This window comes from Gopherus evgoodei, unplaced genomic scaffold (assembly GCF_007399415.2).
Source record: "Gopherus evgoodei ecotype Sinaloan lineage unplaced genomic scaffold, rGopEvg1_v1.p scaffold_47_arrow_ctg1, whole genome shotgun sequence".
In the NCBI taxonomy this organism is placed as follows: Eukaryota; Metazoa; Chordata; order Testudines; family Testudinidae; genus Gopherus; species Gopherus evgoodei.
In genome coordinates this window covers 1,474,447-1,581,800 of record NW_022060068.1, presented here as the reverse complement: position 1 = coordinate 1,581,800, position 107,354 = coordinate 1,474,447, and the positions used below count along the sequence as shown (strand labels likewise).

At 55.4% G+C, this 107,354-nt stretch overlaps 2 protein-coding genes across 7 annotated transcripts; both read left to right on the top strand.

Annotated features, from left to right (window-relative positions):
- Positions 1–14,533: 14,533 nt before the first annotated feature.
- LOC115642925 (oocyte zinc finger protein XlCOF6.1-like) lies at positions 14,534–33,776 on the top strand. 4 transcript variants are annotated; one of them, XM_030546610.1, is made up of 4 exons: positions 14,534–14,596; positions 16,664–16,790; positions 17,163–17,276; positions 31,578–33,776. In XM_030546610.1, exons 1-4 carry the CDS (start codon positions 14,573–14,575, stop codon positions 32,870–32,872), a joined length of 1,560 nt encoding a protein of 519 aa, XP_030402470.1. In that variant the 5' UTR covers positions 14,534–14,572; the 3' UTR covers positions 32,873–33,776. The 4 variants fall into 4 exon arrangements, with proteins under 4 accessions (XP_030402470.1, XP_030402469.1, XP_030402468.1 ...); XM_030546609.1 differs by lacking the exon at positions 14,534–14,596 and adding an exon at positions 15,680–16,192 and having other exon boundaries at positions 31,581–33,776; XM_030546608.1 differs by lacking the exon at positions 14,534–14,596 and adding an exon at positions 15,680–16,192.
- Positions 33,777–37,419: 3,643 nt separating this feature from the next.
- LOC115642927 (protein HEG-like) lies at positions 37,420–80,191 on the top strand. Of its 3 annotated transcripts, XM_030546614.1 has the most exons (13): positions 37,420–37,752; positions 42,052–42,293; positions 70,896–71,009; positions 71,674–71,799; positions 72,338–72,444; positions 73,382–73,440; positions 73,847–74,001; positions 75,095–75,223; positions 76,424–76,466; positions 76,840–76,877; positions 77,127–77,205; positions 79,226–79,379; positions 79,756–80,191. In XM_030546614.1, the coding sequence occupies exons 2-13, from the start codon at positions 42,167–42,169 to the stop codon at positions 79,900–79,902; spliced, it is 1,278 nt and encodes a 425-aa protein (XP_030402474.1). In that variant the 5' UTR covers positions 37,420–37,752; positions 42,052–42,166; the 3' UTR covers positions 79,903–80,191. The 3 variants fall into 3 exon arrangements, with proteins under 3 accessions (XP_030402474.1, XP_030402475.1, XP_030402476.1); XM_030546615.1 differs by lacking the exon at positions 76,840–76,877; XM_030546616.1 differs by lacking the exons at positions 76,424–76,466; positions 76,840–76,877.
- Positions 80,192–107,354: the final 27,163 nt, after the last annotated feature.

Below are 107,354 nucleotides of genomic sequence, written 5' to 3'. Positions count from 1 at the left end.
TGCTGCTCCGATTAGAAACATCCCAGTCCCCTGCAGCGAGGCTCTTGCTTTGGCTGGCTGTCCATGGGGCAGGTTGGCCCCAAGGTGTAAGGCTTTGAGCGTCGACTATGTGAAGTAAAATAGTCGCCCAGTGATTTGGCTGCCGGCTCTCCCAGCGTGGAAGGAAAAAGGATGTCACGTATGTCCTATCAGCCCTACGGGACATCTGCCCTGGGGCTTGGGGCTTTGATCCTACATGGGGGTGGGGTCATTCATCCTGCTAATCTAATTTATCCATTGACCCTTTCTTCTGTCCTATGACAACATCTAGTGTTAACATAGCCCTCATGTAGACTAGAATGTCCCAATCCCCGTTGCCTTGGCCAGAATCCCCCATGGATTTCTGCCTTTCCTGGTTATGCAGTAGGAGTCGCTGGGAACAGGGGTATTTGCCTCCTAGCCTGGCTTGTGTGTGTTACTAGAACAGAAACATGGAACTGTACCAGAGTGGAATAAAGTGGAGCTGTTGGACACAGCCAGTGCGGGCTGTTGCATTGCTGTTGGTGTAACGTGCTGCACCTTACTGCCGGGGGGGGCGAGCATTGCCTAGCCAGGAGCCCACTGGCAGCTTGTACTAGGCCTGGGTCTTCACTTGGTTCTGGTGCTGATCCTGCAATGGGACTGGTCCCCTGCAACACTGCACAGTCAGACACCAGAGCCTGCTGGCCGGTGAGAGAGCACTGGCTGGGAAGGGCTCTGAGTTATTAGAGAGAATTCTCTTCCAGGTGTCTGGCTGGCGCGTCTTGCCCACATGCTCCAGGTCTAATTGATCACATATTTGGGGTCAGGAAGGACTTTTCCCCCAGGTCAGATTAGCAGAGACCCTGCGGGGTTTCACCTTCCTCTGCAGCATGGGACTCAGGTTAGTTTAAACCTGCAAGTGAACTTGAAATCTTTAAACCATGATTTGAAGGCATCCGTAACTCAGCCAGAGGTTGGGGGCTGTTACAGGAGTGGCTGGGGAGGTTCTGTGGCCTGCGACATGCAGGAGCTCAGAGAGCTGATCACAATTGTCCCTTCTGCCCATGCAGTCAGATCCGAGTGCAGGTTGGCTGCTGGCTTTGCAGAGGATGACTGCAGTGGGCATCGTTCATGTTTTGGTTCAATGCCCTCTTTTCCTGATCGGTCTCCTGTGCTTAGTGGGTTTCATGTCTGTTGAAACTCTTCTGTTTCCCTCCAACATCCCACTAAGACCCTGTCGGCTTCAGCTACCTTCTGCCAGTGAGAGCCAGGCTGAGACTGGGCCTGTCTCAGCCTCCCAGAGTCGGGCCCTGAGGGGGTGGGTGATGCGCTTTGGGGGGGGGGGGGGAGGTTTCTGCCTGTTGAGGCTTTTCTGGGGTTCATTTACACTCAAAGGCCAAGATGTCCGAGTGACTTTGGGTGCCTGGTTTCTGGGGGTGCCCTTCGCAGCCCGGTTCTCTGGGTTCTTCGCTGGCCACCTCACCATGCTGGCTGCGCACTATGGCTGCCTGCGACCAGCAAGACTCCCCTGCGGGGTGGAGAAGGGAGGCCCCTTTTCTCGCGGCTCTGGCTGTTTGCCAAAGAGGGGAACCTGCGACTTAGCGGCTGTTACGAGTGCACATGCTGATCATGGTCAAGGAGCTGGCAGAGACCTGCAGAGATGGATTCTGGGGGGCAAGGGGAGCAGTTATCCACGAGGCCGAAAACCAAACCCGAATCAGCGCGTACACATCCGTGGTGGTCGTTATCCCCACCACAGGCCTATTGAACTCAGCGGTGGACAGAGCAGGGACATTCAGTCCCTGCCCTGGGCTCAGCCCAGGGGTTGCAAAGTTAGACAAATGGGGGTGGGGGGAGGCAGCCAGAGAACAGCCGGGGTGTGCCAAAGTGAGGGTTTTCACCTTACGTTGCATGTGAGTCTTACTGTCCTATACCAATATTGTGTGCCTCAGTTTCCCTGTGTGCTGCACCAATGCCTAGGTGGTGGGAATTGGGTGTGAGACTTTTGCTGAGGCCATCAGGACAAGTGAGGTGGCTTCAGTTGCCTGCGGGTAGGCGATGGCTAATGCCCTTCCTAACCTGAGACTGAGGAGGGGAACGTGACTGGGTCACACTTTCCTCTGGAAGCAGGACAAAAAGCTGGATGGGGGAGGCCAGGCAGCTAGGTCCAGAGCGTCTATGGTGGGGGACTGGACGGGGAAGGCCAGGGGGTCTGGGATTCTCCAATATGGACTTGGCTGAAAGTCACTGATTTCTGTGCTGACAAGTTCTATTCTACACCATGTTCCCGTCATCTAATAAACCTCTGTTTTACGCTGGCTGAGAGTCACATCTGACTGCACAGTGGGGGTGCAGGACCCTGTGGGTTCCCCAGGACCCCACTGGGGCGACTCGCTGTGGGAAGCGCACGGAGGGGCAGAGGATGCTGAATGCTCCAAGGAGAAACCCAAGAGGTGAAGCTGTGTGAGCTTCTTGCCCTGCAGACAGTCTGCTCACAGAGAGGAGGCTCCCCAAAGTCCTGCCTGGCTTTGTGGGGAGCAGTTCCAGAGCATCGCCCAGGGACTCTGTGACAATTGGCTTTTGTGCCCTTTCTCCCCAGCTGTGGGCTTGGCTGCAGTGGTTCCCGGCCTCGCTGCCCGTTGGCGTGGGCTGCTGTAACGCCCTGTCCTGGGGGCTCTCCTAGGCGGTAGGGATCCAGCGCTAACAGCCAGTAGTAGCGGGGGCCTTCACCCGCCAGACATGGAGACGCCCTGCCCTGCCCTGCCCGGCTCTGCACACTAGGCTTTGTGATCACTATTGAAAGCCTCGAGAAAGGGGGAGGAGGGTCCTGTGGGCTGCCTGGGCCCCATAAGCTCCTGACCATCCCCAGCTGTGACCCTGGGAGCAGGGAGGGGCTTGCACTGGGGCCTGGGGCTTTGGTTTCATCTCGGCCCGAGCACCACATTTACCGGCACAGAGTTAGTTTATTCCCTCCTCTCCTGCTGTGCACCCAGAGTGAGACAGGGCCCTGCCCCGTGGCATCACCACTTCCTCTCCTCAGCCAGACCCATGGGTGTTTGCAAGCCGCTGGGATCCTTAGGCCCTGCCGGAGCCCGGTTAGAGCCCAGCGCACAAGGCAGCGGTGTGGGCACGGCCAGGTACCCGCCTGCATGGAGTCCCTGGGCACCGGGGCAGGGCTGGTGTAGACGTGCCAGAGGGCAGGTGGGCCGGGGGCATTACCAGAGCAAGGCACAGCGGGGTCCTTCAGAGAAAGGCTTTGGCTGCCTGGTTCTATGTTCGGGTGCACTGTGTGTGGTGGTGGTGACCTTATTCTGGGTGTTGGAGGAGGGATGTGGAATCTGTTTTTCCTTCTATTCTCAGCCCCTAGCATGTGAAGACAGTGGGGAACGTCGCAGCTTCCCACGCAGACCAGGCTTCTCCACCTTGTGCTCCTGTTGCTCCATGTCCTGCTACCTGACCTGTGTGTTCCCCACTCACGCTCCCCAGGCTCCACGGGGCTGGACAGGGCCTGGGAGAGCTGGGCAGAGAGGAGCTGCGGGAGGGGAAGGGCTGGTGCCCTGCAGGGGCTGTTCCCTTCCATCTCCGGGGAGGGGAGAGAGGACTCTGGCGATGCAGGAGAAGCCAGGGGCCTGGCCTAGGGAATGGGCCATGTTGCTGGATTTGAGGCCCAGAGCCCAGGCCTGGCAGGTGGGAAGGGAAGGTCTGGGGAGGGGCAGCCGGGGCCGTCCCCGGGGAAGGAGGAGTGAGGGAGCAGGCTCCTGGCAGGGAGCGCTGGGCAGGCCCCGTGGTGGTGGCTGGGGAGACTCTGACAAAGGGAGCTCCCAGTGGAAAAGGGATCCTGGCGGCTCCGGTCAGCACTGCTGAATGGCCACTGACTGTCCGGTTGGCAGGCTCCTTGCCAGCCTCCAGCCCAACGCAGCTGAGCGGTCGCCCTGCAGAGCCCCTGGCACTGCCCAGCCCTCGCTCCCACCTGTCTGCTGCCTTTGCTCACCCCGTGCTTTGGGGCTCAAGCTATAGCTGCATGAGCTCTTGGGGCAGGGCTGGTCTTGCCCCAGGGCACTGCCCAGCCCTGGGGGGCCCAGTCCCAGCAGAGACTGGGACATGCAGCACAAGGGAGGGGGACAGGAGCTCTCCAGCAAAGCGGCTTTGCTCTAGCTCAGGCTGCCCGGCTGCTCCCTGCGGGTCCCTCCCAGGCCCGGGAGCGGGTCTGCGGGAGCGCAGCAGCGGGTCCCTCTCCGGCCCGGGAGCGGGTCTGCGGGAGCGCAGCAGCGGGTCCCTCCCCGGCCCGGGAGCGGGTCTGCGGGAGCGCAGCAGCGGGTCCCTCTCCGGCCAGGGAGCGGGTCTGCGGGAGCGCAGCAGCGGGTCCCTCCCCGGCCCGGGAGCGGGTCTGCGGGAGCGCAGCAGCGGGTCCCTCCCAGGCCCGGGAGCGGGTTTGCGGGAGCGCAGCAGCGGGTCCCTCCCCGGCCCGGGAGCGGGTCTGCGGGAGCGCAGCAGTGGGTCCCTCTCCGGCCTGGGAGCGGGTCTGCGGGAGCGCAGCAGCGGGTCCCTCCCTGCACTCTGGGCTGCAGTTTGTCCAAGGAGTCAGAATTTTTATATTTTTTTCGTGCAGAAAGCCCTCAGGGGTACGATATGGAAGGTGCAATTTTGTGTTGCTCTCCCAACATCTGCAAACATCTTTGGAACACTCCCTCTGACTCTACCCAAGCAAGGCGATTAATGAGAGAAGACTTGTTCCACCAAGATCCTTGTTGTGGCTAACACAGCAGTCGCCGTAAGGCGAACTGCTTTCACCTATTTGGAGAATGGATCAATAACAAGAAGATATTGATTTTTCCTGATCATAGTGGCTGGACCCATCTACAAAAAGAAATATTCATCTATGGTTTTTATTTTGGGAGGTATTAATATGAAAAACTGGGTGAAGGTTTTTCCTTGATCAACATCTGGGCACGCCTGAGGATTCCCAGAAACAACAGGGCCCCAGGCACCAGAGAAAGGGTACATGGGAGTCACTGTTATATCTTCATCATGCAACAACCAAGTCCAATGTGCTAGTCGGGCTTTAGCCGCCCATCCATCCTCGATTCGATTAGAAAGTGAGAACTGGAGAAGGGTGTGTGTGGAATGTAGAGCTATTGGCTTTAATGCTTGGTTGTCCAGCTGGTGACTAATCAATATTTGAGTTCCACTCGGCTCATTCTCCTAGAGCAGGGGCGGGCAAATGTTTTGGCCTGAGAGTCACATGGGGGTTCCACAACTGGATGGAGGGCCGGGTAGGGAAGGCTGTGCCTCCCCAAACAGCCTGGCCCCTGCCCCCTATCCACTGCCTCCCACTTCCCGCCCCGACTGACCCCCTGACCCATCCAATGACCCCTGCTCCTTGTCCCCTGACTGCCCCCTCCTGGGAACCCCTGCCCCTAACTGCCCCCCTTAGACCCCACCCCCCATCCAACCACTCCCTGTCCACTGACTGCCCCCCGGGACCCCCTCACCTTATCCAACCCTCCCGCTCCCCTCCCCCTTACCATGCCACTCAGAGGACCAAGACTGACAGCTGCACCGCCCAGCCAGAGCCAGCCACGCCGCAGCGCAGTCTAGAGCACCGGGGCAGGCCGGCTGGTCTCGTAGTGGTGCTGCGCAGTGAGCTGAGGTTGCAGGGGAGAGGTGGGGGGCGAGCTTTCCTGGCTGGGAGCTCAAGGGCCGGCAGGACAGTCCCGTGGGCCGTAGTTTGCCCACCTCTGCCCTACAGCATAGGTTACTGGCCTACATTTTCCATGCCCCTCTAGAAGCTACTGTTGCACTCCGAGAAGCCTCTAAGTGAGACGTTTGCTGGGAGCTGGAACGATCGGCACAGGTGCTTGCATTGCTGCCTGCTTCAATTTTACAAATGCACTCGCAGGCCCGGCTGCCCTGGCTCAAGCAATCCCTTTTTTCAGACGTTTACACAGTGGACCTGCAATGGAAGCAAAGTTAGGATTGAAGTCTCGATGATGTCCTGCCAACAGGGCCGGCTGTAGGCTGATTCGCCCAATTCCCCGGAATCAGGCCCTGCACCAGCACCTTTTTAATTTTTACACACCCGGTGGCGCTCCGGGGGGTCTTCGGCAGCGGGTCCTTGAGTGCCACCGAAGACCCGGGGCGCCGCCAGGTGAGTACGAATTGGGCCCTGCACTTGCTAAAGCCGGCCCTGCCTGCCAATCCTAGGAAAGATTATAAAGAAGTTATGTCAGTAGCATGGACAATTCACGGATTGCATCTGCCTTGTGGTCAGGCTGGTCTTTGGCCTTCTCAAGACAAGGTAATACCTAAAAAAAAAAAAAAAAAACCTGTGGAGGAAAACTTCCTCCTGTGATTGCAGTAGTCACTGTCCTTTCATGCTCAAGTTTATGATTAGCAAAAGCATCTCCATGTTTAGTCACTACCAGCTGCACATTTGCCCTTCTCTTTGCAATGTTTTCCTTTGGGGACATAACTCCCCACGGCCTGTTGGCTTCACGCTATCGGGCATTACGGGTCCTCATGCTCCCCCCACTTCCTGGCTTGGATCCTGCATAAGCGGAGCTGAAGTCCAGGATAATGTTCCAGTAGCTAACGCAATGGGCTGTGTTATGCAGACAAAACTACACAGGATTGTTTGGGGGGATAAGGCAAAGATGCTACATTTATTATGATAACACAATTTGATTTATGACCAATAACTAATACCTATACACATATCCACACACATACACATCCATCAGATGTTCTGCAGCTGTTGTATAGTTACCAGTCCTGAACATAGCTTGAGTCTGTGGCTTGATTTTGCAGCTTGTGGCAGCCAACTGGCCAGGAAAGCTGGGCACAAGGACGAGCTGGGTCTCTGTTGGGCCTGCACCGATGCCCTTCCATGTTGGCAGCAGAACGTTACCCTCCAAAGTCTTCCATCTCACCCATCCTTTTGGTAGGCTTTAGTTTGAATCCAGAGTCTATAGGTCTTGCTGTGTCAGGCTGTCTCTGGGTTTGGTGACTGATCACCCATCAATTGCAGGCGAGACTTTCAGGCTGGGACCTGGCTTTGATCTTCCTTCTATTGTACCTTTTCTGTCTAGGGTGGACTCTTCTGACTTTGTTAGGACTCTTGTCTACATCTTCAGCCAATGATGTTTGAACTCTGTTTCATCAGGACAGGCTGGGGCTGGAGGTTGATTCCATCATCCATCCATACCTCAGTCACACATCTAACCTAAACTAATAAGATTACAGCAGGGTTTGCAAAAACGGAGGTGGCAGCAAGCTTACAAAATGGGGTTTGAATTACAATATGGCACACAGTGAACAGAAGTTACAATGTAGAAATGGTGCAAGTCTCAGTGATTTAAGCAGGAATTGGATTGACAGTAAAACGTACAAAGGCAGATGACTGAACAGCTATGGCTCTTAACAAGCATCTTCATTGCCCAGTAGCCAGTTATTAGGGTAACTGGTTTTATGAATGGATGTTGTTTCATTCATAAAACTTTACTTATGAAGTTACATTAATAAAATGAATTACAAACAATTTCATTCATCAGTTCTACAGCTGAGGTGGGGTGGGCTGGCAATTCACAATCATGGAGTTCATCTGCTGCTGCATTTCCTGCAGGTCTCGCCTCGGAGAATCTAGTGGTGCCCTTGTCTGGCGAAGGTCTTTGACAATCACGTCCATTGTAGGACTAGGGAGTCGAGTGGCTGGGCTTCTCGACCAGGGACGATAATGATTCACGTCAGGTATGAATTGTCTCCCGACTGTTGTTGGTGAAGAGCGTGTAGTGACACGTGCTCCTTCAGTTGGGTTCCTGTGATTGTAATAGCGTGGATTTGGGGACATGGTGTGGCCACTGTGATAAATGAAGGGGTGTGGGGGCGGGGTAGCTCCCATTTATGGATGCCCAGACAGCCAGTTAGCTGTAAAATCCCTCTTGGTAGCTGTTCTCTGCTTGCTTTACCTGAAAAGGGTTAAAACCCCTCCCTGCATAGGTACCAAAAAAAAAGGCGGGAGGGCTGAACAAAAGAGCCAATGGGGGGGCCTAAAACCTTTTAAAGTTGGGAAAAACTTTCCCCCTTGTTGTCTGTCATTCTCTCAGGGCTGCAGGGACACGGAGCAGCTCTGCTATAAGCAGGAACTGTGTGAGGCCTGAACCAGGTATGAAAAATTATCTTCCAGACCTACAAGGAATCACTGGGACAGGGAATGTTTAGATAGACGCAATCAGGTTTCTTTCTTTATTTTGGCTTGTGGACTCCTCTGTGCTAACCCCAGGTGCTTTTGTTCGCTTGTAACCTCTCAGCTGAACCACCAAGAAAGCTAGTTTGGGTCCTTACTTTTTGGAATTGCTCCTTTAAAATCTAGCAAAACTCTAAGTTCCAGATGTATTTTCTTCCTTTTTGTTTGTAATAAAACTTCTCTTTTTAAGAACAGGATTGCATTGTGGTGTGCTAAGAGGTTTCTGCATGTTGTTTAATTAGCTGGTGGCAACAGCTAATTTCCTTTGCTTTCTTTCTCAGCTTGTCCCCAACGGGGGTGTGCGAAAGCATTCCAGCCTTACATGAATAGCTGGTGGGGAACCGAAATCTGCAGCCTGTATCCAAGATGGTGCAGGTGTTGGGACCCCGCCCTCAGAGCAGACACCGCTCTTGGTCCTGCCTGGCTCAGCCGCTATGTCTACAGGGCTGTCAAACTCCTGTGTGTCCTCCATTGACTCCCTGGGCCCTGTGTGAAAAACACGCTTTGTGATGCATTGTCCTACCTCTGAGTTGCGTTAGTTCCCAGGGACGGGTATGCTCAGCGCTTCGCCCAGACAAGGATGGGAACTGGCAGGTTCCAGTCCAATATCTGCTGTGTCCTGTGTCCCAGGCAGCAGGGGAGGGTTATTAATATTGGTGTATGCAGCGGTGCTACAGTAATCACACGGGTGGCAGTGATGTTATAGGAGCCCTCAGTGGGTCCAGTCGGGACTTGGCCCCCCGTGTCCTGCATCCAGCCCAAGGACAGAACAAGACAGTCTCTGTGCTGAAGAGTTTGATAGTTACCGAAATATTGAGTTTGCCCAGCTGAGAGCCAATAACAGCCTGACAGGGATAAGGAAAAATGCTTTATTTTGCAGAAGAAAGGAGAGCCTGTACCTTGGTAGAAAAGACTTTGTCTTACACAAATTTTACTAACCTTTTATACACATTTAGACAAAGACCCTTGCGTGTTAACACTTGATTAGTAGGTTGTCAAGCCCCGCACTCTGTTATCAGTTTAGTAAAAACTGGTTTGAAGCAAGATTTTTCTGCTATGAGGCAGAAAGGAAAAGAGTTCAAAAGTTCAGGCTACTGTGTCCATGAGCAGTACTGTGTCCTGCCCCCCCCCCCCGGCTGCTTGTAAACTATTGGGGGGGGCCAGCCGATAGCTTTTAAAATCCTCCCTTCGGGCCTGGCAAGCCCAGATTGCCAGGCCCATTACGTAATTTACGATTAAGCTGAAGAGACAGGTACTGCGTTTATTTAACAATTGTACAGAAAAGGCCAGTAAACCGTGACCCAAGGTTTGGGAGGAGGTTTTTAAAACTAAAGGTGTGATTAAGAGATACAGCATGGAAAACAGCAGCATTTTTAATAGCCTGTACATTTTGCTTAATTAACCCAGAGTAATTAACATAAAAGCAACATTTTTTTTTATGCGAACACAAGCCCCCCCATTTTAGCATTTATAGCATTTAGCACACGTTTATTTTGCAAAGCCACTTTTGCTACTTTATCAATGTTTTGTTGTAACTTTTGAAAAGCGTTTATAGATGCATTAGCTGCTTTTTTAAGCTTTGCAGAAATATTTACAACTGCTTTCTTGAGCTTAGCCACCCCCAGCTTAGGAATGAGTACATGGACAAAAGAGTGGAATTTTGTTTGTTTGACAACTAAGGGATTGGGGCACTGACTATAAATTAGTTAGGTATATTAGGTGGTTTAATTTTCCAAATGTCTTGGTGAATAATTTAGTTCCACGTGCATCCTCCCCATGGGGCTGACAGGATTTAGTATGTGGGAGCCCACACCCCCCAACCGGTCCAAATGCTTCGAAGGAGCACTGTGAATGGCCACACTTTCACCCAGAAAGTGTCCAAGTATGTTTTTATGACCACAGATTAGATGGTACTTTTGATGTCTTTGTAAGGGCAGTGGGCCAAGTCTGGTGCTAGAGATTACTTTGAATGGCCATTAGTTGGTTATTTAGGAAATTCTGAATTTTTAAACACAGTAAATTTCACTGCAATGCCTTTTCAGCCTCAGTGATATTTAATACCATTTTTTCTTGGTGTAGTACTATATTACATCTGTTATTTAACTATTCTTGATATTTTTAAAAGGCATTAACATTCATAGCCTAGGAGGGGGTGTATTACAGGGTAACGGGGGAGATGGCATGGGCAACAAGGTGCCTTTGGTACCTGTTATTTAAAATTCAATTAGGGAGAGCAATACATGTTGAAGGATTTATTCAGAACACAGGGCGCAGCCTGTAGAACAAACCCCAAAATTCATTTAATACCACATTCCCAAGCATGGGTTTCACAAAATTCCTTCTGCCAGTGTACAATTTTTTGTTTTTTTACCAGGGTTAGTTTTTAATGTTCTTTTTTAGTTAGGAATTTCTGGACTTTGGCAATGTTAGTGGAATGAGTGTTTTGTTTTGTTTTTCCTCGAAACAGTCATGGTTTAGCATTCTACAGGGGAGAGGTTACCAGCACATTACCCTGTAATGGTTTTGCTTTTTTTGGAAAAATTTAAAGGCACAGTAGGTTTATTAGTGGACAAGGGAGAGGTTACTAGCACTTAACCTTGTTCTTTTTTCCTGCGGTCCAGAAGGCACAGCAGAGCTAGAAGGAGAAATAGGCTAATTATTGGCAGGAGAATCCTCCCAAGGTGGAGGGGTTTTTTTGCAGTGAGAATTATGGGTTTAAGCAGTTAGTTTTTGGCACTTTACAGTGGTGTTGATAGTTAGCAGGACTTAATAAGGGCCTTTTTAGCATGGAGTTAAAGCAGTTTTTTGTTGGTGGACCTTTCCATAGATTCAGTTTTCTGGTTTTAAGGAGTGGCAGGGCTGATAGGGTTTTTGGGTAGCGCTTCTTTACCTGTGAGAAAAGAAATCTAACACATTTCATTAGTGCCTGGCAATGTTTTGCAGATTTTATAGTTGCTTGGGCACATTTAAGCCCCCCCGTTTCTTGGTCGTTAGCCAAGTTTTAGCTGTGAGGAGTGTTTTTGAATGGAGTTAGTGTTTTATTTTTAGCCTGAGCTTGCTAGCTATTATTTTTTCTTTCCAGTTAACTTATTTTTTTTTTGTGTCGCTTTTTTTAACCTACAAAGGAAACTTTTACTTTTTACTCATACACCTTTTTCCAACAATGAACACATAAAGCATTGCCGTTATACAGTACATTAGTTTTATTATTTAATATATGCCACATATACCCTTCCACTAAAATAACTTTATTACAGAGCTTTGGAGCAACAAGACAGGACAAGCACACCCACTCTGAGGAGTTTACTTAATACAACCTCTAGTCCAATGGCTTCCCACCATCCCTAGGCCTCTGGCTAGAAATCTGAGGTAGCCAGAAGGATTCCATGTACAATATGGGGAGTGGGTTAACTTTTTATGTCCTTACTTCCAAAGACTGTTGGTATGCAAATTTTAATAACAATTTTTAATTAAAAGATTTGGCCAGTGACGTTTTTTTTTACTTAAGGAAATGTATTAGACCTTAGTATATCATATTTTTCTGGTTTATTCAAACACTTTGTATTTTAAGTTGAACAAAACAAGTATTTGCATTTCAATCCAACCCCTCTGCCTGATTTCAAACCAGACCATTCCATGAAAACACTAAATACAACGATTTCGGCCATGAGACAAACACCACAAGACAGAACATAGAACACAAAACATGATTCCTATTGTGCCAGTAAATGCATGATACGTTGAATGCTGTTCAGCTGGCATCAGTTTTCTCTGATTATTTGAAAGACAAAAAAACAGGTTTACCCTCCTGGGCAGTTAATTATTGCTTAAAATATACAAATACCCTTGATGACTTTAGGCAAAACAGAGGAATTATCCCATATTTTCTTGTATTTGTTTTATAGGCAGCCCAGGTTTTAGTGGTTTTTACCTTATTAGTTAGATAAATTTGCATTAATACAGATGCTTTTTGGCTTGCTTTTGGATTTAAAGCTATTTACAGCTTAAAGATTTTTACCTTAAAAGGGACATAATTAACGTTACCAGAATTTTGATTGCTTTTTACTTTTAACTTCTGCTTTAAAACACTGAAAGAAAACATTACTATTTATAGTGCCCCTTAGAGCCTAATAAAATTTTAATTACATAGCACTATATACATTCTTTAGCTAATTCAGCTAAATTGTTTATAGCCAAATGATTTCAATCTAATAATTTTTTTGCCTGAATTCATTTACAAACATTTTAAAGACACCAAGAACTTTTCTTTTTAGCATTTTTACAAAGTTTAACTGCTGTTTCCTTCAGCAACTACAGAGTTAACTTTTCACTTTTCCTTAAATCACTTGCTTGTTTTCCAACAGCCACGTTTATCAACTCAAATCACCATTTAAAGTATTGTTCTGGGTATTTGAAATCCCCATGCTTACACTTCGTCCTTCCACTACACCCTCAAAATTTCCAACCTGTTTTTCAATTTCTTTGTTTGTTGCCTGCCCGCCAGGGCCCGATCCTGCTTTTCTCGCTTAACCGTCCCTTCCATGGGCACCAACTTGTTTCACTACCAGTTTAGCTAGCCCCCACCCTTCCTGGTCTTTTTCCTTAACATTCCTACTCACAAGACTACCCGAGTCCTCCCTCATGAGGCTTGCCACCTGGACAAAAACACATGGCCCATTGGCGTTTAACTATTTAATTTCCTCTTGACATTCCTTTCTGAACACCAGGTAAAGGCCATTTACTTAACATATAATTCAACCCCCTTTAGAGGGTTTACCCAGAGACCCACCCATCTGTCTGCTGACACTCAAACAGAAAAGAGAATTACACAGAGAGCAGAGGGAATTACGGTTTAATTTAGGTTTTTTTACTTCTATACACTGACCGGTACAGGGGACAGGACAGAAGGATCTCAATTCGACCTCAGAGCTTCATCGCACGCAATGGCTTTCACCCTGAGGAATTACAAACGAGAGGTTTAGTTCCGCCCACACACTTAACGCCCAAATGTATATAGAGCAGAAAAACAACAGTAACTGGTTAAACAGAACAGAACCAGACAGTGCACCAGAACCAGATAAGAGGCTGGCCCCCAACCAGAACCAGATAGTATTTTCTTATCCTATTAGGGCTCACTTTATCGGAGCACGAACCCCAGGGGCTGCGGAGAAGTGAAGAAGAGGGGTTAAGCATCCCAGTGGCGCCGCTCCTAGTTCGCCGCAGCTGTCCGGAGTCCGATGTTCGAGCTAGGAGAGTCCCGTCTGGGGTCGCCAGAAACTGTTACCGAAATATTGAGTTTGCCTAGCTGAGAGCCAAAAACAGCCTGACAGGGATAAGGAAAATTGCTTTATTTAGCAGAAGAAAGGAGAGCCTGTACCTTGGTACAAAAGACTCTGTCTTACACAAATTTCACAAACCTTTTATACACAGTCAGACAAAGACCCTTGCGTGTTAACACTTGATTGGTAGGTTGTCAAGCCTTGCACTTTATCAGTTCAGTACAAACTGGTTTGAAGCAAGATTTTTCTGCTTTGAGGCAGAAAGGAAAAGACAGTTTAAAAGTTCAGGCTACTGTGCCCCTGAGCAGTACTGTGTACTACCCCCCCACCCCCCGACGCTGAAAAACTATTGGGGGGGGGGCAGCCGCTAGTTTTTACATGATCCTACAACCCCCCTCAGAGTGCCCAGCCAGCGCTTTGCTGCCTGAATTCAGGACTAGATGGGACCCAGAAATCACTCAGTCTGACCTCCTGCCTAGCAGCAGCCAGGGAGTCTGTCACCCTGCGCCCAGCCCTGGTGCTCAGCTCCCGGAAAGGCCCCAGCGACACAGCACAAGCCCCCAGTGGGTGACCCGACGGGCACGTGTGTGGGGGGGGGTGAGGCTACAGCCTCGCTTGGTGCAAGTCGGCTGCCTGCAGCCAGCCAGGAAGGGGCCGGTGACCCCAGGGGCGCTGTCCCGGGGCGGGGACGGTGCATCTCCGGTTGCTTTGCACGGGGGGGGGGGTCCAGTGGTGCCCTGCTGGGAAGCAGCCAGCTCTGGGGTGGAGGCACCAGTGCCTCCCTGCGCGGCACACGGGGGGCTGGGGGGGGTCCTGCCCCTGCCCGCAGGAGGAGGGTCCGGCAGTGCCCGGGGGGGGGGTCTCCCGCCCCAGTCCCATTGCAGCGCGTTAAGCGGCTCTGAGGCGGCTGGGTCCGACTCGGCTGAACCTCCCCCGGCCCGGCCCGGCCCGGCCCGCCTCTTCCTGCCGGAGGAGCCGCCGGGAGCGGCGGATAGAAAGCCGCGGCCGGGCAGCGGGAGCGGCCGGCGGGCCCAGGCCCGAGGCCAGGGCGATGGGCGCAGGAGGCTCCGCTCAGGTAGCGCCGGCCGCGGGCCGCCCGAGCCCACGTGTCCCTGGCGGTGACCCAGGCGCCGCGGAGAGACGCTGCGGGCCAGAGCCGGGAAGGGCCATGGCCCGGCCCGGCCCGCTCAGCCGGGGGGCCCGGCCCCTCCCCGCCGCGGCCGCCATCTGCCTGGGGGCAGCCGGCCTCGGGCCTCGGCGCGGCCATCTTAGCTAGGGCAGCCCCCGCCCTCGGGGGGCAGGAGCGCGGGGGGGCACCCGGGGGGGGGGCTGCCTGTCAGCGTGAGGAAAACCCCCGGTCCGGGGGAGTGGAGATTGGGGGGGGGATTTCTGGAGGGGGGGGGCTGCCTGTCAGTGTGAGGAAACCCCCAGTCCAGGGGAGTGGAGATGGGGGGGGGATCCCTTGGGGGGGGGGCTGCCTGTCAGTGTGAGGAAACCCCCAGTCCGGGGGAGTGGAGATTGGGGGGGGGGGATTTCTGGGGGGGGCTGCCTGTCAGTGTGAGGAAAACCCCCGGTCCGGGGGAGTGGAGATGGGGGGGGATCCCTGGGGGGGGGGCTGCCTGTCAGTGTGAGGAAAACCCCCGGTCTGGGGGAGTGGAGATGGGGGGGGGATTTCTGGGGGGGCTGCCTGTCAGTGTGAGGAAACCCCCGGTCCAGGGGAGTGGAGATGGGGGGGGATCCCTGGGGGGGGCTGCCTGTCAGTGTGAGGAAAACCCCCGGTCCGGGGGAGTGGAGATGGGGGGGGATCCCTGGGGGGGGGGCTGCCTGTCAGTGTGAGGAAAACCCCCGGTCCAGGGGAGTGGAAATGGGGGGGATCCCTGGGGGGGGGCTGCCTGTCAGTGTGAGGAAAACCCCCAGTCCGGGGGAGTGGAGATGGGGGGGGATCCCTGGGGGGGGGCTGCCTGTCAGTGTGAGGAAACCCCCGGTCCAGGGGAGTGGAGATGGGGGGGGATTTCTGGGGGGGTCTGCCTGTCAGTGTGAGGAAAACCCCCGGTCCGGGGGAGTGGAGATGGGGGGGATCCCTGGGGGGGGCTGCCTGTCAGTGTGAGGAAAACCCCCGGTCCAGGGGAGTGGAAATGGGGGGGATCCCTGGGGGGGGGCTGCCTGTCAGTGTGAGGAAAACCCCCGGTCCAGGGGAGTGGAGACTGGGGGGGATCCCCTCCCCCCGGGCTGGAGGAGCCCAGTCAGCCCCCAAGGCCAGGCCGGTCTCTGGGTTCCAGGGGCGCTGGCAGTTCTCTCAGCACCTGTCTCAGGACACTCGTGTTTCTCTGAAATCCCCAGCTCCTGGGTCTGTGTCTGGGCAGCCCGGCTTTGGGGAAAGAAGCCTGACCCCAGAGCCCCTTGACAGCTGGGACGGCGGGTGAGATGCCCCTGGGCAGGGTGGTTTTAATGTCTACTGGCTTGGGGCCTGCGGCTCAGGCCATGATATCAGTGGGGGCTTTGCTCCAGCCTTGCCCGGGGAAGCAGCCGGGGTGTGCTGGGACAAGGCGGGAGTGAAATGGACGAGCACCGGATTTCTCCTCTCCTGAGATCAGGGTCCAGCTCTGGGCACAAACAAAATCAATTCAGGAATCTGGCACCAGCCTCTGGTGGACACTGGTCCACATCCCAAGTGGGAGTTTCCTCTCTCTGCCCGACACAACGCCCTGGCTCCGCTCCTCATTCACCCTGGGGCACACGCCACCTTGTCCACCAAGGAGGAACTTCCCAAGCCGCAGACAAGGCAGGCTAGCGTAGGTGTGTGACTCCCAGCAGGGTTAGCCAGGCGTGAAAAGGCTCCTCCCTTCCAGCTTTACCCCCCAGAGCTTTGTCCAAGCTCGTCATTCAGAGGACTAATTAATGACTGCTAATTATTAATAATTATTAAATGCATTAGATTTACGTCCAGAGACCAAGACACCTGGGGCTCAGTGGGCCCCTGTGCAGGCAGAGTGAGGATGGGACTTCAAAGGGGTTTGGAACCAGTGCGAGTTCCTGACCTAGGGCCACGTGCGCTAACCCTAATGCGAATTCCTAGCAGCCACCTGGTGGGTTTCCCCCGTAGCTCTCCCAGTGCTTCACGAAGGAGTTTGCAATGTTGCAGGTGCCGGTGGCATTCGAGGACGTTGCGGTCTATTTCTCCCTGGAGGAGTGGGCAGCGTTGGCCAAATGGCAGAGGGAGTTGTACCGGGATGTGATGAAGGAGAATTACGAGCTGGTGGCTTCATTGGGTGAGGCTCCTTTCCCACTCTTCTCTCAGGGCCGGGGGTCTGGGACAGAGCCAGGAGATGTCAGAGCAGGTCAGTCCACATTTCGTTGAGGCTCAGAAGAATCTCAGACCCTGGAAATGCTGTACTCTCCCCCCCGCCCCATCCCCGAGGGCTCTTGGCCCTGTAGCTAGAAGGGTTTATGTTGGACAGCAGAGATTCTCAGGGGTCTGTGCTTACTTGCTGGACTGTTTGTGGAGTAAAGATACTGCAGAATCAGGCCCATAGACCTGAACACAAACTGCTCTTCATAAGCCAGGTTGAAGCCGCAGCCAGGAACCCTATTCATCCTGAGTTCATCACTCACTAGGCTGCAATTGTCTGCCCCCTGCACAGGGCATCCTGCTGTCAAACCTGAGATCATCTGCCAGATGGAGCGAGGGGAAGAGCCATGTGTGGGGAATCTCTGGGGCTGGAAAAACAGAAGCACAGCCCAGAAGCCCTGCTCAGGTGAGTCATGAAAACGCCAAGAGCTGGGGGAGAGATGGAGGGATGGGCTCAAACCCAGAGAAACCATTCGGGACAAAGAACGTTTCAAACAATGGCTTGCTTTCCTGGGCCCTGGAGGCAGCTGTGACCACTCATAGGTGACATTGGAAAAGCCCAGAGAAGGGCAGGGAAGATGGCAAGGGGTCTGAGCAGGTATGGGAGAGCTGTCAAAACTGGGTTATTCCTATGGGAAGAGTTAAAGTGGAGTAAGGCCTTGTCTACAGTACACAATTAAGTCAACTTAAGTTACGTCAATGTACAGCCGCCGCAGGAATTAAACCACTGTTGTGCGTCCACACTACGCTCCTTGTGTCGGCAGTGTGCATCCACACTAGCAGTGCTTGCATCGACACAGAGAGCAGTGCACTGGGGGTGGCTATCCCACTGTGCAACTCACCACTATCTGGTGTGTGGTGTTCTGGGAAGGGTTTGCAGTGCCTCATGGGCAAGAAACAGTCACGTAGGGGTGAGATGGAATATGGGTTCAGCATCCCACAGTACAGTTTTCTCCACCCCATCATTCCGTGGGTATCCTGTTACATTTCACACACTTTTCTGGCAAGCCTGTGTGTCCACCATCTCTGTGAGAATCATGGATCCTGCACTGCTCTTCAGTATTGTGCTGAGAGTTATGAACACAACACGTCTGATCCTGCAGTATTTCCAGAGCTGCGAGGAGTATGACCGTTCCTTGCAGGCTGCCTTGCTGAGTGCCATGGAAAAAAACAATTCAAGATTGCTGTTGGCATTTACAGAGCACCTGCATGCGGCAGACTGCCGGTTCTGAACCCGAGAAACAAGCAACGACTGGTGGGATCATATTGTTATGCAGATGTGGGATAACAAGCAGTGGCTGCAGAGCTTTTGGATGCACAAGGCCACATTCCTGGAATTGTGTGCAGAGCTCGCCCCAGCTCAGGGACACCAAAAGAGAGTGGCAATCACAGTGGAAAAGTGAGTGGTGATCTCTGTGTGGAAACTCGCAACACCAGATTGCTACCAATCAGTCGGGAATCAATTTGGAATTGGGAAATCCACCATGGGTGTTGCTGTGATGAAAGCGTGCAGGGCCATTAATTGCATCCTTCTACAAAGGACAGTGACTCTGGGCAATGTGCAGGAAATAGTGGATGGTTTTGCAGCAATGGAGTTCCCAAACTGAGGGGGGCCATTGATGGGACACATATCCCTATTTTGGCCCCAAACCACCTTGCGATGGAGTACATCACAGACAGAAAGGGATACTTTTCCATGGTATTGCAAGCGCTGGTGGATCACCAGGGTTGTTTCACCGGCATCAATGCAGGCTGGTTAGGGAAGGTGCATGACGCATACCTCTTTAGGAACACAGACTTGTGCAGAAGGCTTCAAGCAGGGACTTTTTCCCAGACCAGAGGATTACCACTGGGGATGTGGAAATGCCAGTAATGATCCTGGGAGACCCAGCCTACGCCTTTCTACCATGGCTTATGAAGCCATACATTGGCCACCTCGACAGCAGCAAAGAGTGCTTCGACAACAGGCTTGGCAGGTGCTGAATGACTGTTGAATGTGCCTTTGGCCATTTGAAAGGGTGCTGGCGCTGTTTACTCATGAGATTAAACCTCAATGAAGGCAGTGTCCCCATGGTCATAGCTGCCTGCTGTGCACTTCATAATATCTGTGAAGCAAAGGGGGAAGCGTTTCTGCAGCGGTGGAGTGCAGAGGTGCATGGGGTGTCTGCTGATTTTTGAATAGCCAGATACCACAGCTATAAGAAGAGCTCAGTGGGGAGCTGTGTGCCTCAGAGAGGCTTTGAAGGCGCATTTTAACAATGAACCATGGTAATGTGTGGTACAGTGCTGTGCTGTGCCTAGCATCGTTTGCTTTTACCCTCATATGAACCTTGTAACGAGTGTCGTGTGTGCTAATATAACATCGCAAATGCACTTACTGCTGTTATCTCTGAATGTTAGCTGTAGCCATTGTCATGTCAGAGATAAATAAAGGTGAATTAAGTTTCCATAAATGGACTTTTATTTCACATCCATGCAAACATACCTATTAAAACCCAAAAGAAACAGCGAAAAGTACAGTAGAACCTAAGAGTTACGAACACCAGAGTTATGAATTGACCATTCAACCACACACCTTGTTTGGAACCAGAAGCACACGATCAGGCAGCAGCAGAGACAAAAAGAAAAAGACAATACAGTATAATTGTCATAAACAGATAGCTAAGGGTTAATGTCTCTTTCACCTGAAACACCTGACCAGAGAACCAATCAGGAAACTGGATTTTTTCAACTTTGGGTGGAGGGAAGTGTGTCTCTGAGTCTTTTGTCTGCTTGCCTGCTGTCTCTGAGCTTTGGAGAAGTAGTTCTATTTTCTAGTCTTCTGTTTCTAAGTGTAAGGACAAAGAGATCAGATAGTAAGTTCTATGGTTTCTTTTCTTTGGTATTTGCATGAATGTAAGTGCTGGAGGGCTTTGATTTGTATTCTTTTTGAATAAGGCTGTTTATTCAATATTCTTTTAAGCAATTGACCCTGTGTTGTATCATCTTAATACAGAGAGAACATTTGTATTTTTTCTTTCTTTTTATATAAAGCTTTCTTTTAAGATCTGTTGGAGTTTTTCTTTACTTCAGGAAAATTAAGTCTGTACTCACCAGGGAATTGGTGGGAGGAAGAAATCAAGGGGAGAGCTGTGTGTTGGATTGCTAGCCTGATTTTGCATTTCCTCTGGGTGAAGAGGAAAGTGCTTTTGTTCCAGGATTGGGAACGGAGAGGGGGAATCACTCTGCGTAGTTTCACAGAGCTTGTGTCTGTGTATCTCTCCAGGAGCACCTGGAGGGGGGAAGGGGAAAAGGATTATTTCCCTTTGTTGTGAGACTCAAGGGATTTGGGTCTTGGGGTTCCCAGGGAAGGTTTTTCAGGGGGACCAGAGTGCCCCAAAACACTCTAATTTTTTGGGTGGTGGCAGCAGTACCAGGTCCAAGCTGGTAACTAAGCTTGGAGGTTTTCATGCTAACCCCCAAATTTTGGACGCTAAGGTCCAGAATCTGGGAATAAGGTTATGTCATGGTGGCAGTGGCGGGAGATAGACAGAATCCAGAAGCCAGTAGGAATATTATATTTTTCTTTTCTCTGCTAAGGGTTTTTTAGCAGAGAGAAACAGGTTGGTTTTAAAAGGGAACCAGAGAGAATTTTTTTTTTCTGCTCTCTCTAGCAGTTTGTGGTTTGCATGTTAAGCGAGAAAACTGTTAAGGGTCTTTTGTCATGCAATAGCCCTCCCATTAGGAGGCAAAGTACCAGCACTTATATGCATGCAAATAAAGTGGTTTTTCTGGTTTCCCTTAATTGAACATTAGCTAGAGAGAGAAAGGGAAAAAAGCACTGTTGCTAGGCAGACTTCAGGAGGCAACAGAGCCTGCAGTTCAAAAGAGAAACACCGGAGGGCACCCCAACACAAGAAAACAGGAACCATGTCTACCAGGACAAAAATGGAGGCCGAAGACCAATTAAAAGAAGCTGAACACAGGCGACAACTGGAAATAAAACAAAAAGAGATGGAGATAAAAGAAAAGGAAGAAAGCATCAAACTGGCAGCCTTCCAAAGAGAACAGGCAGCCCAAGAGGCAGCACACAAAAGAAAACTAGAAGAAGAAGAGGTGGCCCACCGCCGAGAAATGGAAAAGCACCAAAAAGAAATGGAAAAACAACAAAAAGAGAATGAAGAGAAGGAAAAACAGAGAAAACATGAACTGGAGATGGCAAAAGCTGGGCTGCATGTGCCAGCCAACCCTAACAACCCGGCGCCAATTATTGCTCCACAGCACAGGAAATTTCCCACCTACAAGGCAGGTGATGACACCGAGGCCTTCTTGGAAAATTTTGAAAGAGCCTGTCTTGGGTACAGCATCCCCGAAGACCAGTACATGGTAGAATTAAGGCCACACCTCAGTGGACCTTTAGCAGAGGTGGCAGCTGAAATGCCCAAGCCGCAAATGAATGACTATAAACTTTTTCAAACCAAGGCCAGATACAGGATGGGGATAACCCCAGATCATGCCCGTCGGCGCTTCAGAACCCAAAAATGGAAACCAGAGGTGTCATTTCCCAAACACGCCTACTACATTGCAAAAAACTATGAGGCCTGGTTAACAGGAAACAACATTCAAACCTTGGAAGAAGTGAACCTTCTCATACAAATGGAGCAGTTCTTGGATGGTGTTCCTGAAGACATCACACGGTACATACAAGATAGAAATCCCAAAACTATCGCTGAGGCGGGGGAGATTGGAGCCAAATGGATGGAACTGGCAGAAAGCAAAAAAGCTACTGTCAAGGGGAACGATTACCCCAGGGGGCACACAGACCATAAACCCTACAACCGAGGACAGCCAAAGACCCTCCATACCACCCAAGTAAAGCCACAGATACCCTACTCTTCAACCTCACCAGTCTCCAGTAACTCACCTCGGCCCAGTGACCCATCAGATGGAAGATGCTTTAAGTGTAATGAACCGGGACACATCAAGGCCAACTGTCCCAAGAACACCATGCGAGTGCAATTCATTACACCACCATCACACAAAAGATCCCCAGGCCCGGATGCCTCTCAAATACCCTTGGAGCGAAGGGAAAATTTGAGAGTGGGCGGAAAGAAGGTTACTGCGTGGAGAGACACGGGGGCACAAGTGTCAGCTATCCACCAATCCTTCGTTGACCCCAAATTCATCAACCCAAAGGCCAAAGTTACAATTTACCCCTTCATGTCACAAGCTGTAGACTTGCCTACAGCTCAACTGCCTGTCCAGTACAAAGGCTGGTCAGGAATGTGGACTTTTGCAGTCTATGACAATTATCCTATCCCCATGCTACTGGGGGAAGACTTGGCCAACCAGGTGAGGCGGGCCAAGAGAGTGGGAATGGTTACCCGTAGCCAAACCAGGCAAGCTTCCAGACCCATTCCTGTTCCTGAGCCGTCCACAGAGGCCCCGTCTGTGTTACCAGAGACCCAGACAGAGGTAGTGGACCCGGATTCCATGCCTACCACTGAAACAGCCACAGCATCTCCAGTCCCAGGCCCGGAACTGGAACAGCAACCAGCACCAGCAAGTGCAACCACATCTTCAAACTCAACGCCAGAGGGCATCAGCGAGCCAGAACTGGCAGAAGCAACAGACAGCCATACCCAAAAGGCTCAGCCAGAGCCTGAAATACCCTCAGGTGCACCAGCGGAGAGCGGTTCACCAGCAACGAAAACAACCCCATCACCTACATCGCTTCCAGAGGGACCAAGCCCAAGTCCACAGTCTGAGGAAGAACTGGTGTCCCCAGCCTCAAGGGAACAGTTCCAGGCTGAGCAGGAAGCAGATGACAGCCTTCAGAAAGCGTGGGCGGCGGCACGGAGCACCCCACCGCCTCTCAGCTCTTCTAATCGATCCCGGTTTGTTATAGACCAAGGACTTTTATACAAGGAAATTCTTTCTGGTGGACACCGGGAAGAATGGCAGCCGCAAAAACAGTTGGTGGTTCCAACTAAGTACCGGGGGAAGCTCTTAAGCTTAGCCCATGATCATCCCAGTGGCCATGCTGGGGTGAACAGAACCAAGGACCGGTTGGGGAAGTCCTTCCACTGGGAGGGGATGGGCAAGGATGTTGCCAAGTATGTCCGGTCTTGTGAGGTATGCCAAAGAGTGGGTAAGCCTCAAGACCAGGTCAAGGCCCCTCTCCAGCCACTCCCCATAATTGAGGTCCCATTTCAGCGAGTAGCTGTGGATATTCTGGGCCCTTTCCCAAAAAAGACGCCCAGAGGAAAGCAGTACGTACTGACTTTAGTGGACTTTGCTACCCGATGGCCAGAAGCAGTAGCTCTAGGCAACACCAGGGCTAACACTGTGTGCCTGGCCCTAACAGACATCTTTGCCAGGGTAGGTTGGCCCTCTGACATCCTTACAGATTCAGGGTCTAATTTCCTGGCAGGGACCATGGAAAAACTGTGGGAAACTCATGGGGTGAATCACTTGGTTGCCACCCCGTACCACCATCAAACCAATGGCCTGGTGGAAAGGTTCAATGGAACTTTGGGGGCCATGATAAGAAAATTCATCAACGAATTCTCCAATAATTGGGACCTAGTGTTGCAGCAGTTGCTGTTTGCCTACAGGGCTGTACCACATCCCAGTTTAGGGTTTTCACCATTTGAACTTGTGTATGGTCACGAGGTTAAGGGGCCATTACAGTTGGTGAAGCAGCAATGGGAGGGGTTTACGCCTTCTCCAGGAACTAACATTCTGGACTTTGTAAGCAACCTACAAAGCACCCTCCGACACTCTTTAGCCCTTGCTAGAGAGAGCCTAAAGGATGCTCAAGAAGAGCAAAAGGCCTGGTATGACAGACATGCCAGAGAACGTTCCTTCAAGGTAGGAGACCAGGTTATGGTCTTGAAGGCGCAACAGGCCCATAAGATGGAAGCATCATGGGAAGGGCCATTCACGGTCCAAGAGCGCCTGGGAGCTGTAAACTACCTCATAGCATTTCCCAATTCCTCACTAAAGCCTAAAGTGTACCATGTTAATTCTCTCAAGCCTTTCTATTCCAGAGACTTACAGGTTTGTCAGTTTACAGTCCAGGGAGATGATGCTGAGTGGCCTGACGGTGTCTACTACGATGGAAAAAAAGACGGTGGCGTGGAAGAGGTGAACCTCTCAACCACCCTGGAACGTCTGCAGCGGCAACAAATCAAGGAGCTGTGCACTAGCTTCGCCCCATTGTTCTCAGCCACCCCAGGACGGACTGAACGGGCATACCACTCCATTGATACAGGTAATGCTCACCCAATCAGAACCCCACCCTACCGGGTGTCTCCTCATGCCCAAGCTGCTATAGAACGGGAGATCCAGAACATGCTACAGATGGGTATAATCCGCCCATCTACCAGTGCATGGGCATCTCCAGTGGTTCTGGTACCCAAACCAGATGGGGAAATACGCTTTTGCGTGGACTACCGTAAGCTAAATGCTGTAACTCGTCCGGACAACTATCCGATGCCACGTACTGATGAGCTATTGGAAAAGTTGGGACGTGCCCAGTTCATCTCTACAATAGACTTAACCAAGGGGTACTGGCAAGTACCGCTAGATGAACCTGCCAAGGAGAGGTCAGCATTCGTCACCCATGCGGGGGTGTATGAATTCAATGTCCTTCCTTTCGGCCTTCGAAATGCACCCGCCACCTTCCAGAGGCTGGTAGACGGTCTACTAGCTGGACTGGGAGAATTTGCAGTTGCCTACCTCGATGATGTGGCCATTTTTTCAGACTCCTGGCCCGAACACCTACTACACCTGGAAAAGGTCTTTGAGCGCATCAGGCAGGCAGGACTAACTGTTAAGGCCAAAAAGTGTCAAATAGGCCAAAACAGAGTGACTTACCTGGGGCACCAGGTGGGTCGAGGAACCATAAACCCCCTACAGGCCAAGGTGGATGCTATCCAAAAGTGGCCTGTCCCAAGGTCAAAGAAACAGGTCCAATCCTTCTTAGGCTTGGCCGGATACTACAGGCGATTTGTACCACACTACAGCCAAATCGCTGCCCCATTGACCGACCTGACCAAAAAGACCCAGCCAAATGCAGTTAAGTGGACTGATGAGTGTCAAAAGGCCTTTACCCAACTTAAGGCAACACTCATGTCTGACCCTGTGCTCAGGGCCCCGGACTTTGACAAGCCATTCCTAGTAACCACGGATGCATCTGAGCGTGGTATAGGAGCAGTACTCATGCAGGAAGCAACAGATCACAACTTCCATCCTGTCGTGTTTCTCAGCAAGAAACTGTCTGACAGGGAAAGTCACTGGTCAGTCAGTGAAAAGGAATGCTATGCCATTGTGTACGCCCTGGAAAAGCTACGCCCATATGTTTGGGGACGGCGGTTCCAACTACAAACTGACCATGCTGCACTACAGTGGCTTCATACTGCCAAGGGGAACAACAAGAAACTTCTTCGTTGGAGTTTAGCTCTCCAAGATTTTGATTTTGAAATTCAACACATCACAGGAGCTTCTAACAAAGTTGCTGATGCACTCTCCCGTGAGAGTTTCCCAGAATCCAGTAGTTAAAAAGTGTTCTTAAAATGTAAAAGTCTGTTAGTTATATACTTAGTAGTATATGTAAAGGTGCATGTGTTGTATTAATCTGTTTATTTTCAAGTTCTAGAAGGAAATTGCCGCCAGTGAGCTTCCCCACTGTCTGCAATTTGGGGGGCGTGTCATAAACAGATAGCTAAGGGTTAATGTCTCTTTCACCTGAAACACCTGACCAGAGAACCAATCAGGAAACTGGATTTTTTCAACTTTGGGTGGAGGGAAGTGTGTCTCTGAGTCTTTTGTCTGCTTGCCTGCTGTCTCTGAGCTTTGGAGAAGTAGTTCTATTTTCTAGTCTTCTGTTTCTAAGTGTAAGGACAAAGAGATCAGATAGTAAGTTCTATGGTTTCTTTTCTTTGGTATTTGCATGAATGTAAGTGCTGGAGGGCTTTGATTTGTATTCTTTTTGAATAAGGCTGTTTATTCAATATTCTTTTAAGCAATTGACCCTGTGTTGTATCATCTTAATACAGAGAGAACATTTGTATTTTTTCTTTCTTTTTATATAAAGCTTTCTTTTAAGATCTGTTGGAGTTTTTCTTTACTTCAGGAAAATTAAGTCTGTACTCACCAGGGAATTGGTGGGAGGAAGAAATCAAGGGGAGAGCTGTGTGTTGGATTGCTAGCCTGATTTTGCATTTCCTCTGGGTGAAGAGGAAAGTGCTTTTGTTCCAGGATTGGGAACGGAGAGGGGGAATCACTCTGCGTAGTTTCACAGAGCTTGTGTCTGTGTATCTCTCCAGGAGCACCTGGAGGGGGGAAGGGGAAAAGGATTATTTCCCTTTGTTGTGAGACTCAAGGGATTTGGGTCTTGGGGTTCCCAGGGAAGGTTTTTCAGGGGGACCAGAGTGCCCCAAAACACTCTAATTTTTTGGGTGGTGGCAGCAGTACCAGGTCCAAGCTGGTAACTAAGCTTGGAGGTTTTCATGCTAACCCCCAAATTTTGGACGCTAAGGTCCAGAATCTGGGAATAAGGTTATGTCAATAATACAATAAAAGCTGTATCATCTGGCACTTCACCAACTGGAAAGCTCTAGAAACTGGCATTTCTGAGTTTCACTAAAGTCTGGTTTATAGTCTGGTTGGCGCAGGGCACCACATGGCTCCCCGGCTCCACATGTCTTCCCGGAAGTGGCAAAATGTCCCTGCCACTCCCAGGCAGAGGAACAGCCACGAGGGGTTCCGAATGCGGGAGCGGGTTCGTGGTGCGAGTGAGAAAGTTTGGATGTGGGAGGGAGCTTGGGGAAGGTGATTGGGGTGCGGAGCGGGATGTTGGATCCAGGCGGCGCTCACCTCAGGTGGCTCCCAACAAGCAGTGACATGTCCCTGCTGCTCCTAGGGGGAGGCGGGGCTAGGCACCTCTGCGTGCTGCCCCTGCCTTACCCCGAATGCTGGCTCCGCAGCTCTCATTGGCTGGGAGCTGCCGAAGGTGAGCACCCCCCTGATTCAGCAACACTGACTCCCTCTCACACACCAACCCCCTGCCTTGATCCCGCTCCTGCACCCAAAGTGCTCATTTTGAGTTGATACTGTTTGGTTACGTGAGGTAGAGCTGTCCTTTGTGTCGTAATATGCTAGAAGTGGGTTGAAGGATAGAAATGTACAAGACTAGCTGTGTTGGCGTCTGCTTCATTGTCCCCCGTGAAGCTACGCAGTGGGGCCCTGTGGAACAGCGTTAATGCACACAGAGATTTCATGGGAATCCTCCAGAGAGATCTCTAGGAAACTTTCCCCCACGAATTGGCAATAACTTGTGCAGGGAGCAAAGTGGCACATAGGCAGCCAGCATAGGGACCAGTCTGAAGCCACATGCATGCAGGAGATGCATCCTTGCTTGCTCTCAGAAGTGCGACATTGGCGTCAATGACCCCCGCCTATGGAAAATGGTGGGAGAATTTACAATATTGTCCCTAGTCGTTTGCCATGATCCCCTTAAACTGCCTAGACTCTTTGCCCCATCTTAACCACTCTATCCCTCTCCCCAGGCCCAACTCACCAGGTTTAGGGCATTTGCTCAGCTGTGTGCTTGCCAAAGGACAGTGAGAAAGTGCTCCAATGATTCAGTGCTATGAGTGCACTAACAGTCATGCCTCTGTTTATTGTGCTTCTGCAGATGTGGCCGTTAGGGGAACCCCCTACACACTGGGGGAGAAACTCTGCCAGATAAGGAAGCGATCCAGGAGGAGCAAGGAGGACATGTTTTTGGAGGTGCTCCAATTCTCTGATACTGCAGATCAAGAATACAGGGCATGGAAAGAGACAGTTAATGAAAATTTTAAAATAGATGGACAGGACAGGAAGCAGGGCCAAGAGCAAATTTTAATGGTCCAGGAGCAGATGATAAAAGTGATGGAGGAGCAAACGGAGATGTTGAAGTCCCTAATCATGCAACAGGCAGAACACATGCGTGTTCAGACACACACACCCTGCAACTGTACAGAACTGCTTGCTATGTCCTCCCCAGACTCCTCCCACATATTCCTTACATCTTCCCTCCCTGCCCGTCGCAGTACCTCTTTCATTCCACCGTTCACACAGCTTCCCAAATGATAGCTGGAGTTACACAGCTATGAGAGCCTCCATCACAACTGTGCTCCTCTCAGTATTATGTCCTTTTCAACAAAGCATTTTCTCTGTGTTGGTTATTACTGTTTAAGAAAAAAAATACTCTCTGAAAGATAATCCTTTGTGTCTCCTACACACCGTGGTTGCTGCTGGAATTAATACACAGTGGCAGTTGGCACATTTGCAGACTACACATCGTGGTCAGGAAGCAATCATCAACATTTTCATTCAAGGCGGCAAGTTAACCAAGCATGGCAGAATGCTTTCTAGAAAGACACATTACTGGAGCTTATTGGCAAAATGGTGCCTCAAAGCCTCCCTGATTCCAGTAACATCACCCCCGTTGTGCCCCTTTAATAGCCCTGGTATCTGGCTGCTCAAAATCAGCTACCAGGCAATCCGCCTCCACACTCCACCCCAGGGGGAAATTTTCACCATTAGCCTCAAAATATTATGCAGCGCACAGCAGGCTGCTGTGACCATTGTAATATTTTCCTCTTTTAGGTCTAACCTGTGATTAAGGCAGCGTCAGCAAGCTTTTAATCTGCCAAATGCACATTCAAGAGCCATTCTGCATGTGCTCAGCCTATTCTTGAAGTGCTCCTTGCTGCTGTCTAGGTTTTCTGTGTACGGCTTCATGAGCTCTGGGAGTAAGGGGTACACTGTGTCTCCCAGGATCACTGGGCATTTCAATATCTCCCATTGGAATCTTCTGGTCTGGAAAGAAAGTCCCTGCTTGCAGCTTTCTGTACAAGCCAATGTTCCTGAACATGCATGCATTGTGCACCTTCCTGGACCACCCCGCATTGATGTCAGTGATCCACAAGCGCCTGCAATACCATAGAGAAGTAGCCCTTTCTATTGATGTACTCCGCCACAAGATGGTCCGGGGCCAAAATTAGGATATGCCTTCCATCTATCGCCCCGCCACAGTTAGGGAATCCTATTGCTGCAAAGCCATCTATTATTTCATGCACATTTCCAAGAGTCACAGTCCATAGCAGGATACAGTTAATGGCCCTGCACGCTTACGTGAATGGAACGCCCACAGTGGACTTCCTGTCTCAAACTGATTCGCAACTGACCAGTGGCAGTCTGGAGTTGCCAGCTTCCACACAGTGATCGCCACATGCTTCTCCACTGAGAGGGCAGCTCTCTTTTTGGTGTCCTTACGCCGTAGGGCTGGGGCGAGCTCTGCACACAATTCCAGGAAGGTGGCTTTGCACATCCGAAAGTTCTGCAGCCACTGCTCGTCATCCCAGGCCTGCATAACGATACGATCCCACCACACAGTGCTTGTTTCCTGAGCTCAATGGCAACAGTCCCCTGTGTGCCGCTGCTTCGTGAATGCCGAAAGTAATCTGGGGTTGTTTCTTTTCATGGCACACAGCAGGGCAGGTACCATGGATTCCTGTTCAGATTTAAAGCTCATGAGATACTGCAAGATCAGCCACATTGAGTTCATAACCCTGACTGCAAGAGTAAAGAGCAGTGCAGGATCCATGCTTTCAGGCAGAGATGGCAGGCGCACAGTATACAGGGGATCTTCAAAAATGGCATGAAACATAGTCAGAAGCCAGTGGAAGGATGGGACAGAAAAAACTGCATCATGGGATGTTGAGCCCACACCCACGATGCACTGCAATCTATTTCATCTTCCCACAACTCCTAGCTGCAGAAGGGGGCGAGTTGCACAGTGGAATAGCTACCCACAGTGCACTACTTTCACAGTCGGTGCAAGAGCACCAACTGTGGACGTGTTCTGCTGACACAAGGAGCGACGTGAACATGCACAATTAATGTAATTATAGCGGGTTTTGATTGTCGTCGTCACTCGCGTCAGCTTAACTCGGTAGTGTGGACATAACTTGAGTACTTACCAGAGGTTCCCTCCCCTGTATCACGCTTACCAGTGCTGGACTCCTGGGAGCGGCTGGACTGCTTAGGAGTCAAAAAGAGATCCTGGCTTGTCATGACACTGGATCCCCCTGTCACCTGTCCTCCATACGTCTCCTGCTCTTCCTCCTCCAACACCTCATCCTTGGGGTTCACTCAGGTGGCCTTTGACTCTAGCTCCCTGGAAGTATCCCCAGAGCATTTGGAGGGGGGGGTCTCCCCTGAGGATGGCATGCAGCTCCTTGTAGAAGCGGCATGTCTGCAACTCTGTACCAGAATGACTATTTGCCTCCCTGGCCTTCTGGTACACCTGCTGCAGCATCTTGATTTTCATGTGGCACTACCGTGTGTCCCTATCGTAGTCCTTCATGTCCCGAGCAATCTGGCCATAGATGTCGAAGTTCTTACAGCTGGATCGGAGCTGTGCCTGCACAACCACCTCGTCTCTCCAGAGAGCCAGGAGAGCCACATCGGCCGTTTGCTCCAGGCTGGAGTGTGTTTGCCATGTGAAGTTGGCATGGTCAGCTGGGTAGTTGGTACATGAGCTCTCCAGACTGAGCAAATAGGAAATGGAATTTCAAAAATTCTCAGGGCTTTAAAGGGGAGGGGTATTTACCTGTGTATCTGGCTGCCAGGCAGTGGAGTTCAAAACTGTGACCAGAACGGTCATGGTCGGACACTTCCTGGAGACCATTAAAGTCAACGTAGGCAACACAGTGTCTACACTGCCACCATGTCAACATAAGCACTGTGTGTCTCGTGGAGGTGGATTTATTAGGTTGGTGTAGCAGACGAGTTAAAGTAGCAGGAGGAATATTGTAGTGTAGACACTTACACAGTTAGGTCGAAATAAGATTGACGTAAGGCAGCTAACTCTGTAGTGTAGATCAGGCCTAAGGCTGACGGGTCTGGTGAAAGCCAGCCAGCCCCTCTATCTCTACCTAGGTATTTTCCACCCTCCGGTTCAATCCCTCGTGACTTCCCTGCACTCGGCCCATCCGAGCAATCTCACTATTTCACAATCAGTCTAAACAGAGAGTCTCGCCAGCACAGAGCAGACACGGTTCACAGACACTGCTGAGTATTCCAGGGGCCTCTGAAATGTGTCTAGAGCCCTCTGCTCTGTAGCGCAGATGGCTGCGTTTTGGAGTCATTAATGCATTGCTGCACGGCTGACACCAGGGGCTGAACCAGGGACCTCTTTAGGCCTGAGAGCTTGAGCTAAAGAGTCAGGTTCTTGGTCCAGTGCTTGTAACAGCCCCACATCCTCTGTGGATCAGGTCCGGGGGTGGGGGTGTAACATACTGGGGCCTGATCCCTTCGTTAGTCTGGTGGAGGAAGCAATGCTAACTTCCACCACTTGGGGCGCTGTGAAGACTGTACTGAGCCCACCCTCATGGCAGCAGTTCGTGTTCAGTCGAATCCGTCTTTTCCCACTGGCTGTGTCTTTGCCAACAGAAGCTGGAGGGAGCGCTGAGACCTGCTTCTCTGTAGTTAGTGGAACCACTCCCCAAAGGGGGTAGCTTCCCAGGAGCTGAGGGCAGGGAGGTGGTTCTGTAGGCTTCTCCAAGAGACTGGTTCCTTGGGCTGCAGTTGGGAATGGAAGGTTGTGCTGAACTGCAGGAGTTTCCCTTGGTCACTAGCTCAGGAGATAACACCAGGGCTTTTCTCTCTGCCGCAGATGGTGAGATGAAGGATGATGATGAGGAAGGTACTAGAACCCTGGATCTTCCCAAGACATCCCCAGGACAGACCGGAGGGGACCTCCACCAGCACTCCAGGAAAAAGCAAAGATGCAAGAGTCAGAGCAAATCACAAAAGCAGCAGAGAAATGTCATGCAAAAAAAACTCCTGCCCCTCCCCAGGCCCCAGAAAACACTGCTACAGAGACAGGATGCAGAGCAGAGACAGGACAGCCAGCAGGATCAGACACACCTGACTGCCCAGCAGGGAGAGCCCACAGGGAGGAAACCATTCACATGCCCTGAATGCGGAAGGAGCTGTGTGACAAAGGGCAACCTCAAAATGCACCATCGAGTGCACACGGGGCAGGGGCTGTTTCCCTGCAGCCAGTGCGGGAAATGCTTCACCACCAAGGGCAACCTCAAAATGCACCAGCGGATCCACACGGGGGAGCGGCCCTTCGTGTGCACCGAGTGCGGCCAGGGCTTCGTTCAGAACAAATTTCTGAAACTGCACAAGAGGCTGCACACGGGAGAACATCCGTTCCCCTGCCCTGAATGCGGGAAACGCTTCATCAGCAAGGCCATTCTGAAGCTGCATGGCAGGACACACGGCAGGGAGCGGCTGTTCCCGTGCACTGAGTGTGGGAAACGTTTCACCAGGAAAGACATCCTCAAACTGCACCAGAGGGTGCACACGGGGGAGCGGCCTTTCCAGTGTGCAGAGTGTGGGAAGAGCTTCACTCAGAAGGTGAATCTCCTGACACACCAGCGGCGCCACACGGGGGAGCGCCCGTTCGCCTGCTGTCAGTGCGGGAAGAGCTTTGCCCAGAAGGCCACACTCAACACACACCAGAAAAGCCACGTGCGTGAGAGGCGCTTTGCATGTGCTGAATGCAAGGAGAGCTTTGTCTCCAACAGGGACCTCACGATGCACCAGAGGATCCACACCAGGGAGCGCTCATACATGTGCAGCCAGTGTGGGAAATGCTTCACGCAGCCAGGCAACCTCCTGACGCACCAGCGAGTGCACACGGGGGAGCGGCCGTTCACCTGCACCCAGTGCGAGAAAAGCTTCACCACCAACGGCAACCTCAAAATGCACCAGCGGATCCACACGGTGGAGAGGCCCTTCACATGTACTGTGTGTGGAAAGGGCTTCACCACCAAGGGGACGCTGCAAAAACACCAGAGTTCACACGAGGTGGAAGCAGCTCGCGTGTGCCAGCCCGAATCTGGAAGGGCTTTCCCAGCCTGTACTCCAGCAAGACTCCCACTGACGCAGGAATGACCACACTGGATCAGACCCAAGGTCCCACCAGCCCAGCTGCTCTGACAGTGAGCAGCATCAGATGCATCGGAGGAAGGTGTAAGAATTGCACACTAGGCAAATGTAGGATAATCTGCCCCCCGACTCCTGGCCAGTATTAGGTCTCCTCCTAATCATTAGAAAGTTGCTTAAACCCTGAAGTACAAGGTTTAATATCCCTTCAAAATATCTGTTAGCATTAATTATAACTCTGGATATCTTTGTTCAATAAATGTTTTTAACCTTTTCTAAATTCTTGCCCTTAACAGCATCCTGCGGTAATGAGTTCCACAGTTTAATTGCACCCTGTGTGAAAGTCTTTCCTTTTTATCAGTTTTCAATTTGCCACTTTTTAATTCCTTTGAATGTCCCTTTTTATGTTATGACAAAGGGAGAACAGAACAGGGTGCAGCTAGCGACCCAGCACATCACCATGGAACTGCCCACAAAGAGCACAAGACTCGCTTTGTAGCAAAGGCACCTGGCCAGGTTTATTGTCGACGAAGCATGATCCTAGCTCCCCGGATCAGTGTCTATAGGTACACTAGCACATGTATGCCCATAACAGTGGACCAGCTCAGTGAGCGGCAGGACTTTCCATTCCCCCCTCGGCTGGCCAAAGACACACCTTCTGTGACCCGTCTTTTATACACTGATACAAACCAGTTACGTATTGCCCCTCCGACGTGATTAGTGACTACGCTTTACCTTGTACATCAGACATTTCTGCCCATCACCCTGTCATCCTGTCCTTCTCTTTAGAAGGAGATCAGTGTGTCCTTGTATCATCTTAAGGGAGTGCGTTTACACCACAACCCTGTTGTGATGAACTAGGAATGTTCTTAATATTTTCTCTGAATACTGTGTTGGTGCCTCAGTGTCCCCATGGCAGTTCTTAAGTATCTGGCAGAGCAAAGGGCCAGTGCACCTAAATGCCTGGCACTCTGTCTCCTAGCAACTGATGGCCTGGGCCCCTCCCCTGCAAAGGTGCCAGCTGAAGGTGTTGGAGGCAAAGAGATCAGGTGACCTCCTGGCCCGGGGAAAGGAACTGAGCAGAGGAGGAGGGGCTGGAGGGGGTTGTTAGTCTGGAGTTGACTGGGGACGAGGAGTGAAGTGCAGACATGGGGTCTGGCTCACTGCCCCCCAGAATGGACCCGGCTGAGGGGTCCGGTTCACTGTATCTACAAGCTCTGTTTTAGACCCTGTTCCTATCATCGAATAAACCTCTGTGTCACTGGCTGGCTGAGAGTCACGTTTGACTGCGCAGTGGGGGGGCAGGACCCTGTGGCTTCCCCACTGGGGCTGGCTCGCTGTGGGAAGTGCACGGAGGGGCAGAGGATGTCTGTGTGTGTCACTCTGAAGAAGCTTGGCCTTCTGTCCCAGTGCAATGAGGCTTTAGGTGAGATATGTGTAGGCTCCTTATTGCTTTAAAATCCGTTATCTGTTATGTTGTTCTTTGTTCCTGGATCAAATTGTTGGGGAGAGTTGAGAATCATCTTCCCCTCTTGTGTGATGGCCCAGCCCAAGTGGCTGATATTATACAGTACTTTGGTTTAAGAAGGTGAGTTTGGGTCACCCATCTAATTTCCCATTTACGCTCTACAAGTAGTAGTCATAAGTGGTTCAGGGGCTGGAAAAAATCCCTTAAGAGCTCAATCTGTGCAGTTTAACAAAAAGATTAAGCTGTAGGCTTGAACGTAAAGATCTACACAGAGACAAAATCTCACATACTGCTGAAGGGCTCTTTCATCTAGCGCAGAAAGGCAGAAAAAGAACCAATTACAGGAATGTATAGCCAGGCAAATTCAACTTCGAACTAAAGCACAAATTTAACACTGAGGGTGACTAACCACTGGAACAAACTACTCCATCTCGCTGTCATCAAATCCAGACTGGATTCCTTCTGGAGGATAGTGTAGCCAAACACCAACTATTGGGCTCAGCATGGGGTTGAGTGAGTGAAATTCTATTGCGTGTGCTATACAGGTCAAACTAGATGATCTAACGGTCAGGTGTTGCCTCCGACTGACCCTTTTATTGCACTCTCTTTTTCTAAAGTTTAGTGTCACCCTGTCATTTTTAGGTAGCTTAGCGCCATAGGATGTTGAACCTAATTATACTGGGGTCACTGTTACTTAGTTGCTCAGCTACTGTCCCTTGTACAGACATAGATTTGGGGCTTTAGCCAGGCAGCTGGGTTGGGAGATCCATGGATGAGGGGGTGGGGTTTGAGCTGTGGCCTGGGCTTCTGCAGGTGCATCACACACCCCTACCCCACATAGTGCCTAAGATGGCTGGGACTGGGACCTGCTGGTCTCTCTGCCCCCCTCCCCTGCACAGAACCCAAGCCTGCTGAGCCCAGGGCACTAGGCGTTGAGCTGACTCCGCTCTGTGGCAGGTGCTGGCGCCCTTGGAGGACACTGCAGTCTCATTCTACCCGTCTGAGCAGATGTAAGTGGCAGAATGACCGCAAGAGACTCACCGAGGGGAGAGTGACGCGTGGGTGCCTCTGCAGGGTGAGGACGGGATTCGGATATTTGCAGAAGAGTGGGTGTGAGCTGTGCTGTTATTGATGTTCCAAAGAGGGGCAGCTCTTCTGGGATGGTGACTATTACTAATTTTCATTGCTGTAGTGTCTAGGAGCCTTGGTCCCGGCCCAGGACCCCGTTTGCTGCTGGGTCCCTCCCTCCAGTAACTCCCAATCTGGTATTTCCAGCTCTTGTCCCTCGAGCTATGCCCCGTTCTGTGCGGTGAGAGCCTGTCTGGCAAGGCCCTGCGGAGGTGGGGGGTGCAGGGCAGCAGCAGGGGGGGCAGTGGGGTAACTGGTGTCCTCACACGCTGCCTTGGTCCCTGCGTGGTGCAGACACAGCCCCCCCCGCCACTCCCCCGTTCTTTGCTGATAAACTAGGAAAGTACAATTTAGATGGGTCTACTATAAGGTGGGTGCATAACTGGCTGGATAACCGTACTCAGAGAGTAGTTATTAATGGCTCCCAATCCTGCTGGAAAGGTATAACAAGTGGGGTTCCGCAGGGCTCTGTTTTGGGACCAGCTCTGTTCAATATCTTCATCAACGATTTAGATGTTGGCATAGAAAGTACGCTTATTAAGTTTGCGGACGATACCAAACTGGGAGGGATTGCAACTGCTTTGGAGGACAGGGTCAAAATTCAAAATGATCTGGACAAGTTGGAGAAATGGTCTGAGGTAAACAGGATGAAGTTCAATAAAGATAAATGCAAAGTGCTTCACTTAGGAAGGAACAATCAGTTTCACACATACAGAATGGGAAGAGACTGTCTAGGAAGGAGTATGGCAGAAAGAGATCTAGGGGTCATAGTGGACCACAAGCTTAATATGAATCAACAGTGTGATACTGTTGCAAAAAAAGCAAACGTGACTCTGGGATGCATTAACAGGTGTGTTGTAAACAAGACACGAGAAGTCATTCTTCCGCTTTACTCTGCGCCTGTCAGGCCTCAACTGGAGTATTGTGTCCAGTTCTGGGCACCACATTTCAAGAAAGATGTGGAGAAATTGGAGAGGGTCCAGAGAAGAGCAACAAGAATGATTAAAGGTCTTGAGAACATGACCTATGACGGAAGGCTGAAGGAATTGGGTTTGTTTAGTTTGGAAAAGAGAAGACTGAGAGGGGACATGACAGCAGTTTTCAGGTATCTAAAAGGGTGTCATCAGGAGGAGGGAGAAAACTTGTTCACCTTAGCCTCCAATGATAGAACAAGAAGCAATGGGCTTAAACTGCAGCAAGGGAGATTTAGGTTGGACATTAGGAAAAAGTTCCTAACTGTCAGGGTAGTTAAACACTGGAATAAATTGCCTAGGGAGGTTGTGGAATCTCCATCTCTGGAGATATTTAAGAGTAGGTTAGATAAATGTCTATCAGGGATGGTCTAGACAGTATTTGGTCCTGCCATGAGGGCAGGGGACTGGACTCGATGACCTCTCGAGGTCCCTTCCAGTCCTGCAGTCTATGAGAGCCCGTCTGGCAGGGCCCCGCGGGGTGGGGGCTGGGGGGGTGCAGGACACCAGCAGGGGGGCAGTGGGGTAACTCTGGTGCCCTCACACGCTGCCTTGGTCCCTGCATGATGCAGACACAGCCCCCCCCGCCCCCGGCCGGTTTCCGGTGTCTGTAACTTCGCACACACCAGCACCCGCCTTCACAAGGGAGTCGAGGGACAGGCTGAGCCGGACCCCCCGGGACCCCCCGGGCAGCGGGACTCGGTAGGGGCAGCGCTGGGCCTTGGGCCCCACGTGCCCCACGATGTCTCGGTGCCTCGTTCCCAAGGGGGCGCTGCCCTCCCTCCGCAGGGACCTGCCATAGAGCAGAGCGGCCCTGGGCGGCCTAGAGCGCCCGACGGTGAACCATAGAGCGCGGCGTCCGCCGCGGAGCAGAGCGGCTACACACCATAGAGCGGGGCTGTGAGGGCTAGAGGGGCCGCCTCGGATCACGGAGCTGAACTCCTCCGGCGGGCAGAGTAGCCACGGGTCATAGAGCAGAGCGGCCCTGGGCGGGCTAGAGGGGCCGAGGGTGAACCATAGAGCGCGGCGTCCGCCGCGGAGCAGAGCGGCTACACACCATAGAGCGGGGCTGTGAGGGCTAGAGGGGCCGCCTCGGATCACGGAGCTCAGCCCCCCGGCGGGTGGAGAGGCCCGAGCTCTCCGCTGGCCGCGTGGGATCCGAGCGGGCGGCGGGGAGAGGTTGGTTTGCGGGGCGGAGCCCCCCACGGCCCCGCTGCGTCTCGCGGGGATCGCAGACAGCGCGAGACCCTGCGCGTGCGCTGGGGAACCCTGAGGGAGAGCGCTGCCCCGCGGCGTTGCCATGGGAACGGGGAGGCGCTCAGGTGAGGGGACGCCCGGAGCGTTGCCATGGGGACGGGGAGGCGCTCAGGTGAGGGGATGCCCAGGGCGTTGCCATGGGAACGGGGAGGCGCTCAGGTGAGGGGACGCCCGGAGCGTTGCCATGGGGACGGGGAGGTGCTCAGGTGAGGGGACGCCCGGAGCGTTGCCATGGGGACGGGGAGGTGCTCAGGTGAGGGGACGCCCGGAGCGTTGCTATGGGGACGGGGAGGCGCTCAGGTGAGGGGATGCCCAGGGCGTTGCCATGGGGACGGGGAGGTGCTCAGGTGAGGGGATGCCTGGGGCGTTGCCATGGGGACGGGGAGGTGCTCAGGTGAGGGGACGCCCGGAGCGTTGCCATGGGGACGGGGAGGCGCTCAGGTGAGGGGATGCCCGGAGCGTTGCCATGGGGACGGGGAGGCGCTCAGGTGAGGGGACGCCCGGAGCGTTGCCATGGGGACGGGGAGGTGCTCAGGTGAGGGGATGCCCAGGGCGTTGCCATGGGGACGGGGAGGTGCTCAGGTGAGGGGATGCCCGGAGCGTTGCCATGGGGACGGGGAGGTGCTCAGGTGAGGGGACGCCCGGAGCGTTGCCATGGGGACGGGGAGGTGCTCAGGTGAGGGGATGCCTGGGGCGTTGCCATGGGGACGGGGAGGTGCTCAGGTGAGGGGACGCCCGGAGCGTTGCCATGGGGACGAGGAGGCGCTCAGGTGAGGGGACGCCCGGAGCGTTGCCATGGGGACGGGGAGGTGCTCAGGTGAGGGGACGCCCGGAGCGTTGCCATGGGGACGGGGAGGTGCTCAGGTGAGGGGATGCCTGGGGCGTTGCCATGGGGACGGGGAGGTGCTCCGGTGAGGGGATGCCCGGGGCGTTGCCATGGGGACGGGGAGGCGCTCAGGTGAGGGGATGCCCGGAGCGTTGCCATGGGGACGGGGAGGTGCTCAGGTGAGGGGACACCCGGAGCATTGCCATGGGGACGGGGAGGCGCTCAGGTGAGGGGATGCCCAGGGCGTTGCCATGGGGACGGGGAGGTGCTCAGGTGAGGGGATGCCCAGGGCGTTGCCATGGGGACGGGGAGGTGCTCAAGTGAGGGGATGCCCAGGGCGTTGCCATGGGGACGGGGAGGTGCTCAGGTGAGGGGATGCCCAGGGCGTTGCCATGGGGACGGGGAGGTGCTCAGGTGAGGGGACGCCCGGAGCGTTGCCATGGGGACGAGGAGGCGCTCAGGTGAGGGGACGCCCGGAGCGTTGCCATGGGGACGGGGAGGTGCTCAGGTGAGGGGATGCCTGGGGCGTTGCCATGGGGACGGGGAGGTGCTCAGGTGAGGGGACGCCCGGAGCGTTGCCATGGGGACGGGGAGGTGCTCAGGTGAGGGGATGCCTGGGGCGTTGCCATGGGGACGGGGAGGTGCTCCGGTGAGGGGATGCCCGGGGCGTTGCCATGGGGACGGGGAGGCGCTCAGGTGAGGGGATGCCCGGAGCGTTGCCATGGGGACGGGGAGGTGCTCAGGTGAGGGGACGCCCGGAGCGTTGCCATGGGGACGGGGAGGTGCTCAGGTGAGGGGATGCCTGGGGCGTTGCCATGGGGACGGGGAGGTGCTCAGGTGAGGGGACGCCCGGAGCGTTGCCATGGGGACGGGGAGGTGCTCAGGTGAGGGGATGCCTGGGGCGTTGCCATGGGGACGGGGAGGCGCTCAGGTGAGGGGATGCCCGGAGCGTTGCCATGGGGACGGGGAGGTGCTCAGGTGAGGGGACGCCCGGAGCGTTGCCATGGGGACGGGGAGGTGCTCAGGTGAGGGGATGCCCAGGGCGTTGCCATGGGGACGGGGAGGTGCTCAGGTGAGGGGACGCCCGGGGCATTGCCATGGGGACGGTGCAGGCGGGGCAGGGCTCCAACTGGTCACTCCCCGCAAGGCGCTGTCCTGGAGCCAGCCAGCCGCTCCGCAGTGTCTCCGCTGGCGCTGGCCTGGCGGTTGCCTGGCCCAGTTCTGTGTCCCCTCAGAGCCCCACCACTTGGTCAGCTTGGTGATTCCGCCCTCGCCGGCCCGGCTCCAGGGGCACCACGGGCGACAGGTGCAGGGGTTGAGCCCCCGCCTGCTCCACAGGGAGCCCTGAGATAGGCACCCTGGGCGTGTGTGGTGAAACCCCATGACGGGGCAGGCGGGAGAGCCAGCCTGCAGCGTAAGTGCCATGTGGCTGCAGAGACCTGGCTCAGTGCAGGCCCTGCAAAATGGGGATCGTCCAGAGCAAATACTGGCTATGGGGAATGAACTGTATTTTGCTTGGAGCTAAAGTTTGGAACAATTTTGATTAAATTGGAAGGCAGCCTGTTATGTTCAGTTAAAGTCAGTGTGGTTAGTGCAGATGGCAAACAGCAATTCAGGGAATACACCTGATGCTTCTCATAGACTTTAAGGCCAGAAGGGACCATCATGCTCATCTGCTCTGACCTGAACATTGCACCCCCCACTCCTGTAATAGATCCCTCACCTCTGGCTGAGTTACTGACATCCTTACATCATGATTTAAAGACTTCAAGTTACAGAGAATCCACCATGTACACCAGTTTAAACCTGTAAGTGACCTGAGTCCCATGTTGTAGAGGAAGGTGAAACCCCCCCCAGGGTCTCTGCTAATCTGACCTGGGGGGAAATTCCTTCCTGACCCTAAATACTGTTAGGTCCTGAGCATGTGAGCAAGACCCTCCTGCCGGACACCTGGGAGATAATTCTCTGTTGTAACTCAGCCTTCCCCATCTCGTGTCCCATCACCGGCCGTTGGAGATATTCGCTGCTAGCAGTTGCAGATCAGCTCCATGCCATTGTAGGCAGCTCATTATACCATCCCCTCTATAAACTTATCAAGGTCAGTCTTGGCAGTTCTGGTTTTTGCCCTCACTGCTCCCCTTGGGAGGCTGTTCCGAGGACCAGAACTTACTTCACTCTTCTGATGGTTTGAAACCTTTGCCTAATTTCAAGTCTAAACTTACTGATGGCCAGTTAGTGTCCATTTATTCTTGTATCCACATTGGTGCCTAACTTAAATAACTCCTCTCCCTCCCTGGTCTTTCTGTATTGTTAGTGAAATATTCTGTGTCTTTAACTCCGCCATGTTATGGGTTCAAGTAGCACTGTTGTGGGTATGTGTAACTGGCCAAGATGGTGCTCTGCAGCAGGGTGTGAGCATCCTATATAACTCTTCAGTACAGATCAGAGCCTCCCCAGGATACGAGGTGTCTGATTCCAAGTGCCCCATGCCTGCTCTAGAGAGTTTGCCACCAGTGGGAGTCAACACAAAGCAGCTTGTAACATCTTTACGTAGGGGGGAAATGTTGTTTGAGGAAGTAGAGGGTGTCTTGTTATTTGAGGAAGATGGAGAATCCCCTTCACACAAAACCCATTGCAGTTTGCTGCGCTAGGAGAATGCCGGAATCCTTTCAAAACCCTGCCTGAGTGCCACAAAGTCCACAGCCCCTGGAGCCAGTAAGGCAGAAACCATGCAATTGGGTCCCTTAGTCCTCGCCACCCTGAATGACATTCCCACACTGATGGGGCTGGCTTAAGGCACTCCGGGGCCCTCAGTCCATCTCCTGCTGGGAGCCCCTCATATACAAGAAGCCCTGGTCCAAGCCCATCAGCAGGAGTCTGATCAGCCCTGGTGGTGGTGGTGAGGCCCATGGGTCCCTCCCCAGCACGTATCAGCAACTCCTCCCCCGATGGAGGCTGTCTGCAGGCGCATGCAGATGTTCGGACCACTTACTCGCTTCCTGTTTTCAAGCTTTTCTTCAAAACAGTGAAGACAATTTGAAAAAACAGCCAAACACACAAACCACCAGCCATGATTCTGATGCCAGCGTGACACTCCAGGAACCAGGCCTGTACTGCCTATGCCTTAATCCAGCCCTGCCCGCAGAGTGTAGGTGTGCGACACAACCCAGGCCTCCTCCCCCCTTCCCAAGTGGTTTGTACTAGGAAGGCACAGACTGTGGAGATTTTAGGGGTAGGTGAGCCAGCAGCCATCACACACTCTATGGGGTGCGGAGAAGGCCAGCAGCTGAGACCCTTCAGAAGCAGGGGAGAGCCAGGGCTGCTGGATCCAAGCTTCTGAAGAGAGCAACTCAAAGCAGGCCTGCCCAGCCACAGTCCTTGCTCCCAGTAACTTGTTCCCCTGCTACACTAGCCAGGCGGAGCAGACTGCAGCGGTTAGCTCCCCATCCTCAGAGCCTGTCGTGTGCTGAAGGGGGCCAGTTCATGGCTGCTTGTCTCTGGCGTAAGAGATCATTGGGAATGTTTGGTTCATTTACAGGATGCTCAGCGAGGCCGAAAGCTGCCCTGGACCCACAGGCTGCCCCAGCCTGCCATGTCAGGGAGTCTTCTAGCTGCTGCTCGGGGGCTGGGGCACTCTGCTTTCTGCTGATCCCATGCTGCAATGTAACGTCCAGCTGCAGTCATGCAACAGAGAGGCCACGTCAGTGCATGCAAGAAACGCGCAGCGCCACTACTACAAGCTGTCCAAGGAGAGAGTGAGAGCAGTCAAGGCTCTGGCAGGTACGGTTGGTCCCTCGCACAGAGCTGGGCATGGGGCAGGGCGCAGGAGAAGCACCTGCCTGCTGCTTCGGAAAGAGTGATACCCCCCAATGCAGAGGGATCACATGGGGCCTCATCCTGCTGGGCACCCTTGTCCCTTGCGGGCTTCATTGGGAGTTGGGGTACTTGGTGTGATGAACTGGGAAAGTTCTTCATGTTTTCTCTGAGTACTGTGTTGGTGCCTCAGTGTCCCCATGGCAGTTCTTAAGTATCTGGCAGAGCAAAGGGCCAGTGCACCTAAATGCCTGACACTCTGACAGCAACTGATGGCCTGGGCCCCTCCTCTGCAAAGGTGCCAGCTGAAGGTGTTGGAGACAAAGGGATCAGGTGACCTCCTGGCCCGGGAAAGGGGCTGAGGAGAGAGGAGGGGCTGGGAGGGGTTGTTAGTCTGGAGCTGGCTGGGGTCAAGGGTGGAGGGCAGACCTGGGGGTCTGGCTCACTGCCCCCCAGAATGGACCCAGCCGAGGGGTCCGGTTCTCTGTACCTACAAGCTCTGTTTTAGACCCTGTTCCTGTCATCGAATAAACCTCTGTTTTACTGGCTGGCTGAGAGTCACGTCTGACTGCAAAGTGGGGGTGCAGGACCCGGTAGCTTCCCCAGGACCCCGCTGGGGTGGACTCGCTGTGGGAAGCGCACAGAGGGGCAGAGGATGCTGAATGCTCCAAGGAGAGACCCAGGAGGTGAAGCTGTGTGAGCTTCTTGCCCTGAACAAGTCTGCTCCAAAGGAGAGGAGGCTCCCCAAAGTCCTGACTGGCTTGGTGGGGAGCAGTTCCAGAGCATTGCCCGGTGACTCCGTGACAACTGGTGGCAGCAGCGGGACATAGTGCACCCCGTGAATGGCGCTGCTTGCAGTAAGTGACTGGGGAGCAGTAAAACAAAGGAGGGATAATGAGGACCAGGCGTGCTGAAGGCTCAGAGTGGGACGGTTTCAGGGGGGCGGTTAACCTCTGGGAGTGTGTGACCAGCGAGAAGGACTGTTGGAGTAACGGGGTCCCCCTGAGGACTGCAGCGAGCAGTCTCAGGGGCGGAGGAGCTTGCCGCTCGACCCTGGGAGAGAGAAGGATTTTTGCAGTAGCAGGGTTCCCCTAGGGATTGCAGGAGCAGTCCCAGGGGCGAAGGAGTCTTCAGCTTGACCCTGGCAAAGAGGTGGTGATCACGAGAAGGGCTGGCACACCCGGGGTTCTTCCTGGAAACCATGGGGGAGCCAAGAGCACACAGGCCTGTGAGTCCAGAGCCACTTGGGAACGGTGAAGTGATGGCCTATCACCATCTCCTTGAGAAGGACATTGTGATTCTGTGCACAAAGAGAGGGTTACGCATGGGGACGTTCACCAAGGCACAGTTAATAGTGCAGTTGGAGGAGAAGCACCGCTCTGAGGAGCAGATTCCTGGCCCAGATGGGGCTACAAGAGGATCTGAGAGCAGCTGGAGCATCAGCCAGGCATCCCCAGGAGTCTGGTCCCCAATCAGACGAGGGTCTTCACGACTGGGTTCCCCATCAGGAGATTGGAGACGGATGGGATGGGAGCAGAGCCCGAGAGAGCGAGAGGACCATGAGAGAAAGGAAGAGCCCGAGGAAAAGCTGCAGGAGAAGCAGCAGCAGCGTGGACTGGTGATGGTGGAGCAGAGAGACATAGGGGGCTGCCCAGGGGTCAGTGGGGAAACACGCCTGCAGGGGCGAGACCCTGGGACAGAGAGAACTGTGGTGGTGCAGCTGCAGATGCTGAGGGACTGTGGGACCTGGGTGAAGTTCCCTGGGGTGAAGCCCCTCACCCTGCCTATGGCCCAGATCCCTGTGCAGACCCAGAAGGGGTCGGGCTGGCTGGTAGTTGGGGTTCTCCAGGATATCGGCTGGGAGGCCCTGTTGGGGGGTGACTGTCTCCCCATGGGACAGGATCCAGGCCCCGCTCCTATAACGGCCGAGGGTTTGAATTCAAATCCAGGGAACCAATTGGCTAGGATGGAAATGGTCAGTGAAAATGCAAATAACCTGGCTGGCAGGGGGGAGGGGCTGCTGGGCTCAGGATACCTGCCTACCTGTAATCAGCCCCCTGGGGCTGAGTGGGAGGGAGAGATGCTCCCTGCCCCCCTGCACACCGGAGAGGGGGCTCACACTGGCTCTGATGCTGTGACCAGAGCAGAGAGCTCGCTGCCTGCCCCCACTGGGACAGCAAGGGCAGCGCTGAGCACGGGGGGAGCTGAGACCCCAGCTGAGTGGGGGGACACCCGGGCAGGGCAGGTCAGCTGCCAAACAGGTTTGCCTGGTCCAGACATGCTGCTGGGAAGTGATTACACAGCAGGGAGGGAGCTACCAGGGACAGGGCTCAGGGGGGCTGTGACCCCAGGCCCAGCCAGCAAGAGGGACCAGGTCCCACTCCCTGCCCCAGCTGCTGAATCCCAGACCGAGCTGCAGAAGGATCCCTCCTTGGAGAAGCTGAGAGAACTTGCTGGCCACAGCGCTGCAAACCTCCTTGGGGAAGGCTGCAGGGACAGAGTCCTGCCGGAGAAGGGATTCCTGTACCGAGAATGGGCTCCCCAAGGGGAAGTAGAACTGGGGGGAATCGGGAGGCAGCTGGTGGTGCCCCAGGAATCCACAAGGTTCTTCCCATTTGAGCTGCTGGATGGGAGGAGAGTGAGGGGACCCCTGGACCTGAAGGGGGAGGGTTGGATGGAGAAGGGGGAAGACCCCCTGGGGGATCTCTTTCCTGAGGTGGGAGACAATCTCCCCATCAGGTGTTCCCCGTTCAGAGTCACTGGGAAAGCAGCCCAGAACCTGGAGAGAGAGGTCAGGGACATGCTGGCTTTAGATGGGATCCAGCCATTTTACAGCCCATGGGCCTCACCCCTGGGGCTGATCCCCAAGCGAGACAGGAAGATCTGGTTTTATGGGGGCTATCAGAAGCTTAAAGCCATCACAGTGTCCGATGCTGACCCCATGCCTAGGCCTGGGGAGATTCTAGACAAGCTGAGAGGGATGGAGAACTTGGCCCTGGCAGACACTGATAACATGTGCATCTTTACCCAGACCTGGGAGGAACAGGTGTCCCAGGTGAAGAGGGGGCTGGGCTTCCTTGAGGAGGTGGGACTGACGGTAAAAGCTGGAAAGTGCAAGGGGGGACAGCAGAGGTGTTGTGTCTGGGCCACAAAGTGGGAAGCGGCTGCCCAAGCCCAGAGCTGGCAAAGGCCAAGATGGGGGCTCTTAACCAAGGGAGCCCGAATCACAGACCAGAGGGCTGGGAAAAGACCCAATCCCACCTTGAACCCAGGGGTACTGGGGTGGCAAAGGGTGTGGGCTGCATAAACCTTCCCACATGCGGTCTGCAAGTGCCATCAAGCACACCCGACCTAAGGGAGGGCGTGAGACTGGACTGTCCTGGTGTAACTCACACCAAGACATGGGAGAGATGCTGGGGCATCCGTGGGAACCTTGGTGGGTTCGAACTTCCCCAGGTCACTGGCTGGAGTGACCTCGCTCAGTTCGGTCTCGAAGGGGGGAGAGATGTGACGAACTGGGAATGTTCTTAATGTTTTCTCTGAATACTGTGTTGGTGCCTCAGTGTCCCCATGGCAGTTCTTAAGTATCTGGCAGAGCAAAGGGCCAGTGCACCTAAATGCCTGGCACTCTGACAGCAACTGATGGCCTGGGCCCCTCCTCTGCAAAGGTGCCAGCTGAAGGTGTTGGAGACAAAGGGATCAGGTGACCTCCTGGCCTGGGAAAGGGGTTGAGGAGAGAGGAGGGGCTGGGAGGGGTTGTTAGTCTGGAGCTGGCTGGGGTTAAGGGTGGAGGGCAGACCTGGGGGTCTGGCTCACTGCCCCCCAGAATGGACCCAGCCGAGGGGTCCGGTTCTCTGTACCTACAAGCTCTGTTTTAGACCCTGTCCCTGTCATCGAATAAACCTCTGTTTTACTGGCTGGCTGAGAGTCACGTCTGACTGCAAAGTGGGGGTGCAGGACCCGGTAGCTTCCCCAGGACCCCGCTGGGGTGGACTCGCTGTGGGAAGCGCATGGAGGGGCAGAGGATGCTGAATGCTCCAAGGAGAGACCCAGGAGGTGAAGCTGTGTGAGCTTCTTGCCCTGAACAAGTCTGCTCCAAGGGAGAGGAGGCTCCCCAAAGTCCTGACTGGCTTGGTGGGGAGCAGTTCCAGAGCATCGCCCGGTGACTCCGTGACACTTGGCACCCCAGAGGGCCAGGCTGTGCCCAGTTAGTGGCAATGCATCAGAGAACATGGGTGCCTTGTGCTCTGTGTGATTTCTGCTGGATCTGATGTGACATGACCTACCTCTGTCTGTGCATGTGCAGGCACTCCTCCGACACCAGTGTGTCCCGGGACTGGCTCCGCTGGAGCCGTCACGTGCAGGGTGTGTCCAGAGCTCTCAGTGCAGGCATGGAAAAAGCTGGTATATCCCCAGAGAAAACCTGCATTAAGCTAGAGCTCAGCTTGAGAGCATGTGTCTGTAAGGTAGGGTGAAATCCAACCCCGGCATGGCACCGTTCTTCCCACACCAAGTACTACAAACCCAGAAAACTGTCTTAAGTTTAACCCGAAATCCGAGCATGCTAATGTAGGGGCACTCAGAGAGCCTTAACTCTGCCCCGGAGTGGAGCCGTGCAGTAATCATGGGCTATGATTAACACGTTCCACTTGGTGCTCTAGACTAGATGAAACTAACCTGGGTGAGACCTAGCAGCCAGAGCACTGGACTGGGACTTGAGAGATGTAGCGTCTGTTCCCAGCTCTGCCTTGGACAAGTCATCTCCCTCTGCCTTCATTTCCAGTCTGAGAGAGGGACTACGGGTACAGCTTTGTACAAGGCTTTGAGCTCTGGGTTGGAAAGTGCCAATAAGAACTAGGTAGAATCAGGAATTTTTCTCCTGGGGTCTCTCTGTGCATGCACACACGTGCGTACAGTTATTCCTGCACAGAGGGTGCCAGGATCCGTGGGACTCGGGTGACTCAGCCCCAGCAGTTGGGGAGCTGGCGTCCCAGGAGCTCATTCCTGACTCTGTCCCCACAGCTGCTGCAGAGCAGCCAAAGAGGAGCCATTGGAGGCGTTCGCGTTCGATATGTGTTGGCTCCCTCTGCCTGGGGAGGTGAAGGCGGAGCAGGACCACGAGTGCACAAAGTGTGGAGAGAGCTTCCACCAGCAGGCCGAGCTGCTGGCCCACAGAAGACCCATGAGCAGAAAGTGCTGCTGACTTGCACGGAGTGCGGCCAGAGCTTCTCCTGCCCCAGCAGCTTCATGCTGCACCAGCACGTGCACAGCAGGGAGATGCTGCAGAAGCCCTACGTCTGCCCGCAGTGTGGACGCACCTTCAGCTACAAGACCAGCCTGGGAGTGCACCTGCGTGCCCACACGGGCGAGCGCCCCTTCATGTGCCCCTCCTGCAGGAAGAGCTTCAAGAACAAGACCTACCTGGTGGTGCACCAACGCGTGCACACCCGCGTGCGGCCCTACACGTGTGCCGAGTGCAGCAAGAGTTTCCTGCAGAAGCAAGACCTGACGGTGCACCAGCGCGTGCACAGCAAGGAGAGCCCCTTCCCCTGTTTTGAGTGCGGCCGGCGCTTCCGCTACAAGTCAAGCCTGGCCATCCATCAGCGCACACACACGGGCGAGCGCCCCTTCTGCTGCCCCGACTGCAGCCAGCATTTCAAGTACAAGACCAACCTACTGATCCACCAGCGCATGCACACTGGCGAGTGCCCCTACCCCTGCCCGCAGTGCAGCAAGAGCTTCACCTGCAGCACCAACCTTATCATGCACCAGATCACCCACGACAGGCAGCAGGAGGGGCCACGGGGGCCGCCAGCAGCCAGGCGGCGGGAGAGGGAGAGAGTCCACATGGCTGACCAGCCCTTCGTGTGTGCCGAGTGCGGCAAAGGATTCAAGAAGTATGGCTTCCTTATCATCCACCAGCGGAGCCATTGCCCAGCACCTGCTGGAGTTAGTGCAGAGCAGGCAGCTGGGCCAGGGAAAGCCCCGTGCTCCTCTCTGGAGCCAGCGCAGAGTAGGCAGCTGGGCCAGGGAAAGCCCCGTGCTCCCCACCGGAGCTAGCGCAGAGCAGGCAGCTGGGCCAGGGAAAGCCCCGTGCTCCCCACCGGAGCTAGTGCAGAGCAGGCAGCTGGGCCAGGGAAAGCCCCATGCTCCTCTCTGGAGCTAGCGCAGAGCAGGCAACTGGGCCAGGGAAAGCCCCATGCTCCCCACCGGAGCTAGCGCAGAGCAGGCAGCTGGGCCAGGGAAAGCCCCGTGATCCCCACCGGAGCTAGTGAAGAGCAGGCAGCTGGGCCAAGGAAAGCCCCGTACTCCCCACCGGTGCTAGTGCAGAGCAGGCAGCTGGGCCAGGGAAAGCCCCGTGCTCCCCACCAGAGCTAGCGCAGAGCAGGCAGGTGGGCCAGGGAAAGCCCCGTGCTCCCCACCAGAGCAAGCGCAGAGCAGGCAGCTGGGCCAGGGAAAGCCCCGTGATCCCCACCGGAGCTAGTGCAGAGCAGGCAGCTGGGCCAAGGAAAGCCCCGTACTCCCCACCGGAGCTAGTGCAGAGCAGGCAGCTGGGCCAGGGAAAGCCCCGTGCTCCCCACCAGAGTTAGCGCAGAGCAGGCAGCTGGGCCAGGGAAAGCCCCGTGCTCCCCACCAGAGCAAGCGCAGAGCAGGCAGCTGGGCCAGGGAAAGCCCCGTGCTCCCCACCGGGGCTAGCGCAGAGCAGGCAGCTGGGCCAAGGAAAGCCCCGTACTCCCCACCGGAGCTAGTGCAGAGCAGGCAGCTGGGCCAGGGAAAGCCCCGTGCTCTCCTCCACACCCAGCCCTCGCTCTCGCCAGGGAGTGGCTTGGAGTACAGGGCACCGAGGGAGCGTCTGGCCACGGGACGTGCTAGCCACAGGCTGGGCATGCCTGCTGTGTGCTCTACTGCAGGCTGGTGTGACTGGACCCAGCCCCTCCCCAAGCCTTGGGCATTGTGCCCCAGACTAACTTCATTGTGTTCTGAAATAAACCGTTCCCCACACCCTGGCCTGCCTGGCTTTGTGTGTTAGCCTCTGGCCGCCAGAGGACGTGACAGCAGCCCAGAGGCTGCCCAGGGCCCGGCCCGGCGCACGCCCCTGTCATAACCTTAGTCCGAGATTTGGACCTTAGCGTCCAAAATATGGGGGTTAGCATGAAAACCTCCAAGCTTAGTTACCAGCTTGGACCTGGTACTTGCTGCCACCACCCAAAAAATTAGAGTGTTTTGGGGCACTCTGGTCCCCCTGAAAAACCTTCCCTGGGGACCCCAAGACCCAAATTCCTTGAGTCTCACAACAAAGGGAATTAATCCTTTTTCCCTTCCCCCCTCCAGGTGCTCCTGGAGAGATACACAGACACAAGCTCTGTGAATCCAAACAGAGTGACTCCCCCTCTCCGTTCCCAGTCCTGGAACAAAAAGGACTTTCCTATTCCCCCAGAGGGAATGCAAAATCAGGCTAGCAAATTCAACACACACACAGATCTCCCCCCTGATTTTTTCCTCCCACCAATTCCCTGGTGAGTACAGACTCAATTTTCCTGAAATTTCCCAGTAAAGAAAACTTCAACAGGTCTTAAAAGAAAGCTTTATATAAAAAGAAAGAAAAATACATACAAATGGTCTCTCTGTATTAAGGTGACACAATACAGGGTTAATTGCTTAAAAAAATATTGAATAAACAGCCTTATTCAAAAAGAATACAAATCAAAGCACTCCAGCACTTATATTCATGCAAATACCAAAGAAAAGAAACCATATAACTTACTATCTGATCTCTTTGTCTTTACACTTAGAAACAGAAGATTAGAAAACAGAACTACTTCTCCAAAGCTCAGAGAAAGCAGGCAGACAGAAAACAAAGACTTAGACACAAACTTCCCTCCAACCAGAGTTGAAAAAATCCGGTTTCCTGATTGGTCCTCTGGTCAGGTGCTTCAGGTGAAAGAGACATTAACCCTTAGCTATCTGTTTATGACACGCCCCCCCAAATTGCAGACAGTGGGGAAGCTCACTGGCGGCGATTTCCTTCTAGAACTTGAAAATAAACAGATTAATACAATACATGCACCTTTACATATACCCCTAAGTATATAACTAACAGACTTTTACATTTTAAGAACACTTTTTAACTACTGAATTCTGGGAAAATCTCACGGGAGAGTGCATCAGCTACTTTGTTAGAAGCTCCTGTGATGTGCTGAATTTCAAAATCAAAATCTTGGAGAGCTAAACTCCAACAAAGAAGTTTCTTGTTGTTCCGCTTGGCAGTATGAAGCCACTTTAGTGCAGCATGGTCAGTTTGTAGTTGGAACCGCCGTCCCCAAACATATGGGCGTAGTTTTTCCAGGGCGTACACAATGGCATAGCATTCCTTTTCACTGACTGACCAGTGACTTTCCCTCTCAGACAGTTTCTTGCTGAGAAACACGACAGGATGGAAGTTGTGATCTGTTGCTTTCTGCATGAGCACTGCTCCTATACCACGCTCAGATGCATCCGTGGTTACTAGGAATGGCTTGTCAAAGTCCGGGGCCCTGAGCACAGGGTCAGACATGAGCGTTGCCTTAAGTTGGGTAAAGGCCTTTTGACACTCATCAGTCCACTTAACTGCATTTGGCTGGGTCTTTTTGGTCAGGTCGGTCAGTGGGGCAGCGATTTGGCTGTAGTGTGGTACAAATCGCCTGTAGTATCCGGCCAAGCCTAAGAAGGATTGGACTGTTTCTTTGACCTTGGGACAGGCCACTTTTGGATAGCATCCACCTTGGCCTGTAGGGGGTTTATGGTTCCTCGACCCACCTGGTGCCCCAGGTAAGTCACTCTGTTTTGGCCTATTTGACACTTTTTGGCCTTAACAGTTAGTCCTGCCTGCCTGATGCGCTCAAAGACCTTTTCCAGGTGGAGTAGGTGTTCGGGCCAGGAGTCTGAAAAAATGGCCACATCATCGAGGTAGGCAACTGCAAATTCTCCCAGTCCAGCTAGTAGACCATCTACCAGCCTCTGGAAGGTGGCGGGTGCATTTCGAAGGCCGAAAGGAAGGACATTGAATTCATACACCCCCGCATGGGTGACGAATGCTGACCTCTCCTTGGCAGGTTCATCTAGCGGTACTTGCCAGTACCCCTTGGTTAAGTCTATTGTAGAGATGAACTGGGCACGTCCCAACTTTTCCAATAGCTCATCGGTACGTGGCATTGGATAGTTGTCCGGATGAGTTACAGCATTTAGCTTACGGTAGTCCACGCAAAAGCGTATTTCCCCATCTGGTTTGGGTACCAGAACCACTGGAGATGCCCATGCACTGGTAGATGGGCGGATTATACCCATCTGTAGCATGTTCTAGATCTCCCGTTCTATAGCAGCTTGGGCATGAGGAGACACCCAGTAGGGTGGGGTTCTGATTGGGTGAGCATTACCTGTATCAATGGAGTGGTATGCCCGTTCCGTCCGTCCTGGGGTGGCTGAGAACAATGGGGCGAAGCTAGTGCACAGCTCCTTGATTTGTTGCCGCTGCAGACGTTCCAGGGTGGTTGAGAGGTTCACCTCTTCCACGCCACCGTCAGGCCACTCAGCATCATCTCCCTGGACTGTAAACTGACAAACCTGTAAGTCTCTGGAATAGAAAGGCTTGAGAGAATTAACATGGTACACTTTAGGTTTTAGTGAGGAATTGGGAAATGCTATGAGGTAGTTTACAGTTCCCAGGCGCTCTTGGACCGTAAATGGCCCTTCCCATGATGCTTCCATCTTATGGGCCTGTTGCGCCTTCAAGACCATAACCTGGTCTCCTACCTTGAAGGAACGTTCTCTGGCATGTCTGTCATACCAGGCCTTTTGCTCTTCTTGAGCATCCTTTAGGTTCTCTCTAGCAAGGGCTAAAGAGTGTCGGAGGGTGCTTTGTAGGTTGCTTACAAAGTCCAGAATGTTAGTTCCTGGAGAAGGCGTAAACCCCTCCCATTGCTGCTTCACCAACTGTAATGGCCCCTTAACCTCGTGACCATACACAAGTTCAAATGGTGAAAACCCTAAACTGGGATGTGGTACAGCCCTGTAGGCAAACAGCAACTGCTGCAACACTAGGTCCCAATTATTGGAGAATTCGTTGATGAATTTTCGTATCATGGCCCCCAAAGTTCCATTGAACCTTTTCACCAGGCCATTGGTTTGATGGTGGTACGGGGTGGCAACCAAGTGATTCACCCCATGAGTTTCCCACAGTTTTTCCATGGATCCTGCCAGGAAATTAGACCCTGAATCTGTAAGGATGTTGGAGGGCCAACCTACCCTGGCAAAGATGTTTGTTAAGGCCAGGCACACAGTGTTAGCCCTGGTGTTGCCTAGAGCTACTGCTTCTGGCCATCGGGTAGCAAAGTCCACTAAAGTCAGTACGTACTGCTTTCCTCTGGGCGTCTCTCATAGACTCATAGACTCTAGGACTGGAAGGGACCTCGAGAGGTCATCAAGTCCAGTCCCCTGCCCTCATGGCAGGACCAAATACTGTCTAGACCATCCCTGATAGACATTTATCTAACCTACTCTTAAATATCTCCAGCGATGGAGATTCCACAACTTCCCTAGGCAATCTATTCCAGTGTTTAACTACCCTGACAGTTAGGAACTTTTTCCTAATGTCCAACCTAAATCTCCCTTGCTGCAGTTTAAGTCCATTGCTTCTTGTTCTACCATTGGAGGCCAAGGTGAACAAGTTTTCTCCCTCCTCCTGATGACACCCTTTTAGATACCTGAAAACTGCTATCAGGTCCCCTCTCAGTCTTCTCTTTTCCAAACTAAACAAACCCAATTCCTTCAGCCTTCCTTCATAGGTCATGTTCTCAAGACCTTTAATCATTCTTGTTGCTCTTCTCTGGACCCTCTCCAATTTCTCCACATCTTTCTTGAAATGCGGTGCCCAGAACTGGACACAATACTCCAGTTGAGGCCTAACCAGCGCAGAGTAAAGCGGCAGAATGACTTCTCGTGTCTTGTTTACAACACACCTGTTAATGCATCCCAGAATCATGTTTGCTTTTTTTGCAACAGTATCACACTGTTGACTCATATTAAGCTTGTGGTCCACTATGACCCCTAGATCTCTTTCTGCCATACTCCTTCCTAGACAGTATCTTCCCATTCTGTATGTGTGAAACTGATTGTTCCTTCCTAAGTGGAGCACTTTGCATTTATCTTTATTGAACTTCATCCTGTTTACCTCAGACCATTTCTCCAATTTGTCCAGATCATTTTGAATTTTGACCCTGTCCTCCAGAGCAGTTGCAATCCCTCCCAGTTTGGTATCGTCCGCAAACTTAATAAGCATACTTTCTATGCCAACATCTAAATCGTTGATGAAGATATTGAACAGAACCGGTCCCAAAACAGACCCCTGCGGAACCCCACTTGTTATACCTTTCCAGCAGGATTGGGAGCCATTAACAACTACTCTCTGAGTACGGTTATCCAGCCAGTTATGCACCCACCTTATAGTAGCCCCATCTAAATTGTACTTTCCTAGCTTATCTATAAGAATATCATGCGAGACTGTATCAAATGCCTTACTAAAGTCTAGGTATATCACATCCACCGCTTCTCCCTTATCCACAAGGCTCGTTATCCTATCAAAGAACGCTATCAGATTAGTTTGACATGATTTGTTCTTTACAAATCCATGCTGGCTATTCCCTATCACCTTACCAACTTCCAAGTGTTTGCAGATGATTTCTTTGATTACCTGCTCCATTATCTTCCCTGGCACAGAAGTTAAACTAACTGGTCTGTAGTTTCCTGGGTTGTTTTTATTTCCCTTTTTATAGATGGGCACTATATTTGCCCCCTTCCAGTCTTCTGGAATCTCCCCCGTCTCCCATGATTTCCCAAAGATAATAGCTAGAGGCTCAGATACCTCCTCTATTAACTCCTTGAGTATTCTAGGATGCATTTCATCAGGCCCTGGTGACTTGCAGGCATCTAACTTTTCTAAGTGATTTTTTACTTGCTCTTTCCTTATTTTCTCTTCTAAACCTACCCTCTTCCCGTAAGCATTCACTAAACTAGACATTCCTTCAGACTTCTCAGTGAAGACCGAAACAAAAGTCATTAAGCATCTCTGCCATTTCCAAGTCTCCCGTTACCGTTTCCCCCTCCTCATTGAGCAGTGGGCCTACCCTGTCCTTAGTCTTCCTCTTGCTTCTAATGTATTGATAAAAAGTCTTCTTGTTTCCCTTTATTCCCATAGCTAGTTTGAGTTCATTTTGTGCCTTTGCTTTTCTAATCTTGCCTCTGCATTCCTGTGTTATTTGCCTATATTCATCCTTCGTGATCTGACCTAGTTTCCATTTTTTATATGACGCCTTTTTATTTTGTAGGTCACGCAAGATCTCAAGGGTAAGCCAAGGTGGTCTTTTGCCACATTTTCTATCTTTCCTAACCATCGGAATAACTTGCTTTTGGACCCTTAATAGCGTCCCTTTGAAAAACTGCCAACTTTCCTCAGTTGTTTTTCCCCTCAGTCTTAATTCCCATGGGACCTTGCCTATCAGCTCTCTGAGCTTACCAAAATCCGCCTTCCTGAAATCCATTGTCTCTATTCTGCTGTACTCCTTTCTACCCTTCCTTAGAATTGCAAATTCTATGATTTCATGATCACTTTCACCCAAGCTTCCTTCTACTTTTAAATTCTCAACAAGTTCCTCCCTATTGGTTAAAATGAAGTCTAGAACAGCTTCCCCCCTAGTAGCTTTTTCAACTTTCTGAAATAAAAAGTTGTCTGCAATGCAGTCCAGGAACTTATTGGATAGTCTGTGCCCCGCGGTGTTATTTTCCCAGCATATATCTGGATAGTTGAAGTCCCCCATCACCACCAAATCTTGGGCTTTGGATGATTTTGTTAGTTGTTTGAAAAAAGCCTCATCCACCTCTTCCGCCTGATTAGGTGGCCTGTAGTAGACTCCCAGCACGACATCACCTGTGTTTTTTACCCCTTTTAGCCTAACCCAGAGACTCTCCACCCTTCCGTCTCCTATGTCCATCTCCACCTCAGTCCAAGTGTGTACATTTTTAATATATAAGGCAACACCTCCTCCCTTTTTCCCCTGTCTATCCTTCCTGAGCAAACTATACCCATCCACACCAACATTCCAGTCGTGTGTATTATCCCACCAAGTTTCAGTAAGGCCAATAATGTCATAGTTGTATTTATTTATTAGCACTTCCAGTTTTTCCTGCTTATTACCCATACTTCTTGCATTTGTATAAAGGCATCTAAGATACTGGTTTGATCTTGCCTCCCAGCTTTGCCCTGACCCTCCTTCCTCTCTGCTATTATAGCCCGTGCTCCCTCCTGTTTCCAACCCATCTCCCAGGTCTTGTTCCCCACTTAGCTGTGGGCTTTGCTCACCTGTCCCCGTCGAACCTAGTTTAAAGCCCTCCTTACTAGGTTAGCCAGTCTGTGCGCAAATAAGGCCTTTCCCCGCTTCGAAAGGTGAACACCATCTGTTCCTAGCAGTCCTTCCTCAAATAGCATCCCGTGGTCGAGGAAGCCAAAGCCCTCCTGGTGACACCATCTTCGCAGCCAGGCATTCACCTCCACGATGCATCTGTTTCTGCCCGGACCCCTACCTTCAACAGGAAGAATCGAAGAGAATACCACCTGCGCTCCAAACTCTTTAACCCGTACTCCCAGAGCCCTGTAGTCACTCTTGATCTGCTCAGCATCGCACCTCGCAGTATCATTTGTGCCCACATGGATGAGTAGCATGGGGTAGTAGTCAGAAGGCCGGATAATCCTCGACAATGCCTCTGTAACATCTCGGATACGGGCCCCTGGCAGGCAGCATACCTCCCGGGATGAACGGTCAGGGCGACAGATGGGTGTCTCCGTCCCCCTCAGCAGAGAGTCTCCAACCACCACTACCCTACGTTTCTTATCAGTGGTGGCAGCAGACCTCCCAGCCTTAGGGGTACGAGGCTTCACCCCCTTAACTGTTGGGGGTGATTTCTTCTCTCCTGTATCAAGAAGAGCATAATGGTTATCTTTTACCACAACAGGAGGGTTCGCAGCAGCGGTGGAGCACTGCCTGCTGCTAGAAGTAACCAGCTGGCTGTGTCCACCCTGAGCCTCCTGCTTCACTGGTGTGTCAGATACACCCTGAGGCATCTCCTCCTTCACTGGAGTGTCAGTAGTCCTGTCAACTGGGACAGCACCATCAGCTGTCTCCACATGGATACTGTCCAGGAATTGCTCATGGACATAGATGTTCCTCAGCCTGGCCACCTCCTCCTGTAGCTCTCCCACCTGCTGCCTGAGAGATTCCACCAGTAGGCACCTTTCACATTGGATGCCACCCCCAGCCTGGATATCAGTAAGTGGAAATTGCAAATTACAGTCTTTGCAAGCCCACACCAGAATCTGGGTAAAAGCATCCATGCTTTGGTGATCTGTCTGGCTACAGGCGCAGGTGGAGGAGACAGAAGCAGTGCTGGCACAGGTGTTGCGGGTCCTCCTCACCATTGTAAGCCTCCCTCTGTCAAACACTCTCAAATTCCTGTCTACAGCTCCCTATCCACTCCTCTCTGCTGTAAACAGAAAGGTTTTCGATGTGGCTCAGGTTATGGGTTCAGGGGACCAATGGGTCACAGATGAGACTGACAAGGGACCCCCCCCTTCCTACTCCCCTTCCAAACTCCCTTGCAAAACTCCCTGTTAGCAGCTCCTGTTCGCTAAGCTCCCTGGTCGCTTGTGCGCAGCTTTATAAAGCCCTGTCTCTTTTGGGAAAGGGCCCAGAATATCCACAGCTACTCGCTGAAATGGGACCTCAATTATGGGGAGTGGCTGGAGAGGGGCCTTGACCTGGTCTTGAGGCTTTCCCACTCTTTGGCATACCTCACAAGACCGGACATACTTGGCAACGTCCTTGCCCATCCCCTCCCAGTGGAAGGACTTCCCCAACCGGTCCTTGGTTCTGTTCACCCCAGCATGGCCACTGGGATGATCATGGGCTAAGCTTAAGAGCTTCCCCCGGTACTTAGTTGGAACCACCAACTGTTTTTGCGGCTGCCATTCTTCCCGGTGTCCACCAGAAAGAATTTCCTTGTATAAAAGTCCTTGGTCTATAACAAACCGGGATCGATTAGAAGAGCTGAGAGGCGGTGGGGTGCTCCGTGCCGCCGCCCAAGCTTTCTGAAGGCTGTCATCCGCTTCCTGCTCAGCCTGGAACTGTTCCCTTGAGGCTGGGGTCACCAGTTCTTCCTCAGACTGGGGACTTGGGCTTGGTCCCTCTGGAAGCGATGTAGGTGATGGGGTTGTTTCCGTTGCTGGTGAACCGCTCTCCGCTGGTGCACCTGAGGGTATTTCAGGCTCTGGCTGAGCCTTTTGGGTATGGCTGTCTGTTGCTTCTGCCAGTTGTGGCTCGCTGGCGCCCACTGGCGTTGAGTTTGAAGATGGGGTTGCAATCGCTGGTGTTGGGTGCTGTTCCAGTTCCGGGCCTGGGACTGGAGATGCTGTGGCTGTTTCAGTGGTAGGCATGGAATCTGGGTCCACTACCTCTGTCTGGGTCTCTGGTAACACAGACGGGGCATCTGTGGACGGCTCAGGAACAGGAATGGGTCTGGAAGCTTGCCTGGTTTGGCTACGTGTAACCATTCCCACTCTCTTGGCCCGCCTCACCTGGTTGGCCAAGTCTTCCCCCAGTAGCATGGGGATAGGATAATTGTCATAGACTGCAAAAGTCCACATTCCTGACCAGCCTTTGTACTGGACAGGCAGTTCAGCTGTAGGCAAGTCTACAGCTTGTGACATGAAGGGGTAAATTGTAACTTTTTGGCCTTTGGGTTGATGAATTTGGGGTCAGCGAAGGATTGGTGGATAGCTGACACTTGTGCCCCCGTGTCTCTCCACGCAGTAACCTTCTTTCCGCCCACTCTCAAATTTTCCCTTCGCTCCAAGGGTATTTGAGAGGCATCCGGGCCTGGGGATCTTTGGTGTGATGGTGGTGTAATGAATTGCGCTCGCATGGTGTTCTTGGGACAGTTGGCCTTGATATGTCCCAGTTCATTACACTTAAAGCATCTTCCATCTGATGGGTCACTGGGCCGAGGTGAGTTACTGGAGACTGGTGAGGTGGAAGGGTAGGGTGTCTGTGGCTTTACTTGGGTGGTATGTGGGGTCTTTGGCTGTCCTCGGTTGTAGGGTTTATGGTCTGTGTGCCCCCTGGGGTAATCGTTCCCCTTGACAGTAGCTTTCTTGCTTTCTGCCAGTTCCATCCATTTGGCTCCAATCTCCCCCGCCTCAGCGAGATCTTTGGGTTTTCCATCTTGTATGTACCGTGTGATGTCTTCAGGAACACCATCCAAGAACTGCTCCATTTGTATGAGGAAGTGCAGTTCTTCCAAGGTTTGAATGTTGTTTCCTGTTATCCAGGCCTCATAGTTTTTTGCAATGTCGTAGGCGTGTTTGGGAAATGACACCTCTGGTTTCCACTTTTGGGTTCTGAAGCGCCGACGGGCATGATCTGGGGTTATCCCCATTCTGTATCTGGCCTTGGTTTGAAAAAGTTTATAGTCATTCATTTGCTGCTTAGGCATTTCAGCTGCCACCTCTGCTAAAGGTCCACTGAGTTGTGGCCTTAATTCTACCATGTACTGGTCTTCGGGGATGCTGTACCCAAGACAGGCTCTTTCAAAATTTTCCAAGAAGGCCTCGGTGTCATCACCTGCTTTGTAGGTGGGAAATTTCCTGTGCTGTGGAGCAATAATTGGCGCCGGGTTGTTAGGGTTGGCTGGCACATGCAGCCCAGCTTTTGCCAAGTCCAGTTCATGCTTTCTCTGTTTTTCCTTCTCTTCATCTTCTTTTTGTTGTTTTTCCATTTCTCGGCCGTGGGCCAACTCTTCTTCTGCTTGTTTCCTTCGGTAGGCCACCTCTTCTTCTTCTTCTAGTTTTCTTTTGTGTGCTGCCTCTTTGGCTGCCTGTTCTCTTTGGTAGGCTGCCTGTCTGATCTGTTCTTCTCTTTCTTTCATCTCCATCTCTTTTTGTTTTATTTCCAGCTGTCGCCTGTGTTCAGCTTCTCTGATTTGTTCTTCAGCATCCATTTTTGTCTTGGTAGACATGGTTCCTGTTTTCTTGTGTTGGGGTGCCCTCCGGTGTTTATCTTCCGAACTGCAGGTTCTCTGTTGCCTCCTGAAGTCTGCCTAGCAACAGTGCCTTTAGCTAATCTTCAATGTTAAGTAAACCTGAAAAAACACTTTATTTGCATTTATATAGTGCTGGTAATGACTCTCAATGGGAGTGCTATTGTGTGACAAAAGACTCGTGATAGCACCTTAATGGCTTCTTGCTTAACATGCAAGCCACAAACTGCCAGAGAGAGCAGAAAAAAAAATTCTCTCTGGTTCCCTTTTAAAACCAAACTGTTTCTCTGTGCTAAAAAGCCCTTAGCAGAGAAAAGAAAAATATAATATTCCTACTGGCTTCTGGATTCTGTCTATTTCCCAACCGCTGCTACACCATGTCATAACCTTAGTCCCAGATTTGGACCTTAGCGTCCAAAATATGGGGGTTAGCATGAAAACCTCCAAGCTTAGTTACCAGCTTGGACCTGGTACTTGCTGCCGCCACCCAAAAAATTAGAGTGTTTTGGGGCACTCTGGTCCCCCTGAAAAACCTTCCCTGGGGACCCCAAGACCCAAATTCCTTGAGTCTCACAACAAAGGGAAATAATCCTTTTTCCCTTCCCCCCTCCAGGTGCTCCTGGAGAGATACACAGACACAAGCTCTGTGAATCCAAACAGAGTGACTCCCCCTCTCCGTTCCCAGTCCTGGAAACAAAAAGGACTTTCCTATTCCCCCAGAGGGAATGCAAAATCAGGCTAGCCAATTCAACACACACACAGATCTCCCCCCTTATTTCTTCCTCCCACCAATTCCCTGGTGAGTACAGACTCAATTTTCCTGAAATTTCCCAGTAAAGAAAACTTCAACAGGTCTTAAAAGAAAGCTTTATATAAAAAGAAAGAAAAATACATACAAATGGTCTCTCTGTATTAAGGTGACACAATACAGGGTTAATTGCTTAAAAAATATTGAATAAACAGCCTTATTCAAAAAGAATACAAATCAAAGCACTCCAGCACTTATATTCATGCAAATACCAAAGAAAAGAAACCATATAACTTACTATCTGATCTCTTTGTCCTTACACTTAGAAACAGAAGATTAGAAAACAGAACTACTTCTCCAAAGCTCAGAGAAAGCAGGCAGACAGAAAACAAAGACTTAGACACAAACTTCCCTCCACCCAGAGTTGAAAAAATCCGGTTTCCTGATTGGTCCTCTGGTCAGGTGCTTCAGGTGAAAGAGACATTAACCCTTAGCTATCTGTTTATGACAGCCCCACACCAACTCCAGCTGACAGCTGACCCTGCGTAAGTACTGAGTAGGATTTCCAGGCATCTGGTTTTCGACCAGAACACTGGGTTGAAAAGGGACCCTGCTGACTAGGCTGTTAAACATTCGGCTGGCGGTGGAGTGGGGCTAAGGCAGGCTCCCTGTCTGCCCTGGCTCTGCGTGGCTCCCGGAAGCAGCCAGCATGTTCCTGTGGCCCCTAGGCACAGGGGTAGCCAGGGAGGCTCTGCGCACTGCCCCAACCGCGAACACTGGCTCTGCAGCTCCCATTGGCCAGCTGCTTCCAGGAGCCACACAGAGCCAGGGCAGGCAGGGAGCCTACTTTAGCCCCACTGTACCGCTGACTGGGAGCTTGTAACAATGCTGGTTCTGGTGGGACCCCACTGAGAGTGCCAATTCAGGACCAATCGCTTAAACAGGGCAGTTACAGCCCAAGGCCGGGCGTTTTCCACCTCTAAGGCAAACCAAACCAGGCAGCCAGAGAGAACTTCGGTCTCACCCCACTGGCTAACCACAAGTCACACAAGCAATTCCCTTAGACACTCCAGCTTTCCAGTATCACCACCAGTGCCACTTGTCCTGGGGATGAATGGTTATGAAAACAAATACCCCAATAAGAGAAAAAAGGTTCTCCTGATCCCAAAGGACCAAGCCCCAGAGCCATATACAAGTCAGATCTTACCCACAAATCACGCTGTTGCCAATCCTTTAGAATCTAGAGATTTATTCATAAAAGGAAAAAGATAGAGATGAGAGCTAGAATTGGTTACATGGAATCAATTACATACAGTGATGGCAAAGTTCTTAGTTCAGGCTTGTAGCAGTGATGGAGTAAACTGCAGGTTCGAATCAAGTCTCTGGAACATCCCCCGCTGGGATGGATCATTCAGTCCTTTGTTCAGAGCTTCAGTTTGTAGCAAAGTCCCTCCAGAGGTAAGAATCAGGATTGAAGACAAGATGGAGATGAGACATCAGCCTTTTATAGGCTTTTCCAGGTGTAAGAACACTTCTTTGTTCCTGCTGTGGAAAATTACAGCAGAATGGAGTCTGGAGTCACATGGGCAAGTCCCTGCACTTTGCTGAGTTACAAGGCGTATCTGCCTCCTCTCAATGGGTCAGTTGTGTAGCTGATGGTTCTTAATGGGCCATCAAGCAGGCTAGGCAGAGCTAACACCAACTTATCTGGGGTGTCACCCAGAAGCACAACACAAGTTTGAAATACAGAGAGGATAGAGCCAATAGTCATAACTTCAACTACAAAATTGATACACACATACAGACAGCATAACTGTAACCAGCAAACCAGAGCCTGGTCTTAGACACCTCATTTGACCCCCTTTATACAAGATTTGGTGCCACTACAGCACTTTGGTTGCAACCATGTTCTATGTGCTCCCAGTTCAAATCAATAACTTGACAGAGCCGCCTGAGATAAGCACCACATAGCTGGAGCCTGCACTCTGAACCCCCTTCCACACCCTAACTCCCTTCCAGAGTCCACACCCCAAGCCTCTGCCCCAGCCCTGAGCCCCCTCCCGCATCCAAACTCCCTCCTGGAGCCCGCACCCCCTCCCACACCTCAACCCCCTGCAATGAGCCTGCTTCCACACTCTGAACCCCTCGGCTCCAGCCCAGAGCCCCCTCCTGCACCCCAAACCTCTCATCCCCAGCCCCACCACAGAGCCTGCACCCCAACCCCCTGCCCCAGCCCACTGAAAGTGAGTGAGGGTGGGGGAGAGTGAGCAACGGAAGGGGGATGGAGTGAGTGGGGGCAGGGGCGGGGCCTTGGAGAAGCAATGGGGGTGGGGCCTCGAAGAAGGGGCAGGGGATGGACCAAGGGTGTTGGGCTTTGTGTGATTAGAAAGTTGGCAGCCCCTGAGCCCCTCCTCCACAGGGTGAGCTACTGCCTCAGCGGCTCCTGGTTGAAGATCTCTGCTTGCCCCTTCCCGAGCGCCTGGGGGGGGAAGAGTGCCAGTGGGAGCTGGCAGCAGCTCGTTGGCGCAGGCGGTGTTCGGCGGTGGGGTTAATCGAGAAGCAAGAAACCCACGAGTGGGAGCCGAGGCAAAACATACTGGGGGTGGCTCCAGGTCTCAGTATCGCCCTGGTGGTCCTGCCCATGTGCTCCCCCATCCGCCACCCCAACTTTCCAATGGCAGAAAACCGAAGAACCTTGCCCTGCCCACTCCTCTCCCGGGAGGGGACTGAGCTGCTGCCTGCAGAGCCGGGCTGGGAGGAGCTGCCAACAGGGCACAGCAGGGGTTGGTTCCCAGAACGAGGGGCCAGGGCTGGGGCAATCAGGGCTCAGTGCTGGAGGGACAGGATCCCACCTCTGGGAGCCAGGTCCAGAAGCCAGCCACTGCTGCTGCTCTTCCTACCCCCCGGCAGAGGCTGGTTACTGCTGCCAGCTTCCCTTTTCAATGAGACGTGTAGTCAAAAACCAGACACCTGGCAACCTGAACCTGGCCCCACTCTTAAAGGGGGGCAGGGAAGGCTTTGCCAGGAACCTGTATCTGCCCTGCCAGAGGGTGAGGGTCCTAGGGGCCAGGGGTGTTGCTCAGAGCTGTGCTCCAGCAAAGGGGATAGAGCTGTGCCCACCATCAGCCCTGTGCTACGGGGACTAGCCCTGGCCGTGGGGTGAGAGGTGCAGCGCTCGCCTGTCCTGAGCCCCCGGCCATGGCAGCATTACCCCTGCCCTCCTCCCCCACAGCGTAATCTCTGCTGCTTGGTGGGGCTGGTACAGCCTGGCTGGGCAGAGGACTGTGGAGCCAGCCAGGGAAACCCCAGGAAATAACTGGGCAGCCAGGAGCCAGCGAGTCTCTCTGCCCAGCCCTGCCCCGGGGCTGCACTCGCCAGCCAGCGGGGGCTGCGGTGGTGCCATCCCCAGCATGCAGCAGGCTGGAGCTTGGTTCCCAGGAGCCACAACCCCATCCTCGCTCTGAGCCCAGACCGGAGGAGCCCTCCCTGGGACAAGCCTGCTCTGGGCACCCCCCGGCCCCTGCACAGGGGAGCTGTGTCTGCCTGGGCCCCTCACCATGCCCCGGAGGTTGTCCTGGGGACCCTAGGAGGCTCCCATGGCAGCAGGGGAATGAGGGAGCCTGGTCCCGGTGCTGGGCCGGGTCACGGGAGATGCAGAAAACTCCCAGCAAGGGGCTGCAGCTGCCCCCACCCCCATCTGTGTCTGGTTGGGGCTGGGGCTGGCCCCGGCTGCATGGGGGTCAGCGCTGGGAGGAGCTGGAGCTGGCCAGATGTGCGTGTTTTGGGGACAATTTGTGCTGCATTTGCTTCCAGTCTGGTTCCAGTGATGGGGGTGGTGTCTCCCCGGCTGGGGCTGCAGGATCATCACCACCCAGCCAGCTGAGAGCAGGGCACTGAGCCGGGGAGGAGCCGGGCTGAGGGGAAGCAGTTCTTCTTGGGCCAAGCCAGCTGCTCTGTGGGGCCTGGTGCAGGAATTCCACAAGGCAGTTTCATTAAACTGAGGTGGCACAGCCAGACCCCCGTCCATCACAGTCCCATTCCCGGCTCAGCCTGCCCTTAGTGCCTGGGGGTCGGGCAGACCTGCAGGCTCTATGGACAGGGAGAGATGGGTGGGATTCCTGGGAGTGCGGCATGGGGAGATTGGCTCTGAGGCTGCGGGACATGCAGCCCTGGGGTGAGGTGACACCACTTCCTCAGGTATCAGCCCTACCCACCCAGCTTTGGCTGGGTCGGTTCCCCACGGGCAGGGCCAGACATCCAGCCCAGGCAGGGAGCAGGAGTCTCGAAGCTGGGTGGTTGCCCAGGCCCCGGTGCAGAATCTGATTTCCCAGGGGCTGGACCAGGGAGAGCCATGGAGTGAGCAGTGCTGGGGGAGGAGGGGGGGTGTATCTAGCCGTCAAGCTGGCGGTGGGGTTTATTGCACGCTCACCCTGATGAACAGTGGGACTGGTATTTGCTTTGCAGCTCATGTCCCCTTCGCCCTGCCGGGAGCCACGGTGACCATCACGCTGCCGGAGAATGAGAACTCCCAGCTGGCCACGGTGGGGCAGGGTGGGTTAGGGCTGCAGCAGAGTGTCACGGACCCACAGGGTCTGCACCCCCAGCTTTGGAACCATCTCCAGTCACTTGTCACTGTGCCAGACCCCCAGGGGGTCTCGCTGGCTCTTCCCCCAGTGTGGGTCATGTCTCCTCACTGGCCCTGTGGACCTGCAGCCCCCCCGCTCCACCCCGTGGGCTCCGGGCAGCGACTCCCATGGACACAGCCAGAGGGAGACTTGTGCAATCTTGAGGAGCAACGCCCCTGTGCCAGTGTCCGCAGGGGTACGCAGCCAGCGTGGGCACAGCTGGGTTGTTAGTACCTGGTGCCTGGCCTAGGGGCCCGTCGGGCAGCCCGGGGCAGTGAAGGGTGAAGCAGGGTCCATCCTGGCCAGCCCCGAGCCCAGCCCGGCTGTGGGGAACCCTCGAGTCCAGTTCTGTTACCCGCACACTCTAGGGCCCCCATCTACCCTTCTGTGGGTCAAAGTGTGACTCAGTTCATTTAGGCAGCCCCACCCTTTCCCAGCTCCTAGGGCTCAGGCAGGGCCGGTGCAAGGATATTTTGCGCCCTAGGCGAAACTTCCATCTTGCGCCCCCCCAAAAATCACCTACATTATACACAATACACGGTCAGGAAATTGTGCCCCAGATTTTTTTTTTTTTTAAATCTGCCATGAGGCTGCATCAACTGTAAACGAAAAAAAATGAAATTTTATTCCTATCAGTCCTTTTTCTTGTTCACTATTACAAGTAAAGGATAGAGAATGCATGTCACTTACTATAATTAACTATTTGAATTTCATCAACTGTTTGACGTAAATATTGATTAAGAGATCAAGATGACTTTCCCTTAAAATTAAGCAATGTTGATTGTAATCAGAAATACACCTTTTTTAGTCACGTATACATCCTTCCTTCATATTAAAATCTGACTGGGAGTGCTGTGGAACCCATTCTGCCTAACTAGCCATGCACCTCCAAATGATTACAAACATCAAATGGTACAAACTCAATGTGAATGAAAAATTCCATTTTCTAACTAAATAGGTCACACACACTCAACTGGTTGCCAAGTGCTCTCTGGGGTGGTATGTTCATCTGCTCTAAATGCCTACTAACTTTCCTGTGACAATAATCTTTGACTTTGATCCAATGAAAGCAGGATGGAAAAGCTCCCCCCTCCCCCAGAAGACCTAAGACATGATGGCTGGATACATAAACAGACACCTGTCCCTCACAGGCACTACCTCATAACATGCCAATTGTGCTCAGGACAGAACATCACAGAGGAATATTATGCATTCAGTGGTCTCTACACTGGCCAAGCAACAGCACGACAACTAACCTAACCAGTCCATCCAACTTTTTTAACTGCTTCTTGGGCGCTGGTGAGGGGTAGCGGTGCCAGACTGAGCCCGGTGATGTGTGCAGTACAAGTCCACACACTGAGGCAAGGTGCTGGGCCTAGAGTCCTGCTGAGACTGCTGTCCTGCACCAAGTGGAGCACAGTCTCCACGAGGAGAGAACTCAAACAAATATCATGCTCCTTCTGCATGATTCCCCCAAGCACTTCTTCAGCCAGCTGCTATGGGGTCACTCACAGGCTTAGGCCTGCCTGTTGCAGGCAAAACACAGCAGCAGGGCTTAAAACTCAGACAGGGCTGCCCAGAGGACTCAGGGGGCCTTGGGCAAAGCAAAATCGGGGGCCCCTTCCATAAAACATTTGCAATACTACAGTAACATGTATTAGGAAATGTAAAAAATAACTAGTGAAATACATTCAAAAATTAACTTGTAATAATTTGAAAATGAACTAAATACATTATTTAAAAACATTAAAAGCTGTAATGGTCTGTATACATTTGCAATTACATAATGGGCAGATGATGGGTGATTGTGATGGTTGGTACCAATGGGTTGTCGCTGCCTGGGGGTGGTGTTGTTGTTGCCCAGGGCTGGGTGGGGAGCTGGGCTCTGGGTTCAGAGGTGCCCAGCTCACAGGGGCTGGGCTCAGGGATGTGGGGAGATGGGGTCAGGGTGGTGTCCAGATCAGAGGGGCTGGGCTCAGAGCTGGGGGTCAGGGCTGTGGGGGGGATGGGGTCAAGGGGGGTGCCTGGGGGCACTGGGGCAGCTCAGCTCTGCAGGCTGCTGTTCTCTCGAGCAGCCCACATACAAGGGGAGCAGGAGCAGGGACCAGCCAAGGACCAAGGGGCCAGGAGCACAGGCACCTGAGGCCGAGCTGTGGGGAAGCACTTGCTTACCTTGCCCAGCACATGAGCATCAGGATCTTCTTTCTTCCTCCACTCCACCAGACCACCGCTGAGGCTCTTTTCTTCTCCTGCCCCTCACTGGGGCTGATGTGGAGGCTGAGCCAGGGGGCAGCTCCTGCTTTCCTCCAGAAGCCCTTGTGTCGCGCCGTCGCAGGGCTCCTACAATGTGCGCTAAGCAGAGCTGCGCAACTCTGCCCAGCTGCCGCCGCCCCCCCCCCCCCCCCGCAATGAGAAAAATTGCATAGGCTGGAGCCCCTGCTCTGGGAGGGAGAGGGATTCTGATTTCTGAGCCTCTGCTAGCAGCCCAGTGATTCCCCTGGGTCAGCGCGCCGCCAGCAGCCTGAACCTCTGGGCAGTCGCAGTGGAGCCCTGACCCAGGGGACTCCCTGGGCTGCCGGCTGCCACGGTGGCACCCTGACCTGGGGGACCCCCTGGCCTGCCGGCTGCTGCAGCCGCGCCCTGACCCGGGGGACACCCTGGGCTGCCGGCTGCCGCCGGCAGCTCAGACTCCCTCTCTGTCTCAGCAACAGCGGCCGGTCAACCATTTAAAAAAAGATTAGGGGGCGCTTTTTGGCGCCCCCAAATCTCAGCGCCCTAGGCAACCGCCTAGTTCGCCTAAATGGTTGCACCGGCCCTGGGCTCAGGGCATCATTTTCTGCAGGGCCTTTTCCCAGTGAAAGAGCCTCACACAGTAATACCCTGATCCTCTCTTTATTAACAGTGACCAAACCAGCCTGCAGCCGCTGAGCCTACAGTGCTCACTGCTCCCAGGAACGCAGAGGAGCTTCTCTTGATGGCCAGTCAGGATATCCAGCGTCTGCACGGTGTCATTGGCAGGGTGTTGAGGTCTGGCCGCTCTGATCTTCAGGGCTGGGGCCTGGAGCTGGTTCCCAAGAGCTTCCTTTTAGATCCCAGCTGATACAGTGACACTTGAGTCCTGCTTAGCTGCCCCTTAACCAGCCATTTCCCTAAATGATTCCTGACCAATTCTGTAACCAGTCCTGACATATTGTCAAACGATCCATTAGCCAATCATACGCAGCACCTTCATTGATTTACACCTAGCAAAATTAGTTATGTAACAGACACACTCACAAACCAGACAGAGACCAGACGGATAAACCGTAGAGAAATGGGGACCATAAAGACAAAATGATAATAAAGTAGGGATTTCACAGCCACAGCTGCTGCTGAGTGATTTCCTGCCAGACAGATTCAATCAGACCTGGGTTTCTTTAGCCACTGAAGCGGTCTCTCTCTCTGGTGGCGGCGGGTGCTGTGAGGACGGGATGTCTGCTGTGACACGGCTTTAATGCAGTTTAGGTGGCGTGTGGGGCTGTGAGTGATTCATGGTGCTGCTGCCCTAGTGTGGCTGCAGAAAAAGGCCTCAGACCTTACAGTTCTGTCTGTCCGGCCATCTGCTCTTTTGTCAGATTCCTAGGTGAGCCCCGACTGCTTCCAGCAGCCCCCACTTAACCCCCACCTCACCCCTCCCAGTCCTTTGTTCCCGAGTGGGGGAGATGCAGCTCCATCCCGCAGCAGAGCAGGGCAGTAGGTGGGTCCCGATCAATGGTTGCTGGGTGTGAAAGTCCCATTGTCTCCTCAAGAGCTCCATCGATGAGGGACCTAAGGTCCCAGGCAGGTAGGCACCGTTCCCACTTGTGTCTCAGCCTGCCCCAAGAGCGGACAGACCTTTCCCACCCTGTGACGGTGCTGCCCGGGAGAGCCAGCTGAGGTCACTCAATCAGAGTGAACTGCAAACAAAACAGGGCAGACAAACCCCAAATGCTGGTGGTTATTCCAATACTTAGATTTACCAACCAGCACAAAACAGCTTCTGTAGCACCTCACTGGTCACTTAGAAGTTTAAACCAGGCAGTTCCCTTAAAGTGCCCAGCCTCCGCCCTCCGTCCAGACACACCTGTCAGATATGATGATGATTCCTGAAAATCTTATCTCATCATATAAAAGAAAAGGTTCTTCCAATCCCAAAGGATCAGCCACAGACCCAGGTCCAATTATAACTTAGATCTTACCCAAAATACACGCTACAGCCAATTCTTATTAACAAAGCTAAAATTTATTTAAAAATAAAAGAGAGAGAGTTGGTTAAAAGATCAATATACAGACAGACTTGAATTCAATTCTTGAGGTTCAGATGCACAGCAGACATGAGCTTGTAGCTGCCAAAAGTCCTTTTAGAAATAGTTCATAGGTTATAGTCCAATTTCCATATTCAGGGTGGCTCCAGTCAGTGACTGGGGATCTCAATCCTTGTGGCTTAAGATTTCCCCCTCTTGAAACCCAAAGCAGATCTGAGATGAAGAAGGATCGTGTCCCAGGTTCTTATACATTTCCAGCAGCCTTTCGGCCTGAGAAAACAAGAGGCTTAACTCCTTCTCCCAAACATCCTGGCAGTTAGCACAGAGTAATTTATCCATTAAACAGTTCAGATACAGGTTACCACAACCTTCAAAGAGACACATAGACACTCATACTATTTCACTCAAGTATCATCTTAAATGCTAATATTCCTTTTTTGATCTTTGAATTAAAACTATAGCAATAGACCAGACTTGTTTGCTTATATTACAAGCCCTGAGCAAACACCTCCCCCTCTACCTCTAACACTGCAGACTTGCATTTCAAAGCTCTGTTCACTTACATATCTTGCTAACCAGTCCTTAAGGTTCACCCACGGGTCAGGTCAGTCGGTGAGATGAGTTAATTAACTCTTTCTGGCCCCGTCACCTTTCAGTGAGATATTATATTATACTTATAACGTCACAGAGCCCTGTGTAACCAGCCCCATCCCCCACCCCAGGGGGCAGATCTCAGCGTTGGGGTGGAGCCCTGTGTAACCAGCCCCCCACCCCAGGGGCAGATCTCAGCCCTGGGGGGGAGCTCTGTGTAACCAGCTCCCCACCCCACCCCAGGGGGCAGATCTCAGCGCTGGGTGAGCCTCTGTCGGCAGCCTGGCCTGCACGGGACCAGCTGTTCTGTTGCTGCTCAGCTCCGGGCAGCCCCTGGTGCGGGTGCGGGCCCAGCTCCCAGCTCCCCGCTGTGCTTTGCACTTTGTCCTCCCTTGGCCAGAGCTGCTGAGTGGGGGTAGCCTGGGGGGGCAGAGCTGCCTGGGCCAGGCCCTGCCTGGGTTGATGAGCACCAGCTGGGCACTCAGAGCCAGCCGCACAGGGGCTCCCTCAGTGGCTGCCTGGACCCTTGACAGCTGCCCCCACCCAGGAATCATTAACAAGCCCCTGGATCTCTCTTAACCCAGCGCAGGGGGGGCCTGGCTCCCCTCTCTGCTCTGTGGAGGCTGAGAGCAGCTGGGGCCCAGGCCTGGCAGGATGGGGAGGGGCTGCCCATTTCTCCTCCTCGGGCTCCTGCTGCAGCTCCAGGCTCCCTGTGCCGGGCAGGCTGGGGGGGCAGGTGAGTTCCCGGCTGTCCCTGGCCCACGCTCCCAGCCACTGCTCTGGGCTCTCCCCTGCCCCGCCTAGGAGCAAACAAAGGGGGAAATGCAGATGTCCCCTGGCCTGGCCCGGCCTGGGAGGTGTCTGCAGCTCAGCCCAGGGCAGCCCCAGCAGAGGTGCTGTCTGTAGCAAAGGGGGGCTCTGCCCCTCCCCCAACTGGCTCCAGCGCTGCTGGGTGGTGACCTTGCTGGAGTGGTGCCAGGTGGAGGTGGGCACTGCCCTGATGCTCTGTACCAGGCTGAGCCGGGGGCTCCTCTCTTAGCCACACAGCGGTAGAAGCCCAGCTGCACGCCGGGAAGATGAGGCACCAGGGGCCAGCACTGCCAGGGACATGCCCAGGGACTCCTGCACCTGGCCAGCTGAGGCCCCCCCCCCAATCGCGCCAATGGGGGTGACCCTTTGGCTGCCCAACCTCCTTGTATTCCAGGATCCAGCGCACCCCCCTGGTCAGCAGCATCTAGCCCCACACCTCAGACCTGGGCTAAGAGCACTGAGACGCCCGCAGGGACTGGCACCCCCACCGTGGGGGCCACAGCACCAGGTATGGCCCAACTCCACTGCAGGGCCCGGTTTGGCCCTGGCCCCTCGATCACTCTTCCAGCCCAGCCCTGCCCTGCCGGTGCCCCTCAACCCGCCGCCGCAGCCCCCTGCCCGTCCAGTCCAGCCCTGCCCTGCCCTGCCCTGCCGGTGCCTCCCAACCCGGTGCCCCTCAACCCTGCGCCACAGCCCCCTGCCCGTCCAACACTGCCCTGCCGGTGCCCCTCAACCCTGCGCCGCAGCCCCCTGCCCGTCCAGCCCTGCCCTGCCCTGCCGGTGCCCCTCAACCCGGCGCCGCAGCCCCCTGCCCTGCCCTGCCGGTGCCCCTCAACCCGGCGCCGCAGCCCCCTGCCCTGCCCTGTCGGTGCCCCTCAACCCTGTGCCGCATCCCCCTGCCCGTGCAGCCCCCTGCCCGCCCTGCCGGTGCCCCTCAACCCGGCGCCGCAGCCCCCTGCCCGTCCAGCCCAGTCCCGCCCTGCCGGTGCCCCCAACCTTGCGCCGCAGCCCCCTGCCCTCCCTGCCGGTGCCCCTCACTCCTGACCCGCAGCCCCTACTATGCCAGTGCTGTGTTGTTCCACCTGCCCTGGGTACCTGCTGTCCAGGCTCCTCCCGGGTCTGAGTGTCAGCTCAGGTTTGTTCACTCTTGGGGTGGGGGGCTGTTCCCCCAGATGAGCCCAGCTGTGGCAGTGGGCAGCCCTGCCCCCCTTGGAGCACCTGCGTGTCCTGGGCTGGGCACTTCTCCTGCCGCTGCGTCCTGGGCTTCTATCTCAGCCGGACCATGGGCTGTGTGCCAGGTAAGGGGGTGCTCCCCTGGGCCTGGGGGGAGGGTCCCATGCCTCTGCCCCCTGCCATTGCTGCATGGGGCTACCTGCCGTGTTACACCGAGTGGGTGCCCCTATGGGCTCTGTCTCCCTTTACTTTGCCCCCAGATCTGCCTGGCCCTGGTGATGCCCAGTGTGGGGAAGGGGCCCAGGGCTGGCGCTGGCTCCCTGTGTCCTTCTCACCCCATAGCCAGGATGCTCCCGCTGGGGCCCTGCTCTTCGTTCTGCCTGTGACTCCCCCATGTCCTGCTCTGACCCCCATGGTGCACCTACTGGCAGAGGGGGGCTCTGGAACAAGGGAGCAGCTGCCTGACCAGAGCCCTGTGGGCTGGGCTGGGGCAGTGGGGGGTGGCTGGGCTGAAGGGGGGAGCATATAGTGTGGGGGGGAAGGGAGGGGCTCTGTTCAGGGCAGGGAGGGAGTCTGGCTGGGGGTCCCCTGTGGGCAGCCTCTGGCCCTGCTGGCTCTGAGACCACTTGTCCCGTCTCCCCCCTGCCTCCTGCATGTTTGAAGCCAGGACGTTCCCAGGGCGCCTCTCCCTGCGGGCCACCGGCCCAGCACCCCCAAGCCCGCTGCCACCTGCCGACCTGCGCAGGGTCGTCACCCAGCTGGAGAGCCTGGTAAGGGGGGGGGGGGAGTCTGACTGACACACCCGATGGTGGGCAGTGGGTGCTGGGAGTGAGGCCCTGCTGATGCCCTGGGGGGGTGGGCTGGGGTGGGAAGGGTAACTCCTTGGGGAACAGCTAGTACCCCCTCCCCTCAGCCTGACCAAACTGCATCACAACCCCCTGCCCAACTCTAGAGCCCTCACACACCCCCTGCACCCCAACCTCAGAACCCTTACCCCCTCCTGCACTTGGAACTCATCCCTGGCCCCACCCCGGAGCCCTCACCCCCTCCTGCACTTGGAACTCATCCTCTGCCCCACCCTGGAGCCCTCACCCCCTCCTGCACCCCAAACTCATCCCTGGCCTCACCCCGGAGCCCTCACCCCCTCCTGCACCCCAAACTCATCCCCAGCCCCACCCTGGAGCCCTCATACCACTGCACCCCAACTTCAGAGTCCTCACCTCCTCCCTGAACACCCCACCCTGGAGCCCTCACTCCTTCCCACACCCTGAACCCCCCCCAGCCTGGAGCCTTCACCCCCTCTCCCTAGCCCCACCCCGGAGCCCTCACCCCCTCCCACACCCTGAATTCCCTACCCCTCGCCCCCTCCCACACCCCCATCTCTGAGCCAGGGACTGGGGGGGGGGGCGTGGCAGCAACAGAGGGAGGGGGCAGGGCCTCGGGGAAGGGCAAGAGTGTTGGGTTTTGTGCAAGTAGAGAGTTGGCAACCCTCCCCTGAGGGCTCCCCACCCCCCACCTGGGCACCTCTGCCAGGCATGTGCATGGTGGGGTTCCAGGGCAGGGCTGGCCCAGAAGCCCCCTCTCTGCCTGGGGGGGGCCATGCTCTTTGCAGCCCCAGGCTCTGGTTTCTCTCCTCAGCTGGCTGGGCAGGGCTGGGGGGGCCCCCGCACACCAGCCCCTCACCCAGCCCTCTGTGTCTGCCCCCAGTTCCAGCCTATCCTGGGGCAATTGGACGCTTATCTGTCCTCCTCTGTCCTGGACCTGCAGTAAGTGTGGGGCTGGCCCGGGGGCGCTGGCTGCCATGGGGGGGGGGCGGAAGGGAGCTGGTGGAAGGGGACTGGAGCTTGCTGGGTAACCTGGGAAGGGCTGTCAGGGGGCGGTGGGACCGAGGCGCTGGCCATGGGGGGGTTACAGGTAACCTGGGAAGGGCTGTCAGGGGGCGGTGGGAATGAGGCGCTGGCCATGGGGGGGGTACAGGTAACCTGGGAAGGGCTGTCAGGGGGCAGTGGGACCGAGGCGCTGGCCATGGGGGGGTTACAGGTAACCTGGGAAGGGCAGTCGGGGGGCGGTGGGAACGAGGCGCTGGCTTTGCATGCACTTGACCCGGGGGGCCCTGCTCAGCCAGGGTGCTGCCTGGCCCGGGGCGCTGACTGGAGATGTGGGCCCCCCCAGGCCGCACAGCCAGGCAGTGACTGTCCTGCACAGCTTCTCGGCGCTCTCGTCCGTCACGGCCCGGCAGGTGGACGGGGCCATCGCGGGGTTCTGGGAGCGGTGCCAGGCCAGTGACCCAGCCTGCAGCTTCCTGCGGGACACCGTCTCCTACCAGAGTGAGCGGGGGGGGGGGCCTCTCCTGGGTGGGGCCCCGGGCAAGAAGGGGGGACAGACCCCTGCCCCCAAAAGAGACGTGCCCAGGGAGCATGGCCCCATATCCATACTCCGCTCCCTCCTCTCCCTGCATCCTGGGGCAAGAGGCACCCAGCTGTGCCCCCCCATGGCCCTAGTGGGGTTCAGGCCGGTTGGGGGGCTCTGACTGGACAGAGAGGGAGGGGTTGCTCTGTCATGGACTTCCAGGCCCCATCTCTCGGCTCCATACAGCCTTGGGGAGGAACCTCCCTCAGGGCGACAGCCCTTCTCGGGGGGCTGCTCTCCTGGCGGTCAGGCCCTCATGCTCCACCGCCTCCTGGGACCGCACCTCCCTGAGCCTCCAGCAGCCTGGCTCTGCCAGGGACCCCCGATCTCCCTGCCCCCCTGAGGGAGCGATGCCCCCCGATCTCTAGCCTGCAGTGACTCTCAGCCAGTGTAACCCAGGGGGTTTACTGAGAGTCTGAACCCAGCCCAGGCAGTTCTCAGGACCTCGGCCTGGCCAGTCTCAGCCCTGGGCAGCTGGGTTTGGCCCCGTTCCCATGGGCTCAGGCTGCTCCCTGTCCCAGTCCAGCCCCCTCCTTCCAGCCAAGCCTCTCTCCCCTCCCTCACCAGCCCCTCCTCCGCCCTTTGTCTCTTGCCCCAGGGCCCCCTCTCCCTTCTGTCCTTTGTCCCCCTCGGCTCCTCAGCCCTTTGTCCCCCGCTGGCCACAACCAGCTGCTCCTGAGCTGGGGGGGCCTCCCTGTCACCAGTTGCTGGGGCCCCCATCTCCTGGACCCATGCAACAGCAACCCCTCCTCACACATGCAGCACATGGGGAAACTGAGGCACACCCAGCTCTCATACAAAGTCTCAAGAAAATTCCCCACTCTATGGCAGACTGGGGTGGGGGTGGCTGGCATGGAGCTGGGCAGGGTGTCTCTGGAGGGGCTCAGGCCAAGTTGGGCATGTCTCAGGCTAGGCATGGGAGGGAGGTGGCTCTGGGGGTGGATGTGACAGGGTTGGGAGGCCTCTGGGGGGGACTCTGACCAGGCTGTGTTCTCTCCCACCCGCCCCCAGGCCTGAGTCTCTGTGAACTGCAGCCCTGTGACCCCGTCTCCACAGCCTGCGTGTTCCAGGATGGGCTGGCCCAGTGCCCCTGCCGGCCGGGATACCACCCCGTCCCTGCCAACGGCCATGCCTGCGCAGGTTGGGCAGGGGGCTCCATGAGGCTGGGGGGAGAGGAAGGCTTTCAGCAGGGTGGGAAAGTGGCGCTTCTCCCGCCTCCCCCAGGGGCCCAACCGCCTGCCAAGGGCCGGAGTACCAGGGCTTGGGCAGGGAGAGGCTTTCAGAGCTCGGCACCGGGGAAACTCTCCCACGATCGCAGCTTCCCTGCCCGGGCTCAGTGGCTCCGGGCTGACCTGCTGCGGGAGGTGCAGCATGAGCCAGGCTGCCCCCAGAATGGAGCCCCATTGACCCGGGCAGCCACACACCCAACCAGGGTCCCTAGTGCCGGGATGGGGTACGGGCAGGGGGTGCTGCACTGACACTGCCGTCTCAGTCCCCGTGCCAGGCTGGGGGGATGACAAGCAGTTCTGCAGAAAAGGACCTGGGGGTTACAGTGGACGAGAAGCTGGATATGAGTCAACATTGTGCCCTTGTTGCCAAGAATGCTAACGGCATTTTGGACTGTATAAGTAGGGGCATTGCCAGCAGATCGAGGGATGTGACCATTCCCCTCTATTTGACATTGGTGAGGCCTCATCTGGAGAACTGTGTCCAGTTTTGGGCCCCCTGCTACAAGAACGATGTGGAGAAATTGGAAAGAGTCCAGCGGAGGGCAACAAAAATGATTAGGAGGCTGGGGCACATGACTTATGAGGAGAGGCTGAGGGAACTGGGATTGTTTGGACTGCAGAAGAGAAGAGTGAGGGGGGATTTGATAGCTGCTTTCAACTACCTGAAAGGGGGTTCCAGAGAGGATGGATCTAGACTGTTCTCAGTGGTGGCAGGTGACAGAACAAGGAGCAATGGTCTCAAGTTGCAGTGGGGAAGGTTTAGGTTGGATATTAGGAAACACTATTTCACTAGGAGGGTGGTGAAGCACTGGAATGGGTTCCCTAGGGAGGTGGTGGAATCTCCTTTCTTAGAGGTTTTTAAGGTCAGGCTTGACAAAGCCCTCGCTGGGATGATTTAGTTGGGTTTGGTCCTGCTTTGAGCAGGAGGTTTGACGAGATACCTCCTGAGGTCCCTTCCAACCCTCATATTCTATGATGGGGCATGGGCAGGGGTGCTGCCCTATCACTGTGGTCTTGGTCCCAATGCCAGGCTGTCCCCAGCTGTGTCTGGAAAGCAGCCAGGGCCTTGCCCAGCCTGTGGGCATCTCACTGTGTCTCTCTCCCCCTGCAGCCTGTGGCAGCGGTTTCTGGCTGCGGGATGGCATCTGTGCCAGGTGAGCTCTGGCATCCCACGGGAGGCTGCTCGCAACCAGGGAAGCGCCCATGCCCTGGGAGCAGCCACTGTGCATTGGCTGGTGCCGTGCAGCTGGGGGCACTGGCTTCTGGCTGGTCCCCTCATCGGGGACCTGGTGCCAACCTGGGGCTTCAGATCCCCCATGGCTCCGCCAGCGGCTGCTTGCGTGGCAGGGGCAGGCGGCCTAGTGGCTGGAGCCACACAGGCTTTGCAGACACCCCCTGTTACCCTTGGGTTTGGGAGGCCTCCTGGCAGGCAGCCTGGTCTATGAGGCTTGGGGGGGTGGGGGCAGGTGAGGCTGAGCAGGGTTTGCTGCTGGGACACACACTGAACCCCAGTCTCGGTCTCTGCAGGTGCCCGTTTGGCTTTGGTGGCTTCCAGTGTGAGGAGCGTGAGTGTCTGTGTGGGGCAGGGCCCGTGTGGAGCTGGGGCTGGGGCTGCTCAGCCTGGCCAGTCCCCCTGCCAGCAGAGCCCCAGAGCAGCAGCTGGGGGCTGCGGGGGAGGATGTGGCACTGATCCCAGCTGGCAAGGCCCTGGGACAGCAGGGGGATGGGGGCTGTGCTGGGCCAGGGACAGCGTGTGGTGCTGGGGAGCAGCCCCATGGTGGGCACCGGCCCTGCTGATGGATCTCTCCCCGCAGCCTTCCTGCTGGCGCTGGTTGGGGTGTCCTGCGCTGGGGGCGTCGTCCTGCTGCTGCTGACGGCGCTGCTGCTCCTGGGGTAAGACGGCTGCCATGCAAACGCTCCCTGGTGTCCCTCCCTCCCCACCCAGGGTGAGGGGATCCGAGGCTGCAGGGAGAGCCTGGGGCTGGGATATGGGCTGCGGGTCGGGAGTGAGGGGTGCTGGCAGAGCTATGGGGAGAGCCTGGGATATGGGCTGTGGGTCAGGAGTGGGGAGAGCCTGGGGCTGGGATATGGGCTGCGGGTCGGGAGTGGGGAGAGCCTGGGGCTGGGATATGGGGAGAGCCTGGGGCTGGGATATGGGCTGTGGGTTGGGAGTGAGGGGTTCTGGCAGAGCTATGGGGAGAGCCTGGGGCTGGGATATGGGCTGCGGGTTGGGAGTGAGGGGCGCTGGCAGAGCTATGGGGCGAGCCTGGGGCTGGGATATGGGTTGTGGGTTGGGAGGGGGGAGCGCTGGCAGAGCTGTGGGGAGACCTTGGGGCTGGGATATGGGCTGCGGGTCGGGAGTGAGGGGCGCTGGCAGAGCTATGGGGAGAGCCTGGGACTGGGATATGGGCTGTGGGTCAGGAGTGGGGAGAGCCTGGGGCTGGGATATGGGCTGCGGGTCGGGAGTGGGGAGAGCCTGGGGCTGGGATATGGGGAGAGCCTGGGGCTGGGATATGGGCTGTGGGTTGGGAGTGAGGGGTTCTGGCAGAGCTATGGGGAGAGCCTGGGGCTGGGATATGGGCTGTGGGTTGGGAGTGGGGAGAGCCTGGGGCTGGGATATGGGCTGCGGGTCGGGAGTGAGGGGCGGGCAGAGCTATGGGGAGAGCCTGGGGTTGGGATATGGGTTGTGGGTTGGGAGGGGGGAGCGCTGGCAGAGCTGTGGGGAGACCTTGGGGCTGGGATATGGGCTGTGGGTTGGGAGTGAGGGGCGCTGGCAGAGCTATGGGGAGAGCCTGGGACTGGGATATGGGCTGTGGGTTGGGAGTGAGGGGCGGGCAGAGCTATGGGGAGAGCCTGGGGCTGGGATATGGGCTGTGGGTTGGGAGTGAGGGGCGCTGGCAGAGCTATGGGGAGAGCCTGGGACTGGGATATGGGCTGTGGGTTGGGAGTGAGGGGGCGCTGGCAGAGCTGCTGGCTCTGGTGTGGAGCAACCACTAGAGGGCACCAGCCCCACTCCTGTTTGGAGGTGAGGCTGGAGGTGAGGCCCCTCCCCCCTGCCACCTTGCTCTGAGCATGGGGGTGTGGGAGTCATGGGGGTGCAGGGTGATGGGGGAGATAAGGGGGGACTTGGGGGCTGTCCTTAGGGGTTATGGGGGGGCAGTGCATGAGGGAGCAGGGCAATGGGGGACAGGGCATGTGGGGGGGGGCAGTGTTCCTGTGGGGTGCAGGGCCCTGGGACCCAGCCAGCCACTACCTGGCACTTTGGAGTGACTGGTGCCGTTGCTCTGGGGGCGCAGGGATTGTGATGACACAGCCGTCGGCCCGGGGCCATGGGCTGGGGCAGATTCTCCTGCCCTCCTCACCTCGCCCTAGGGCTGCTAGGCCGGAAGCCCCCCTACCCCCCCGCACAACTTGTCCTCCCTGTGGGTGCCAGCCCCAGTGCCTCAGGGCTGGGCCCACCCTCTCCCCATGACCCTGGGGTGGTTGGGTGCAATGGGGGGGGGGGCCCATAGATGGCAGTGAGGCTGAGGAAGGGGCAGTGCAAACCCTGCAGTGCCCTGCTCTGTGCTGGGAGGGCACCTGGAGCTGGCTGGGGTCTCTGGCCTGGGCAGGGCCGCCCAGAGGATTCAGGGGAGCTGGGGCCCTTATACCCACCGGCGGCGATCCGGGTCTTCGGCGGCGGGGGGCCCTTTGGTCGCTCCATGTCTTGGGCAGCACTGAAGGGCCCCCCTGCAGCCGAAATGCTGCCGAAGACCCGGACCGCCCCTGGGCCAGAGCTTGTGGGGCCCCTGCGGGGCCTGGGGCAAATCGCCCCACTTGCCCCCCTTCTGGGCGACCCTGGGCCTGGGAGGGGGATGAGGTTCCTGGGGCTCACGAGGGGGCAGCTGGCCTGGTAACTCCCCTCTCTTCTCAGGAGAGCCAAGGCACTGGCACAGGGCCCCAGCCTGGGAGAGCCGGTCGTGCTGCCCTTCCAGCCCCAGCAGCTGAGCCTGCCCCGGGTGCGCCCTCCACGGCCCCTGGAGGAGGTGGAGATCCTGGAGCTTGGCCGCGGGGACAGGCTGAGCCTGGTGAGTGCAGGTTGGGGGAGCCCTGGGGGGCCTGGCACAGCTCTGGCACTGAGGAGCCCCGGGTGAGTCAGCACCAAGCCCCTGGGGCAGGCGTGGGGGGAAGCTTCCCTGCCCTAGAGCCCTGGCTGTCTCTTTGCTGTGTCCCCCTCAGATGGCACCTGCGGGCCATCTCTCCCCTGGCATGGCAGTGGGCCCTGGCTGGCAGCTTGGCCCTGGGGCAGCTGCTCTCGGAGGGGCAGGGCCAGGACCAGCTTCCCCTCATGCTGGGGGGCAGGATGGGGGCAGAGGCCAGGGCATATGATACCCAGTGTCTGGGGCAATGGGGCAGGGGCCCACTCAGGGCAGGGCCTGACGCCTCCTTCTGTCATGCCTACAGGGTGCTGGGCGGGTGCTGGCCGCCGGGCCCCGCATGAAGACGTTCCGGGGCTCCCAGAGCTCGCCCAGCTCAGCTCCCCGGCCAGGGGGTGGCCAGAGCAACCTGGTGTTTGTCAGTGATGAGGAGTGGGGCCGCCGGAACTGCTGAGGGGCAGGCGGGGCACTGCCCCATACCTAGCCCCGTGTCCAGCTTGGGAGGAGACGGTGCCATTCGAACTCAGATCCTCAGCCCTGCCCTGAGCTGGGAGGGGCTGCCACATAGGTGTGCTGATTGGCTGGCATGGTGTGATGTATTGTGGGGGTGTCACAGCCTGTAGTCAGGGTAGGCCCTGTAGCAGCTGCCCCACAAGGCATCCCAGCCCCTTGGCCATGAGGGCTGGAGCTTGAGGGGATGGGGCCGTGGGCTGGGCCCCCCCAGTGTGGGGAACTCTGAGGGGGGCTGGTGGGGACAGGGCCATGGGCTGAGCCCCTCAGCATGGGGCATGCTGGTGGGGGAGGGATGGGGTTGTGGGCTGGGCCCCCCCTCCAAGCCAGGGGCACCCTGCAGGGGGGCTGCTGGAGATGGGACTGTGGGCTGGGCCACTCCACTCTGCTGGGGCATGGGGTGGGTCCTGAATTTTGTTTTAATTTCTAAATAAAAGGAGTGGAGGCTGTGCTGGGGGAGCTGTGCCCTGGTGGGGGCACCTGTACTGAGTGCAGGGGGGGGTGCTGGCCTGGCCCCGTAACACAGGCTTGGGGCAGGGCTGTGGCTGCCTGGAGCTTGTGCTGGCAGCGGTGGGATCGCTGAGAGCTGGGGTGTTCCCTGGCCAGGCACCTCCTGGGACTGGCAGCTGGGACTGAGCAGAGGCCACTGATTACTGGTGCCCAGCTCTGGGGCTGGCTAGGCCTGGGGCTGCCGTGTCCCTAGGTGGCCATCTCTGAGCTTGGGGGCAGGGCTCCTTGTTCCCTGGGGCTGAATCCTCCAGGCCTCTCTGGAGGCAGGGCAGCCATGTGGGCCTGTGCTCCATTAGCACTTGGGGGGGGGGGCAGCAGGCTCCTGCTGAGAGGGGCTGTAGGGCCAGGGCCCCTGCTTTCCCCGTCTGGGACACGGCAGAGCCAAGCACTGGGAGGGGCCTGGCTGGCTCTGCTGCAGGCTTCCTGGAGCTCAGAGTCCTGTCTGCTCCTGCCAGCCATCATGGCTGCAGTCCAGGGGAAGGGCCTCCTGGCTGGGCTGAGGACAAGCTGCCCCAGCGTCCTGCCCTGGGCCCCAGGCATTCAGGGATGTCCAGCCCTGCCCCACAGTGCATTATCATTGGAGCTGGGATCCCTGGCTTGGCTGCAGGAGGCACCTGGCCGAGAGCAGCTCACAGCAGAGCATCGGGCCCAGGCGCAGGGGGTGGCAGGGCCCTCCCAGGTAGCCAGGGACAGCTGCTGGGGCCGTGGGGCTGGAGGTTGAACCAGCCCTGTTGCAATGGGAGCTGAGGCCCCACGTGTTCCTGGGGAGGGGACAACCAGGGCCAACATGCTGGGGCTGTGGGGGATTCTAGGCTGGTGCCCCCTCTCAAAGAGTGTGGGGGACTCAGGGCCCTGCACCCCCACTTCCTGCGATTCATCGGGACTCTCACCCAGCCAGTAACACACAAGGTTATTAGACGACAGGTCACAGTCCCAAGCAGGGCTTGTAGGTACAACCAGGGCCTCTCAGCCGGGTCCCTCTGGGGGCAGGGAACTTAGACCCCAGACGTGGGGTTCCCTCCACTTCCGCAGACAGCCCCCGCCCTCCAGCCATCTTCCCCAGCTCCTCCCCCAGCCTTTGTCCAGTTTCCTGGGCAGAAAGTGTCACCTGGCTGAACCCCCTCCCCACCCCCGGTGCAGGTTACAGGCTCAGATATTGTCCCTCAAGACACCCCCTGCTTTCCCCTCCCCCATGAAGACAGTCCCAGTAAAACTAAACAACGTTCCCAGGTCATCCACCCTGCTACCTACTGCGTCACATCTCTCCCCCCTTCGAGACTGAACTGAGCGGGGTCACTCTGCCCAGTGACCTGGGGAAGTTCAGGGCCCCCTCTCCGGGACAATGCATCCGCTGTCAGGTTGGCACTTCCCTTCACATGGACCACGTCCATGTCATAGTCCTGCAGGAGCAGGCTCCACCTCAGGAGCTTGGCGTTGGCTCCTTTCATCTGGTGCAGCCAGGTCAGGGGAGAGTGGTCGGTGTACACGGTGAAGTGTCGCCCAAAGAGATATGGCTCTAGCTTCCTAAGGGCCCACACCACGGTCAGGCATTCCTTCTCGATGGCCGCGTAGTTCTGCTCCCGCGGTACCAACTTCTTGCTCAGGTACACGATGGGGTGTCTCTCCCCCTTTTCATCCTCCTGCATTAACACCGCCCCCAGTCCCGTGTCTGAGGCTTCGGTGAACACCATAAAGGGTTTGTCAAAGTCTGAGCTTGCCAGAACTGGGCCACTGACCAGAGCCTCCTTGTGATGCGATAGGGACTGTCTGCATGGGGGGGTGGAGAGCAGGGGGTGACTTTAGGTGAGGGACAGGACCTGAGCCAGGAAGGGGTGCGAGGAGTCAACACCTTTGTCCGGGAAGCCCGGAAAGGGATGGAGCCTGCTGGAGAGGTTTTAGTTTCAGTTTTGGGCTGGCTGGGAAGAGGCAGGAACCCCAGGACTGGAGTCTAAGCTCCCTGCCCCCCAGAGGGACCTGGCTGAGGGGTCCTGGTTGTACCTACAAGCCCTGTTGGGTTCCTGTCATCTAATAAACCACCTGTGTTACTGGCCGGCTGAGAGTCCCGGTGAATCACAGGAAGTGGGAGTTGTAGGGCCCGGACTCCCCCACCCTCCATGACACTCCCTCAGCGCCCGGAGAGCCTGCTGGCACTGCTCAGTCCAGACCACCTTGTCTGGCTTCCCCTTGTTGCACAGCTCAGTGAGGGGGGCGGCTATGGAGCTAAAGTGGGGCACGAACCTTCGATAGTACCCCGCCATCCCAATAAAGGCCTGGACCTGCTTTTTGGTTTGGGGAGCAGGCCAGTCTCTGATCACCTCCACCTTGGCTGGTTCCGGCTTCAGGCAGCCGCTCCCCACCCGATGGCCCAGGTAAGATACTTCAGCCATCCCCACCTTGCACTTCTCAGCCTTTACAGTTAACCCAGCCCTTCGGAGTCGGTTCAGCACTTGTTTAACCTGGGACTTGTGGTCCTCCCAGGTCTGGCTGAAGACGCAGATGTCGTCAATATACGCCACGGCAAAACTCTCCATCTCCCGCAGTAGCTGATCCACCAGGCGCTGGAAGGTGGCCGGCGCTCCCTTGAGGCCGAAGGGCAGGGTCAGAAACTCGTAGAGCCCCAGAGGGATGATAAAGGCCAATTTCAGCCTGGCATCTGCGTCCAGCGGCACTTGCCAGTAGCCTTTGGTAAGATCCATGGTGGTGAGGTACCGAGCACCTCCCAGCTTGTCTAGGAGCTCGTCAGGCCTGGGCATAGGGTAGGCATCAGATACGGTGATGGCATTGAGCTTTCGATAGTCCACACAGAACCGGATTGACCCATCCTTCTTGGGGACCAGCACCACTGGCGAGGCCCAAGGGCTGGAAGACGGCTGGATCACCCCCAAAGCCAGCATGTCCCTGACCTCTCTTTCAAGATCCTGGGCAGTTTTACCAGTGACCCGAAAAGGGGAGCATCTTATAGGGGCATGTGACCCAGTCTCCACCCGATGGACAGTCAAATTAGTGCGTCCAGGCTGGTTGGAAAACAGCTGTCGGTATAGATGCAGCACCCCCCTGATCTCAGCGTGCTGACCCGGGGTCAGCTGATCAGAGAGGGGAATTGTTTCCAGCTCCTGTCCCAGGCAATAGATCCACTAAAGGGTCATCTCCCAGCTCCTCCCAATGTCCACACACGGCCAACACCACATTCCCCCTGTCATAGTATGGTTTCATCATGTTCACATGGTACACCCGACGGTGATGTGCCCGGTTCGACAGCTCCACCACATAGTTTACCTCATTTAGTTGCTTGACAACCTTGAAGGGCCCTTCCCAGGCAGCCTGGAGTTTGTTTCTCCTCACGGGGATGAGAACCATCACCTGATCCCCGGTGGCGAAGGCACGGGCCCGCGCCGTGCGATCATACCAGACCTTCTGCTTCCTCTGGGATTGGGCTAGATTCTCCCTGGCCAGGCCCATGAGCTTGGCCAGTCTTTCCCGGAAGGTCAGGACATACTCCACCACTGACTCTCCCTCGGGAGAGGCCTTCCCCTCCCATTCGTCCCTCATCAGGTCTAGGGGCCCCCTTACCCGCCTTCCATACAACAGTTCAAAAGGCGAAAACCCAGTAGATTCCTGGGGTACCTCCCTGTACGCGAACAGCAGATGATGTAAGTACTTGTCCCAATCTTGCGGGTGCTGGTTCATAAATGTTTTCAGCATCATCTTTAGCGTCCTTTCCACCAGCCCGTTGGACTGGGGGTGATACGCTGAGGCCCAGTTGTGCCGGACCCCACATTTTTCTCACAAGCTCCGGAGCAGGGCCGACATCAAGTTGGACCCCTGGTCAGTCAAGACTTCCTTGGGGAACCCCACCCGGCTGAAAATTGTCATCAGTGGATCTGCCATGGTGTCTGCTTCAATAGAGGACAAGGCCACCGCCTCGGGGTAGCGAGTGGCGAAATCCACCACCACCAGGATGTATTTCTTCCCCGACCAGGTCGCCTTGCTGAGAGGTCCCACTATGTCCATGGCCACCTTCTGGAAAGGTTCCTCTATGATGGGCAAAGGTCTCAAAGCCTTTCCTCTTGTCCCAGGCCTTCCCCACCCTCTGGCCAGGGTCACAGGATTGGCAATACTGTCGGACATGGGTAAAGACCCCAGGCCAGTAAAAGTTCTCTAGCAGCCTCTGCCTGGTGCGCCGGATTCCCTGGTGCCCTGCGAGAGGGATGTCATGGGCCAGGTACAGGCCCAGTACAAGGATGTTTCGCGCCCTAGGCAAAACTTCCACCTTGTGCCCCCGCCCTGAGGCACCGCCCTCATGGCAGTTCCCCCCCCGAGACTCCCCCCCGCCCCAGCTCACCCCAGCCCCGCCTCCTCCCGAGCACGCCGTGGCTGCTTCACTTCTCCCGCCTCCCAGACTTGCGGTGCCAATCAGCTGAGGTGCTGCAAGCCTGGGAGGAGGGAGAAGTGAAGCGGCGATGACATGTTTGGGGAGGAGGCGGGGCAGGGGTGAGCTGGGGCGAGGAGTTCCCCTGCGTGCCGCCCCCCCCCCCACTTGCTGCAGGCAGCCCTCTCCGCGCCCCCCTGCCCCAGCTCCCTCTGCCTAAATGCTGGTGGCAACTGGGGCAGCCGAAGATCCAGCCATCGTGGCCGCTGCCGAAGAAAATGATGCCCCCCAAATCCTAGTGCCCTTGGCGGCCGCCTAGGTCACCTACATGGTGGCCCCGGCCCCGGCCAGGTACAGTAGCTTAGTAAAGTTCTGCATCTCCTGCCTTTGTTTCTGAGAAGCTCACTTGGGACAGTATCAAAACCCTTCCTGGAGTCAGCTCTGCCTGCCAGGGTCGTTAGCGCCTGTCACGGAGTGTGGGGGAGTCCGGGCCCTGCACCCCACGTCCTGCGATTCCCGGGACTCTCAGCTAGCCAGTAACACAGAAGGGTTATGAGACGACAGGACACAGTCCCAAGCAGGGCCCCTCAGCCAGGTCCCTCTGGGGGGCAGGGAGCTTAGACCCCAGACTTGGGGTTCCCTCTGCTTCCCCAGATCAGCCCCCTCCAGCTGTCTCACCCAGCCTCCCCCCCGGCTCCTCCTCCAGCCTTTGTCCCTTTCCCAGGCAAAGGAGTCACCTGGCCCCAGCCCCCTTCCGGCTCCGGTTAAAGGCTCAGGTCCTGTCCCCCTCCCCCAGGCAGACAGCCCTAGTGAAACCAGACATTCCCAGGTCAGTCGCCCGGCTCCCTGCTGCTTCACACCTGCCTCGCTAGCTGGAGACGCTCTCGGGCTTGGTGCACTGGGGGAGACCTAGTCTGTCCTGCCCAGTGCCAGGTGTGAACTGTTCCTGTCCGGGCACTGCTCCCTGCTCACGGACTCGCACCGAAGAAGCTTCCCCTGCTCGTGCCCACCCTGGCACCAGAGGCCATTTCTGCCCTTTCGAAGGGCGCAGCAGCTCTCGGGGACAGGCCTGGCACCACCGCTGCAGGTCCCCCCGCGGACTGGCCAAAGCACCCACTGCTGGGCTCACCTGGGCCCCCAGGCACTCCAGAGCACCAGCAGGAGGCAGCAGACCAGGTGGGAGCAGTGTGGGGCCAGAGAACGTGCAGGAGGGAGGCTTTGCGGCTCCAGATTGCGTCACTGGGGCTACCGGGACGCTGGCTGCCCCACACTGGTACCGTGCCAGGGCTGACCAGGTGGGTGCCAAGCAGTCAGCTGGGCACTGCCATTTGTGAGTCCATCAGGACTGTGGGGCACCCAGGGGTGGTGGGCACAGACAATGGTCCCACAAGATAGGGCTGCCCCAGTGCATTAGGGACAACGCCATGTGTGTGCCCATTAGTGCCCGCTCCAGGAGAAGGGCCTGTGAGCTGCGATGGGCACGGCCCTTGGGTGCCCCGGCAGGCAAGGTTTAAGCCCCAGCATGGGAGTTGCTGGCAAGGTGCAGGCACCAGGGCTTGGCACAGCTCAGGGCTTACCTGTGGGGACAAGCAAGGGCCCTCATCCCTCCAAGCAACACAGGGATCAGGGGGTCTTGGGGCCCCTGGTATTTGGGGACCCCCGCTATCCTCTCTTGCTCTGGCTCATGCATCCCTATCTGGCCAGGGGCGCAGGCTGGAAATGGTTCAGGGTCACCCCGAGCAGCTGCTGGGTGGCAGTGGAGAGGGTCTGGCAGGCTCAAGGGACGATGGTGGTGCCTACAGCCCCGTCCGGGTGGCACCAGGTGTGGGTTCCCACCGCTGCTGGCTTGCAAGCCTGGTACAGGAGACCAGAACACACCTCTCTGCTCAGTGGGGCCGGGGCCAGGCAGCTCGGTGCCCTCCCGCCCCCACTAAGTCTCCAGTGGGTGGCAACAGCCAGGTTGCTGCAGGGAACCCTGGAAAGCCAGTGCAGGCACCCAGCAGCCACCCAGCAAACACCTGGCATGTGTCAGACCTGGTGCCCGACATCCAGAGCCACCAGGCCGGGCTCCCTGGCCAGGGAACACAGCGACCTTGGGCACTAGGTCGTCTTGCCCGCAGGATCCCAACGGCTGTGCCCTGGGGCAGGGGGAGCAGGACCCCAGGCTCTGGAAGGGGGCAGGGGCCACAGCAGGGGAAGGCGTTTTGTGCTGTTATCGCCTGAGGGGGGGCTGGGGCTGGCATGAGCCCAGGCCCCGGACAGGATTGGCCCCTCTGGCCAGCCATCCTGGCGGCTCTGGGCCTGTTCCCAGCGGCACTGGGTGGCCCTGGAGTTTGATCGAGGGGTCAGAGCAGCTGGGGCAGAGGATTGTTGGCAGGGACCTGCTTATCACTGTCCCCATGAGGTGAGGACAACGGCCATGGGGCCAGAGCCTCCCGGGGGACAGGATTCGCCGATCCCAGCACAGGGCCCGCGTCACTGCCTGGCTCCAGTGGGTTACCCATTAACTTGGGCGGGGGAGGGGGAGTGACCCCTGCGGGCGCCCATGCCCCCCTCCCTGCCCATCACCCATGGCACTGCCTGAAGGGGGCCTGGCCGTGAGGGCTGGGCAGGGCCTGTGGTGCACGCTGGCCTCCCTGGCAGGGGCCGGTGCCCTTCCCCCAGAGCCTGCACCGCACAGCGGGCAATGGAGACCCTGGGGTGGCCCTGGCTGCGGGGCCCGGGAACAGCGGCTCTTGGCAGGGTGCAGCGTGCCAGGCTGTGGCAGAGGTGTGGGGCTTGGGGGGCTCTCAGAAGCCCAGGGTGGGTATTTCCCTCCACTCCACATCATCACCTCCTCTCCCCTTGGGGGGGCCTGGACCCCCCCCCCAGCCTAGGCCCTGGGCCAGGTGCTGCCACACCCCCCCAAGCCAGCCAATGGCATCCCTCGGACCCGCTTGGGGGGGCGGTGGGTGGAGCCGGGCATGGGGCAGAGCCAGTGCCACAGCCACAGAGCCAGAACGGAGCAGGGGCTGCAGGTGAGCGACACTGGCTGGGCTGGGGGGGTCCCAGGGGGATGGGGGAGGTGCATGGGAGGGTGCATGGGGGGTGAGATGGAGGTGCACAGGGGGGAGATGGGGGTGCACGGGGGGAGATGGGGGTGCACGGGGGAGATGGGGGTGCATGGGAGGGTGCATGGGGGGTGAGATGGGGGTGCACAGGGTACAAGATGCCCATGGGCTGGGGGTGCATCGAGGTTGATGGGCGGGACACGGGGAGCTGCAGTGGCTGGGGGGCTGGACCCCAGACGGGGCAGGCAGAGGGTCCCCCTGCAGGTGCTCCCAGGCTAGGCAGCTCTGGGCGTTTACCTGGGGAGTCTCAGAGCTGAGCCGGGGTGGGGGTGGGGGCAGGGGGTGGCTAGTGCTGCCAGCAGCCCCAAAGAGGCCAGTCTGGAGGCTGTGGGGAGCCAGCTGGGGGGCATGGGAGCCCTGCTGCCCAGCACCCTGCAGGGTACTGAGCACAGCTGCCCCATGCAGCCCCAAGCTCTGCTGGTACCCCTCTCTCCTGACCTGCAACCCTTGCTAGCCCAGCTCTGTGTCCCCCACCAGCTCTGCTGGTGCCACTCACTCCCGACCTGCAGCCCCTGCTAGCACAGCTCTGTGCCCCTGTGACAGTGCTGCCCGTGGGAGCCAGCTGAGGTCACTCAATCAGGGTGAATTGCAAACAAAACAGGGCAGACAAACCCCAAACGCTGGTGGTTATTCCAATACTTAGATTTACCAACCAGCTCCAAACAGCTTCTATAGGACCTCACTGGTTACTCAGAGTCCAAACAACACAGTTCCCTTAAAGTGCCCAGCCTCAGGCCTCCGTCCAGCACACCTGTCAGATATGATGATGATTCCTGAAAATCTTATCTCATCATATAAAAGCAAAGGTTCTTTCAATCCCAAAGGATCAGCCACATACTCAGGTCCAATTATAACTTAGATCTTACCCAAAATACACACTATAGTCAATTCTTATTAACGAAGGTAAAATTTATTTAAAAAGAAAAGAGAGAGAGTGATGGTTAAAAGATCAATCTACAGACAGACTTGAATTCAATTCTTGAGGTTCAGAGACAGCAGAGATGAGCTTGTAGTTACCAAAAGTCCTTTTAGAAATAGTCCAGAGGTTATAGTCCAATGTCCATATTCAGGGTGGCTCTAGTCAATGACTGGGGATCACAATCCTTATGGTTTAAGGTTTCCCCCTCTTGAAACCCAAAGCAGTTCTGAGATGAAGTACGATCATGTCCCAGGTTCTTATACATTTCCAGCAGCCTTTCGGCCTGAGAAAACAATCGGCTTAACTCCTTTTCCCAAACATCCTGGCAATTAGCCCAGGGTAATTTATCCATTAAACCAGGGTAGGCAACCTATGGCACGGGTGCTGAAGGCAGCACGCAAGCTGATTTTCAGTGGCACTCACACTGCCCGGGTCCTGGCCTTTGGTCCGGGGAGCTCTGAATTTTAATTTAATTTTAAATGAAGCTTCTTAAACATTTTAAAAGCCTTATTTACTTTACATACAACAATCGTTTCGGTCTATATTATAGACTTATAGAAAGAGACCTTCTGAAAAACGTTAAAATGTATGACTGGCACATGAAACCTTAGAGTGAATAAATGAAGACTCGGCACAGCACCGCTGAACGGTTGTCGACCCCAGCATTAAACAGTTCTGATACAGGTTACCACAACCTTCAGAGAGACACAGAGACAATAATACTATTTCACTCAAGTGTCTTCCTAAATGTTAATCTTCCTTTTTTGACCTTTGAATCAAAGCTATAGTGATGGACAAGACTTGTTTGCTGACATCCCAACCCTGAGTAAACACCTCCCCTTCTGCCTCTACCAGCGCCAGCTGCATCTCAAAGCTCTGTTCATTTACAGATCTTCCTAACTAGTCTCTGAAGTTGGGCCCTGGGTCAGGTCAGTCTGGGAGTGAATTAACTCTTTCTGGCCCTGTCACCTTCCAATGAGATATTAGATCAGATTCATAACGTCACACCCCCAGTGCAAAATTGCTGCAGGAAGGGATGACGTAAACATCCCTGACTGCATCCCAAGGGCTCCCCCTCCTGGGTTCTGTCTCACTACAGCTAGCGCTGGGTTAGAAGCCGTACCAGTGTATAACAGAAATGGTTTCACCAAACTTGTGTTCAATAACATGATTAGACTAACAGAAGTTTTGGAGCATGAGCTTTCGTGGGTGAACAACCACTTCGTCAGATGCATGTCAGTGAAGTGGGTATTCACCCACGAAAGCTCATGCTCCAATACGTCTGTTAGTCTATAAGGTGCCACAGGATTCTTTGCTGCTTTTACAGATCCAGACTAACACGGCTCCCCCTCTGATACAATAACATGATTGAATCTCTTTACAAACTCAAGGTAAAACCTGGTGAGAACAACAGTGGATTGGATCTGCTTTTGCAGCATGTTTATTGTATGTCTCATGTGATCTTGCTAAAGAAAACAGCTACTTTATCCATACAAGCTCTGGCAAATGGTTGGAACCCAATTAACATCAAGTTAATGTAGATATTAACTTTGTTCATAGTACAGGAATCTTGGCATTTAGCTGTGAAAGCAATTTGATAGCGTGCCTCAGTTTCCATTTTCATACAGCACATCAGATGTGGAATGTCTTTTCTCCTATGAAAAGTCCCAATACTGTTTACGGGCACTAGCAGTGAAACATCAGTATAACAAGGCCTTTTAACATAAAGTGTGTCTTCATGCAGTACTCTTAACATGTTCAAGAGATTTTCCAAAAGATTGGGCACATTATACATTTTTACATTTCTTGGTAATAGCAACACACTAGTTACAAAAATCACCATTAGCAATAACAACAAATTCATTGCAAGTGTCCATTTACAATTATGTTTGTCATGCCGTACCTTTGGCTCAATACCATTGGAGTTTTGGAGTTTTAGGGTTACCTCGTGGCTTCCCTTTGCAAAATTCAGTTTTCTCTTTCCTCCTTGTTCTGCAGGATCACACCCTGATTTCTCTTGCTTAACAGAATTCACTGGCTGATGGGGTGGGCTCTCTGTGCTAACAGCTATTAGCAAGTCTGTCTTCTCCCTGCCAGCCAGGTTATTTGTATCAACACAAACACCAGCTTTTAACTTCTTAGCTGCTACCGATTCCAAGGCTGGACTCTGTCTTACAGAGATACCACACGAATCCAAAGGGTCTGAGGGTGAGAGTTTGCTTGCTCTCCCCTGCATCCTCAAGCATTCGGCCATAAAACTGTTCTGCTCTGACACACCAGTAACCCAATCTGTCCTCAGACCCTGAAGCACAGACTGCTCACCCACAGAATCAGCATGGAGACATTCCTGTTCCAACACCATTGTCTTCTCAACAAGCTGGCCAAACCCAGCCACGCGGTTATGGGGCTGCTCAACTTTCTTAACAGCTTCTACTCCATCTGAGAGCTTCTCTAAGCTCCCCACACTGGATCTTTCAAAAGGAAAGTCAGTGGATCCATTCACAACAGAAAATTTCTGGCTGTTAGGAACTGAAACTTCCTTGATTGAATCACTTTCACACCCTTTAGCTGTAACAAGCTACTTGCACAGGTTCCCATGAGGATCCCTTTCATAGATTCATAGACTCTAGGACTGGAAGGGACCTCGAGAGGTCATTGAGTCCAGTCCCCTGCCCTCATGGCAGGACCAAATACTGTCTAGACCATCCCTGATAGACATTTATCTAACCTACTCTTAAATATCTCCAGAGATGGAGATTCCACAGCCTCCCTAGGCAATTTATTCCAGTGTTTAACCACCCTGACAGCTGCAGCGGCACAGGAGCCAGCAAACAGAGTTGCCAACAGGGGAGTTTCAGAGGGAGTTCTCTTGGAGGAGCAGGTTTTTGTAGTTCGTAGTTTGTGGATTGTATTGTGGTGTGTGTGTGTGTGTGTGTGTGTGTGTGTGTGTGTGTGTGTGTGTGTGTGGAGGCTGCTAGGGGCAGTGTGCTGGGAGAGCAGCGGAGCCCTGATTAGGGGGCGGGGCTTACCTGATTAGGGGTCCTATCAAAGTAGCCAGCCAGGCAGGCAGCGGCACAGGAGCCAGCAAACAGAGCTGGGAACAGGGGCGTTTCAGTGGGAGTTTCCAGGGGCAGGTTGCAGGAGAGATTAAGACAGAGGAACCGCCAAGCAAGTCAAGGGATAGGGTGGTGGTCTGGTGCCTGCTGGGGGTTTGTGTTGTGTTGACTACCAGGCTTTAGGCAGGAAGGCCATGACTGATACAGAGGCAGCAGTGAAAGACACAATGAAGATGACTGGATGTGGAAGCTGCAGCATGTACATGATCCTGGAAGGGGCACCTGAAAAGAGTTTTGTCTGCATGAAGTGCCGCCTGGTAGAGCTGTCAGGGACTCTAACCCCGACGGCAAAGGCTGCGTTGCCTCAGGGTCCGATCCCCCACCGGAGAGTCAGACGAGTCCCGGCGGAGTCGCCAAAGATGTCAGGGACTCTAACCCCGACGGCAAAGTTCGTTGTCTGACCGCAAGAGAGACAGGCAACACCAGCAAGGTCCGATCAAAAGCTCTTTATTGACAAGTGCACGCATCAAAATAGAGCAGCTCGTCTCCAGAGAGAACCAGCCCCCTCTTTACATCTTAGTATAAGCCTATATAGACAGTTCCGTCGCATCATAAATTATTCACTAGAGCAACCCACCCCCTTCTTCTAACAACTAGAAACTAGACACCTTTAGTATACATGCATGCCTAAAGTTAGACATGTAGGGGAGTTAAAAACAAACAAAGAACAAAACCAGGGAGTGAAAACAAGGAGGCTGGGAAACTAGGGCTCTTATCACTTCTTCGAAGGAGCTGCCCGAACACAGCACATCTGGTACTATGCCAGGAATGCAGCTTCTCGCTTATCTCACTTTTTCCCAGCGCTTGTGAGACATGCTGCTGCTTCTCAGTGTTTTCCACTCAGGGATTACCCACAAACCTCTGTTAGCCTGACTTTGGTCAGGTTGGCATACCTGGTTTTTCTGCTATATCTTTATTCAGGCCTAACAGAGCTGATGGAAGAGAAGATCTGAGGACTGGAGATGCAGGTGCAAATTCTGGTCGAGATTGGGGGGGGGGGGGTTTGAGCAGACGATGGAGCACAGACACGAGGGGGCTGAAGGGATAAGCTCAGACCTGCAGATGGAAGCAGGACCAAAGAACTCAGAGGAGAGACTGCTGGGGGAGGAAAGTGGACAGTGGAAGAATGTGACCAAGAGAACCAGGCAGAGGAAAAGATGGGCCAGTGAAGGAGAAATAGAACTCAGGAACAGGTTTGCAGAGTTGGAAAATGGAGAAGGGGCACAGCAGGTGATCGCTGAAGGAGAGAGGGCAAGGAAAAAGAGAAGAGCTGCTAGTCCTACAGGAAGAGGGGAGGAGTCAATGGAGGCAACACCAAATATAAGCCCCAAGAGGATTGCAAGGGTGAATAGGAATCGAGAGGACTTGCAGCCAGTGGGCGCAGGGGATAGACCGGAGAATCACACTGTCACCAGGAAAAGGCAGGTCTACGTGACTGGAGACTCCTTACTGAGAAGAACAGACAGGCCTGTAACTAGAGCTGATCCAGAGAACAGAAGGGTGTGCTGTCTGCCGGGTGCTAAGACACAGGATGTGGACCTGAGGCTGAAAAGGATCCTAGCTGGAGTGGGAAAGAATCCGTTGATTGTCCTTCATGTGGGAACGAATGATACGGCTAGATTCTCGCTGGAACGTATCAAGGGAGACTATGCCAGACTAGGGAAGACGCTTAAGGAAATCGAGGCTCAGGTGATCTTCAGAGGGATTCTGCCAGTTCCTCGAGAAGGGCAACAAAGGTGTGACAAGATTATGGTGATCAACAGATGGCTCAGGCTGTGGTGCTATAAGGAGGGCTTTGGGATGTATGGCCATTGGGAAGCATTCATGGACAGAGAACTGTTCTCTCGGGATGGACTTCACCTGAGTAAGGAGGGAAATAGACTTCTAGGATGGAGGCTCGCTGAACTGATTAAGAGAGCTTTAAACTAGGAATTTGGGGGAGATGGTTGGGAGATGTTCAGGAGATCTCCACGCCGGAATGTAACCTTGAGAGGGAAGTAAACAAAGTAAGAGGGGTTACAGCCGTGGACAGAAGAATTGGCATAAGGAGGAAGGGTAGTGTAGATAGCAGACTATCAGGTGATGTTGGTGGTAGAATGTCTGTGCCTAACAGGGTACAGAACGTGAGTGAAGCCAAACGGCAAAAATTAAGATGTCTGTACACTAATGCGAGGAGCCTAGGGAACAAAATGGAGGAACTAGAGCTACTGGTGCAGGAAGTGAAACCGGATATTATAGGGATAACAGAAACATGGTGGAATAGTAGTCATGACTGGAGTATGGGTATTGAAGGCTATGTGCTATTTAGGAAAGATAGAAATAAAGGCAAAGGTGGTGGAGTAGCATTGTACATCAATGAGGAGGTTAAGTGTAAAGAAATAAGAAGTGATGGAATGGACAAGACCGAGTCTGTCTGGGCAAAAATCACACTGGGAAAGAAAGCTACTAGAGCCTCCCCTGAGATAGTGCTTGGGGTGTGCTACAGACCGCCGGGATCTGATTTGGAGATGGATAGAGACCTCTAATGTTTTTAATGAAGTAAACACTAATGGGAATTGTGTGATCATGGGAGACTTTAACTTCCCAGATATAGACTGGAGGACAAGTGCTAGCAAGAATAATAGGGCTCAGATTTTTCTGGATGTGATAGCTGATGGATTCCTTCACCAAGTAGTTGAAGAACCAACAAGAAGGGATGCCATTTTAGATTTGGTTTTGGTGAGTAGTGAGGACCTCATAGAAGAAATGGTTGTAGGGGACAACCTTGGTTCGAGTGATCATGAGCTAATTCAGTTCAAACTAGATGGAAGGATAAACAAAAATAGATCTGGGACGAGGGTTTTTTATTTCAAAAGGGCTAACTTTAAAGAATTAAGGAAATTAGTTAGGGAAGTGGACTGGACTGAAGAAAAGACGGTTACTCACCTTTGTAACTGTTGTTCTTCGAGATGTGTTGCTCATATCCATTCCAGTTAGGTGTGCGCGCCGCGCGTGCACGTTCGTCGGAAACTTTTTTACCCTAGCAACTCCAGTGGGCCGGCAGGTCGCCCCCTGGAGTGGTGCCGCCATGGCGCTCGATATATACCCCTGCCGGCCCACCCGCTCCTCAGTTCCTTCTTGCCGGCTACTCCGACAGTGGGGAAGGAGGGCGGGTGTGGAATGGATGTGAGCAACACGTCTCGAAGAACAACAGTTACAAAGGTGAGTAACCGTCTTTTCTTCTTCGAGTGATTGCTCACATCCATTCCAGTTAGGTGACTCCCAAGCCATACCTAGGCGGTGGGGTCGGAGTGAGAAGTCGCGGCACGGAGCACTGCAGATCCGAAGGCCGCATCCTCCCTTGACTGCTGGACCAGGGCGTAGTGGGAAGCAAAGGTGTGGACCGATGACCAGGTCGCTGCCCGACAGATTTCCTGGATGGGCACACGGGCGAGGAAAGCCAGCGACGACGCCTGAGCCCTGGTAGAATGCGCAGTCACACGGCCCGTAGGGACATGGGCCAAGTCATAACAGGTCCTGATACAGGACGTAACCCAAGAGGATACCCTCTGGGAGGAGATAGGAAGCCCTTTCATGCGGTCCGCTACCACCACGAAAAGCTGGGGGGATTTGCGGAAGGGCTTGGTCCTCTCCACATAGAACGCGAGAGCCCTACAGACATCAAGCGAGTGGAGCTGCTGCTCCCTGCCTGAGGAGTGAGGTTTCGGGAAAAAAATCGGAAGGAATATCTCTTGGCTGATGTGGAAGGACGAGACTACCTTGGGTAGAAAGGCAGGGTGTGGTCTCAGCTGTACCTTGTCTTTGTGGAAGACTGTATACGGGGGGTCTACCACAAGAGCCCGGAGTTCCGACACCCGCCTAGCTGAGGTGATAGCTACTAGAAAGGCCGTCTTCCAAGAGAGGAAAAGCAGGGAGCAAGTGGCTAACGGTTCAAAGGGGGGTCCCATGAGCCGGGACAACACCAGGTTAAGATCCCAGGTTGGAGCAGGGGGACGGACATTAGGGTATAAACATTCCAGCCCCTAAAGGAATCTAGACACTGTCGGGTGAGAAAAAACAGAGCGACCATCCGCACCCGGGTGAAAGGTGGAGATAGCTGCCAGGTGGACTCGCAACGACGATATGGCCAGACCTTGCTGTTTGAGGGACCAAACGTAGTCTAAGATGTCGGCCACCGAAACTTCCATAGGGTGGAGATTTCTCTCCACGCACCAACAGGAGAAACACTTCCACTTGGCCGAATATGTCGCTCTCGTGGAAGGCTTCCTGCTGCCCAAAAGCACCTCCCTCACCGGCGAGGAGCAGCGCAGCTCAGAACCAGTCAGCCACGCAGGAGCCACGCCGCGAGGTGCAGCGACTGCAGGTCCGGGTGACAGAGGGTCCCGTGCTCCTGGGTAATCAGGTCCAGGTGAAGGGGCAGGGGAACTGGGTCGGCTATGGTCAGGTCCAGCAGCATGGGGTACCAGTGCTGCCTGGGCCATGCCGGGGCTACCATGATCACGTGAGCCCTGTCCCTGCGCACCTTCAGAAGGACCCTGTGGACCAGAGGGAACGGGGGAAACGCATAGTACAGGTGGGTTGACCACTGAATAAGGAAGGCATCCGCTATCGACCCGGGCTCCCTGCCCTGAAAGGAGCAGAACGCTTGGCACTTCCTGTTCCCCCTGGACGCGAAGAGGTCCACCCGGGGATAACCCCACCTCCGGAAGATGGAGAGGGCGACGTCCGGGCGAAGGGACCACTCGTGCGACAGGAAGGATCTGCTCAATCGATCCGCCAGCATGTTCCGTACTCTGGGGAGGAAGGAAGCCGTGAGGTGAATGGAGTGGGCTACACAAAAGTCCCAGAGTCGCATCGCCTCATGACACGGGGGGGGATCTGGTGCCGCCTTGCTTGTTGATATAATACATGGTCGTCGTGTTGTCGGTGAACACTGCGACACAACCACCCTGAAGCTGATGGCAGAACGTTTGACAAGCAAGGCGGACCGCTCTCAACTCCCGCATGTTGATGTGCAACCCCGCCTCCTCCTGGGACCACAGGCCCTGCGTTCTCAGGGTCCCTAGGTGGGCCCCCCAGCCTAGATCTGAGGCATCCGTTGTCAGGGACACCGAGGGCTGAGGTGGGTGGAAAGGGAGTCACGCACATATCACGGACTGGTCTAGCCACCAGCCAAGAGAATCTAACACCCTTTGGGGGATTGTGATTAGCATGTCTAGCGGCTGTCTTGCCGGCCTGTAATGATCGATGAGCCACAACTGGAGGGGGCTCATGCGGAGCCGAGCGTAACCGGTCACAAAGGTGCAAGCCGCCATGTGGCCTAACAGGGCTAGACATGTCCGCACTGATGTCAAGGGGGCTGTCCGCAGTCGTTGAACGATCGCCGGCAAGGCCTGGAACCTCTGCAATGGCAGCAAGGCCCTGGCCACAGTGGCGTCCAGCACGGCCCCGATGAATTCCACCCTCTGCGTGGGAATCAGGGTGGACTTGTCCGTGTTTATCAAGAGGCCCAAAGTGGCGAACATGCTGGTGATCACTCGGATGTGGCTGCGGACTTGTTGTTCCGACGTGCCCCGAATCAACCAATCGTCCAGATAAGGAAACATGTGGATACGATTGCGCCGAAGATGTGCCACATCCACTGCCATGCATTTTGTAAACACCCTCGGGGCCGTGGACAGGCCAAATGGGAGGACTGCAAATTGGTAATGAAGGGGGCCCACCACGAAGCGAAGGAAACGTCTGTGGTGTGGCCAAATGGCAATGTGAAAATACGCGTCCTGCATGTCGAGGGCGGCGTACTAGTCTCCCGGATCCAGGGATGGGATAATGGTCCCCAGGGATACCATGCGGAACTTCAACTTCACCAGGTATTTGTTGAGCTCTCGCAGGTCGAGGATAGGCCTGAGGCCTCCCTTGGCCTTGGGGATCAGAAAGTAGCGGGAATAAAACCCCTTGCCTTTCTCGTTTTCCGGAACCGCCTCTATAGCTCCTTTGCTGAGGAGCGTCTGCACCTCATGCCGAAGGAATTGCTCGTGAGAGGGGTCCCTGAAGAGGGACGAGGAAGGGGGGCGGGAAGGAGGAAATGATACAAACTGCAGGCGGTATCCCGTCTGCACCGTGCGTAAGACCCAACGGTCTGAAGTTATTTGGGACCACGCCGGGAGGAAAAACGAAAGGCGGTTGGAAAACGGGGGGGAAGGATCCATGGGGGAAACTGTTACTGCGCCCTCGAGCGCACCTTCAAAATGAAGGCTTAGGTCCAGGCGGGGGCTTAGAGGAGCCTTGGTTCTGCCCCCCTTGGTTCCCCGAATGCCTGCGCCTTCCATTCCTGCCGCGGCGCCTGTAAAGGTCCTGCCGCTGGCGGAACTGGGAATACGGCCTGCGCTGCTGTTGTTGCTGTGGCCGGAAGGGTCTGCGTTGCGTTCCCGGTGTGTGCATCCCGAGGGACCGCATAATGACCCGATTATCTTTCAGACTCTTGAGTCTGGGGTCTGTCTTTTCAGAAAACAGGCCCTGGCCTTCGAAATGGAGGTCCTGGATGGTATGCTGGAGCTCCGGCGGAAGGCCAGAAACCTGCAGCCAGGAGATGCGACGCATCGTTACTCCCGACGCGAGGGTACGGGCAGCCGAGTCTGCGGCGTCCAAAGAAGCTTGCAAGGACGTGCGTGCAACCTTCTTGCCTTCATCCAAGATGGCTGCAAATTCCTGGCGAGCGTCTTGCGGCAGCAGCTCCTTGAATTTGTCTGCTGCCACCCAGGAGTTGAAGGCGTATCTGCTCAGCAGGGCTTGCTGGTTCGAAACCCTGAGCTGCAGCGCCCCAGCCGAGTATACCTTACGGCCGAGGAGGTCCATTCGCCTGGCCTCTCTGGATTTGGGGGCTGGAGCCTCCTGCCCATGACGCTCTCTGTCATTCAGGGATTGAACCACCAGGGAACCCGGTGTCGGGTGTACATGGAGGTACTCATAGCCTTTAGAAGGGGCCATGTACTTCCTCTCGACGCCCTTCGCAGTAGGGGGGATGGAGGCCGGAGACTGCCAGATGGTGTTGGCGTTGGCCTGGATGGTTCTTACGAAGGGCAGGGCGACCCTGGTGGGAGCATCCGCTGAGAGGATGGTGACGATCGGATCCTCTATTTCCGAGACCTCCTCGGCTTGCAGACTCAGATTCTGAGCTACTCGCCTGAGGAGGTCTTGGTGCGCTCTGAGATCCAGCGGGGGGGGGGCTGTTGGAGGAGGTACCAGCCACGCTTCATCAGGGGAGGAGGATGAGGAGACCCCCGGCAAGAGAGTGTCTAATGGAGGGTCTCCCTCGGCCCTCGCCTCTGCCTCAGGAGCCAGAGCGGAGTCTTGATGCTTGGACCCTTCCTCCCCATCCGGGGAGGGAGGGGGGCGAGACAATGAGGCTTCTGGCGCCCTGCGCTCCGCCGTTGCAGGCCTAGCAGGGAGCTGTTGGGGCCCCTGGGCTTGATGGTATGCCCAGGGTGTCCAGAACCCCCATTGCTGTGGGCCTTGGTCTTGTTGTGGCGGATCGCTAAATAGCGCCGCCTGCCGGTCGGTGCCCAGCGCATACCCGCTGTCCATTTGGGAAGAGACCGACGGCTGTCTAGAAGGCCACGGCGGGACTGACCCTGGTTGGTAAGGGTCTGCGCGGGTCTGCATGGACGAATGTCTCGGTGCCGGGGACCGGTGCCGGGAGTCAAAACGGTGCCAGGATCGGGACCGGGACCGGGTTCTATCACGGTGCCGGGATCTAGACCGGTACCGGCCGCCGCTTCGGTGCCGGGATCGGGACCGGGACCTGCCACCAGCTCGGTGCCGGGAGGTCGACCGGGACCGGGACCTGCCACAAGCTCGGTGCCGGGAGTTCGACCGAGACCGGGACCTGCCACCAGCTCGGTGCCGGGAGGTCGACCGGTGCGGCGAGTAACGTCGGGACTGGCTCCTGGAGTCGCGGTGCCGGTATCGGCGGCTGGAGTCTGACCGCGACCGTCTTGAGGCCGACTGGCGCCGCGAGTGCGACCGGTACCGCCGAGGGGAGCGGTGCCCGGACTGCGAGCGGCGGCGGGATCTGGAGCGACCGTGGCGTCGGGACCTCGATCGTGAGCGTGAGTCCCGAGACGGTGCCGACATCATGGGCTTGCCTCTGGACACGACCCGCACCGGAGGTACCGGGGGTGGCTGCTGAGTGGGCTCAGTCAGGGCTATGAGGTCCCGAGCCGAGGCGAAGGTCTCCGGTGTGGATGGGACCAATATCTCAACCCCAGATCTCATGGGGGAGCTTGGCGGCACCGGACTCGACGGACCCGCCGGGCCCGGAGTCGACGGTGCCGGCGGCGCCGCGGCCGGTGTTGAGGCCGGGCGCTCCAGTCGGGTCTGCCTGGCCGGAGTAGTAGACTTCGACGGCCTCGGTTCTGTCCCCGGTGCCGGAGAAGGTCGGTGCCGGGGAGTCTTTTCGGTGCCGGTGCGATCCGGTGCCGGCGCCGAGATCACGGCCTGCGAAGCCGCCGGGTCAAGTGCCGCCTCCATAAGGAGAGTTCGGAGTCTTTGATCCCTCTCCTTCTTTGTTCTTGGCTTAAAAGCCTTGCAGATGCGGCACTTGTCCGATCTGTGCGATTCCCCCAGGCACTTCAGGCACGCGTCGTGGGGGTCGCTGGTGGGCATATGCTTCTTGCAGGCCGCACACTGCTTGAAGCCCGACGAACCAGGCATGAGCCCGGTGTCAGGGCTAAGCCCCCGGCGAAGAACTATTAACAACCTATTTAACTTAAGTACTACTATCTACACTCAACAATCTAATTAACAGTACGAGAGATAATCGAGAGATAACAAGGAGAGCTAGGGACGTGGAGGACAGGTATGCCACGCTCCACAGTTCCAACGACCGACACGGCGATAAGAAGGAACTGAGGAGTGGGTGGGCCGGCAGGGTTATATATTGGGCGCCATGGCGGCGCCACTCCAGGGGGCGACCTGCCGGCCCGCTAGAGTTGCTAGGGTAAAAAAGTTTCCGACGAACGTGCACACGCGGCGCACACACCTAACTGGAATGGATGTGAGCAATCACTCGAAGAAGAAAAGACGGTTACTCACCTTTGTAACTGTTGTTCTTCGAGATGTGTTGCTCACATCCATTCCAGTTAGGTGTGCGCGCCGCGCGTGCATGTTCGTCGGAAACTTTTTTACCCTAGCAACTCCAGTGGGCCGGCAGGTCGTCCCCTGGAGTGGCGCCGCCATGGCGCTTGATATATACCCCTGCCGACCCAACCGCTCCTCAGTTCCTTCTTGCCAGCTACTCCGACAGTGGGGAAGGAGGGCGGGTGTGGAATGGATGTGAGCAACACATCTCGAAGAACAACAGTTACAAAGGTGAGTAACCGTCTTTTCTTCTTCGAGTGATTGCTCACATCCATTCCAGTTAGGTGACTCCCAAGCCATACCTAGGCGGTGGGGTCGGAGTGAGAAGTCGCGGCACGGAGCACTGCAGATCCGAAGGCCGCATCCTCCCTCGACTGCTGGACCAGGGCGTAGTGGGAAGCAAAGGTGTGGACCGATGACCAGGTCGCTGCCCGACAGATTTCCTGGATGGGCACACGGGCGAGGAAAGCCAGCGACGACGCCTGCGCCCTGGTAGAATGCGCAGTCACACGGCCCGTAGGGACATGGGCCAAGTCATAACAAGTCCTGATACAGGACGTAACCCAAGAGGATACCCTCTGGGAGGAGATAGGAAGACCTTTCATACGATCTGCTACCGCCACGAAAAGTTGGGGGGATTTTCGGAAGGGCTTAGTCCTCTCTATGTAGAACGCGAGAGCCCTACGGACATCCAGCGAGTGGAGCTGCTGCTCCCTGCCTGAGGAGTGAGGTTTTGGGAAAAAAACCGGAAGGAAAATCTCTTGGTTGACATGAAAGGCTGAGACCACCTTGGGCAGAAAAGCAGGGTGTGGCCTCAGCTGCACCTTATCCTTGTGGAAGACCGTATATGGGGGGTCTACCACCAGAGCTCGGAGCTCCGACACCCGTCTAGCTGAGGTGATAGCCACTAGAAAGGCAGTTTTCCAAGAGAGGTAGAGCAGGGAGCAAGTAGCTAACGGCTCAAAGGGGGGCCCCATGAGCCGGGACAACACCAGGTTAAGATCCCAGGTTGGAGCAGGGGGACGGACGTTAGGGAATAAACGTTCCAGTCCTTTAAGGAATCTCGACACCGTCGGGTGAGAAAAAACGGAGCGACCGTCCGCACCCGGGTGAAAGGTGGAGATAGCTGCTAGGTGGACTCGCAACGACGATAAGGCCAGACCTTGCCCTTTGAGGGACAAAACGTAGTCTAAGATTTCGGATACCGAAACTTCCATAGGGCGGAGATTTCTCTCTACGCACCAACAGGAGAAGCGCTTCCATTTCGCTGAATATGTGGCTCTTGTGGACGGTTTCCTACTGCTCAAGAGCACCTCTCTCACAGGCGTAGAGCAGCGCAGCTCGGAACCAGTCAGCCACGCAGGAGCCATGCCGCTAGGTGCAGCGACTGCAGGTCTGGGTGACAGAGGGTCCCGTGGTCCTGGGTAATCAGGTCCGGATGAAGGGGCAGGGGAACTGGGTCGGCTATGGCCAAGTCCAGCAGCATGGTGTACCAGTGCTGCCTGGGCCACGCCGGGGCCACCATGATCACGAGAGCCCTGTCCCTGCGCACCTTCAGGAGGACCTTGTGGACCAGAGGGAACGGGGGAAATGCATAGTACAGGTGGGTCGACCACTGGATGAGGAAGGCATCCGCTATCGACCCCGGCTCCCTGCCCTGAAAGGAGCAGAACGCTTGGCACTTCCTGTTCCCTTTGGACGCGAAGAGGTCCACCCGGGGATAACCCCACCTCCGGAAAATGGAGAGAGCGACGTCCGGGCGAAGGGACCACTCGTGTGACAGGAAGGATCTGCTCAATCGATCTGCCAGAGTGTTCCGTACTCCAGGGAGGAAGGAAGCCCTGAGGTGAATGGAGTGGGCTACGCAAAAGTCCCAGAGACGTATCGCCTCGTGGCACAGGGAGGAGGACCTGGTGCCTCCCTGCTTGTTGATATAGTACATGGTCGTCGTGTTGTCCGTGAACACGGCGACACAACGACCCTGAAGCTGATGACAAAACGCTTGACAAGCAAGGCGGACCGCTCTCAACTCCCACATGTTGATGTGGAGCCCCACCTCCTCCTGGGACCACAGGCCCTGTGTCCGCAGGGTCCCTAGGTGGGCCCCCCAGCCTAGATCTGAGGCATCCGTTGTCAGGGATACCGATGGCTGAGAGGGGTGAAAGGGAAGACCCACACATAATACGGACTGGTCTAACCACCAGCCGAGAGAATCTAAGACCTTCTGGGGGATTGTGACTAACATGTCTAAAGGTTGCCTTGCCGGCCTGTAATGACTGATAAGCCACAGCTGGAGAGGCCTCATGTGGAGCCGAGCGTAGCCGGTCACAAAAGTGCACGCCGCCATGTGACCTAACAGGGTTAGACATGTCCTCACTGACGTCAATGGGGCTGACCGCAAACGTTGAACGATCGCCGCCATGGTCTGGAACCGTTGTAGAGGCAGCGAGGCCCTGCCCACAGTGGCATCCAAGACGGCCCCGATAAATTCCACCTTCTGCGTGGGCCTCAGAGTGGACTTGTCTGTGTTTATCAAGAGGCCCAGATTTGCAAATATGGCGGTGATCATGCGGACATGGCTGTTGACCTGCTGTTCCGACGTGCCCCGAATCAACCAGTCGTCCAGATAAGGGAACACGTGGACACGGTTGCGCCGAAGATGCGCCACGACAACTGCCATGCATTTTGTAAACACCCTCGGGGCCGTGGACAGGCCGAATGGGAGGACTGCAAACTGATAATGAAGAGCCCCCACAACGAAGCGGAGAAAGCGTCTGTGGCGCGGCCAAATGGCAATGTGGAAATACGCGTCCTGCATGTCGAGGGCGGCGTACCAGTCTCCCAGATCCAGGGATGGAATAATGGTCCCCAGGGATACCATGCGGAACTTCAACTTCACGAGGTATTTGTTGAGTTCTCGCAGGTCGAGGATAGGCCTGAGGCCCCCCTTGGCCTTGGGGATCAGAAAGTAGCGGGAATAAAACCCCTTGCCTTTCTCGTTTTCCGGAACCGCCTCTATAGCTCCTTTGCTGAGGAGCGTCTGCACCTCCTGCCGAAGGAATTGCTCGTGAGAGGGGTCCCTGAAGAGGGACGAGGAAGGAGGGCGGGAAGGAGGAAACGAAACAAACTGCAGGCGGTATCCCGTCTGCACCATGCTTAAGACCCAGCGGTCCGATGTTATTTGGGACCACGCCGGGAGGAAAAACGAAAGGCGGTTTGAAAACGGGGGGAAAGGATCCATAGGGGAAACTGTTACCGCGCCCTCGGGCGCACCTTCAAAATGAAGGCTTAGGACCAGGCGGGGGTTTTGAGGAGCCTTGGTTCTGCCCACCTTGGTTCCCAGACTGCCTGCGCCTGCCGTTCCTGCCGCGGCGCCTGTAAAGGTCCTGCCGCTGGCGGAACTGGGAAAACGGCCTACGTTGTTGCTGTTGTTGCGACCTAAAGGGTCTACGCTGCGTCACGGGGGTGTGCATCCCGAGGGACCGCATGATGACCCTGTTGTCTTTTAGACTCTTGAGTCTGGGGTCTGTCTTATCGGAAAACAGGCCCTGGCCTTCGAAAGGAAGGTCCTGTATAGTGTGCTGGAGCTCCGGCGGAAGGCCGGAAACCTGCAGCCAGGAGATGCGACGCATCGTAACTCCTGACGCGAGGGTACGGGCAGCCGAGTCCGCAGCGTCCAAGGAGGCTTGTAAGGCCGTGCGTGCGACCTTCTTGCCTTCGTCCAAGATGGCCGTAAACTCTTGGCGAGCATCCTGTGGCAGCAGCTCCTTAAATTTGTCCACTGCCACCCAGGAGTTAAAGGCGTATCTGCTCAGCAGGGCCTGCTGGTTAGAGACCCTGAGCTGCAGCGCCCCAGCCGAATACACCTTACGGCCAAGGAGGTCCATCCGCCTGGCCTCTCTGGACTTGGGGGCCGGAGCCTCCTGGCCGTGACGCTCCCTATCGTTCACCGATTGCACTACCAGTGAACCGGGAGTCGGGTGAACATGTAGATATTCGTAGCCCCTAGAAGGGGCCATGTACTTCCTCTCGACCCCTTTCGCTGTCGGAGGGATGGAGGCCGGGGACTGCCAGATGGTATTGGCGTTGGCCTGGATGGTCCGTATGAAGGGCAGGGCGACCCTGGTGGGAGCATCAGAAGAGAGGATGGTGACAATTGGATCCTCTATCTCCGAGACCTCCTCTGCCTGCAGACTCAGGTTTTGAGCCAATCGCCTGAGGAGGTCCTGGTGCGCCCTGAGATCCAGCGGGGGGGGACTGTTGGAGGAGGTACCAGCCACGCTTCATCAGGGGAGGAGGATGAGGAGACCCCTGGCAAGAGAGTGTCTAATGGAGGGTCTCCCTCGGCCCTCGCCTCTGCCTCAGGAGCCAGAGCGGAGTCTTGATGCTTGGACCCTTCCTCCCCATCCGGGGAGGGAGGGGGGCGAGACAATGAGGCTTCTGGGGCCCTACGCTCCGCAGTCGCTGGTCTAGCAGGGAGCTGCTGGGGGCCCTGGGCCTGATGGTATGCCCAGGGTGTCCAGAATCCCCACTGTTGTGGGCCTTGGTCTTGCAGCGGCGGATCCCCGAACAGCGCCGCCTGCCGGTCGGTGCCCAGCGCATACCCACTGTCCGTCTGGGAGGATACGGACGGCTGTCTCGAGGGCCACGGTGGGGCCGACCCCGGATGGTAAGGGTCTGCGCGGGCCGGCACGGAGGATCGTCTCGGTGCCGGGGACCGGTGCCGGGAGTCATATCGGTGCCGGGACCGGGATCGGGACCGGGATCTATCACGGTGCCGGGATCCTGATCGGTACCGGGTGCCGCTTCGGTACCGGGACCTGCCACCAGCTCGGTGCCGGGAGGTCGACCGGGACCTACCACCAGCTCGGTGCCGGGAGGTCGACCGGGACCTACCACCAGCTCGGCGCCGGGAGGTCGACTGAGACCGGGACCTGCCACCAGCTCGGTGCCGGGAGGTCGACCGGTGCGGCGAGTAGCGTCGGGACCTGCTCCTGGAGTCGCGGTGCCGGTGTCGCCGACTGGAGCCTGACCGCGACCGTCTCGATGCCGACCGTTGCCGCGAGTGCGACCGGTACCGCTGAGGGGAGCGGTGCCGGGACTGCGAGCGGCGTCGGGATCTGGAGCGCCCAAGACGTCGGGACCTGGATGGCGAACGACTGTCTCTGGGCGGCGCCGACAGCATGGGCTTGCCTCTGGACACAACCCGCACCGGAGGTACCGGGGGTGGCAGCCGAGTGGGCTCAGTCAGGGCAATAAGGTCCCGAGCCGAGGCGAAGGTCTCCGGTGTGGATGGGACCACTACCTCAACCCCAGATCTCATGGGGGAGCTCGGCGGCACCGGACTCAACGGACCCGCCGGGCCCGGAGTCAACGGTGCTGACGGTGCCGGCGGCGCCGCGGCCGATGTCGAGGCCGGGCGCTCAAGCCGGGTCTGCCTGGCCGGAGTATCAGACTTCGACGGCCTTGGCTCTGATTCCGGTGCCGGAGAAGGTCGGTGCCGGGGAGTCTTCTCGGTGCCGGAGCGATCCGGTGCCGGTGCCGATACCACGGCCTGCGAAGCCGACGGGTCAAGTGCCGCCTCCATTAGGAGAGTTCGGAGCCTCTGATCCCTCTCCTTTTTTGTCCTCGGCTTAAAAGCCTTACAGATGCGGCACTTGTCGGATCTGTGCGATTCCCCGAGGCACTTCAGGCACGCTTCGTGGGGATCGCTGGTCGGCATGGGCTTCTTGCAGGCCGCACACTGCTTGAAGCCCGGCGAAACAGGCATGAGCCTGGCGCCGGGTGCCGGGAAGGGCTAAGCCCCCGGCGAAGAACTACTTAACAACTATTTAACTAAACTATCTACTTAACAAACTAATTAACAACTATAATGGAACTAGAGATGAACGATAGATAAACGATAGAGAACTAGGAGAGCTAGGGACGTGGAGGACAGCTAAGCCGCGCTCCACAGTTCCAACGACCGACACGGCGGTAAGAAGGAACTGAGGAGCGGGCGGGCCGGCAGGGGTATATATAGAGCGCCATGGCGGCGCCACTCTAGGGGGCGACCTGCCGGCCCACTGGAGTTGCTAGGGTAAAAAAGTTTCCGACGAACGTGCACGCGCGGCACGCACACCTAACTGGAATGGATGTGAGCAATCACTCGAAGAAGAACTTGTGGATCTAAATGCAGAGGAGGCCTGGAATTACTTTAAGTCGCAGCTGCAGAAACTAACGGAAGCCTGCATC

Bases quoted from the DNA above. Each gene is read 5' to 3' on its own strand.
- LOC115642925 (XM_030546608.1), top strand. From the start codon at position 16,079: ATGGACGAGCACCGGATTTCTCCTCTCCTGAGATCAGGGTCCAGCTCT. The intron at 16,193-16,663 runs GTGGGAGTTTCC...GCAATGTTGCAG, and splicing joins GACACTGGTCCACATCCCAA to GTGCCGGTGGCATTCGAGGA. The intron at 16,791-17,162 runs GTGAGGCTCCTT...CCCCCTGCACAG, and splicing joins CGAGCTGGTGGCTTCATTGG to GGCATCCTGCTGTCAAACCT.
- LOC115642927 (XM_030546614.1), top strand. From the start codon at position 42,167: ATGCTGCAATGTAACGTCCAGCTGCAGTCATGCAACAGAGAGGCCACG. The intron at 77,206-79,225 runs GTAAGACGGCTG...CTCTCTTCTCAG, and splicing joins ACGGCGCTGCTGCTCCTGGG to GAGAGCCAAGGCACTGGCAC. The intron at 79,380-79,755 runs GTGAGTGCAGGT...TCATGCCTACAG, and splicing joins GCGGGGACAGGCTGAGCCTG to GGTGCTGGGCGGGTGCTGGC.